The sequence below is a fragment of the Triturus cristatus genome, chromosome 4_2, assembly GCF_964204655.1.
Source record: "Triturus cristatus chromosome 4_2, aTriCri1.1, whole genome shotgun sequence".
NCBI classification, from domain to species: Eukaryota; Metazoa; Chordata; class Amphibia; order Caudata; family Salamandridae; genus Triturus; species Triturus cristatus.
In genome coordinates this window covers 792832903-792977081 of record NC_140586.1, presented here as the reverse complement: position 1 = coordinate 792977081, position 144179 = coordinate 792832903, and the positions used below count along the sequence as shown (strand labels likewise).

The 144179-nt window shown below is 45.0% G+C and overlaps 1 protein-coding gene across 1 annotated transcript; it reads right to left on the bottom strand.

Annotated features, from left to right (window-relative positions):
- Positions 1–58977: 58977 nt before the first annotated feature.
- Positions 58978–103116, bottom strand: DMBX1 (diencephalon/mesencephalon homeobox 1). Its single transcript, XM_085600170.1, has 5 exons — positions 102797–103116; positions 71005–71178; positions 67659–67837; positions 66040–66394; positions 58978–60276 (listed from the first exon to the last, which is right to left on the bottom strand). The coding sequence occupies exons 2-5, from the start codon at positions 71162–71164 to the stop codon at positions 59876–59878; spliced, it is 1095 nt and encodes a 364-aa protein (XP_085456296.1). The 5' UTR covers positions 71165–71178; positions 102797–103116; the 3' UTR covers positions 58978–59875.
- Between the last annotated feature and the right edge of the window lie 41063 nt (positions 103117–144179).

Below are 144179 nucleotides of genomic sequence, written 5' to 3'. Positions count from 1 at the left end.
TGCCAGCGGTGACATCGTGCCTGGCACATCGAGTGGAACTGAGGCGGAGGAGAGTGAGGCCGAGGACCTGTCCACTGGCACGACAGAATATGAAGCTGACGGGTCCGAGGATGATCTCTCCGAGTGGGCGGAGGCTGCACCAGCAGCTGACAGCAGCACAACATCTCTCCCCGCCCCCTCCATTGCCATCAGCCGCCTCCCACTTGCTCGTGTCCCTTCCCAGCGTGCCCAGTCACCACATGTCTCCTTCCTGCCAGGCACCGCACCCCCTGCCCCTGTCTCCACTGCTGCCGCCAATGCCGAGACTGTGGACATCAAGCGGCAGTTGCAGGTTGGTCAGGCTGCGATGCTTAATGTCCTCCATGGCCTCAGCCAAGTGCTGAACAACATGGAGGCATACTTGGAGGGCATTTTCTCATCTCAGGCTGACCAACGCAACTTGCTGAGGTCCATTGACTCGACACTGACTGCAGAAGTGGGTCTCCTGCAGCGCTATGTCCAACCCCCTACCCCTGACCCATCCACACTTCCCACTCCCATGCCTGTCCCACGTACACCCAGACGTCAGCATGCACCCACCACAACAGACACAGGCACCACACCAGCAGGGAAGGTCAAATGCACACCTCCTGGCACGCACACAGAGGGTGAAGTAGGCACACCTACTGGGTCGGGGGGCAAACGTAAGCCACGCAGCCAGAGTGGGAGTGCGCATTCCACCAAATCCACTCCCTCCAAATCCCCTCCCCTCAGCTCTCCTGGCCACATATCCGGCAAAGACTCCTTCATGGCCGCTCTGTCCCTGAGCCCCACAGTGACACCACCCCGCAAGCGGTCAAGGGAGTCCCCGGTCAGGGTGGTTGAGTCCCCCCCCTGTCCACACCCTCCCCCAGTGGCGCTGCGACCCATCCCTCCGACCCCCCCCCTCCTTGGGGCCTGTGGTTCCTTCGGGTGCAGGGGAGACGCTGGAGGACCTTGCTAAGGTGTGCAGCGCCATCCTGGCCTCCACCTTTGGCCCTGCCCCACCCCCTGTGGTGGAGTCCTCCATCCCTGCACCCACAACACCTGCCCTTCGCCCTCATGTCCCTGCGGTGCCTGGTCCTTCCCCCCCACATGATGCCCTCCCCGCTCTGGAAGACGAAGGAGTCTGACTGTGCAGGCAAGCTAGGGGACACGCGTCCCACTGTGTCCCCCACCTGGATTTGAACTTTGGATTGCCCTATGGGCGTTGTACATTTTGAAATTTCAAGGGACAAACAGTTTTTTGGATGCTGATTAAAGCAATTTATTTTTCTTTTGTACACTACTGTCTGTCTGGTATTGCTGTTGGTCGACCTGCCCCATTATTTTGGGTGGTGATTATGTGTTGGGTGTGTGGGAATTGCAGTCTTGTGCTGGTCATAGGGTGGATCCTGGTATCTGTGTGCCATCACAAGCTGTTGGCTACATAACTTTGTTCATGTAAGCAGTTACTGCATGGTGACATCGTCCCAAGGTGTGTTCCTTCCTCTGTGTAACCTGACTTCTTCCCTGCAGGGTCTTTCCAATATGTGGTGCTGAGCTGTGTCTACATTGGCTGGGTGTGTGACGGACTCGTTAGACTTGGGCCATGCATGCTGAGCGATGTCTCCACCTGCATCATTCGTGGCGTCCTTGGTGGTCACTGTACTTGTGTATGTAGACTGTTGCCATGACTTCATGTGTACATGTTTTCTTTTTGGCGCTATGCATGTGTATACTCCCAGCCTCGCACACATGTGGTACATGTACTGCAGGATCTTTGTGCACCTGACTGACATTTGTGGGCATTGGATCTGTGGGTACTCCACCCTTTTCTTTGCAGGGGCATTGCTGTGAGTGTTAGGCACCCACCCCTCCTGTGTCTGGGCACTGCTGGGAGGACTCTGCACCCACCCCTATTGTGACTGGGCACTGCTGGGAGGACTCTGCACCCACCCCTCCTGTGTCTGGGCACTGCTGGGTGTGTTAGGCACCCACCCCTCCTGTGTCTGGGCACTGCTGGGAGTGTTAGGCACCCACCCCTCCTGTGTCTGGGCACTGCTGGGAGGACTCTGCACACACCCCTCCTGTGTCTGGGCACTGCTGGGAGGACTCTGCACCCACCCCTCTTGTGACTGGGCACTGCTGGGAGGAGTCTGCACACACCCCTCCTGTGTCTGGGCACTGCTGGGAGTGTTAGGCACCCACCCCTCCTGTGTCTGGGCACTGCTGGGAGTGTTAGGCTCCCACCCCTCCTGTGTCTGGGCACTGCTGGGAGGACTCTGCACACACCCCTCCTGTGTCTAGGCACTGCTGGGAGGACTCTGCACCCACCCCTCTTGTGACTGGGCACTGCTGGGAGGACTCTGCACACACCCCTACTGTTTCTGAGCACTGCTGAGAGGACTCTGCACCCACCCCTCTTCTGACTGGGCACTGCTGGGAGGACTCTGCACCCACTCCTCCTGTGTCTGGGCACTGCTGGGAGGACTCTGCACCCACCCCTCCTGTGTCTGGGCACTGCTGGGAGTGTTAGGCACCCACCCCTCCTGTGTCTGGGCACTGCTGGGAGGACTCTGCACACACCCCTCCTGTGTCTGGGCACTGCTGGGAGGACTCTGCACCCACCCCTCTTGTGACTGGGCACTGCTGAGAGGACTCTGCACCCACCCCTCTTGTGTCTGGGCACTGCTGGGAGTGTTAGGCACCCACCCCTCCTGTGTCTGGGCACTGCTGGGAGGACTCTGCACACACCCCTCCTGTGTCTGGGCACTGCTGGGAGGACTCTGCACCCACCCCTCTTGTGACTGGGCACTGCTGAGAGGACTCTGCACCCACCCCTCTTGTGACTGGGCACTGCTGGGAGGACTCTGCACCCACCCCTCCGATTTCTGGGCACTGCTGGGAGGACTCTGCACCCACCCCTCTTGTGACTGGGCACTGCTGGGAGGACTCTGCACCCACCCCTCCTGTGTCTGGGCACTGCTGGGAGGACTCTGCACCCACCCCTCCTGTGTCTGGGCACTGCTGGGAGGACTCTGCACCCACCCCTCCTGTGTCTGGGCACTGCTGGGAGGACTCTGCACCCACCCCTCCTGTGTCTGGGCACTGCTGGGAGGACTCTGCACCCACCCCTCCTGTGTCTGGACACTGCTTGGAGGACTCTGCACCCACCCCTCTTGTGACTGGGCACTTCTGGGAGGACTCTGCACCCACCCCTCTTGTGACTGGGCACTGCTGGGAGGACTCTGCACCCACCCCTCCTATTTCTGGGCACTGCTGGGAGGACTCTGCACCCACCCCTCTTGTGACTGGGCACTGCTGGGAGGACTCTGCACCCACCCCTCCTGTGTCTGGGCACTGCTGGGAGGACTCTGCACCCACCCCTCCTGTGTCTGGGCACTGCTGGCAGTGTTAGGCACCCACCCCTCCTGTGTCTGAGCACTGCTGGGAGGACTCTGCACCCACCCCTCCTGTGTCTGGGCACTGCTGGGAGTGTTAGGCACCCACCCCTCCTGTGTCTGGGCACTGCTGGGAGGGCTCTGCACCCACCCCTCCTGTGTCTGGGTACTGCTGGGAGTGTTAGGCACCCACCCCTCCTGTGTCTGGGCACTGCTGGGAGGACTCTGCACCCACCCCTCCTGTGTCTGGGCACTGCTGGGAGTGTTAGGCACCCACCCCTCCTGTGTCTGGGCACTACTGGGAGGACTCTGCACACACCCCTCCTGTGTCTGGGCACTGCTGGGAGGACTCTGCACCCAACCCTCCTATTTCAGGATATGTACGCTTAGAACATACATGGGTGTGGGTTCGCTCCATGCATACGAGGTGGGGGTACGGTCTGTACGTACACTGTTGGCATGGGGGGTACGCTCCATGCATACGCGGGTGAGGGTACGGGTCGTACTTACACTGTTGGGGTGGGGGGTACGCTCCATACGTACGCGGGTGAGGGTACGGGTCGTACATACACGGTTGGGGGGGGGGTACGGTCCGTACATACACGGTTGGGGTGGGGGGTACGCTCCATACGTACGCGGATGAGGGTACGGGTCGTACATACACGGTTGGGGTGGGGGTACGCTCCATGCATACGCGGGTGAGGGTACGGGTCGTACTTACACTGTTGGGGTGGGGTGTACGCTCCATAAATACGCGGGTGAGGGTACGGGTCGTACTTACACTGTTGGGGTGGGGGGTACGCTCCATACGTACGCGGGTGAGGGTACGGGTCGTACATACACGGTTGGGGTGTGGGTACGGTCCGTACATACACGGTTGGGGTGGGGGTACGCTCCATACGTACGCGGGTGAGGGTACGGGTCGTACATACACGGTTGGGGTGGGGGTACGCTCCATGCATACGCGGGTGAGGGTACGGGTCGTACTTACACTGTTGGGGTGGGGGGTACGCTCCATACGTACGCGGGTGAGGGTACGGGTCGTACATGCACGGTTGGGGTGGGGGTACGCTCCATGCATACGCGGATGAGGGTACGGGTCGTACATACACGGTTGGGGTGGGGGTACGCTCCATACGTACGCGGGTGAGGGTACGGGTCGTACTTACACTGTTGGGGTGGGGGGTACTCTCCATACGTACGCGGGTGAGGGTACGGGTCATACATACACGGTTGGGGTGGGGGTACGGTCCGTACATACACGGTTGGGGTGGGGGGTACGCTCCATACGTACGCGGGTGAGGGTACGGGTCATACATACACGGTTGGGGTGGGGGTACGCTCCATGCATACGCGGGTGAGGGTACGGGTCGTACTTACACTGTTGGGGTGGGGGGTACGCTCCATACGTACGCGGGTGAGGGTACGGGTCGTACATACACGGTTGGGGTGGGGGTACGGTCCGTACATACACGGTTGGGGAGGAGGGTACGCTCCATACGTACGCGGGTGAGGGTACAGGTCGTACATACACGGTTGGGGTGGGGGTACGCTCCATGCATACGCGGGTGAGGGTACGGGTCGTACTTACACTGTTGGGGTGGGGGGTACCCTCCATACGTACGCGGGTGAGGGTACAGGTCGTACATACACGGTTGGGGTGGGGGTACGCTCCATGCATACGCGGATGAGGGTATGGGTCGTACATACACGGTTGGGGTGGGGGTAAGCTCCATACGTACACGGGTGAGGGTATGGGTCGTACTTACACTGTTGGGGTGGGGGTACGCTCCATACGTACGTGGGTGAGGGTACGGGTCGTACATACACGGTTGGGGTGGGGGTACGGTCTGTACATACACGGTTGGGGTGGGGGGTACGCTCCATACGAACGCGGGTGAGGGTACGGGTCGTACATACACGGTTGGGGTGGGGGTACGCTCCATGCATACGCGGGTAAGGGTACGGGTCATACTTACACTGTTGGGGTGGGGGTACGCTCCATGCATACGGGGGTGGGGGTACGGTCCGTACATATCCGTACCCACGCTATGGAATGCTTGTGCGGGCCGTACCCAGGCCTTTGCCACATGGGTACAGCCGTCCCACCATTGTTGGGGTGACGTAGGTGTGGGCGGGGTACGACTCGTATCCACGCTCTTAAGGCGTGGGTACGGGATGTACCTGTATTGTTGTGTTGCCGGTTCGCGTCGTTAAGCACTTCCGTTGTGGCGGATGCTGGCTTTGCTGGACACGCCCCCACCCCCTCGTAGTGACCAGGGCCTGGGGGTCAGGTATGTCCAGGGCATGTGTGCTGTGTGACTTGGGTGGGGGTTTTGTGGCCTGCCCCTGGTCCTGCCCCCCTCCTTTCCCCCCTCTCTACATACATGGGTGTGGGTTCGCTCCATGCATACGAGGTGGGGGTACGGTCCGTATGTACACTGTTGGCATGGGGGTACGCTCCATGCATACGCGGGTGAGGGTACGGGTCGTACTTACACTGTTGGGGTGGGGGGTTCGCTCCATACGTACGCGGGTGAGGGTACGGGTCGTACATACACAGTTGGGGTGGGGGTACGCTCCATGCATACGCGGGTGAGGGTACGGGTCGTACTTACACTGTTGGGGTGGGGGGTACGCTCCATGCATACGGGGGTGGGGGTACGGTCCGTACATATCCGTACCCACGCTATGGAATGCTTGTGCGGGCTGTACCCAGGCCTTTGCCACGTGGGTACAGCCGTCCCGCCATTGTTGGGGTGACGTAGGTGTGGGCGGGGTACGACTCGTATCCACGCTCTTAAGGCGTGGGTACGGGATGTACCTGTATTGTTGTGTTGCCGGTTCGCGTCGTTAAGCACTTCCGTTGTGGCAGATGCTGGCTTTGCTGGACACGCCCCCACCCCCTCGTAGTGACCAGGGCCTGGGGGTCAGGTATGTCCAGGGCATGTGTGCTGTGTGACTTGGGTGGGGGTTTTGTGGCCTGCCCCTGGTCCTGCCCCCCCCTTTCCCCCCTCCCTTTGTTGTTCTGACCTTCTGCAGCGTCTGCGACGTAACCTGTAGAGGAGGTCGACTGCTATGAGGGCCGGGATGACACGTAGGTTCGGGTCCATGTCTGTCCGTCGCGTGCAGGTACTCCTTGTTCGCGTCGTCCTGATTTCCCGGCAGTTTTTGGCTGCCGGAAAATATTCTCCTTGCGGGATGACGTCGGTGCGAATCGTAATTCCTGGTTCGTGAATGACAGGCTGCGTGCGTCCCGACGTCACGTCGGCGCTTTCCCGGATCACATTTGTATGTTTGTTTTCGTCGGTCGGGGTTTTGTACGATTCGTACGGAAATGGTATATCCGTGCGAATCGTACTTTCATGTTTGTACATTTTTATGACCGGGTACGCGTCGGACGGAGAATATGCTCCGTCCGACGGTTCGTACCCGGTTTTTACAGGATCGTAATCGGCACCAGAGTCTGATGAACCTGGGAAAATCATCAGGATGCAGTTTGGTTACCCAAGAAGGACAGTAGCCTCAGTTAAGGTAAACCACTGGTTTCAATGTATCTGGAGACAAGTAGACCAGTGGTAACTGGTTTTTGACTGGACTTCATCCAGACTTTGAGGGACATTGATCTCTGTGGCCAAATTCCCTCCCCTCCAATGTCTTCATGGACCAAGGGGTCAGCATCCACAAATCTATGTAAAGGTTTAAAAGCAATACAAACGGACTTAAAAATTATTCAAGTGCAAATCTTTCCCAGACATGGATACCGAAGATCTTCTGTGTCCGTTCAGGACCAATTTGACCACTGCTGCTTGAACTCTATGAAGCCGATTGAGCAGGTATTCCGGAGCTCCTAACAGAAAGGCGTTACAATAATCTAGCCTGCTTCGGATCACACTACGAACTGCCAGTGCTATAGATAAGAGAGTAGGTAATGGCAGAATCTTACGTGAAGCTCTGATTAAAGAGGCGAAGGTGCTGCTGTCTTATTTACAAGAGATTCCAAGCTAAGCTGCATTTCAAAAATTACCCTTAATATCTGACAACCCCCGAGGTCTTGCAAATTAACTGACTGCACCCTAAACAGGTTTGTGAGTTTATTACATTGAGAGGTCGCACAACCACACCACATAATAAACCACTTTCCTCACAGAGGTGGTCACAGTATAATATGCTATCTATTAACATTATTCAGTGTAGGGAGGAGCCAGGACTCATAAGATGCATGACTTCACAATCCCATTCGGCTCCCTCTACAATGCAAATTAATAATACATTCTTCTCTGCAGATATGCAGATATTTTTCATGTGCAGTACTTATATTTTAAAATAATGAACCAGTACACCCTCACAAACGCCAAAATCCGTGCAGCAATATCATATCACATTAAATAGGACTTGTGAGTAATGGAGGTGTTTTCTATAGCTATTGTAACATGCAATCTGTGAGTCTGTAGGCAGAGTTTTCTAGGCTTATGCTGTACTGTGGCAATGACAAGCAATTTAATATTTACATTCTAGTATAAGTGGATGAAAGTACGTTTTTACCACACGTTGATCCAAATAACGTTTTATTGGTTTCATTGCGCCTCATTTTTTTCACTGGCACTGCACAAAGTATTTTCCTCCTACTTTTTTCTCAATTTTGCATATTATTGCTTCTTTTCCTTGATGTCAGAAGAACTCTCCATTTATTTGTATTGAATGTGGCTGACATAATCCCTCTAGAGCAAGCAACAGTAGTTGCATTCCGTTGGTTCAGGATATCATTTCAATGACTATTGTCTTTGTTAAAACCTTGAGGATAAATAAATACCAGTTTAAAATGGACAGATTTCCACGCGCTGTGAGATCTGAAGCACAAACTGTCCAGCTGTAGCTTCAGTTACTTGATACAGGAGCTTGCATAGAGGCCTGCATTGTCCTGCTCCCAAAGAGGTTGGCATCATTCACTCTGTGGTTAAGAGTTTGTACGAGGGCATGCCCGTAAATGGAAGCAATGGACGTCACTTTGGTCGAAGGCAAACATAGCCACCCCTTCGAAAAGGAGAAATACGTGCACACGGTGATGCATTTAATGTAATTACCATCGCGTTTTCTGTAACTCAACGCCTTGGCAGAGGATTGCATCTTAAGAATTACTTTTTGTAGTAAACTGTGCAGGTAGAATGAGAAATCATAGACATCATAAATATGTTCTGCAAAAATATAATGTAGAGGAGGGTTGTAAAGTGACATCCTCCAAAAACTGGTGGAAATCCTATTAGCCACCCTCTGAGTGAAATTGCCTCGTTTAGAAATGAATTGTCTGGAGATGCACCAAGAATATGGAATTTCCTTCCCTCTAACATTAGAAGAATCACGACCACTTCAGAATTCAAGAAGGAAGCTAAGATCTTTCTAATGAGCAAATTCCTCCCATAACCAACAGCAGACCGAACACATCTATGGACTAAGTAGAGATTAACCGACAATCTTTCGATTTTCTATAATCTGCTTTTTCCAGAAGATTACATAAATGCAGCATAACAGACCCTCAAACGTATAGGAGTGAAACTTTCTGATCACTCATCCTCGATCATATTCCTAGATATAGCTCTTAAATCCTTGACCAGTCTGTTTGCTATGTACACTTCAATGTGCTAAATACCAAATGGAGTACTCGTTTAGGACGTATATTATTTAAAATGTCATATGTTGTAATATTTAGGACACATGGGGCCGATTCTGATCCTGGACTTTTATTTTACATACAAATCGGATCCGTATTTTTTTCCATACAAATCGTACAAGTCCCTTCCAACCCGTGTAGTAAGATTCGTACGGGAAAAATACATACAGATCGGCCCGATCCTTCCAAATCGGATCGGGAAAAGCTGTACGACACGGACTTGTAAAAAAAACATACAATTTGTAAAAAGACTGTACAACCCGTCAAGTACGATTCATACCGGGTTGTCAGCATGCGATTTGTATGGAAAATGGCCTGTATATGGGGAACGACTCGTACCGGGCCAGGGGGTGAACCCCTGTACGCCTCGTACCTTGGTATGACTCGTTCTGGGGGTACGACTCGTACCGGGGTACAGGTCGTATAGGGGTATGAGGTGTACAGGGGTCCCCCCACATGCGAGGCATGTGTATGGAGCGTACACCAACATCGCGCATGTACGCACCGTATATATGCGATTTTGGGGTCCGCACCGTACATATGCACTTTTGGGGTACGGTGCGTACACAAGCGATTTTGGGGTACGGTGCTTGTACACGACCAGTACCCCTTCAGCGCGTATATACGCACGTACCCCACTTTCCGTGTCATCGGTACGCACCGTACATACGCACCGTACCCCTGTATTCATGGGGTGTACGATGCGTACATGGGGGGTCCGTCTCGTACTGTTTTCGGGGCGTACAATGTTTTCCCGGCACTTTTTGGCTCCTGTAAAAAAAGAGCCGTACGGAGTGCCGTTTGTACGAATCGTACTTGACGGGTTGTAAACTGCTGCCGGGAATACTTGTGAACGTCGCGTACAGGGCAATCCGAATCGGAATCGCTTGTATATACGAGTTGTATGGTCTTTTTTTCCAATTTGTATGGAGAGCGTCTATTTGTGCGGATCGTACTTCCTAGGTTGTAGGGGAATCCTTACAAGTACGAGTTGTATGGGGAAAACGCTCCATACCATGATTTGTACAGCATTTTTCAAGGATCGGAATCGGCCCGGTGCCGATTACGATCCTGGAAAAAAATTCCCCGTATGACTCGTATCCGGTCTTTTTACCGTATGAATCGTACAAGTGCCGTACAAACTGCCAACTACGATTCGCATGGGAAAAAGTCCATACGAATCGCATTGGGAATAATTCCCCACACGTCCTCGGGTCGGAAAATGTGTCCGACACGTCCCCGGACGATTTACCGTACAAATGTGAAAAGTGAAGTCCGACCGCGCAAGTACGATCCATCCCGTGCGTCTGATGTTACAACCGGATGGAAAAAACACCGTTCGCACCGAACTCCTATAGCAACCATGGAGACATGTGCCCGCATACGCGCCCAACAACCCCCAGCCCCCGTATGTACGCGCCCAACCACCCCCCCAGCCCTCGTATGTACGAGTCGAACCCCCACCCGTGTATGTACACCCGTGTACGTATGAGTCGAACCGCCACCCGTGTATGCACACCCGTGTACGTACGAGTCGAACCCCCACCCGTGTATGTACACCAGTGTACGTACGAGTCGAACCCCCACCCGTGTATGTACATGCGTGTACGTACGAGTCGAACCCCCACCCGGGAATGCACACCCGTGTACGTACGAGTCGAACCCCCACCCGTGTATGCACACCCGTGTACGTACGAGTCGAACCCCCACCCGTGTATGTACACCTGTGTACATACGAGTCGAACCCCCACCCGTGTATGTACACCCGTGTACGTACGAGTCGAACCCCCACTCGTGTATGTACACCCCCATACGTACGGCCTGTACCCCCACCCGCGTATGTATGGAGCGTACCCTCACCCCAACAGTGTATGTACGGACCGTACCCTCACCCGCGTATGTATGGAGCGTACCCCCACCCCAACCGTGTATGTATGGACCGTACCCTCACCCGCGTATGTATGGAGCGCACCCCCACCCCAACAGTGTATGTACGGACCGTACCCTCACCCGCGTATGTATGGAGCGTACCCCCACCCCAACAGTGTATGTACGGACCGTACCCTCACCCGCGTATGTATGGAGCGTACCCCCACCCCAACCGTGCATGTACGGCCCATACCCACACCCGCGTATGTATGGAGCGCACCCCCACCCCAACAGTGTATGTACGGACCGTACCCTCACCCGCGTATGTATGGAGCGTACCCCCACCCCAACAGTGTATGTACGGACCGTACCCTCACCCGCGTATGTATGGAGCATACCCCCACCCCAACAGTGTATGTACACACCCACCCAAAGTTCAAACACAGCCACACCCACCAATGGACCAATAAAAAGGCCCAACACACACAAACCATGATCCTTTGCAACAGACCCACTGCTGCCAGACCACACCGAGAAACAACTTCACCATACTACAACCTCCAGTACACCTTACACCTGCACACCTTCACACAACCACCTTCACAAACACCCCCTCATCACATTCACACACCTGCACAACCACACCCACACACCCACAACCATCCACACCCACACCCCCCACAACCATCCACACCCACACCCCTCCCCATGCCCACTAACAAGAATCCAAAGTTCACTAGCCAAGAGTTGGAGGTCCTTGTCAACGAAATCCTCAGATTCGAGCCACACCTCTTTGGAACATTGGTCAGACAGACCAGCATTTCCGAGAACACAGCCATGTGGCAGTCGATTGTCGATGCTGTGAATGCTGTTGCGTCCACCAGAAGGACCTGGCATGAATGCCAAGCCAGGTGATACGATCTGCGGAGGACGGTCCGCCGCAAAATGACCGACGACCACAACCAGGCCAACATCACTGGAGGAGGGCCGCCCCGCAGACGCGTACAATACCATCCCTGGGAGGAGAAGGTGATGGCCATACTGCCGGTGGTGGCAGTGGACGGAGTAGAAGGACTCCGAGAGCCTGGTGAGTACACAAACAACTCACCTCACATGGGGGGAACGTCATCCACAACCAAACTCACAATCATGAACGCAACCACCCCAAGCTATCGCATGACTCAACCACACTCCATAAACACGCACATGCCACTAGCGCCACCATGCCCCATGCACCCAGCTGGACAATGCCAAGTCACAGGCCACAGAAAACACCAACACAAGACACGGTAACCCGGATGGCGGGAGTGTGGGCCTCAAAAATCACATAGTGCAACTCAGAAGCAGACAACAATGCCCTCTGCCCATATGGCCTAGGTCACAGCCAGACAAACAGTGTGTCCCCACACAGGAAAGACTTGCCTGCAAATGGCGGACGCCTTGCATGAAGACATGGGGGTGAAGGCACCTTTTTGCACATGACAGCAGCCAATGAACAGCCAACACTGTGAAAGAGTGGCAGCACACACCACCACAGCAGCAGGGCAGACACAGACACTACACCCAATGGGTGCCTGGAGATCAGAAACAAACTCACATGAACAAGCCAAGGGCCATTCAAAGATCTGCAAAAAGTGTGTGCCTAGGAAGCTGGGTTGAGGTGACAGAGGGAGACACACAGAGGGAGGGAGAGGGGGAGAGAGAGGGAGGGAAACACAGGGAGACAGACAGAGGGAGGAGGCTGACACAGGGAGGGAGGGAGAGGGGGACAGAGAGGGAGTGAGAAAGGGATACACAGGGAGACCAATTCAGCCTTGGGTGGTGTGGGAATGTCTGCTCGTCAGCAGGTGGACTGCGTGCATGTAGACAAGGGTGGCCAGTGCCTGAATCCCCCTCTCTTCTCCATGGCAAAACACTGGGCCATGTCTCAACCTGTGCACGAGCACAACGACAGCCACCTGCATTATATAAGTGTGTGGAACAACTCCATGTGCCCACGTACAGTGCAACATGGAAGGCGCCAATGCATGGCTCGCCACACCTGCTCACTCCACTGCTGACTGCAGTCACAATTGACGCAGCAAGTAAGACTGTGTCACACATAGGTAAAGTCTCAAAAGCTGTGGCCAAGGGACATACCCATGCACAAGTGCACTGTGAGTGGAATGCAAGACATATCCAAATACCCAGAGGAAATGTGCCAACTTTGAAACTAATGAAACATGGATGTTGCATGGAACAAAAATAACATTGTCTCTCACACACATAGGTCAACATCGTGGATCACCCCCCAACACTGGGGGGGAAGACTCACAGGACCCGGCTCTGCGGGATGACGATCCCACCAGCAGCGACGACTCTCACCACTCTGTGGACGACCCCAACCAACCTGGCCCCTCTGGTGTCCAACCACCTGCAGCACCTGCGTCAGGTACAACTGGGCCAACCATCACCCCCACTCCTGCCACATCCCAGGAGACACCCAGGATCCCTGCCCCACCACCACAACGCAGCCAGGCTGACCAGGAGGAACACGGTGTACCGGGCACCCAGGAGAAGGCAGGCGACAACGCAAATGCCACCCCTCAGGGGTCCCGGAGACCCGATGTGCCGACAAGGGCAGGCCAGGTGCAAATGGGCAGGGGTGGTGGGAGTGGAGGACGGCGGTGGCGCGAGCCTGACCAGTTGGCTGCAGAACCGGTATATTCCCATGTAAGAAACATCCTGGACACATACCGGCAGGACACCACGGGCATGAGCCAGGTTGTGTCCACCCTCAACGAGATGAAGGGGACCCTCGAGGAGATCAAGACCCAGCAGGCCCAGCAACATGCGGAGCAACATGCCTGTCAACTGCGACACCAAGGGCAGATGGAGGACAGACAGGCTGAGCTCGTGACGGTGCTCACAGGAATTAACCGTTCACCCCGTCGGATAGCCGACAACATGGGCAACCCTCCCTGTGCCACCAGGTGAAGAACATCACCACCCACAGGGAGGGATCAGGAGGAGGAGGATACATCCGACGGAGCATCCCAAACATCGTCACGGCCTGCTTCTGAGGGTTCCCGCAGGAGGGCGGGTCGTCCACGGAAAAGACCGTGAGGGTCGGCGCAACAGCACCATCTCCCAGGACACCTGGCCTGGCACCTGGCCCACTGGACCAACAGCAGCACATCAGCAAATGACATTCTCTGCCACATGGACTTGCTAGTCACTGTCTGACCAATGTTGACAAAGACTGTGGCATGGACTCTGATGATTTCCAATGGCAAGGACACCAACTCCCCCAGTGAACTTTGGATTCCACACACCCGGAAAGCCCCTCTTGTCATACCAACCCCCCCAACACGTACCCCAACACAAATAAAAACTTACACGATAAAGAGATGATGCCTACATTTTGCATTATTACCTTACATGTGTCTTGTAAAGTCTAACCATGCCTGAGTTCTCATATGACTTCAACCATCCATACCCTGGGGCCTGAGTCTGGCACAGGACACACATGGGTCACAATGTATTAGGCAAGACACACATGGAGCACCATACACACCCGTGATGGGCCCAACCAGCTGAGGGGGTGACCGCACAACCGTGCCGACATATTGGGTACAGCAACAGTCATGCGCAGAGGTCAGGGATCATGTGGAGTGTCCTGGGGGGCACCCAGGTAAGTGTAGACAGGTGGCAGAACCATGTCCTGCAAGCTTGAGTCAGGTGGATGCAGAGAATGGTGGCCTGGCCAACGTTGGATGCATGGGGATGGCACATGTCACAATACCCACACAGTCATGGACATCATGCACAATGCAGAGTCTAATCCCACACAAACAGCTTGCATCTTGCTACTCTACACATAGACACATAGCCACTATCACTGAAAACCATGCCAGACATGCCGTATGCACCGTGGCAACACACCAGCATTGACTGAGAAGAGGCACCTTGGAGGCATAGGGACACCTTTATTAGTCATGTATTCCGGAATGCAGAGGCAACTCGGAGTACACATACACAGGTCATGTGGATTAACATGTGGGTCCAACACTGGCACCCCCCTTCTGCACCACAAATGCGTGATATCCATGGAACTGGCACACAAGTGTCGGGTAACAGCTAAACACCCCCTGCTGCTCACGGAGAGGCTGCCATACACCATTGATCCTCTGATGTGGAAGTCCCACACCATGTCAAGCCAATGCAAACCATATGTGTCCGAGGGCAGTGTTACACACATTGATCAAAAAAACTACCTGAACGAGTCAAGTAGACAGGAACCTAACCGGGAAAGACAAAAGGTGTAGGAAACAATTTGATCCTTAATGACACCGTTTTAGAAAGAAAGGGAAGGATTATCTCTTTCTATAGTCCCCTCACTCACCAGGGTTTCCCCACGGTGACATGCTTCATCATAGGGGTCCTCCCAGTCCTCTACGGACTGAGGCGTGCTACGACTTGCGGTGTTACGTAGGAGCACTAGAAACTTGTGGACTATGTGTAGTGAAAAGTGAAGTAATGGTGGAGTGGGATAATTAAAATAATCAGCTAGTGGGCTACAAAATAAACTTTATTGGTGCTCTAAGCTGAAAAAATTAAAAACGGGGTAATATGACAAGGGACCCTAACTGTAATGGAAAGGTGTGCCATGTAGCACGCCTCAGTCCGTAGAGGACTGGGAGGACCCCTATGATGAAGCATGTCACCGTGGGGAAACCCTGGTGAGTGAGGGGACTATAGAAAGAGATAATCCTTCCCTTTCTTTCTAAAACGGTGTCATTAAGGATCAAATTGTTTCCTACACCTTTTGTCTTTCCCGGTTAGGTTCCTGTCTACTTGACTCGTTCAGGTAGTTTTTTTGATCAATATATTAGTGGAGGGTGAACCTAACCTCAAACCTCTACCTTCCCCTTATTTCTTGATAATTACACACATTGATGCCATCATCACAATCCACTATCCCATTACAGATGACTGTCAACAAGTCTGACCATCTATTCAGGTGTATCCAGCTACATGTAATGTGTCCCATGGTGATGCGACATGTCTGCAGAGGAACCAAACATTGACAGGGGCAGTGTGCACACATCGTAAACAACTGCCACACCCAATACACCCCTGATGCATCCCTTACCCTAAGGAGACTTCCAAACTTGTCCGTGCGTGTAACGCTGAGTCAGCACACGATGACGTGTCCATGAGGAATGGTAGTGCCACAACAATGCAACCAGCAGACGGCATGCGCAAGTACCTGGGGATGAGAGACACACAAGAAGTCAGCCACAAAAAGCACAGCCACTTGCATGTGCATGTACTCGACACATGTAAGGATGACAACATGCTAGGTCACAATTATGACTGTGGAAATACACTCATCACTGGCACCATCACTCGAGTGACACATCCACACACACCTCTGACTCACGTGGCATACATGCAGATGGACACACACATCGCAACACATGCCACACGGGGACCAATGCGTGCACACTCAGACACTGGTACTCACCACTAAGCAAAGAAGTCGCGTATGAGCCGACTCCGGATGTCCTCTTGCGGAACCACATCCTCCACATCACTAGCCCCATTGCCAAGCCCTTCGTCCTCCACGGGTGGATGGTCCTGATCATCTTGATCCAGGATGAGTGGCACAGCTTTCTCAACTGCCATGTTGTGCAGCATGCAGCAGACCATGAAGATTTTGCAGACCTTCAATGGGGCATATGGGAGGGCGCCGCCGGTCTTGTGTAGGCACCTGAATCGGCTCTTCAGGAGGCCAAATGTCCTCTCTATCACTCGCCTTGTCCGGCCATGGGCGGTGTTGTAGCGGAGCTGGGCCGGCGTGCTGGGGTTGCGGAGAGGTGTGATCAGCCATGGCATGTTGGGATAGCCAGCATCCCCTACATGGAAACCACATGGACATAAGTAGGACAGGAGATGCGGTCGGGCTGGAAGTCTACGCAAAATACAGGACAGACAGAGTGTACCCACCAACAACACATGCTCGTTCGTTGCGCAGCTGCGTCATCATTTCAGGCACCCTGCTACGCCTCATGATGTAGGCATCGTGTGCTGATCCTGGAAAACGAGCACAGACATGTGAAATCACCATGTTGGACAGACACACCACATGGGCATTGATGGAGTGGTAGTGCTTGCGATTCCTGTACGCTACCTCCTGTGCCTGTGGTGGTACCAAAGCCACATGTGTCCCATCTATGGACCCAATGACATGGGGCATCCCTCCCAGGGCATAGAATCCACGCTTGACAACAGTCAACTGTTCAGGAGTTGGGAAATGGATGAACTCATCCAGGTGAAGCAACATGGCCTCTAAAAAATCATGCAGCACACGGCTGAACATGCTCTGGGACATGCCACCAACATGAGCTATGGTATTTTGAAAGGTACCCGTGGCAAGAAAATGTAGGGCTGCCATTACCTTCAGCTTGGGTGTCAGTGCCGTAGGATACCTGTGCAGCGGTTGCAGGTGTGGTGCCAGCCTTGCCGTCAACTCCTCAATCAACGGTTGGGGGAAGCGGTAGCAGCGTATACAGTCATTCTCCCGCATGTCAGCCAAGTCCGGAATAGGTCGGGGAAGAGGCGGCGCTCTGCAGTAATTTGGAAGTGACAAGGAAGAGTGAGTGCACTACAACAACAATTTATATGTACTGAGCACATGTTAACCTGTCAATACACATATGCTACATAGGGAGTCAGGTATGTGCTACATGCCCTGGACACGTATGGCTGCCAGGTGACACTCCTACCAAGACCCAGCTACACACGGAGATTGTGAACCTCCACATCCCATGGCATCGGACTAGCTGTGTCCCAGTGTAAGTGAACAGCTAGACGCAATACAGGAGTGACATATATCAACATATCAGCAGAAGTAGGATGTTGATTGCAGAGACAGGTAGCGGAACACTAGAGCCACAGGTCACATGACATTACACTAGGACAGCCCACACACCTTGCCATGAAGGTGTACATGTCATGACTGACCACACATACATTGAGAGAATGCAGACAGGTCCTTGTTACGCTACTCCGTGTCCCATGCATACATACACACCTTACATCCGATACCACATGTGGCCTGGTGTGCGTAACAGTGTGCCATGTCCATCTACACACAGACACATGTTGGTTGCAGCAACAGCAGATGCTTATGAGGGAACACCAACATCAAGCTAATGTGAACACACCACACATACATGACATAGTCACATCGTGCACCGTGGGTAGTCACATGTCTGGTGTGGTAACCCCTGTAGCGGGCATCAGGGGACACTTGCGTGTGTTGTTGACTGTGCGATGCCAGTGACGCTCATCTCAAGTGTGCTGTATGACATGCACACATGTCAAAGGAGTGACGGGCATGTCTGGCACATATAGCACCGTCACACATAACATCTGTACACATCTCATCATACATCTATTGCCTTCACAACTCAGGAGTAATGTGCCACCTCACAGCCTTTCACATCTGTGCCCCAGACATGTAGTACTGGCCAGACAATGCCTTGATATCCATCAATGGACAAGTATGTCAGCTCTATTCCTTTCTGTGTGCTGCCTGTCACCACTGTTATGTGTGTAAGGCACCGTACATTCGCTCTGAGGGCGTGTGTACGTTCCCTATCACTATGGGAGTGCTGCCCTAGCCCTACCCATAGTGATAGTGAGCGTACGCGTGTGTGTACGGTCCGTATCACTATGGGTACGCATACGCGAGCACACCCATAGTGATAGTGAGCGTACGCGCGTGTGTACGGTCCGTATCACTATGGGTACGCATACGCGAGCACACCCATAGTGATAGTGAGCGTAAGCGCGTGTGTACGGTCCGTATCACTATGGGTACGCATACACGAGCACACCCATAGTGATAGTGAGCGTACGCGTGTGTGTACGGTCCGTATCACTATGGGTTTGCTCGCGTATGCGTACCCATAGTAATACGGACCGTACACACGCGCGCATGCTCACTATCACTATGGGTGTGCTCACGTATGCATACCCATTGATACAGACCGTACACACGCGCGTACGCTCACTATCACTATGGGTGTGCTCGCGTATGCGTACCCATAGTGATACGGACCGTACACACGCCTGTACGGGCCGTTGCTATGCATTTGGGGTGCCCTAGGGCCCCGGAACGCACCGTACCTGTGTGTGAATCTCCAAATTACACAGGGGACACATGAGGGACAAGTATAAAGGCCTACATGCATGCTGGTTGTCATGGAGACCAAGTTTAAAGTATGAATTTTTTTCAGCAGGTGCACAGCAAAAGTCGGTTTGAATGAATCTACTTTGTTGCAAAGTGGTTGTGGAGTTTACATCATGCTCAAGAAAAAAAGAAAGAGCAAAGCCACTGACTGCGCTAGGTTTGAAGGGATTGGAGGAAACATAGGATGCAAATGTGAGTGACCAATCACTCTGTACTCCTGTGCATGAAACAGGCCAGCAAGGCAGATATAAGGCAGCCAGGTCCCATGAGAGAGCACTTGCCTGCACATCTTTGGCTTCTACGACACTGCTGCTGCTCGTGATTCCCTGGCACCATGTCAAGGTCTGTGGAGAGGGCCCAGCCTTTCACCCTGGAGGAGAATCTGGCATTGCTGGATGTGATCCTCCCACAGTACCCCCTGCTGTATGGGCGACCAGGGTTTCAGGTGAGTGCAGAGTCCACTAGCACAGACTGTGTCCCTTTTTTGTGACTGTGACTTCTGGCATTGTGTCCAGGTGTGACACACATGCAATGTACTGTAGGGGGGGGTTCCAGGGGGGGAATGCCTGATGTCTCCCAGCCAGAGCATGCTGTGGTGCATGTCTGCCGTCCTCACTTGCATTGTGTTTACTGTGACAATCACTGCATGGTGCATGCCACATTCTGCCTGTCTTATCCTCCTGGGAATGTTGCCTCTACAGTCCTCATGTGATTATGTGGTCAGCCCAGTGTGACAGGTGACTGTACCCACAGATGTGTGTTAGTTCTGTGTACCTGTGCTGAGAGTGTCCACATGATGTGTTCGTACCCTGGACATCGGTGTGTGTGTAAGTCCCCTGTCATGTGGGTGGGTGCATATGTGGTGTGTAGCACCCAAGCTGCATGAGGGATGGATATACCCTGCCCATCTGATGTGAGCAGGGAGCAGTGCTGTGTGTCTGACGTGCAGAGCCAGCCCCACACCTGTGAGCCCCCCCGTCTAGTGGCACATGTGCAGAGTGAGGGTTGTAGCTGCATTTGGCAATGGCAGGTGAATGTCCTGTGCCTGTGTGTGTCTGTGTACTCTGCTGAGGTAGCGTCAGTGGCCTGTGGCATGTGACTGCTCTGAGGTGCTGCACATAATCCTGGTGTACCTTCTGATGCACAGTGTGAGTCTGGATCATTTATTGTGTCATACCCCTCATGCCACCTGTGTACTTTCAATGGCACGTGGTGCATTTGCCATTACACAGAGAAAAATGTCCCTATGACAGAGGTGCAATGCTTTGGCTGCATACTATGCCTTGTTGAAACCAGCAAAATTGATCTAATGTGTGTCTCTGTGACATGTGGCAGGTGTATTGATGTAGTCTCACTTTTTCAACCCCACAGGTAGGCGCCGCTGCCAAGGAGCAGATCTGGAGGGACGCCGTCAGTGCCGTGAGGAGGACGGATGGTCGCAAGCGGCGCCTGGCCCAGGTGAGAAAACACTGGCAGGATATCCGGTGCTGGACGCGGAGGATCGCACGGGTCCTGCTGGGGGACTCACCTGTGAGCCCTAAGAACCATGGGCGTCGCCGTCTGACCCACATCCACAAGCGTGTGCTGGCGGTGGTCTTTCCAGACATGGACAGGTGCTTACGGGAGAAGCAGCAGCAGGAAGGGGGTAGGTACATGTGTGTTTGTTGTGTGTCACCAGCATTTGCAAGTGCGCAGTTGCATGGATACACTGCCAGTGTTTAATTTTGCGGTGCAGGTCCTGTCACCCACAGTATAGCGGTGCTGTCCTTCCTCCCTTCCCCTCCTTGTCATGTGTTCCCTGGTCTGTGTGTAGTCACTCTTTCACAAGGTCATCTGGGCTGGCAGTTAATCCACGTGACCAATGCTTGCAGCATCATGTGTGGGGGTGGTGTGTAACAGGTTTTGGGACCTTGACTGTGCCCTGTCCAGTACAGTACTTGTGGGGTCCATGTCAATTGCCACTGATGCCGAGTCCAGACATAGGAGTATGTCTCTGAAGTGTAATGCCTTACAGCAAGCATGTCCTATGTTGTGACCTGTGACATGATGTGAATGAGTGTGCGATACGCAGAGTGCAGGGATGGTGGCCTGTGTTGCAGTCATTACCATTCAGGACCATGGAATATTCTGGCCACTACTGTCCCCTGGGGCATACTTTGCTAGGTATCATGAGTGTCATCACAATATGTGGACACTCTCAGTGTCTACAGCATAGGATGTGCTCTGTGCCATTGTCCCCTGGCACCATGTATATTTACGTAACGTGTTCTACAAGTGTCCACTGTACAGCCTGACCTAATTTTCCTCGTTCATACTCACGGTGGCCAGTGCCTGTGTGTCTTGTTACAATTACTGATGATGGCCATTTGTAAATGAGATCGTTGTACAGGCGCACATGGGGTATTTTGGGTGCAATATGGGTTTCTGGCAGCCAATGTGTATTTCTCCCAGACTAAGAGATGCAAGTGCTTCCTGTGTCTCATCACATTGTCTCATGTAGGGGGTGGTTGGTGCGGGCAAGGCCTACATGTCGACCCCTGAAATCTCATTGCTCGGTCTGGCCAGTGTGTGCTGTTTGTCTGGACATACACTCAAGGTGCAGTGTCCCATTCATGTTGGGCATGTCTTTAAGTATTACCTTTGCAGCATGTGCCTCAGGTTCATGGAGATGGTCCCTGCTCAACCCTAGTTAGGGAAACGCTGTGTGGTGCAGATGCAGTGCTGGATTGGCCCCAGAGCCTGGCTCCTCTGTCCAATTCCATATCATGTCATTTGCAAATGTGTCATGCTCTCCATAGTTTCTCAGTGGCATGGTGGGTGAACCAACTGTGTGTTGCAGGGCCTATATATGTACCTTGTATTGTAGATGTTACTCATCTTTCATTTCAGGCTATGCACTGTAACCTATGTTGATTTGACTCATGTGACATATGTATATAGGTGTCTGATTAATTCCTGTTTATTCACCTTGCCCACAGCATCGTCGGGGGACACGGATGGAGACACCGGCACGGACCGTGCGGAGGGACCGGGCACCAGTGCCAGCAGTGACACCTTAGCTGGCACATCGAGTGTAACTGAGGCCGAGGGGAGTGAGCCGGAGGACCTGTCCACTGCCACCACAGATTATGAAGCTGACGGGTCCGAGGCTGAGCACTCCGAGGGGGCGGGGGCTGCTCCAACAGCTGACAGCAGCACAACATCTCTCCCCGCCCCCTCCATTGCCATCACCGGCCTCCCACTTGCTCGTGTCCCTTCCTGGCGTGCTAGGTCACCACGTGTCTCCTTCCTGCCAGGCACCGCACCCCCTGCCCCTGTATCCACTGCTGCCGCCAATGCCGAGTCTGTGGACATCCTGCGGCAGTTGCAGGTTGGTCAGGCTGCAATGCTTAATGTCCTCCATGGCCACGGCCAAGTGCTCACCAACATGGAGGCATACTTGGAGGGCATTTCAGCATCGCAGGCTGACCAACGCAACTTGCTGCGGTCTATTGACTCGACACTGTCTGCAGCAGTGGGTCTCCTGCAGCACTTCGTCCCACCCCCTACCCATGCCCCATCCACACTTCCCACTCCCATGCCTGTCCCACGTACACCCAGACGTCAGCATGCACACACCCCACCAGACACAGGCACCACACCAGCAGGGAAGGCAAAGCGCACACCTCCTGGCACGCACACACAGGGTGAAGTAGGCACACCCACTGGGTCGGGGGGGAAACGGAAGACACGCAGCCAGAGTGGGAGTCCACATTCCTCACGACCACCACCCTCCAAATCCACTCCCCTCAGCTCTCCTGGCCAAGAGTCGGACACAGGGTCAGTCCTGCCCAGTTTGTCCATCAGCCCCAGTGTGGCACCACCCCGCAAGCGGTGGAGGCAGGACACCGGCAGGGGAGTTGAGTCCCCCCCCTGTCCACCCCCTCCAGTAGCGCTGCGACCCATCCCTGTGACCCCCCCCTCCTTGGGGCCTGTGGTTCCTTCGGGTGCAGGGGAGACGCTGAGCGACCTGGCAGTAGTGTGCAGCGTCGTGCTCGAATCCACCTTTGGCGCTGCCCCACCCCCTGTGTTGGAGTCGTCCGTCCCTGCACCCACAACACCTCCCCTTGCCCCTCCTGTCCCTGCGGTGCCTGGTCCTTCCCCCCAACATGATGCCCCCCCCTGTGGAAGACAAAGGAATCTGATTTTGCAGGCAAGCTAGGGGACACACGTACCACTGAGTCCCCCATCCGGATTGGGGTCATGGACTGCCCTATGGGCCTTGTATATATTGACATTTATGTTGCTTTTTACTTACATCATGCTGAATAAAGCAAATTGTTTTTTCCTTTGAACACTACTGTTTATCTGGTGTTACTGTTGGTGGACCAGCTCCATGATTTTGGGTGGTGATAATGTGTTGGGTGTGTGGGAAATGTAGTCTTGTGCTGGTCATAGGGTGGACCCTGGTATCTGTGTGCCATCACAAGCTGTTGGCTAAATTACTTTGTTCATGTAAGCAGTTACTGCATGGTGACATCGTCCCAAGGTGTGTTCCTTCCTCTGTGTAACCTGACATCTTCCCTGCAGGGTGTTTCCACTATGTGGTGCTGAGCTGTGTCTACATCAGCTGGGGGTGTGACGGACTCCTTCAACTTTGCACATGCATGCTGTGCGATGTCTCCACCTGCATCATTTGTGGCATCCTTGGTGGTCACTGTACTTGTGTGTGTAGACCTTTGAGAAGACTTCATGTGGACATGTTCTCTTTTAGGCGCTATGCATGTGTGTACTCCCAGCCTCGCACACATGTGGTACATGTACTGCAGGGTCTTTGTGCACCTGACTGACATTTGTGGGCATTGTATCTGTGGGTACTCCACCCTTTGCGTTCCATGGGCACTGCTGGGAGGACTCTACACCCACCCCTCCTGTGTCTGGGCACTGCTGGGAGGACTCTGCACCCACCCCTCCTGTGTCTGGGCACTGCTGGGAGGACTCTGCACCCACCCCTCCTGCGTCTGGGCACTGCTGGGAGGACTCTGCACCCACCCCTCCTGTGTCTGGGCACTGCTGGGAGGACTCTGCACCCACCCCTCCTGTGTCTGGGCACTGCTGGGAGGACTCTGCACCCACCCCTCCTGCGTCTGGGCACTGCTGGGAGGACTCTGCACCCACCCCTCCTGCGTGTGGCCATGTACGCTCCATACATACACTGTTGGGGTGGGGGTACGCTCCATACATACGCGGGTGTGGGTACGGTCCATTCATACACGGGTGTGGGTACGGTCCATTCATACACGGGTGGGGGTATGGTCCGTACATACACTGTTGGGGTGGGGGTACGCTCCATACATATGCGGGTGTGGGTACGGTCCATTCATACACGGGTGTGGGTACGGTCCATTCATACACGGGTGGGGGTACGGTCCGTACATACACTGTTGGGGTGGGGGTACGGTCCGTACATACACTGTTGGGGTGGGGGTACGCTCCATACATACGCGGGTGTGGGTATGGTCCATTCATACACGGGTGGGGGTACGGTCCGTACATACACTGTTGGGGTGGGGGTACGCTCCATACATACATGGGTGTGGGTACGGTCCATTCATACACGGTTGGGGGTATGGTCCGTACATACACTGTTGGGGTGGGGATACGCTCCATACATACGTGGGTGTGGGTACGGTCCATTCATACTCGGGTGGGGGTACAGTCCGTACATACACGGGTGGGGGTACGGTCCGTACATACACTGTTCGGGTGGGGGTATGCTCCATACATATGCGGGTGTGGGTACGGTCCATTCATACATGGGTGTGGGTATGGTCCATTCATACACGGGTGGGGGTACGGTCCGCACATACACTGTTGGGGTGGGGGTACGGTCCGTACATACACTGTTGGGGTGGGGGACGCTCCATACATACGCGGGTGTGGGTACGGTCCATTCATACACGGGTGGGGGTACGGTCCGTACATACACTGTTGGGGTGGGGGTATGCTCCATACATACGCGGGTGTGGGTACGGTCCATTCATACACGGGTGGGGGTACGGTCCGTACATACACTGTTGGGGTGGGGGTACGCTCTGTACATACACTGTTGGGGTGGGGGTACGCTCCATACATACACGGGTGGGGGTACGGTCCGTACTTACCCATGCCCATGCTGTGGAGTGCTTGTGCGGGCTGTACCAAGGCCTTTGGCACATGGGTACGGGCCGTACCGCCATTGTTGGGGTGACGTGGGTGTGGGCGTGGTACGACTCGTACACACGCTCTTAAGGCGTGGGTACGGTACGTACCTGTATTGTTGTGTTGCCGGTTCGCGTCGTCGCCCACTTCTGTTGTGGTGGACGCTGGCGTTGCTGGACACGCCCCCACCCCCTCGAAGTGACCAGGGCCTGGAGGTCAGGTGTGTCCAGGGCATGTGTGCTGTGTGACTTGGGTGGGGGTTTTGTGGCCTGCCCCTGCCCATGCCCATCCCCCCCCCTTTGCCCCTGGGTGTTGTTCTGACCTTCTGCGGCATCTGCGTCGGTACCTGTAGAGGAGGTCGACTGCTATGAGGGCCGGGATGACACGTAGGTTCAGGTCCATGTCTGTCCGTCGCGTACAGGTGCTCCTTGTGCGCGTCGTCCTGATTTCCCGGCAGTTTTTGGCTGACGGAAAATATTCTCCGCGCGGGATGACGTCGGTGCGAATCGTACTTCCTGGTTCGTGGAACGCAGGCTGCATGAGTCCCGACGTCACGTCAGCGCTTTTCCGGATGTCATTTGTGTGTATATTTTCCTCGGTTGGTGTTTTGTACGATTCGTACGGAAATAGTGTTTCCGTGCGAATCGTACTTTCATGTTTGTAAAGTTTTGCAACCGGGGACGGAGAATACGCTCCGACCGACGGTTCGTACCCGGTTTCTCCAGGATCGTAATCGGCACCATAGTATTTATGACAAATGTATGGCATCCTTGATGCTATTCTTGATGGAATAAAAAATATTCAGCATTTTCTTCAGAAATGAACAAAATGAGGGGTTCTTTTGCCATACAAATTATGACTAGTGCTCTCAAAGCTAAAATGAAGGGACATTTTGTATGAGTTCTCAAAAATCTTGGTCAGTCATTTCAGTAAAATTCTAACATGCGGACTGAAACGTACTTTCATCATTGCAGCAGCCTGACAGTTAACTCCCTAGTGATCAACTGCAGTTTTCCCACACATTTCTTATGAGCAACTATAATGCTAACATTCTGCATTTCAATCAATCAATCATAAATTGTATTCAATTTGACAAGCAAATCATAAAATCACATAAATGACAATACATTCAATATAAAATATGTCATGAAGTAAAAATACATAATTTAGGTAAAATACTCAAGATCATCAAAAGGTTACTAAATGCTATAAAACCATGGGAAATAAAAACAAATAAGATAAGAAGCAAAATAGCAACTCAATAGGATTATTCAAATGTACATTTCTTGGCAAATCTGTCATAGCCTTAACAGAAACCCATTTCCCTTCTGCGAGAAAGATAGAGGGCAAATGCAAAAGGAAGGAAGAAAAAGCGCTATAGCGTGCGCTATGAATGATGCACTCAATTATCCCTATTTTTTTCATATTATGAGGGATCCTCTTATAAAATTTAAAAATGCAATGCAAATATCAAATGAGTAGAGCGACTGTAAGTGTCTGAAACCTTCTCTATATGAACAATGATGGCACGAACCTCAGTATTGGAAGCAAAAAGTTGGATCTCACATTTTACTACAATGCACAGAACAAAACTAAGTGCAGGGTGGATTGTTTTGCCACATTATTACATGGGCAGGTGTGGAAGGTAGTCGTGCCAACCACCTTGATTGGGAAAGGCTACCAAAAAGTGCAATGTGCTTAAGCGGAATCTGGTTAGATAAAATCTGTGTTTAGGCTTCAGCAAAAGATAAAAATAGGATTGCATCTGCTTGGTGGAAAACTATCAATGCCCATTCTTGAGACTCTTCGCAGGTTTATTTGCTGGTTGATGCATGCACTGTACAATTAACCATATAAGGACTTTATAAGAGACTTTGCGTGAAGAGAGATACTATCGGGGTCATTGAAGAATTCTATTGCACCCAGTTCGCTGGATGCATGTTTCAGATAACCGAGCCAAGGGATCCTCTCAGTGTTGGCCAATGAAAGGCAATCCATGATAATGGATCTTGAAAAATCCAGCTCCTGTGTGCGCCAGATGTTCACCCATAATAACAAAGGGGCAAGTCCAGTGCACTTTGTGATATACTCAAGGCCCAGTTCCGAGTGACAAAAATATATTGTTACACTCTTAGGGACCATCAAACGCTTTCTAATAAAAACAAATTCTACTACTTGGAGTTTTCTGCATTTATTTAAAAATGTGGTACACCTAAGCAGCATCTTGATTGAATTAAAGCTATAATACTGAAAGCATTTCATATAGAGAATGTTGTAATAAATGAAGTGTTTCATTTTGTCAGAGAAATTATGCTTAGTACTTTAGAAAGCTAATTTTCTATGAGTTCTCAAATATTTTCACACAATATCTTCCTCATCTATTTCAGTAAAATATTACATGTCAAACATGTACTTCCAACACCAACAGCAGTCTTCCAGCCATCACCCTAGTAATCAACTGCCGCATCACCACAGAGTTCCATTGAACAACTAGAGAGCTAATATTTTGTATTCAAAACAAAAGTGAGACACTCTTAAATGCTATTTTATTCGGAAATTGAGCAGTTAAAATTAAAACCTTTCCTGAAGAGGACCTGAAATAAATGTGCACTTAGATGTTAATGCAGGCATGAAGCCAGGGGGATACAAATAGGAAGGAATGTGTTTGTTTTTATTAATCTGAGGCATAATGCATTTCTAAAAGGGCTAAAGATTGTTAAAGAGAGAGACTTCTGTATAATATACAGCATCCCCTTGCCACATCTGTTTGCTCAGCCTACCCATCTGCTTGATTAACAGCTTCCTAATTTTAAAATAGTAAAATTCTGGTAGACCTATATGTATATTCAATTAACAAAAAATTGAAGTGAATTAATAGTTATGTATGTTAATAGTATCTTAAGTTTAGAAATGTAACATAGAATTTCACTGAAAAAATAAAGGTTAAAGTAATGCTATACTTAAGTGTTGAAATAAGGAAAAAAACGAATATTTAAAGCCCAAAAGACCTCTGAAATTCACCAGTTAAAATTAGGGCTGCTAGTTTTATGGGATTTATTTTTTGACATTTCTGTCCATGTTTAGTTTTTGCTAATTTTATCTGTGTTTTTTTAATTTTTCCGTTTGCGTTTTGTTACAAAATGTAATGAATTAACATATTGCCACATTTATTTAATTGATAACCCCATATTTAATACTTGACATGTTTACTTTCAATGTTATTACTCCAACATGGATGATAAATCAACAGATTCTAATGAAAACATGCACATTTTAAAATAATACTTGTGAATATCAACAGACGTTTAAGCCTCTTTTTTTAGGCCCCTTACCTGTGAATTAGTGCAGCTATTGGTATGTAAGTTAGAACTGACAGCATTTAGAAACACTAACAACACTATTTCTATTTTTATTGTATTTTAAAATAAATACAGCCCACAAAATAGATCTTTTTCTGTCTGTATCTATCTGTAAAATTCAGTAAAAACTGAAAACTCTGAGCATTAGCTGTATTTCACTGATCTAACTATAACTTGTGCCCCGTCATGAACTGCTTATGACTTCATATTAACACATCACTCATGACGTTAAATGACATCCTTGATGACATTACTCTTAACATCATACATTCATTGTGACACCGGGTCAAATGTAGGTAAGGTGGCCTGTATAAGCATCAAATGGTGAAGCTTGCCTGTTTTGCTGTTCCTTGGAGTCTGCTTGAATGGTGCTACTGCAGGAATACTGTGGTATCGAGAAAAAATCTTTGTTTTTAAAAAGCTGGAAATGTGTGATGGGTGTCCGTGGGAGTGCTGGATTGGAACAGGCTCTTGGCAACCTGCGATTTGGAGTTTCCCACCTGTGGGAGGTTGACTGCAGGCTAGGCCCTTTGGCTAACCTCCTGCTGTGTATGGCCAAAAGCTGTGCACGGCTGGAGGCTGTCCACTAGCAAGCGGGTGGGCCACCCATGGGAGGGGGGCTAGTTTCTTTGGTCAACCTCCTGCTGCACATCCAAAGGCTGTGCACAGTGGGAGGTTGGCCATTTGAGGTGGGTTGGGAGCAGGGTCTGGAGTGGAGGCCAACCCACTCCTACTGTCCTTGACAAATCAAGGACAGTAGGAGGATTGGCCACCCATGGTGGGTTGGGGGCAGGGCCTAGCTGCTAACTTTAACAATAACTTTGACACCGTTTGACAAATCTTCACGAAAGTTTCTAAACTAGTTTGCCACCCACTGCAGCTGGTGCCTTGAATGTTTTGGGTTGATCCATCAAGCGGAGTCCGAGACAAATGGGGGGTTTCCCCCATGAAATTTCCCTTACGGATTTTGAACACGACTACAGCCTCAACCACTGGACAGAACTACACCAAGTGTGGCAGAAAGGTTACTCTTGGGCCAAAAAGAGCCCTTTTTGTGATTTGCTGTAAATCTGTTCAGTAGTTTTCAAGTTATTAAAAGAAAAACAAATTTGTATATTTAGAGGCGCAGACCCTTCACAAATCCTAAAGTACAGAGATCAGATTGGCTGCCAACACTTTAACCAGGAAGCCATCTTGGGACTCGGACTCAGCCAAGTCCCAAAGATTTTTTTTTTTTTTTAAAACAGGGACAGGGTAGGAATACCCTGATCACCTAGCCTGGTAGTGGGGTTCCCCTGGCCCCCCTCCCCGGGGCAAGGCCTTATTATTTGCAGGGAAAAGTGTGACAATTCGTGAATCCCTGAAAAAAAATTAAAAAACAAGTGCAGTCTACTGTGCTTGTTCAAAGATTAGCACCCGGGTGGGCCAGGTCCCAGGGGCTTTATGTTTAAAATGAAATGGGAAGGGGCACACGTGGACCTCCTCCTAAGGTTCTTTGAGCCCCAGGGACCACCACCTCTCCAGGGCTTTATTTAAATAATGGAGGAGGGCGCACAGACCACCCTCCTTGTGCTCGGGGACCAGCATCTCTCCGAGGCATTAATCTTAATTTTGGACCACCTCCTCTGGCTCACAAGAGCTCTGGGGACCATCACCTCCCTGGGGCTTTGAAACTCAATTGGAGGGGGGCAGCGCAAGCTCCCCTTCTACTCGTTGCTGTGCCACGGGGACAACTACCTCTCTGAGAGAACAAATCTGAATAAAGGGGGAGGTATCCATTAATGGCACTGGGGACTGCCACCCCCGCCCCAGGCTGGCTTCCTATCATCTGCGGTTCCCACCCTGGGGAGACAGCAGTTTGCTTTCACTTGAAAGGAGATTTGACAGCTCCCACGTGCTTCAAACTTTAGGTCCACTCCTAGCTGGTATTGGACTTTTCACCTGAAAACAGATGAAAAAATTGCTCTCACACACTAGAAGCGAGGAGCTGCAGGGACCGCATGGTCATTGAGGCTTCCTCCGTGAGCCTCAACGTTGCACACTCTGTGCCCTGGTGCTCTCCAGGGCATCCAGTATCAAGAGGCCGGGCCCCAGGGGATGGGGCCCTTGGGCTGAAAACAAGACCGGGCAGGGGGGATGAGTGCCGCCCTCCCCCGTTAATATTTGTCTAGGCCTCAGCCAGGCAGTGTATTGTTAGTGATGTCATTTGAGATGTCATCAATGATGTCACCAGTGATGTCACTGATTATGTCATGAGTGCTCTAATATGTGAGGTAGTAAATAGTGCATTGCAGGGTCATAAGCAGGGCCGGCTCTAGGGCAGTGCGATCAGTGCCATCGCACGGGGCACTGACTTTAGGGGGCGCCGTGTTGTCAAGTACAGTATGGATTTAAAAGCACCTGCTGCCTCATTCCTTGCCTCCAGCAGTTTTCAGGCAACCAGAAAATGTCAAGGTAACTCTGGTGATTGATGTACCTGCTGCAGAGAGATCTAGAGTTTTATGCAGTGGATATTTTGACTCATCAGAAAGTAGTGCAGGACGTTAAAATGCCTGCTGCAAGTGTAGCATGCAGATCACAAAGTGCATACAATGTAAATATGTCAGTGCGTTACTGCTTCTGTTAGAGAGCCCCTTTTGTAACAGTTTATAAATTTAAATCCTAAAATAGAACAGTGAGCTATTAACTATCATGAAAGAGCTGCATGCAAACTGCAAGGTATAGATTAGAACTTTATGATTTGTTCCTCCAGTATTTCATTATCCTAATGTTGCAAAAAGGGTTCACTTGGGTAGGAATGATTTCTATTTAGTAAAGCCAACCCCCAAGCATTGTGTTACATTTTAAATTCTGAGTTTATGCTTCTCCAGACCAAGCACTCTTAAACTATACCACGAGTAGAGATAACTTGTGACTCATACACCTTGTAGTCCTCTGTCTTATGTAACATTTCCTATATACTGATTTACACACTTATGATTCAGCCTTCCAGTTTTTCACTTTTACTGATTTTTACGGATAAATACAGACAGAAAAAATGATGTATTTACTGTCTGTATTTATTTTTTAAATGGAAAAAATATTAGGCCTGGGCAAAAATTTCGTTCCGTTCGCGGAAATTGCGATAATTTTACATTTTTGCGTTCCGCGGAGAGCGCGAAAATGTCAAAAATTCCGGTTTCCGCAGCTTGGCGATAATTTGTTTCTTGCTCGCGCTGTAAAATGGCGATCGCCTTACCTGAATCCCTGCGTTCGCCGACAAGTTTTCTTGATCCGGTCGCGTTCTCCATGAGATGTTGTATTGTTTTTAGCCATTTGCGCTGTCTCGCGACAGTTCGCGCCCGCAGTGACGTCATGCGTCGCGCGATCACGTCTTTCTTCTCGCGATCATGCACCGCGAGAACAACTCAAAACAAGATGGCCGCGCCCGCAAGCAACCACATGGGTAAGTTGGCGACCCGCAACCATGCAGAAAATCTCGCGAACATGCCGGAAAAAAACTTCCGCATCTTCGCGATATTTCTGCTTGTTTGCGATAATTTTAAACATTCTCGCGATAATTTGCGAAGGTTAATTCCGCAAATTCCGCCCACCCCTAAAAAATATAGAAAATTGTGCTTCTTGTGAGTGATTCTTCTTGTTGCCCTTCATGAATTCCCGACCAACTGCTAAACAGATAGAAAGCATGGGGATTTAAACACAGGATGGGATTCCCTTAAATACACGCATCTCTAGCATATATCTGTAGATAATGCTAATATTTATCTTTCGGAATAGTGGTTTGTTATATCTGCCTGCTTAATTTGCTAAAACTTGAAAGGCCTCTTGTTTATCAGTTAAATAAATGTGGAAATATACCATTTTACGACCTAAATTATTCTCAAAACATAAAATAAATATGGATAAATACCAATAAAATGGGCCAAAACATAAATATGGATAAAAAAAGATGGAAATGTTAAAAAACAAATTCCATAAACCCAGGAGCCCTACTTATGATTGTCTCTGTGTAATGTCTATGTGATATGAAGTGCCCTGACACCTTAGACTGGTATGAGTGGTGCTAAAAAACAAAAGAAAAGCGTGAGAGAAAGAGAGAGGTTATGGAGACTTGAGGGGTGGTATACTAGAAAACCAAAAGTTACAGGGATGTTATAGTTAGGATCAGATTTTACATGCACAACACCATAGAAATTCAACAGTTATAGTTATGCTTATCTCAAGAAACTATAACTCGTGCCCTAAGGTAACTTTAACTCACGTCCCCGCCATGCATCGTTTTCTCATCAATAATTCTACTGCAAAAGTTGCAGTAATACTTATAATTACTTCATAGGAGAGGTCATTAGTGATGTAATATGTGGGGTAATTAGCAAAGCATGGCCAGGGGCGAGTTCTAGTTACCTTACTTACAGCACAAGTTATAGTTTATAGAGAGATAAGTATAACTATAACTGCTGAATTTCTATGGTTTTGTCCATGTAACATCTGAACCTAATTGTACCGTGGCTGTAACCTTAGGGTTTTTTTGTGAATTTCTAAGGTTTTTTAAATTCAATTTCCTAACTATAACGTCCCTGAAGCCTTTGTATTTTTTCAGTGAATTTCTAGATTTTTTTCCTTCACAGTCAATCACATTTAATTTCGTTAAGTTAAGCCATTAAGGTTAGACTTTGGCTGTGCGGGCAGGTGGTTGGACGCAGTGCCTGTGGCCATCCCCCCGAAGGCACCCAAACCTGCATGGTGTTCGGTCATGCATGGCAGGAGTGAGCTGCAAGACATTGCCTGCCGCCACGCCCTCGGGTCAACCCCACTGTATGCATCCAACCCTGCATCACACACAGACTTTGGCCGTCACCCAACCCGCACTGCACATGAGGTTTGGCCATGCTTGGCAGAGGGTTAGCTGAAGGGGTTTGCTTGTGGTCAAGCCCTGTGGCAAACTTCCCATGCAGCCCCTCTCCCTGGCTGATTACAGCTCCTGGGACCCCATTCCCTAGAACCAGCCATCAAAAATGAGGGGGACATGTGACCCCCCTCCCCAGGCCAGTTTGGCCCCGGCTACCCCATTTCCTGGGGTTCTGTATGTTTTCTATTTAGGAGGGGGGCACAGACCTCCTTTCCCTGGGTCAATATTGACCTCCAGCACCACATCCCCATGGGCTGGGCCAATTACTAAAAGGGGAGGAGGGACACGCAGCCTTCCTCAGTGAGCCGATTTGGCTCCAGGGCCCCATCCCCAGGGCCTGGCCAATTACTGTAAGGGGCAACTGTGTGGTCACCTTCCCCGGGTCAATTTCAGCCCTGGATACTCCATCTCTCACGGCCCGGCCAGTCAATATGGGTGGCCTGGCTCCACCCAGAGCACCCAGTGTATTTTTGTTGCGGGCTGCGGAGAGAACCCCAATGCCACGCAGTTCCTGCCGGCTCCGCGTTTCCATCGTGAGACAACATTGCTCCCGAATGCAGGGAGCAGCAACAATTAATGCTCCCTGCATGCACGAGGATTTTTTTCATTTGTGTCCCTGTCCGCTGTGGAGAACAGATGAAAAGTAGACTCCCAGTGGGCGGTAACATTTTACCTGCTCTCACCCGCTCGGAGTGGACTAACTGCTTGCTCTAGATTGGCAGGAGCTTAAAATTGCTCCCGCCAAGCGAGAGCAAACAGAGGTTTCCCTGGTTGCAGAAACCGCTATGTCCCGAGTATGGGTAGGCACACCGGGACATAGCGGGAGCTGTGATGGATGTGGTCCATGGTCCGCGAAACACCCCCTCCCTTTGCATTGCACGTCCGGGCCCCAAGGATGGCTTCACGTGGTCCATCTCCCCATTTTGGATATTGGCCAGACCTTGTGGTTTGTGGTCCCCGAGGCCCAAATCAGCCCAGACGGGGGGCCACATGGCCAACCTCCCCATTCTGTATATCAGCTGGCCCCCAGGGATGGAGTCCCAGGGGCAAAAATCCACCTGAGGAGGGCAGCTACATGGCATCCTCCCCCAATTACATTAATGAATACACCTCCTGGGACCTGGTTCACACGGGGGATCAAATTACAACAAGCGCTGAAGACCGCGCCTGTTTGGTTTTTTTGCCATAAATTCCTGGATCATCCACAGATTTGCTGCAAAAATATCAAATCTACATTTTTGGGTCCTGACGTGGTCCCTGTGGGACCCCACCACCAGGCCAAGGTAGTCAGGGTATTCCTATCCTGCCACTTCTGATTTTTCTTTTCCTTTCTTCTTGGGACTCAGCTGAGTCCGAGTCCCAAGATGGCTGCCAACACTTCTTGGTGGAAATGTTCACAGCCAATCAGATCCCACTGTGAGTTCTTTCAGATATGCGGACCCTCCATGTTTCTAGAAATCTAGCAATCTTTTTCTGTAATAACTGCAAAACTGCAGAAGGGATTTACACCAAATTACAAAAAGTGCTTTCGGGACCCAGAGCTAGATGAAATGTGTCTCAGTTATGCCCAGTGGGAAACACTGCCATTTTACATGTTTTTCTAAAAGTTGCCATCTCATTCAGTACATTGATGTTTGACACACACTGACACACATTTGCATGCGTGACAGTGCAGGATTAGTTTCCATGAAACTACATTTGCTTACAAATTCCACTTCATAACAACAATATCACGATCACAACACTTTGAGCATCCCGTACAAGGTCTGAACATGCATTGTGCAAATGTTATTGTTTGTTGTTTATCCATGCGGCGATGCAACTATCTATTGAACAAAAGCAATGGCAGCCTGACTGCGGTCTCTACTCGGAGTAAAGGTGCTTTTTGTTATAAATTAACAAACATTTCTGGGTTTAGGTAGAGGAGCACTTGCTGTCATTGCGAGTTCACCAAATGCTGAAACTTCAGCCCAGCTGCTCACTGATCTCTCTGCGAGGAGGGACATCCAACCTGTGATCAAGATGGGAACCTACATACTTTCCCTTCATGTAATGGGGGTTGGATCATCCAATAGGGGATTCTCGGCAGAACACTCACACACACCCTAGACACTTAGGTTAGGGTATGCACAGTAGGAGTACACTATCTATATATTTTTTTATATACTTTCATATATACATTCTTTAGCAAGATGATGGAACTATTCACTGTTCACTGTCATTATTCTGCTAATTACTCTTGTATGCTTCTGTCATTGCAACACATATATTCTATAAGAGAATCAAGACTGTTCGATAATATTGAAAATGCTCCTCCATGTATTCTTTATATATTTCTCCGAGAGAGAGCATGAGTGACTGAGTGAAAGGGTTCTAGATCTGTTACCATGATTCCTGGGGATCAAGGCTGTCATGTTTTGTAGTTGCCCAAGCCATTCGCAACCTTTCTAGGTTAAGGGGTGCTTATGGTAGCCCTGTGAGATAGCTGGCCTATAGGACAACATCTCCTGAGGGGGTGCACAGAATCAGTCTGGCACCATCCCAAAGTTTATGTTGCCCAACAAACGCACAGTTTCTATTGGAACGAGGAAACTACACTACATAGTGTTTTGCCAAATTTGGTGTAATTCCATTCCGCGATTCGAGCTGTAGTCGTGTTCAAAATCCCTATGGGAAATTGGAACCCCACCCTTTTCTCTGCCCGCTTGACGAATCACCCCAAAACTTTTCAGACAGTAGTTAAAGTGATTGTAGTACTAGTTTTGAAACTTTCGTAAAGATTCGTTAAACGGCGCCAAAGTTATTAGCAAAACGAAAAATACTTCATTTATGGAAGCTAGGTCCTAACTATACCTACTGGCAACCATGTACATCTAGGATAGCAAAGCCTTCGTGAATAATGACAATCTTGTGTAGAGATCAAATTGGCTGCCAACACTTCATGCAGGAAGTGTTACCAGCCATTTGGGTCTCGGCTTCAGCCGAGTCCCAAAATAAAACACAAGAAAAAAGACCCTGACCCCCTAGCTCTGCTGCTGGGGTCCCCCAAGGACCCTGCCAGGACAAAAAAAAACATTTCTTTCAAAATCGCGAATATTTTCAAATGTGCAGCAAAAAATATAGCAAGCAGGCGCGGTTTCCCATGCTTGCCCCACTGTGGATTAATTATATGTTCAAAATTAAATTAAGGAGGGGGGCGAAAGCGGATCATTGAGCCCTGGGAACTACCACCTCCCAAGGACTTCATAATAATAGTGGAGGGGGCCGAGCAGACCCCCCTCTTGAGGCTTTCATATTCCCCGGGGACCACCATCTTCCCGGGGTGAAATGAACAATGATTTGGGTGGCCTGCGGAACCCCCAGCCCTGGGGACCACCACCACCCCAGGGCCAAATACATATTTAAAACTGGGAGGGGGGTGTGGCCAGGTAAGATTGCTGAGGAGATGTGAATCGCCTCAGCTCCGGCGGCCCAGCGCTGATTCCAAGCCTTAAATCGAGCGGAATCGCTGCCAAACGAAAGCGAGCCCGAGGGAGCTCTTGTAATGACAGCAGCTTCAGGTGAGCGATGTTGACAGAGAAGCTTTCTCCATATTTGGAGCCCGTGAGGTGGAGTCCAAAAAGTGGCAGCGACGCCCGGGGCACTCGTTTGCGCCTGCCGGGGCTGCCGCCGCTCCTTGTGATCAGCGGTGCCGATTCCTCCTGCGGGGCAAAAAAAGTGGCGGTGAGAAGCGTGGGGTGCAGTGAGTGCTCTGTATGAGTGAGCGGCGGTGCAAATGCACGTCTGACAGCGCCCGCCTGAATCCATGTGACAACGGCCGGCAAAGAACACAGTCTGCCAGCGAGAGGCGCCCCCCTGCAAGAAAGAGGTTAGCCTGTAAGGCAAATTTGGTTTAAATTGCATCACTGGGGCCTGGGGGGCTAAGATGACAGTGGAGAATTTCGGATGAGCCCTGCCTGACTCCAAAATGGCATCCAGGCATGACATGCCTGACCCTGACATGGCACCCACCGTATAGCAGAGGAACAACAAGCAGGGGTGAAGTTAGTGCTCCCACTAGAAAGCCCACCTACAGGAGTGCCCAGGATTGTTCAGGGTCATTTACTAATGGCAAATGAGGGTGTGAGACCTTCGACGCAAGCGGAAAAGAAGGCTGCCCACTATTGACCCCGCAGATACCACCAGTACTAGGGTAGTGCACAAGTCTATCCCTCTTGAAGAAGAAAGAGCCCCCCGGAACTCGCGGGGGTGCCAAGCAGAAGGGTGGGACGCATGTGTGGCTCCTCTATACATGGAAGGAAACGGCGAGGGGCCTGCACCTATGCCACCAAAAAAAGCCACTGCTAAGGTGTCCAGTTAATTTACTACTGAAGAGAAGAAATCAATGCAAGAGTGAGCTGACGACGTTGCGCCCATGGCTCTCACCAAGGAAGATCTAATTATCTCTCTCAGGGAATTCAAGGCGGAGCTCCGCTCAGAGATCAAGGTAGATATTAAGGCCTCCATGGAGCAACTGAAAGCTGATCTCTCGGAGGGGATGGCGACGCTCCAGCAGGATCTGGACTCTGTGGGCACACGTGTACTGGAGGTCGAGGTGCAAGCTTAGGATCTAGATCAGAGACTGTCGGCCTCCCAGGATGGAATGCAAGAGCTGCATACCCAATTACAATCAGCATTGTTAAAGACCAAAAACCTTGAAAACAGAGCACAAAGAGACAACATCAGGATTAAAGATCTGGAGGAGGAGGCGGAGGGTCCAGACCTGCATGCGTTTCTTGAAGGTCTTTTTGCTGAAATCCTGGGGGCAAACCAGAGGAAGATAAAGATTGAGTGGGCTCATCGAGTTGGACACCAGCCCAGTGGAAAGTGGTGATGCACCCGCGACATTCTGGTAAAGCTCCACTCCTTTAAAGTGAAGGGGGCCATCTTGCAGGTGGCCAGGAAGAAGGATGAGATTGCTTTCCAAGGCTATCGCTGCTCCCTCTACCACAATTTGGCGCCCTCGACCCTTCTTCGACGGCAGCAATTTTCATCCCTCACCACGAAATTAAGAGCGGACAAAATTAAATACAGATGGACTTACCCTTTTGGCCTGGCCTGGCCTTTGAGTTAAATGGTAAAACAAAGCAGGTTACGGAGCTAGAGGAAGATCTGAGACTCGTGGGGCTCCCACCGGGGTCAGAGGATCTTACGGGAGGCCCCTCCAAGGGGAAAGAGAGCAACAAGTCTTCGCAGTGGCACGTGAGTTCGAAGGGTCGCCACTCCAAGGACTAGAAGTATCCCATCTGGATTCCCCGGTAAAGCTGAACTGAGGGGGGGAATTTGACAGGGAGTATATAAGTCACAGTACGGAGTACTCGCTCTGGGGTTTTTGAAAGGTCAGGTGGTGAGTTTAATGTTTTTGTAAACACCTACTCTCGTACTCTGCAAGCCTACAAGATGCTTTGGGTGATCGATGCTTGATTTCGAGGATCAGCCTGGGCCCCGGATCTGGACCAGACGCCCTACAGCACGAACCCTATTGCCCATGACTCTATGGCCGAGGAAGCACCGGCTTCCCGACACAGGTTCTGGTTAATTAGTTATGTTAAATGTTGGGTGGGTTGGGATTTGGAGGACGAAGTTTGGCCTCTTAGGGTCCATGGGTACGCAGCTTCATTGGCTTGAATATCATTTTGAAGATTTGAAGGAACCATATCTTTTCCCTTAGTGGTTGAATCTGGAGGGATGGGGGGTTTGTGGTTTCAGGTCCAGCCTATGCAGGAGGGGTTCAAATTGGAACTATGCTGATCGCAATAGCTTCCTGGAACGTAAAGGGCTTAAATTCACCCCTTAAACGTCAAAAAGTCTGGAAATATCTATCACTCCTTTGAAGTGGTTGGCCTCCAGGAAACACACTTAAACCTGGCGGAGGAGTTACGGTTGTGCCACAAAAGTTATGCTCTTATTTACAGATCTTCAGCAGCCACAAAGCACAGGGGGGCAGCTTGACTTTTTCAAAACTCCGCCAAATTTCAACCCGAAGCCATAAAGTCCAATAAGGATGGGAGGATTATCATGGTAAAGGGTTTTCTGAAAGGAAGGCTGTGTACGTTCATATCTGCATATGCACCTAATACAGGGCAGCCAGCCTTCCTGTCTTCCTTGCTTAGTATGCTGGGTGGATTTGCTGAGGGCTCGATAATACTGATGGGGGACTTCGACCTCACATTGCATGAAGCCAAGGACAGCACCCATCCACACAGAGCACCAACAGGCAGTTTTCCTAAAACTGTTAAACCCTCCATACAAACTTTGGGTATATTAGATGCATGGTGGCACGTTCACCCGGACACCAAAAACTACTCTTTCTTCTCTCATGTACACCAAACGTACTCGAGATTGGATTATATTTTTATAAATCAGGGATTACTGGGGTCCCTTCAAGGTGCAAAAATCTAACTGATCTCTATAACTTACCATAGCCTAGTTACAATTAGCTTGAATTGGGGACATGGCGCCTCCAGGACTCCAAGATGGTCCTTTCCAGTCTCCCTGACTAGAGACAAACTAATGCGGGAGGACTTGCGAGGGGCTATCATAGAATTCTTCCTTCTGAATCAACCACAGAATACTTCACCCCTGAATAATTGGGACGCGTTTAAGGCGGTCATCTGGTGGAAGTGTTTGGAACTTAATTTGGCGCTAAACAAACAGAGGGCTAGAGAAAGGGAAGCTTTGGAGGTGGAACTGGAGGCAACTGAGAAAGATCACAAACAGAACCCATTCCACCCCTTACTGCGCAAACTATACGCCTTAAGGGGGAAGCTAACGGCTATATACTCCAATAGAGCCGAGTATACCCTTTCAAGGTTGTGGCAGGTCTCCTATACACAGGGCAACAAGATCGGCTCTCATCTTGCTCGACAGTTAAGGGAAAAGAGGGAAAAAAGAATACATAGGGGGAATTTTGGATTTCAGGGGAACACTAATAAATACCGACGCGGACAAGGCTACAGTCTTCGGGGAGTTTTACAAAGAGCTGTATACTAGGGAATATCGCGATGAGGTGGCACAGCACTTACAATCGCTTGAGCTCCCATAGGTCCCCCAGGCTTGCAATGACTTTCTTAATACCCCCATCTCGGAGGAGGAGGTGGGTAAGGCGAGTGCGGCACTTCAACCTAACAAATCTCCGGGTCCGGGCGGCTTAACTTCCAACATTTACTAAACATTCACCCGAGACATCATCCCACAACTTACAAAAGTCTTTAATGCAATGGCTGAAGGTGCAACAACTTCACAATCCATGGCTGAGGCAGTTATTTCGGTCATTCATAAACCTAGGAAAAATCCCGCAAAATTGAGCCTCATACAGCTCCTGAATCTGGATACCAAATTATATTCTTTGATCTTGGTGACAAGGCTGGAAGATCTGCTGCCCAGCCTAGACCACCCTGATCAATCTGGCTTTATAAAGGGCAGACAGACCCATGACAACATCCATAGGACCCTGCATCTAATCGAGAAAGCATCCAAATTCACAATACCAGTGGTGGTGGGTCTGGATGCTGAGAAGGCTTTTGACAGGGTGGACTGGGCATTTCTCTTTCTCGCACAAGAGCACTTTGGGGTGAGCAAGCCATTTATTGATATGGTCAGGGCTAACTGCGTGCTTCCCTGCTCCAGAGTTCAGGTCAATTGAATTTCATCAGTGCTCGTCTCCCTAAAAAAGGGGACAAGACATCGCTGTCCACTCTCACCTTTACTTTTTGCCTTAAGCATTGAACCCCTTGGCGTTTTAAGTCAGAGCGGCTGCAGATATCCGGGGTATTCCCTTTGGGGGCGAGGAACATAAGATATCTCTCTTTGTGGACGATGTGCTGTCATCCCTCACTTCCCCTGCACAATCATTACAAAGGGAGTTGGAGGAATTTGAAGCGGTATCGGGCTTTAAAATAAACTTGGCAAAGTCATTTATCCTGAATCTCACACTCCCGCTGGGCGAAACTACCAGGCTTGGGGAGCTCACCGCGCTCCAATGGGCCAAGCATTCATTGAACTATCTGGGCGTCCATCTAACCCCAAGATTAGAAGACTTATTTAAAGCTAACTACCCCCCACTTCTGCTGCAAATCCAACAGGACCTCAAACGTTGGAAGCCGCTCTTTATATCCTGGTTGGGTCGTATCCATGCTATCAAAATGACTGTTCTGACCAAACTGTTATATCTGTTCCAGGCCTTACCAAAAGACCTGGATTTTTGGCAAGATTATGCACCCTCATTACTCATTTTATCTGGTAAAACATCAGGGCGCGGCTCCCCTTTCACACACTACGATGCCCGAGATGCGAGGGAAGAGTGGTACTTCCCGATTTTGAGCTATATTTTAAAGCGGCCCAATTAAGAATTGTGACAGAATGGTCCAAAAGAGAATCTGAAAAGCACTGGCTCCACATGGACAGGGCAATAGTGGGTAGAACAGTATTAAACTTAATACGGAAACCTAAGTGCAATAGACCACCAAATGCATATCTGAGCACACGCAATACACTCAAGGTCTGGGATGAGGTGTCTAGAACCCGAGATTGGTCCTCATTCCCCTCACCATACACGTCACTACATTTTAACCTGGCATTCCCCCCGGCGCTCCACGAGGGTCCCTTTGATGCCTGGAAGGAATGAGGGTGCCTGATGCTCTCCGACCTTTTTCATAATTATGATATTTTGACTTTTGACAGTTGTCAGAGAGATTTTAATGATCCAGCAAGTGAACACTTGTATTATTTACAGCTAAAACATTGGGCATTACAACCCCAGGTTTGGGAGGCTGCTACGCGGGAGAAGACCCCAATAGAGAAATGTGTACAGAGGGTGGGCTCAATGAGGGGGGTGATATCCTTTTCATGCAATCTTCTTCTCAATACCACACATGCACTGAGACCCTGGTGCATGCAGGCATGGGACCAATGGGCCAGGAAAGAGATATCAGAAGCAGAGTGGAAGCGCCTGAGAAGGGACATGGCCAAGGATAACCATTTGTTCGACCTGAGGGAAGCACACTATAAGATGATCTTTGATTGGTACCTATATCCGACCAAACTCAAAATAATCTTCCCAGGAACTTCGAACTTATGTTGGAGGAGCTGCTGTCTCTTAGGAGATTTCTCCCATATTTGGTGGGATTACCCAACGATACGTCCTTTTTGGAAGGAGATCCTATTACATATGAAAGACATGCTTGGATACCCTATTCCGATCACCATGGAGGGGGCCCTACTGGGCCTGAGGGACCCAGAGCTACAGCACCAAACCAGGGCAGAGAGAGCTATCATAGGGGCATGCTTAGGAGCGGCCAAGATAACAATTGCAGCGGCCTGGGAAAAAAAGGCCGCACCGGCTCTCTCACAGTGGCATTCTTGCCTCTGGAAGATTCTGGCCATTCAAAGGATGGCGGATATCTTCAGGGATGAATTTAAAAATGTTGAATATAAATGGGGCCCACTGGTCACATATCTGACAAGAGGCCTTCCCTTGGCGGTCTGCCCACCTTCATTACGTGACATGCACCTGTTTCAGTGTTAGCTTTGAATCGAGGGAACATCTGGCTGGACCAGCCAATCAAAGGTAAAAAGCAAAAAGTCGATGGACACATATATCTGACCCAGAGAACACTGTTCGTAAGTTCTCTTATTCATCCTTCATTTGTTTTTTGCAGAGGGGTGCGATAGGTTGGGATGGGTGGGGGACATGATGGTGTGGGACTGTTTGATACATCTATTATGTAGCATAGTATGAGCAGACATATAGGTAAAGAGTTCCCGCAATGTGAGAAAATTAATCATCATTAGATTGTCGATTTAACGGGGGATTAGTCCTATGTTCTTGTTAATGTGGTCGCAGCTACCATGTATTTGGTTAAAATGCTCAATAAAAAGAACTTTGGAGAAAAAAACTGAGAGGGGACCACATGTCCCCCCTCCCAGGCCATACATGGCTTGGGGACCACCACGTCCATGGGGCCGGCCCATGCATACTAAAGAAGGGGGTCACACGGCCCCCACTTTGTAGCCAATAATGGCCCTGGGCACTGTCACCCCCCAGTGCCAGCTATTGCTATCTCCCAAGGTGCGCACCTTCTGGAGATAGCAGTTTGCTTTCACTTGGAGGAAGCTGTGACAGCTCCTGCAAAGCGAGAGCAAACATTAACTCTGCTCCTAGCAAGCAGGAGCTGTCAAACTGCTTCTCCATGGTGGGAGCGGAGTTTTCATAGCTTTCTCTGCCCGCTGTCATGCAGGCAGGGAATCAAAGTAAAGAATTGCTCCCACACACAGGGAGCTGCATATATGGCAGCATACTGCATGTGGGAGCAATGCCGGCTCCCACAGGAGGCAGGGAGCCAGCTCGAACCATGGAAGCAATAAGGCTCCCCACTGTGGTTCTCATCAAAGCACACTGGGAGCCCTGGGTGGGGCCAGGGCACCTAGGTAGATGTGACTGAACCCTGGGGCTGGGGACCCCGGAGCTGAATTTGCACTAAAGGGGCCCATTCCACAAAAGGCATGACTGAAGGCAGAAAAAAGAGCAGAAAAGGCAAAACAGAGCAAAAGAGGTCAAAACAGAAGACAGAAAAATTTGCAGAAAGGCAAAACGGAAAGCAGAAAAATTAACAGAAAATGCAAAACAGAGCAGAAGAGAGCAACACAGAGGGCAGAAAAATTAGAAGAAAGGCAAAACAGAGGGCAGAAAAACTAGCAGGAAGAGCAAAACAGAAGGCAGAAAAACCAGCAGAAAAGGCAAAACAGAGGGCAGAAATATGAGCAGTAAAGGCAAAACTGAGAAGAAGACGACAAAACAGGGCAGAAAAGGAATAACAGAGGGCAGAAAACTAGCAGAAGAGGGCAAAGCAGAGGGTAGAAAAATGAGCAGAAAGACAAACCAGAGGGCAGAAATATGAGCAGAAAAGGAAAAACAGAGCAGAAGAGGGAAAAACAGGGCATAAAAACAAACAGAAAAGGCAAAACAGAGGGCAGAAAAATGGGCAGAAAAGAAAATAGAGCAAAAGAGGGCAAAACAGAGGACAGAAAAATGAGCAGAAAGGCAAAACGGAAGGCAGAAAAATTTGCAGAAAATGCAAAAAACTTGGCAGAAAACGAGCAGAGAAATGCAAAACAGAGGGCAGAAAAACAAGTAGAAAAGACAGAACAGAGCAGAAGAGGGCAAAACAGAGGGGAGCAAAATGAGCAGAGAAGGTAAAACAGAGGTCAGATAAATGAACAGAAAAAGGCAAAACAGAGGGCACAGAAACCAACATAAAAGGATAAAAGGGAGCAGAAGATGAGCAGAAGAGGCTAAACTTAGGGCAGAAAAACAAGCAGGAAAGGCAAAAGAGGGGGCAGAAAAATTAGCATAAAAGGTAAAACAGAGCAATAAACAAGCAGAGGAGACACAAACAGAGGGCAACAGGTAGACAGGCAGCAAAGGATAGCAGACTGCGGGGAAGCTGGACAGGAGAACTGTTGCAGGAGGAGCTGTCAAAAGGACCAGCTTACTTTTTACAAAAATTATACTTCAACAGGAAACACTTACATATATAAACATAGCAGGTGCCCCAATCGAAGCTCCACTTCTCTAAAGGACAAATTATCCTGACTTCCTGGGCTTGACAAAGGCAAACCACGTGTGTTTTCTTTGCAATTCCACATTGAAAGATGATCTGAAATGCTTCATGGTGGTGAATGCATCATTGATACATTGGAGCACAATGTGTAGTGACTATAATGAGTTTGGTCTTTCTTGTCCTTACCTGGTGAGAGCAAAGTCCATGGCTTTCCCTTTAAATGATTATGAGTATACAAATGTTCAAAATCACCTGAGGCTCTGCCCGGTGGTCCCTCCCCATCCACCTTAGTAGTATGCATTGGTCTTCCCACCTTTTGCCAGGATGACGGGCAGCTTACCAAAAAGCCCCCCAGCACTTTTCCCACCAATTTTGGTGATGCGTTCTTGATGCTGAGGAATATGAGGATATCTTCACCAAACATAAAGCACTTACTTCATATAGTTTAAGAGGAAGGACCCTGGTTTGGTTAAGATTTACCTCTTTGTACTCTCGTCTCCTCTAAGATGATTCATGTTATCACAAGTTTCTGGATAAAGACACACAAGAAACAGTCATATTGTCAAGATGCACACAAGGTCACTGGTAACATTTCCTCATGTTTCAATGCACAGCTGTAGTGTAGAATATGCACTAGATATGTACCCAAGGAGGTAGCACTTAGTAATTAACCAGCAGAAAGTACTGCACTTGGGTAGATATTTTGTGCAAAACTGTGGACTCTTTTTGGATAAAGGGGCAGATGCAGTTCCATTGTGGCCCAGTCACTGACACAGCTACTGACACACCCACACAGACACTTAAAACACCATCTCACATACTCAGACACTCACAACACCCACTGACAAACCCACTCAGACACTGACGGACCCACTCATAGACCTACTGAGACACTCTCTCACACACTCATGGATCCACTCAGACACTTATGCACCCACTTACAGAACACACTCAGACACTCCCACACCCACTCACAAACCCACTCAGGAACTCATGCACTCACTCACAGAACCACTCAGACACTCTCACAGCCACTCACAGACCCATTCAGAAACACATGCACTCCCTCACAGACCCACTCAGACACGTATACCCACTTACAGACCCACTGACACTCATGCACCAACTTATAGAAGCACTCATACTCTCTCACACCCACTCACAGACCTAGTCAGAGTCACATGCACTGACTCACAAACTCACTCAGAGACTCACACCTACACACAGACCCACTCAGAGATTCACATACCCACTCTCAGGCTCACTCAGACACTTATGTACTCACTCATAGACTGCCTCACACACTTATGGAGGCACTCGCAAACACACTCAGGCAGTCTCACACCCACTCACAGACCCACTGAGACACTCACTCAGACATCTGCTCATACACTCATTTGCATGCTCACAGACACTCACGCACCCATTCACACACCCAGTTAGACACTTATGCAGCCACTCCCAGACCCACCCAGACACTCACACCCCCACTCATACACCCATTGAGACACTCACACACTCACTCACACACCCATTGAAGCACTCACTCACACACCCATTGAGACACTCATGGACTCATTCACACATTCATTCTCAAAGGTTACAGGTGGGATATAACATTTATTTAAAAAAACTAAAGTTACAGAGAAGTTATAGTTAGGTAATACATTTTTTTTTTAAAACCACATAAATTCACTATAAAACAAAGGTTACAGGGACATTATAGCTAACAAATGACATTTAAAAAGCCTTAGAAATTCATTGAAAAAAACCAGTTTACAGGGATTTTATTGGTAGAAAATAGAATTTAACAAAACCTTAGAAATTCTGTGAAAAAAGTTACAGGGATGTTATAGTGAGGCTCAGATTTTACTCATACAAAACCAGTGAAATTCAGCAGTTATAGTTACCTGAGTTAACTAAAACATATGTCCCCGCAATGCACTGGTTATGACCTCACATAATACATCACTCATGACATGGTCAGTGACATCATTGATGACATCACTCATGATATCTCAAATGACATCACTGATGACATTATCCACAGGGTCACTCACACTGCTACATAATGTTTCATACACACACTCATACACCCACTCATACCAATTCACAGACCCAAACAAGTACTCACACAATCACTCACTCATCCTTAATGCTACTCACACACCCACTCATTCACTTGTACAGCCACTCACATACACATATAACTACTCATACAGCCAGTCACTCACCCAAACAGCCACTCACACAGTGACACACTTACCCATACAGCTACTCACACACCCACTTATTCACCTATACAGCTACTCACATACCCACTCACTCACTTACTCACCCATACAGCCTCTCAACACAGCCACTTACATACCCATAGAAACACTCACACATTCACACACCCACACAATCACTTGCACACCCATTCAAACATCCATACAAGCACTCACTCATCTGCTCACTCACCCATACAGTCATTCACACAGATACTCACTCTCTAACATAGCCACTCACACATCAACTCACTTAACCAAACACCCACTCAAACAACCACTTACTCACCCACACAGCCACTTACATGCCCAGTCACTCACTCATAAAGCATTCAGATACCCACCCAGTCACTCATACACCCACTCACACACCCATACAGCCACTCACACATTAACTCACTCACCCATACAGCCACTGACACACCCACTTATTTACCCATGCAGCCACTCACACACCCATATAGCCACTCAGACACCCACTCACACACCGATACACAGTCACACAGCCACTCACATAATATATGTTAGAAATAGTATCACTCATTAGTAGTACACAAAGTATGCCAATTTAACTTTTGTGATACCTGTGTGTATATATGTTTAGCACTCATACATGTTTAGAAAAAACTCACAGTCACTAGATGATGTCATCAGTGATGTCATTTGAGATGTCATCAGTGATGCCATCAGTGATGTCACTGAGTACATCATGAGTGATGTAATATGTGCAATCATAAGCAGTGCATTGTAAGGGTGTGCGTTACTGTTAGCTCAGGCAACTATGACTGCTGAACTTCATTGGTTTTGTACGAGTGAAATCTGCACCTAAGTATAATATGCCTGTAACCTTTGTTTTTTTTCAAGGAATTTCTAAGATTTTTAAATTCTATTTTCTAACTTTAATGTCTATAACCTTTGGGTTTTTTTAAGGCAGGTGATGCATCAGTTGTGAGAGCAATGCATAGAGAAGGAAAGGTGATGCAGCATATTGTAAATGCATGGATCCAAGGATGTGCTGGCAGAGCATCTTGAGGCCCACTTCCAAGGGTACAGGCCTGGGAGGGTACCACTTGGGCGGGCCGTACTCACAGATGACAGAGTTCAGGAACTGGGTTCATGGTTGTTTAAAGTCTATTATGCCCCTGAGGGTTCTGATCAAGAGGCCAGACAACTAGCCCTTGGAGTCAGTATGGGGTTCCTGAGTTTAGAGGTGCAGGTCTAATCCTTCTTACCCCACCCAGGCAAGAAGGCCGCATAGCAACAGGTCAGCACATCAGGGCAACAGTCCATCAAAGTGGCAGTCTTTTCAGCAGCACAGTAGCCCTTCTTCCGAGCAGACTCAGTCCATAGATCCAGAAATTGTAGAGGTGCTCTGAGGTCCAATATTTATACTTGGTTCTCACTTTGAAGTGGAGGAAGCTTCTAGAGGTTTCTACCCCCTGACATATCAAACATCCTATTCTTCCCGGACCTGGCCCCGGTTTGTCTGGGGTCACAATAGGCTAGTGGCAGTCCGTTTGTAAGTGTGCTCAGGTAGTGCCTATATGACATGCACATTTGGTAGGTGACTGCTCCTCTCCCTCATTAACTCAGAGTGGCCCATTCAGCCAACACTTAGCTTCCCCTTTTCTCACTGTCTGGAAGTACAACACAAAGACCAACTGCCAGCTACATCTAGTCATGTGACCCAGGATCAGGCTGCAGGCACAAACTGGTTAGGGAAAGAAAATACCAACTCCCTAAAAGTGGCATTTTCAGAATTGTCACTAGAAATCCGACTTTGCCATTAAAGAGGGCTATTAATTACAATTCTTTAGCCGCCAAACTCAACCTGTCTTCCTCTTCCAAATTGGAAGTCATAGCTTATTAAATACAATAGGATAACTCCAATGTTATCCTATGGGAAAGGTACACCGTACAGTAGTGAAAAACTAATTTAGGAGCTTTTCATTACCAGGGCATGCAAAACTTAAAAGTACATGTCAACTTTTTAAATACACTGCACCCAGCCCTCTAGGCTGTTCAGGGCCTATCATATGGGTAACTTATATATATTAAAAAGAAACGTTTAGGCCAGGCAAAAGGTTTATTTTGCCAGGTCGAAATGTCAGTTTAAAACTGCACATACAGGCTGCGGTGACAGGCATGAGACATGTTTTAAAAGGCTACTTAACTGGGTATCACAATCAGTGTTGTAGTCTTACTAGTAGCATTTAGTTTACAGTCCGTGGACACATGTAGTACCATTTTATTAGGGACTAACAAGTAAATTAAATATGTCAATTGGGTGTAAACCAATTCCACCTCGTTTAAAGGAGAGAGAACAATCACATCAGCGCTGGTTAGCAGTGGTAAAGTGCTCAGAGTCCTAAAAGCCAACGGAAATGTGTTTATAAAATAGGAGGGTAAAGGCAAACACTTTAGGGATGACCGTGGAGAAAGGGCAAAGTACAGCACGACCCCCTTCCAGCCAAACGCCACAATAGACTGACCAATACCTTGATGGGATTCCCTGCTTAGGCGATAGAACATGGATGAAGGCCTAGTCAGTTCCATGCCTGTCTGAACTCAGTTTGATACCCCTGTCTACATTCTACTGAGCCACTGGACTGACCCATGGGGAACATTTTGCCATACCTGTGCTCTCCATCTGTGTAGGTTCTAACCTTAACTTGCTTATAGATGCATTTCAGTACCACCTTGGCCAACAAAGTGATGTGGCCTATTCCACTCTTTGGATAAGACTTCTGTCCTCACCCCAAGGAAACCTCTGCCCATAAGGACGGCAACCAAGAGAGGACACTGACATCTGTAAGTGTCAAGAGCCAGGCCCCGGACCATCTACTACCAGATGGAAGCTCCAAGCGGGGACCTTGGGTACGCCTCTCTTCCAACCCTGGGGCTGGCGAGGGCTTCCCTATGAGCTCCTGCGGTTTCTCTGACCTCTGAGGTTTCTCAGAGGTGGGGGCAACAGTCCTAGGTGTTAGGCACCCTACTTTCAATCTACCTCCCGCCACTTCAGGGGTAATAGCCTGAGACTTGCTACTCAGCCCAGGGTCCGTACCCTGAGACTAAAGAGGTACCTGGCGAGCCAGGACTTCCAGGGGAAACAACCACGACCCTCAAGGGTGACACAGTCTGTCTGTGTCATGCAAGGGGTCTGCCTGGTGCACCTCTCCAGCCCTTTGTCTCTATTAAAGTGCAGGGAGCAGCTCTAGGTCAGATGTGGCCTCACCAGTTTAAGTCTTGGGGTGTTCTGGTCTCAGAGCTAGTCCCTGATCCACTGGTTCCCTCACTATGGACTATTTACTCCTCCTTACCCTCCTTCTGGGCCTCTGTACTCTCTCATTGGGAATGGTACTCCCAGAAAACTGTACTGTGAGTTCACCCTCCGTGCCTGCCCCTCCCAGTTCTCCTGACACTGCGGAACTCCCACCAGTGGAAGGTTTCTTTGTACAAACCAGGTCCCCTTGCTTGTGTTCCAACTGGGAGCAATCCAAGCACTGGGTTTGGAAATGGGGGCCCGAGGCCTCCGCCCACTAGAACATCCCCTCATATTAGTAGGAGGGACATGGGAACCATCCCCCCCCCCCCACACTATACTGGGACCTTTTTGGGTAACTGTGTACGTCCCTATGGTAATGAAGAAGTACACGTACGCCAGTAGAAAACGATTTTTGGTTGATTTATTCACTCCTTTACATGATGAGAAACACCCAGCCTACTTGACACACCAACCAGAGTGTTGTTGTGAGCCGGCTGGAACGCGGGAGCATTCCATGTAGCCACGACAACACCCTTGAGACCGTAAGCACAAGAAGGCGAGTAACATTGCATAGATCACAACATATCTCCTTACATTACAAACAAAACACAAAAACAGCAAAAAATACAAATGCATAAAAGCACATAAAGCAAATCATAGCACTATCCCATGACATAGTAATCAAACTTGAAAGGCGCACAACACAATCCCGTATGTAGCCACAACAATAGCCTCGAGACCGCAAGCACAAGAAGGCGAGTAACAGTAGATAGATCACAACAGTCTCCTTCACTCTGTTAAGGTGAACCTGAATCACTTTCTTAGTATCATTCCCAGGTGCCTTTCTAGATACTCTGGTACTAACCTAGATGTCTGCATCTTTTGCAAGCTCCCTGGGGTCAGTAAGCTTGCAGTCAACCAGGAGATGGTGTATCTCTGGAAAACAATGACTGGGCATGTGCTCTCTGGCAATCAAATTGTACAGCTCCTCGTAGGTGTTTACCTCACTACCCTTCAGTCAGCCATCCAGTGCCTTACACAAGTAATACAGAAAATCCCTCCAGGATTGGTGAGACTGTTTCTGACTGCCCCTAAACCTCAACCGGTACTTTTCTGAGGTGAGGCCATGTTTCCTGATGAGGGTTTATTATATGGGGGGGATGCCTCATCCACTAGGGCTACTAGGGTGCCCCTCCCCTCCATTCATTCCTTGTCTAATTTCTCTCCGGTAGATTTGTCGTGCACTTTGAGAATTCTTCAAGGTTTGAAGTCTGGCTCTCCGGACGACCCATGCTCAGCAAGACTTCTGGCTTCTGTGGCAGAGACGGTGAATGAGGAAGTCAATTTCATCATTAACCTGTCCTTGCAGGATGCCAGGGTCCCTAGCTGTTGGAAGCAGGCCAAAATCCTCCCCCTACTGAAGAAATCTACTCTCGATCCTTTAGCGCCGGGAAACTACAGACCTATTTCTCTCCTCCCTAGCCTGTCTAAGGTCTGTGAGAAAATAGTGAACAGACAGCTGTCGGAGTTTGTCGAGAGTGCGGGTCTTCTTCACCCTGCCCAATCGGGATTCCGCCCCTCCTTCAGTATGGAAGGTGCTCTTTTGGAAATCTCGGAAGCCATTAGGGAGTGTTTAGACGCCGGCGGGAAGGCTGCCCTTGTGCTGCTCGACTTGTTGGCGGCCTTCGACACTGTCCCCCATTCACTGTTGCTCGACAGACTTTCGGAGATTGGTGTCTCGGGCTCGGTTTGGGGCTGGATTAAATCCTTTTTGGATAGCCAGTACCAGCAAGTCTGGATACCCCCGGTGGCCTCGTCACCTCTCCAAGTTGGCACGGGGTGCCCCAGGGTTCATCCCTTAGCCCCCTCTTGTTCAATATCTACCTTACTCCTCTGGTTTTTCTAGCGGAGTGGTTGGGGGCTAAGGTCATTGCCTACGCCGACGACACGCAACTTCTGTTCACTTGGGATAAACAGGGGACCTTGGTGGCCCCTGTGCAGAGGTGCCTCTCCTCGGTCTTTGAATGGCTGGCGTCGGCACATTTAAAATGCAATGAGGACAAATCCGAAGTTTTGATGTTCGGCGACTTCCCCTCAGGATTCAGAGAGTCTATCTGGCCTCCCGAGTTCCCACCGCCTGTTTCCAAGAGTCAGACTGCAAAGAACCTGGGCATCTATTTTGACAGTAATCTCTCCTTTTCCAGCCAAGTTAAGCGTCTGACAGGTTGCTGTTTTGGTCTTCTCAGAATTCTGAGAAGATTCCTTCCGCTTCTGCCTCAAGCGGCTAGGGAATTGGTGGTCCGGGCACTCATTTTGTCCCGTTTGGACTATGCCAATGCTCTCTATGCTGGGCTCCCAGCTTATGCTCTTAATAAGCTTCAAGTGACCCAGAATGCGGCTGCCCGCTTGCTGGGCGGGCTGGGTCCCAGGCAGAGTGTTCATGGCTACCGTCGCTCCCTTCACTGGCTCCCGGTCAGGGCTCGTGTAGCTTTCAAATCTCTCACCATAGCCCATCGCGCTCTGCATGGGCAGGGGCCTGGCTACCTGCAGAAGCGCTTCTCGTTTTACGTGCCGGGGAAATACTTGAGGTATTCCTCTCTCAGGCTGATGAAGATGCCTTGCTTCCAGCGCCATCGATTAGGTGGCGCTTCCCTGGTCGTGTTTGCTGCCCGCGCTGGGAATGCGCTCCCCCTCTCACTCCGAATTGTTGAAGACATTGGGGTTTTTAAAAAACTGCTAAAAACGCACCTCTTCTCGTAGGGCTTGGTCTTAGTTTGGTCTTCCCTTGGGCCGCGCCAGGACACTCCTTCGAGTATCTGGGCGCGTAATAAAAGTAAATGACATAACATAACATAACATAACATTAGGCATATGGTTCCAGAGGCAAGCTCTCCAATTCTCCTTAGGAATCCTATGCATCTCTAGACCTACTTCATATGCCTCAAACTACTTGTCTGTCATTCCCCCACCTCAAAGTTAGGTGCCTAATTCCTGGGTATGTGCATTCTTCCTACTCCGCTTGATACTGTGTTTACACTGCTACCATTTCTGCTGGACTCTGTCAGCTGTTTGGCCTTCAAGCCAGGTCTTTTAGACTCAGTTCATGAGCTAACAACATTTTTCTTTCTTCCAAGGCTCTCTCTGCCTTAGCCGTTATTGCGAGTTTCTTTTTCTCCATCCCAAGGTTGGGCATCTGCAGCCTAACCTCCCTATCAGCTTCCCTTTTGCCAGCTCCTCTGGAGACAGACCTTGGGAGCAGTAGCGGCTGGTGGTGGGAGTGCTGCGGGGCGGTGGGGCGGGGCGGGGGTGGAGCAGGGTGGGGGGGTAGTAAACTCTGGAATACGGCCGAACAGAGGTAAGTAAACAAATAAATAAAACAAATTTCATTGTGAGCGCTGCATTGCCAAATGCGATGCAGCGTGCGCAACAAAATTCGTTTTATTTATTTATTTGTTTACTTACCTCCATTGCGCCGTATTTCATAGTTTACTACCCCCCACCCTGCTCCACCCCCCCACCCCGCAGCACTCCCACCACCGGCAGCTACTGCTTGGGAGGACACACTGCTTTCCTCTCTGGGAGGTGCTCCAACTAGGGAACCCAACAAAAACGGGTCAGAAAATAGGAGGGTGAAGCCAAAATGTTTGGGGATGACCCTGCAGAAAGGGAAAAGTTCAGCACAAACATTGATGACAACAAGTGGTTTTAGATTTATTCCAAGTAATGCAGTTGATCCTTGTAAAATCTAACGTGCAAATGTGTTCCTGCTTTTCATGGTGTTCAATAATATCAAAAACTGATTAGTAATGTCATAGATTTAGTATGTCATAGACTGAGAATGCTACAGTTATTAGAAATATAGATATGAATGTGTCCGTCCCAGATACTCACCTTTTATAGGTGTCATTCGCTTCACACTCTTTTGTGTTGAGAAAATGGTGCTTTGGAAGTACATTTTCCTTGAAATATTTCTACTATTTTACCTGTTGTTCTTTCCGAACCTTTCATTTTATGTCCACTGTTTTCGGCAAGAACAGCATATGCAGTGTAGTATGAGGCAATGCACAGGTCTCGTGCCGTCCCTGGTGTTAACGAGGTTGAGCCTGTGTCAAACTTTCTTTAAAGGCAGTTGACATGTAGCATGCAATGTGAATAGGACATACAGTGTAATCTGTTATTGTGTATACATATCAAAATGTAATTAAAACTGTGCAACCTCTCAGTCCTAGTTGGTACTGCACCATTTCTAGCAGATAAAGTGCAGTCCTTCGCAAAAGATACTGGAATTACTAATTGACTTTCTTGGGATATGAATGTTCACACTTTGTCACGTGGCATAGCAAGGCATCAAGTACAACTAGAGTGCAAAACGAATTTGTTTCTCCAATAACCATTAAAGTCTTAAAAGTAATTTGGTGAGGGATATAAATGTATGATTCTATGACATTACAAAATATGGGGGTCTTTTTATGATATACTCTTGCCACCTTAGGTGTGAGCCACCTTGTTACACTGCCCATGCATAAAGCAAGGTGTTTTCTAAATCCTATTTAATATAAAAGTCAGTTTTTTCAACTCGCCCCACCACTGCCTCTGCTCTGGATAGATCACTTTGGGGTACCGTTCAAGATTTTTCACATGCATATCTTCATCTACGTAATAGTCACAGATTATATTCAGCCTGGCCCAAAGTTACTGAAACCAAACCTATGAAGTCCTGGCATGCCACTTCCTTTCTGTGTGCCTCTGTGCCTTATACTGTCGTGAACATGAGGAGATGTAATGATTAGATAACTAGTGCACAGGGTATTATTGGTACTCAAAAATAATCTCACCTTGGTATGCAGAAAAGTATGTGACTGCTTCATGGCACTAGATGTTTTAGGGCACTGTAGAGTGGACTTTAGTCCAGCTGCTATAATCATTTATCTGTGTCAAATGAAAGATTATAAAAGATTACTTTTAACAAGTGCTCTTTAATATTGCTATCATTGCATCACATACATTAATTATTAAGCCTTTAATATTATTTTAAAAAAACTCTTGTCTCCTGATATTTAGACCTTGTTTCAGTCCTCTTAACATATGTGTAAGTTGAAGATACATTTGTGAAATTGAAATTTATATCAAATATATCTATATCAGTCTATTCGTCTCCTGAAAAGCCCCACCCGGTTAATTGATCAAATTTCTCCTCTCTCCTTGTATGCCATTTTGTCTCACTATCATTCCATCAGATCTCGATCCCCGTGTATTCTTGTTCTGCTTACATTTCCAGCCAGGCAACTGACGCACATGGCCCAGTGTCCACAGAATCGTCGGAGGTTAGGAGCAATGCACTAACCCAGCTCCAGAGAACTTCTGCTCAGAACACAGGGTGTCAGTAGGGAGAATGGTGCTGATCACATCTGAAGGAAGTGCAGTGATGAATTTGTGATTTGTTACATAGCTTGAAATAAAGAAATGTTTTGGAATTCTGGTTGATTTTGCAGAGAAATTTCTTGGATGGGAGCTGGGGACAGAGGCAGCAGTGACATTATTATAACATATATTATAACAATGAGATATTTTTCACACAAGAATAATACTGAGGGACTGATGTACAGTATGGTGGACAGGGTGCTCAGTGGCAAACGCGATGGAGTAACCTGTCCACCAAATCTTCAGTCCACCTGCCAAATTTAGAGACGGGCAGATCTTACGTTTTCTGTTGAGGGAGCCCCTGTTGGCTCAGTCGATAGAAACCTTCCTCCGATGGCCTGATGTGGTAGGGATTGGAAGAGGAAGGACATTACACTTCCCGCTCTATTTAGGGTGGACAGTGTAAGGTCTTTTTATTCCTGTCCATAACAGCTAAAGAAATACCTTGCAGTGAGAAACAGAAAAACAACAGTGGCCCCCACACTCTGGGAGTAAACATCCAGGGTTAGGGACATCCCTCAGGGTGACACAGGTAATGTCTCCTGCCACCCTGAGGGATGGAGAACCATCCACCCAACAGAAATCAGACCTTAAATGCCTTTTGTACTGTGCTAGTTATTTTCAGATAAATGACTGAGATAGATATAGGATCTGTAAACTGAGACAGAAACAGACATACAGGCCCTGATTCTGTGGGTACAAGTCACAGTGCTAAGTCAAAGTTATTAAAATCTTTGCCTCAAAGCTCTATCTTCCTTGGTTTTTCAATTCTATTAGACACTATTCCTTCACAACAAATATGCAAATACTTTCTAACTTATCAGCTCATCTTCATGTTTCATAATAAAAACATAACAATATAAATTAAATCAGCCAGTCGCTTGAATGAGTGTTCCTATTTTCTCGGTAAACGCTGGCGTCCCTGCTAGGCAGGAGGGGACCCCCAAATGAAGCAGCAGTCCCATGCCAGGGGGTGGAGGATACGCCCGAGTGAAATTCGAACTACACCTCAGCAGATGTGTTTTCCACTCCGTTTTTGGTGTTAAATGTATCCTCACATCAAAAAAGTTCTCAAGGTCGATTTCATGCTAAAATATAGCACTAAATCATGGATTTGCATTCCCGAAATTTCGCATACTTTTCTCAAAATTTCATGCAATTACTTGAAAGAAAATTATGCAAACTGTTCATATCTACAGCAGAGGTCAGGGGCTCTGCTGACTTAAAAAGCTGGAGGCCACACACCAGGGCCTAAAAAAACGCCCCTCATTATTATAAACTCCTAAGGCGGTGACTGATGTGTTGTACTGGTAGTAAAGTTAAACGTATATGGATCTGTAATTTAAATATGTCATCTTGGGATCTTTGTTATTGGGTGGCAGGATGATATTCCAAAAACATGCACAACACCATTTGTTCTTCCATCCAGTCCTCTACTGCAGTCAAGAAATAGCTTCATGACTACCTTTCAATACCAAGGTATTTTGAAAAAGTGTATGCAATATTAATCAAGTCCTAGTAGGATGGTCAAAGAGGAAATGTGACCAAAAACGGTGCTTGGGTCCTGTCATGGTAGTGAAAGAGGGGCTTTACTTGAAGACCCTAAAGGCGATGAGGTGCGTTATTGCTAGGACCCTATTTGTAACTGGTTTCACATCTCCTCACACTTTACTTAAACACAACATGCAATTTAATATTGTTTGTAAACAAAACATATATAACAATAATAACGAGTTAATGTACGTAGAGAATGCTACCAAAGCTTGTAAGAAATGTACGGTCATTCCATTACTCCTGGATTTAAACCTGTGGCACACTTTGTATACACATAATGCACCTAAGTCGTGGGAACTTGCTGGGCTGCCTCGTCAGATTCATTGAACACCTACGAAAAGAGGTACCACAAGAGATTTCGAATATTTTATTTTTAAGTCTGGTTCAACTGCTTTTCTGTTACCAGACCTTAATTGATCATCAGAAAGAGTTTTAAGAACTAGTGCTGAGTGAGGGCTTGAACTACTCGCACAAGTTTTTTATTGAGCAGAAGGTGTGTGCTTCCTTCCCCTAAAAAAAGTGTTTGAATTGCACTGTTTGCCCTGTGGGAAAGATAAGGCTGGGTAGGGCAGGCCTGATTCGGGTAAGGAGGCAAGCATATATTCAAGGTTTTATTATGAAATATTATTTTTTTTAAAGGCAATCGGCCTGACTTATTTATTGTCAATAAATCAATCAATCATTGGAGCTTCTATAGCACGGCTTGTTACCCCAGGGGGCCTCCAGCCACTGTGTGGTTTGGGCGATCATCGGTCAGAGAGGGGTGGACGTGGAAAAGCCAGGCCTTCAGCCGCTTCCTGAACTCACTCAGGGAGGGGGACACGCGCAGGTGGTGGGGAGGTCGTTCCAGGACTTGGCGGTGAGGTAGGAGAAAGCGCGGCCACCATTTTGTTTATATTTCTACTTTTATTCTTTTATTTTCACTTGCAGATGCTTGCTGGGTTTGTGTGTGTTGTACTGTGGGTGGGTGAATGCAAGGAGGAGTCAGTGTGTGGATGCATGCATTCATGAGTGCAAGAAGACAGAGAGCATGTATGGTGAGTTCACGCATTCCAAACACAAGTAGCTTTCGTGGCGTTATCAGCTATAAGCCAGGCTTTCTGCCATTGCCAATGCAATATCAAGATATGTTTTGAATTCACAGATTTCTGTTGGCAGATGTGACAGATGCAGGTAATTTTCAATAAACTAGTCAAGGAAATGAGAATGCAACTGCTATGTGAATTCAGTTTGAGCCAGACAAGCTTTTTTTATTGTTACATTAAACATACTATAAATTTCAAATGTAATATACATAATTTATAAATAGAGGAGTATGTATTTAAATTGCGAACGTAGCTGTTTCTTCAATCTGTATGGTGTACAAGATCCAGTGCTTTCGTATAGTTTTGTCACTGACCCTTGTATACCTTTTTACTAGAATCTTTATATAGTGAGAAATGAATGGAAGTGCTTAAAAGAGGCAGTCACTAGGCCACAGAAGTGCTACAACAGGAAAATGAGGCGATGTAATTCTTGGTCTCCAACTTTTAAATTTTCACACAGATGGCATAATTGAAGTATGTACTAAAAACATTCTGTGGTTGAAAAAAATCCATACATATTTTCATTTTGCTGAATAACACAATCTACACATCTGGGAAACCAATCAGGAAATGTAATTTTGAGATAGAGCCAGAAATTAAATCATACAGAGTAGGTCACCACAATGTGCATAAGGCAACACTGACATTTACACACAACTGGAGTACATGGCCCACGTTTTCTTCTATGTACAAAGCTGTGGATATATTTTTTTAAGGAAACTTGTACATTAATCACCATTGCACACAAAGGTCTTCTCATACCAGTTCTTGAGAATATGTTTACCCAAAATGCTTCTACTTTTTTCATTATGGGTACAAACACAACTTGCGTACATTCTTCTTGCCTTCTCTACCAATACTTGTAAGGGAGTCAGTACCTGACTTGTGCATAAGGCTTCTCAGAACTTGGTCAGAGACTCCATCATCTAAAGATGGCCTCCATCAAGAAACAGCACTAAGAGGCTGTATAATTTTGGAGGAGATCACCTTGAGGGCTAGGGTACTCCTTCCAATGGCCAGTCTTAAGACCAGTCCCACATCCTGTCTTGCAGTCAGTTGGGTAAAGTGTCGAGTCCAAGGGAGGCCGCGTGTTGCTTGGCTCGCAGCCTCAAGTTCTCGATGCTTGTGGTTTTACTGTTCAGGCTTGGGAGGCTGCTAGAGGCCTGCAGCATAGGGGTAGACCAGACCTGCTGGGCGTGGGAGAGGGACTGGTAATACGACTGACAGTGCAGGGAGCTTAGGGGCGCCATGTTAACATTCATTCCCAGGTATGGTACTGCAGGAGGGCTCCCCATATCGAAGGAAGAGTAATGGACCAAGTTATTGGTGGCCGCCATGTGTTGACGGAACTGCTCCTGGAGGCGGAAAAGACTCAGAGGGGAGGAAGCATAGGAGTGAGTAGGGGCCATTCCACTGCTAGAAGAAGGAGTCACTGAAGAGCTCACTGGAGAGTCTGCAATATAAAAAAAATCCAAAATCAGTGTTACAGCAACACCCATAGGCACAATCTTGCAAATACACAAATCTACTCAGTCACATGATAAGATTTACATGCTGTGTTGTATCTGAATTTTTATCATATGTTGCCAAACTCCCATGTTCGTGGCATCCGTCTTCACATAAAAATTACACAGTGATTAGATGACAGTGGGGTTACTGAAAACTGATGCCATCCATTTGTTTATTGATAGAATGCAACAACTCAGTGATTATTCAACACTTGATCTCTCGGAGCTACCCAAACCACAGTCCACTTGCTGTAGTTTTGTAAGGTTGTCAGAGTACAAACATTTCAACCCACCATCAGGTCTGAGACTAAGACACTCTCACACTAAGGGGCACCAACCCCACTTCTGTAATACCAATGTGTGCTGGAGACATATTTTGCCGGCATATTCACAAGGGGATGGTCCCTAACTCACATGCTTATCCCCAGGTAACAGGTAGAGTTCACATTCCACAGGCACATGTCCCATTACAGAAGATGTAATAATGCCAGCATGCCTCTTGCTTTGAACATCTCACACGGGCAGGTTACGATGAGGCGGTCCTTTCAAATAGGACCTGCTTTCATGGTTCATATGTATGGTGCGTATCAAAAGTAGATAAAGGTGTATGCTAGGTCAACACACATAAAAAAGGTGTGTGTGCGTCTGTGTGTAGAACCAGTGTGTCAGTGTGCTGAACCCAAGTCTTTGTGGTCTCTCGAGTGCCTCCTTGAAGAGAGTCCTCCCCCTGAAGAGGAGAGCATGCCCCTGAAAAAGCATGGTGAGTCCACACTACAATCTGCGACAGTATCTTTTGCGGGTAACTTACCACAAGGAGGCACAGTCCTCCCCGAGCAGCAGACTTTGGAATATATGCAACAGTGTATATTACTACACCTCACATAAAATAGGTAATGTGCAGGTGCATCAACATGCCCTTTTTTCACTAAGGACATTTTGTTTTAAAAAGCACACACAAAGACATGGAAGCATAAGTATTTGTAAAATGATTGGTCATTCACCAATTTGCAAGTCTAAAAAACATCAGGGCCATATTACGCAATGTATGCCCTGGGGTACTCTGAACAAAGGAAATTACTTTCCACTGCTCCTTGCACACATTAGGCCAGAGCACACTAGTTGCTAGTGTGCTCTGAGCATATGTTTCAGAGCATATGTTTACGTGTGTAAGAATGCTCCCTCTAGAATGACAGCCACAGGAGGCTGCCAGCTGTTATGGGGTGATCTGGGAACCCTGTGGAGGCATGGCCTCTTAACTGTGTCAAACCTTATGCAGGTTTCCAGCCCTTCACCCATCACCACAAATATTGCATACAAGGGTTCACCGATGTAGTGCCACATTATGCAGCCCAAACCATACTGCCTGCAAGGGCATACCACATCTTTGCTAGTTCTTTTTAAGTAGGGCTAGCGAGGGCTTTCGCTGTCTCACGAACTGCATGGAATTAAAAAAGCATAAACAAAAATACAAGCATATATATATATATATATATATATATATATATATATATATATATATATATATATATAGAGAGAGAGAGAGATAGATAGATATATATATATATATAGAGGGACTTTGGCTAAGCTTTCTTCATCCATTGGTCTGTTCAACTGCCTTTCAAATTTTGCTACTGTCCACCATACAATACAGCATGATTATTATTATTATAAGAATGTGTTGAGCACATGGAGACCCGTGGGCATACCAGCGCTAGATGAGCATCGTGGACTGTGGTAGTAGGCTCCTTGGGGGTTCATTCTCAAACAACAGAGTTTTAAGCCATTTTCTAGAGGACATTTCATTATCAACTGTCTGGAGGCTGATGGGAAGCATGTTCCAGAGTTTATCTACATTATACCTGGAAGATCTTCCTCCACTCCTAGCCCTTTTGACTGGAGGGACCACAGCCCATAGTGTATTAGAAGATCCAAGCATTCTCCTGGGTTTGTATGGTACGCTCAGATGTCGGAAGATGAAGTGGCCTTGATTTTGGAAAGTTCTGTGTGCAGTGCTATGAAATGGATCCGTTGAGCAACCGGGAGCCAATGGAGATTAGATATGGCCTGACGTGCTGAAAAGCGTTTAGGGATGTTTGACAGGATCCTAGCGGCCTCGTTCTGCACCACTTGTAGTTTATGAATTACTGCTTTTGGAGTTCTCAGATAAAGTGAGTTTCTGCTGTCCAGGAAGGAAAGAATCAGTGCCTGGACTACTAGTCTCCTGGAAAGAGGGGGATCATGTGAAGAATTTTTCACAGCATTCTCAGGATCCCATAGCAGTAGGCTGCAAGTTTAGTTGCTTGAGTCTCCATTGATAGGGTCGTATCCAACTCCCGACCTTTTTAAAGCCGTTTTAGGGGCGGGGGCGACCCTAAGCAATCTAGCCCACCCAGGAGTTTTTGGGGTGTGCAGTGTTTCTTGAGTGCAGTGCAGCATGAGACAATGAGTAAGCCCGCTTCAGGCATTGGCTCTCCTGCCCTGCATGTGGTTGCATTATCCCTGATCACATAAGCACATCCATTTTGAAAGAATTGCACTTCAGCACCGGGGCTCGTCGGCTTTTTTTCCTGATGATAGTGTTTTTTTTGTAGCAATATGTATATTTTTTCCTTGATGTATGTTAAATTTTAAAAGGTATTATGAACCTGTTTAAAGTACACATACTTTCTAGCAAGCACATTTTTATTCTTTTAGATGTTTGAGCAATTTTTATTGAAAGCATATGGCTGACACATCTAAATTGGAATATTTTTTCTGTTTTTTATTTCTGTGGCTTATGATTGCAATAAAAAAGCAAATCACATCTGCTTGCCAAGGACAGTCCTGTTGGCTTTGGGCATGCTGGTTTTGAAGTAGTGTGAAACAATGTTTTTTTTAAGTGTCAGATTTAAGGACCCCTTGAAACAGCAAGAAATGTTCCCATTGATATAAGGAACCACTGAGGGCAGTGGGGGCTGGTGCCAAATGGCAGTCATCCCCACCTCTTCCCTCATGCCTCCAATGTACCAAAGCCCCTGACAACTGCCGTGCACCTTGCACGGCTTTGCAACTGCCCAGATGGGCTTGTCTTGTGCACCAGCCACTCCCCATCATGCAGTCCAAAGTCCTGTACTCTTGCTTTTGGGACTCTGCACTATCTCGTATGATTCTCCCGGCATCTCTCACTGGGTAACTGTGGGAGGACTGCAGTCATCATAGCAATTTTATTCCACAGAATGCCCCATCTATGTGACATATTGTGTCTGTTAGGGCACCCCAGAGTTGATCTGTAAATCAGACACAGCTTGGGTCAAAGAGGCCTTTAGGCTAACCACAAAAGGGGTAAGGCTCTAAGTGGCCCAACATAAAGACAGTTACAATCACTTTATGATGGTGAAATCTACAAATAAAATGGAAATGTATTTAACTCTGGATATGTCAGCCCAACACAGAAGACTGTTAACGTACTTCCGAGTAAACCTGTTTCCAAAGTTGCTGATAGGGTGGCATTAACCATCAGACTGCCCTTTTTGCACATGTGATGTGACTTATGCACTAGACACTTTACACATTGTTTTTATTTATTCTAACTGGTCTGCCTTAAGACAAAAGTATGTTCGCCCTCTTTTTGTGCCTTTGAATTTTAATCGAGTGAGACCAGCCTTATTGTACCTTTAATTATTAGACTCACCTAAAGTCTGCTGCTTTCTATCCCGGTTTCTGGCAGGGATGTATTTTGCTAAAGTGTGAAAATATTAGTATGTCTGTGTTATAGCATTTATTCACACGTTTTCTTAATAATGTGCTTTTTTATGATTGTATCACACATTTTATAAAGATATTTATGATGATGATTAGATTAATGGTTTTTGGTGGCCCCCATTATTTCCTACAAACATAGCAGACCCTAGAATTGAGATATTTGTTTGTTAGGTGTTATTACGATGAGCCCATGCAATGTTCATTCACAACCATTTCCCCCTTTTTATTAGATGTTTATAATGATTTGCCTTTAAATTTTAAATAAGCTAGACAGGCATTACTGCATTTGCAATTTTTTAGATAATTGTAATATATGCTGCTATTTATTTAGATTTTTACCTGGGGTGTTTTATATTTATATAGGAATTTGTAGCTTCTGGCTGGATCATGTATTCACAGAAGTTTTGTTGTACTTTTTCAATTGTTTGGACTGTGCTTTTATGATTTCTATTGCAAATGGAATAAAGAAAATTTGATGATGATGACATATTGGTGCGGTAAGTCATCATCGGTGGGTTAATTAAACTTTAACTATGCTCCAGTAAATTAGGCAAAGTTGAAAAGTTGTGCCTCTGCCAAAAGGATACATTTTGCAACTTAAACTGGCTTAGAATTTTTAGCAGTAACCCCACCCCTATGAATAGCATGGTACTGCAAAATGTCTGCCATTCTCTCCTCCCCAACTAAATATTTGTGGAGAAGCTGTCACAGACTGGTTCTCAGACTGGAAGCGCTGAGTCATGGGACTCTCCTTGCCCTCTTCTGTCAGAGAGAGCCAACAGTTGCCAAAGTGTGGGTAGTGCATATTCTGTGCCACTCTATGAGGGGAGTGTCTCATTTGAATGGGTGACACACCCATGGAAATTTGGGGATGTTTCTCGGAGAATTCACCTGTGACGCTTTCACGCTTGATATCCTGAAATGTAATTTTGCAGATACACTTAGAAGCCCCATAGAACATCAGCTGGGCCACTTAATAGGCCAGCAGACAAGTTTAACTCTTCTGAATGATAAATTCCTGAATTGTTTAATTTGAAGCTGCCAAAATAAAAAATCCCGCAATATAGTTTTTTGGAGCAAATGTCTGAAAAAAAAGCAACATTCAACCAGACAGCATTTTTGGAAATACTTTGCCATTAAACTTTGCTGCAAAACTATTCTTTAAATGGTGAATTTCCACCACAGTATTGTACTGTCAGACCTGCAAACATACATGGTTCCACCGTGTGTCACCCTAATATTGGCTCCCTTCACTCCGGTACCTGTTAAGAAACTGATGGATCACACAATGGATCAAAAGGTGGGCTGGAAACCCCACCATAGAGTTGGTTTCCAGATCGTGTTTTAAGCCTCTGCAGAGCAGATGTCCATACATGTCAGAAGACCCGATTCAGGCAGGAGACCAGTCTCCCCCTTGATATTGCCTGTGCTTCAACATAAGTCAATGGGGAAAATACAGTCCCACAATTTCTTTTTCGAAATCTCCTGTTTTCCAATGTGGAAGAGGTGTGGTGCAGCGGCCAGGGCAACTAATGCCAGAACCCGGGGGCTCACAGTTCGATCCCCGGTGCCGGTGGCAGATCAGCCCAGCACCATGTGACTCTGGGCAATAGCTCGCTTAATCTTCCCGAGGGCCCCCAGCGCCTTGACACCTTTGGGTAATTGTTCGCGCTTTACAAATACTGGACATTTCAATATCAGAACACTGGCATATATGGAGGTCTGTTGCAACTTGTGAAAACATCCCAGTACATACATTGGCGACAGAGTGAGAAGCTTTAGCTTGCTTTTTGGTGGTGGGGTAGAAGTACTTCACAAGCAGTGCTCTGCCCAAAGCCCTGATCCTCTGTGGCCCCGCTCCCTTTCACATGGTGAAAAATGTTTAGAAGATTTCAGGTGTTTATCACTTTTGGTTGAAATATTTTGTACAGTCATGGTAAGAAAACAGCTTCCTCTGGTCCACTCACCTAATTTTGGACTTGTTCGCTTGCTGTGGAAAGACTTGCCCTCAGCACTAGTGCTTTTGTCTGACTTTAGCTCTATGGGAGGGGTCTTGAAGTCTTCTTCTCGGTCTGTATTGTCTTCTGCTGCTGATTCGACGCCAGACTGGTCTGAGAGAGTCAGGTTCAGTTCCGCGTGCGCCTCACTCTTCGCACTGTGTGGCGTTTCCTGCTCCGATGGAGAGGTTAGTGCTTCCGGTGCAGGCTCATCGTTCTTTCCTTCACTGTGACTGACCTCAGAGTCCTTTTGCTTCTGCAGCTGTTCTTTCTGCAGGCTGCGCTGCTTCTTCCTGAACTTAGCTCGCCTGTTCTTAAACCAAACCTATGTAACAGAATGAATGAATATATAGGTGTTAAATAGAGACCCGATTAATAAAAATATGCAGAAAACTAGAAAAGAAAAGGTTTTCCCTATACTTTAACATAGCGAGCTCTCCACCCTGACTGTGGGCTCTGTGTGGTAAAGTATAGGGAAAGTAAAAAAGTTTATTTGAATAATAAAACAGCAAAAATATTTTCATGTTAAATATTAAAGTCAATTAATGCTATATATTTATTTTAAATATACGTGCTACAGCTCTATTAACTTAATTTGAATTATATCTTTAATTGATTAAAAAATATCAAATAAAACATATTTTTTATAGTTTGTATTAAAAAATGTATTCCTGTAACCAAAATAAATATTTTTTATCAGGCATTAATGTTTAGTAAATGTGATGTATAGAAATAATTCATTTAATTAAATCTAATGAAAATGAATATTACACACATTTATAAATTCCAAGGGGTGATTAAAATATTTTTAAAATAAAATAATACATGTGATTTATCTTTAGATATTTTTCAACATTAAATTATAGATATTTATATTTTTAACTATTTTCAACAATTTAATTTGATACTATTTCCTTGTGGTTACATTTGAAGTCACTACCTCCATTATTTTCTATGGGAAGATGTTGCAGTGCCACTTGTTTGTAATGTGTGATGATGGACTTACTCCAGCTCTGAGCTGGAGTGATTTACTAACTATAAAAGTGCACTTTGTGAATAGCAATGGGCCTACTCTTTTTGAGTGGTTGCATGTCCTTCCCTAAACACCTCTCAAATTCTCCCTAAACTCCATACATTTAGTAATAAGTTTTTCCAGCTCCTCCCCCTTGTCCCTTCCATATTTACTACTAAGGCGTAAACATACATGTGTGAGGATCTACCCATAAAAGTGATGGGAGAGGTGGAGATTTAGACTCATAAATTTGTGAATACCATTTTGTAGTACTTTAGTACTGCTGCTGTGGCACTACTAAAGTACTACAAAAGCCAATTTGCGTATAAGCCCCAAACTTATCTGACAACACAGGTGATTACTGTATGTTCTTCTGGATTCATGCCTATGACCTTCAGATATGACACAGAATCACATTATATAGATAAAAGTAGGATATTGTATTGCATTCCTATTACACATAACAATATCCCAACATATCTAAGTCAGCTCTGAAGCGATCACAAGTATTCACAATTTAAAGAACCTAAGATATGCAAAGTCTACACTTGCGAGTAAACATGGAGGGTGTGGGTACCTGCACTCGCGCTTCGGGAAGGTTGGTGCACATGGCCAGCCGCTCCCGCATCACCACGTCTGGGTAGTGCGTCTTCTGGAACGTCTTCTCCAGGGCCTCCAGTTGCTGGGCGGTGAAAGCTGTCCGGCTGCGCCTCTGCTTGCGATGCTGAGATCCATAACGGGCTTCCAGGATGATGTCTTGAAATGTACAGCCGTTAGAAAACAAGTCAAGTGGCCAATTTAATTATTGGAAATGGTGAAACAGCTCAACACAAAAGGTCCTGCATACAAATATCTAAAAATAACACATTGCTACCAAGTCATCAGTTTCTTACAAGACCTTCACAAGTCAGTATGCCTTTAAAGGGCTTAAAATGTTGTAATCCTAAGGGTGGGCGTAGTTCGCGTAGTAGCACTTCGCGAAGCTACGCAAAGTGAAGTTCGCACTGCGCGAGCTACGCGTAGCACTTCGCGAACTGCGTAGTAACATGTTCGCACTGTGCAAGATGTTGTTTTCAATGATTGCACAGTGCGGACAAGCAACCGGCACTGTGCAATCATTGAAAATGGCATCGTGCACAGTGCGAGCTGTAGTTTTCTGCTGCTCGAGTAGATTTTTACTCGAGCGGCAGCTTTCTCAACGCGAACTGGTAGTTTCTCATCGCAAGTGGTCGCGAGCATACGCGACCCCTCGCAATGAGAAACCTAACCTCCTCGCGTTGGGAATCTCGCCGGGAGGTTTATTTTCCATGCTCACGATCGCCAACTTGATGTTGCTGATCGCGAACAAGGAAAAAGTCTCGCCGGGATGTCATTTTGCTTGCTCGCGGTCGCCAACTTGACGTTGAGGATCGCGAGCAAGCAAAAAATGACCGCAGCACTACGCAACACTACGCGTGTTTGAACTGTGCTACGTGCAGTTCGCGTAGTGCGAAGTAGCGAGAACTTCGAGCGAACTACGAGCGCAGCGTAGTGCTTCTCCCATGCAATGCACCATAGTACTAAATGTATTTCCCTTGCTCAAACTTTCCTGGTAATGCAGTGGAGCAATAGAAATATCTGCTAACCAGGTTACTGGTGCCCTGAATTGAAGCTTTGACAATCATTTCCGGTAATGCTCAACGACTAAAGGAAAGTGTAAAATCCTTCTATTAAGATGTAGAATTTGCTGTCTGTATCCTTGTTACCAAAGGTTATTCTGTATCTATATAGACAAACCTCTAAATACCTCTGTATTACCGTGTGGTAGGGATATTACTGCTGATGGTCATTAGTGTAGCTGTGTCTAGCAACCCTTCCTCAGAGGCTCCCAAAGTGGCAAAGATTAGGCAGTAACTGATAAAAAAGATTCTTCTAGAGCCAGAAATCAGATTGATGTCACTGATATTGCATAAAAGCGAGGTTGTCTTTTACTCTGCAATGGACAGAATTATGTGGAAATGTGCACTCATAGGCACGTGGATTTTTCGCTGTTCAAAGAGGCAGAAGGCAATGCTCACAAGTGACAAAAATATGTCCAATATCCTTTGGAACCGACTGTGGGGAATGAAGGGACGGGTAGTTCATAATTCATTTGAAATAGAAAATTAAGAAGAGAAGAGCACACCCCTAGTTATTCAACAGAAGGTGTGGTAATAATCAGGATGCCTTACATATTTATTTATTTTTAATTGGGAGTATTTGAATTAAAGAAGACACAGAAACAGATCTCCAACTAACAACAATGGGAGATACAAATTGGGGGCGCAGTTGCCCACTACGCGTAGTTGAGTGGAGCAGAATTCCTGTGTGGGATTACCCCCTGCACAATTATGAGTGGATTCTTGTTCCTGCACCCGGATTTACCAAGTGCAGAAGCAACAAACCTAATTTTAGTACCTGGAAAATTCAAATGGAAAAAAGGCAGAGCAAACCATCTTTACAGGTACCAGTACAAGCCCCTTCAAGGCACAATAAGAAGCAGGTAACACTCCCTCTGCAAAGAAATGTCCTCTCTCCCTTTCTCCCATTCTCCCTGCCCTCCTGCACCCAGCTCCCTCATGCCCCAGCCGCCCCCACTCACATTTACCACCGGCTCAGAGCAGGTAGGAAATGTGAGCATAAATACTAACAGAAAACTGAATTCCATATGGAATTATGCCTGGCAAAACCAGATCTGAACAGTTATCCTCCATTCGGTATGGATCACCCCATAATTGCACAGTACTGGTAGGGTGTTGCCACATGGTACTGGTGCTTACTGGTGCAGAGTTACCACCTTCCAAGAACAGTGCAACTTATAATAGACTCTAAAAAGCAAGTGATTATTGTTCACCAGGTTAGATCACCTTTGTGCAATCACTTCTCAAAGAATTCAACGGCTGTGTTCACACACTATAGTAAATATGCATGTCCTTTTCAAATAGTTAATACAAGAATACAATCCCATATTTTAAAATGATCCTGTGTTCTGTGTCGTCAATCGCTTGATGATTTCAAGGAGACTGTCATTGTCCAATAAAATTGTAGATTGTCTGATCTCCTACACAATCTAAATTTATGAACCGATTGGATTGATTATGCAGCCTGTATAACCATAAAAACGGTTGTTCTTATCTATGTCATCCATAAGTGAACTTGAAGAGTGAAAAGTCTGTTCTGGTGAGAAAATTCCATCCAAGAAGAATAGACAATTCCTTACTTTGATGGCTAGAAAATGCCCAGCGGGACGTGGTGGTTTTTTAAAGTGCTAACCTATCAGTGGATCAACAGAGTGTTGAACGTCAAGTGTTAGCGGAGGATATTTGACATGTGATATCAGTGTTTAATTTGTGGCGGTGTTTGCCAGTTCTCGGCATTAGCATTTAATTCTGAACACCAGCACCTATTTCTGATAGTCCACCACATGGTGACGTTGTCTGTCTATTTATTAGCATAGAGTATCAGCAGAGTGTTTAACAATTCAATATACATAAAACTAATAATAGCGCATCCAGGCCATTCTTACAGCTTTGGGAGACTAGAATTTGGCCAAACTGGCAAGTTTGTAAAAGTCTGATTTTTAGTAGGTAGCACTGATATTGGCATGTGGCAGCACAGGCAGGGGCAGAGGGTGGGGTCTTCTAAAAAATACCTTGGGCCCTGGCGGTTATTGTTTTACAAATTAAGCACTGGTTAAATTTGGGTAAAAAGAGAGAAGGGGTGTCTCTTTGTGGAGCGTCCATGGGCGGTGGAACAGGGAAGGTTTTCATGAGTGACAGGCGCAATGCCCCTTGCACAATGAATCCTTCTTGCTTATTTTCCCAGAGTTAGAATGAGTTTTTTGTAAGTTCTGTCTACCTTTTGATGCACTGACGGGTAATTTAATGTCAAATAGTTGTTCTTACCAGCCAATCTCTCTGCCAGAGTCAGGGCATGCACAGAGGGTCTGTAGTCAGGTGCATGTTGCTGCTGAGCCTGCTGCGCCGCCTGCTGGTGTAGATTATACATTGCACTTAGAGAATTCATGGCATGGAGAGAGTAGCCGTTCACTCCATAGTGCTGCATGATGAACGCACCGCCTGCAAACAACAAAAAGAGAAGCACAAAACTGTTGAGTATTTTGTACCACTCAAACATCACAACAGCAATGGATGGCGTCAAAAGGAATTCAAAGACAGTGGCACAAAGAGTTCTGCAAGGACTGAATGTCATGAAAACACCCATGACAAGGAAAATCATGTTCCAAATGCTAAAAATACTTACGTGCTTTATGGTTTGTAACTGCCATAATCTCTTCATGGGCAGACTTCCCTAGTGTCTGACTGTCTTAATGCGCATCCCCAGAGTCAGACATCTTTAGTTTCTTAATGCATAATGCCCTCAGCAGCAGACAGCGCTTGTGTATTGGTGCATAATGCCCACAGGGTCTGACACCTCTTACACTTTGATGAATAATGTCCTCATGGTCAGACATCACTTGTGTGGTAGTATCCCCGTGAGCTATAACCATCTGCTTTGCGTCAGACTCCAAAGCCTCCATGGGGCAATTAAGTCATGATAAATGCCCTCCTGTTTAATCTAGAGTCTTTTTATTATATCATTACTACGTGGTATGTCATATTACAACTTAAGTGTAAAGGTAGAAAATATTAATGACTGTTCTAACTGCGCAGAAGTGCAAGAGATGAATATGTGGGCGAGTGAGTGAAAGAAATTAAAAAGAACACCAAGTGTATTAAATCCTACATAGTGAACTCTTTGGCAGGAGGCATACAGAGCTTGTGTGATTTGCATTATCGGTGGTTAAGGAATACAGTAGCAGAATACGTGGAAATAAAATGTTGCTTTCACGTGGGAAGAGTCGCAATAACTATATTGAGTGAAATTAAAACAATAGATGGGACTTGGAAGGGGGTAGGAGTCGCACATATGTGTCATGATGTTAGAAGGAGAAATCTGCTATATGTCTGAAAGGACTGACCATCTAGTCAATCTGTGCTAAGTTAATTGCTCAGTTCACCAGCAGTTGTCCGACTCTGGCCCTGGAGGGCCAGAGTCATGCCAAATTTCTAGGATAACCACCTTCTAGTTATTCTTATTTCTATTGTTAGAAAATTTATTATCCTAAAATCTGGCACGGCTCTTCTCGGCCAAAGCTGGACACCCTCAAAAGACCTACATTTTTTAAATAGCTTTGCAAATTAAAAGACATACCTCTTTTAAAGTGAATCTTTGATTTTCTTTTTATAGCCTTGTTCGATTTTTGTTTAATTATTTGTTGTTCCAGTGCCCTTAAGTTGTAATCTTTTCCTTCCAGATTTTTGTTTTTATTTGCTTATTTTTACCACCTCTTCTTTTCTTTGTTCTAAAAATTATAGGTTTATCGAGTTCATTGTTCATACCTAAATACAGAATAGTTTGTGAAGTATTTATTCCGAGCTTAATAAGGAACAGAATAGTTGTATTGTACAAGCAGTGTTACCTGACTGATTCGTCTTCCTTGCAGATTCGATTACTCATAAAACTGACAGTTCCGTATTTATCTTATTAGCTTGAGAACAACTTTGCAATTAACACACTAAAGTCAGGAAAGATAGTAACAAGTAAACAGGGGATTGAATTTAATATGAAAAATGAATGGTGAGTTGAGAACTAAAGCGCATATTTAACAGAAGCAGACTTGACTATACAGCTGAAATACATGGAGGCAGAACTATTGGGCGAAGATTATTAGCAATTGGAAGACAAAATACTTCATTTCCCGAATCTGCCCTCTCCAGTGTTCCCATGGAGGTCTGTGTGTTGGCTTTTAGTGCCCTTATGAAATGATGTAACATTTTCTGTAGAGTTCTTGGTCTTCAAGTGTTCCAGAAACGACACTGATTGGACCCCCATACAATGAATACAATTATTTATGCAGGTGAAGAAAAGTATAAAACTCAATATTATTTTAACACGTGTATACATTTGTCCCTGCATCTTTGGTTGTAGCTCTAGCTGCAGGAGGAAAACTGATTAGGCATGTTGCAAAATAATGTTCTATTCATCTTTTGTGTCTCTTTGCTAGAGTATAGTTTTATTTGAATGATGTTCATAAACACCAATAATTCAAATATTTAAATTACAAATAAAAAATGCATTTTCAGAAACTCGCTTTTGAAGTGTTGGCTGGAAGAGAAAATGTGTACACCATGTTTGCACTGGCGGCGATTTCTTCTCAGTTACAGGAATGCTGCAAATCAAGGAAGCCCTTTTCAGCAATATAATTTACAACTACAGGGTAATTCTACTGTTGCCATATAATGTCCATAAGGGCACTCGTCATTACTAAAATTGGACCTTTCAGAGTGTGGTAGAATTTCACATTTACATTTATATTTTTTGTCTTATGTATTACTTCTTTTTTTAGGATATCAGTGAGTTAGGCGGCAGGTGCTGAGATTTGTGTGCAATTTACAAGTTGCCTCTTTAAAACCCTGTGGTCGCTTTCCTCCTCAGGTTACTCAAGTAAGTACCACTAGCCAGCTATTTGCAGGGCTTTTAGTCGGTGGGCTTCTATACATACCGCATTTTAATGTAATATTTCATTTACTTACAAATTACTTTTCATTTTAGTTCCCCTTTCCTTTGACCCCCACCCCCGCCACCGCCCTAAAAGGCATCCCGGCATGGATATCAGAATAAACATTAGAAGTGAGCCCAATGGCATCTCTAAAAACCTTCAGTACAGGAGTTGGGTGGAGGTGATAAAAAGAGAGAGGTCAAGGGCAGCTTTCCTCGCCTTGCTCTATCACTACTTCACTTCAATAAGGACCAGAAAGTCCACTTCTAGAGAGTACCAAATCCACCGCTGATGCTGACGCCCCAGCTCTTTCCACCCTCCGCCCAAACCTATGAGAGTGATCTCTTGTTCACCCTCCACCTACACCCACCCTCTTAAATTTTCCTTCTCCCCTTGGTATGTACAACACTACATTGCTCACTAGTAAGATGTAAACTTTATAAATCCCAATACATAGAACGTACAAACATGTGAAGCTAAGATAGGCATGGGTTACGATGCCTGACGTATATTTCTGATGCACTACTTTATACTTAGGAGTACACTATAAGTTTTAAAACCTAAGTCACACATTCGCACAAAGATAGGAAACTGATCTTGACTCTTGAGATTCAGTTATGATTAAACTAAGGCATTTTTTATACAAATGTAATCTTGCATAAATCTTGATAATTGGGCTTTGTGAATTGTAACATTTCATTTTTTTCTCCATTTGCTTTTTGCGTTAGGTTTCTATGTGGAGGACGGGTTCAGGTAAAAATATCATGCAGATGGGGGACCAATATACTGAGCAGGTATCTTGTGTGCTTTTTGTACTAAAAGACATACATCAAATACAATAACTGCCCAATACACTTGTTAAGCATCTTACATGGCTTTTATTCGCAAGGGCATACCTTACTTACAGTTTTAAAGCAGAGACTGGCCACATGTAATCTGAGTGATACATATTTATATGTTTTTTTAAGTTTATTACACGTGGGGGGGAAAGAGTACACAATTTTGTCCACTCTTCGTTATGCTGTGTGACGTATCGCTTCTCATCTCAAGCTTCCTGCATCCTCTCTGTACCTGTGGCACTGTTCTATGCTCCTGCTACCATTTTACTAAACATTGATAAATAAATTGTCGTAAGTACCTGGTGCTACTAAAAGCAGCAGAGTCCACGCTTAAGTAAGTCCACTGCAAAAGGAGTGTTCATGCATCAAGATATTGCTTAATGGAACAAAATTGTTGCGTGATCTGGGTTCATCCTATAGTGAGATCGGCAGAAGTGCTTCAAGAATGAAATTAGAATCAATCCTGTCCGATTTCTGCTCCACTGAAACAATGCACAACACTTTCTAAATTGGGTACTAAACTCAAAACTTAAAATTCCAGTGAAATATACTGTTGCATCATTTTAACATTGAATTAAATTTGCCCAAAACCAAAATGGGTCTCATTTTATCTTAAAATTCACTTTGAAGTGAATTGCTAATTATCATTGTAGTATCTTACAAACATTTACTCGAAAACATGGCATTGGGTGCAACATTCTGATTGGGTACACAATCCATTTGTGGTAAAAATAAAATCATTCTTGAATAAAAACTGTCACAAAAGCTAATAGATTCTTCAAAAAGGCAAGTGATCCCTCAAAAATCACGATAAATGCTCTACAAAGAACATCAGTTTGAAGAGTACCAAGCAATGTATACACGGCACATTTCTCAAATGTTTATTTTCATTTCCATTTCCTAATTTTCAGACAACATTTTTTAAATATTTTGCCAACCCTACTTTTGTGCAATAAAATTAATATATCTGGGCACACTTGTCAGTTTCAAGCCAGGGACCCACTTTAGACATTGCTGTCTAGAGAATTGTGTTAACCAGCAAAGGGGTTAACTGGAAATTCACTCGTTGCTAGCCTGTATGTGCCTTCACGCTAGGTCAACCTAGAATAAATTAAACACTTAAAAATCCTGAGTAGCAATTTTTTGTTCAAGTAAGAGAGTCATTCATCAAGTCAGCTGCGTGTTGTACAAGCTGTCGAATTGTGCTTACATTGGTTAAAATAATCTTTATATTCCATTAAGCAAACAAATAAACCGAGCATGCCCACTGGCTCCGCAGAGCACCTTCATTTCTCAACTCTGCAAATACATCTCTTAGAACAGATCATAGGCACTGCATCTTTTCAGTCATGCGACGGGTACCACAGATTGTATGCCTGATATTAGGCTTGGCATATTTCCTATCAGGAGCTGGCACTTCATATTGTACGCCGGATCTTAGGCACTGTATCTCCCATGTCTGATGTCGGGAACTCCTTCTCATATCTCTCATCCTAGGCACTTCATTTCTCATGCTTGTTGGTACGCACCTCCGCTATAATGTTTTTCAGGGACCCATGCATCTTTTATGTATCCTATAGTGGGTGTAGAGCACCATACAGCTTTGTGCTCTATATATGTAATTTATAAGGACGTAAAACGCCTCACCCACGCAGTGTGGCTTGCTTCATCTTTGAGTCTACTCTTGCTATGGGGAAAAGGACATCTACAAAGAGTTAGGACCTGGGCGGGGTGGCTCCAAACAGTGTGTTCTGTCAGTAGGATGTAAGGGTGGTTGCATATGAATACTACCCCTCCCTTCTGCAGTGGCATTCCCTTGCCCCTCCCTTGTGAGTGCAGCGCACAGACCAATCCTACACTGACACTCTACTACCTCTAACAACCCAAAACTAAAATTATGCAAGGGTAGATCTATCACATTTATTGTCACATCCTGGACGCAAAATAAAAAAAACAAAAAAAGCACTCAGATAAGAACTTTCAATGTCTAGCTTTGTTGACATGTTTCTGTATATCATAGACCAAATGTGTGCAATTCAGAAGGCAACAAATTAAGAGCCCTCTGACACTTTTACAAAAGTTTGAGCCAATGCAATTATAATTTACTTGTCTTGTGGATTTGCCGTTTTTTTGCTACAGCATGTGCATGACTTTTGCATTAAAGGATGAAGGCACCCTGCTGTGGGCCCAGAAAGAGAGAATGTCGAATAGGTACATTCTATACACCAGCTAAGTGAAAGAGACAGTGGCCTTCGAGCCTTGCTTTATGATACTCCCTACCAGACCATCTTCCCCACATCATGACCCTTTTGTTACTAAGCAATTCAGTGTGTCTACCTTTATGTTGCTTGAACACCTTTAACTAGGATTTCTCTAGGCCAAATATATTACACAAATTTGCAATTCATAATTCAGATTTCAGAACCAGGCTAGGTAATGACACAGTGAAATGTATAGATTAAAGTATGTTTCATCAGACTATATTTCCATACATGTCATACAGGCAGGTAATTATTTCAAGGTTTGTTTTTTAACACAGTTCATATCAATTGTCTTTTAGCAAAAAGATTGACCTGGAAATTGACTACCTCTTGGTACACGGGACAACGACAAGAGTGTATCAAAGTGGCAGCTGAGGGTAAGGTGGTGGCTCAGTGAGCATATGGTCTGGTACGGCCTAACGCCCCCTCCTCCCCTGCTGGTGACAAAAACAAAGAAACTTTCTTGTTTTTGGAATAGGGGGTCGTTGACCCCCGATCGTATTTATTAACATACAAACACGTTATATTCATAACATACCATAACGCAGAAATGACAAGACAGGATTCGGTACATTTGCTTAGATCCTAGCTTTAACAAAACTCTAATACATAAATGTTCCTATCCTAGTCTAACACATTGCTGTTCACATTTCTGCGTATTGTTCTGGGCCTACGGCAAGGTCAAAATACTGGCCCCTCCCCCTTACACCGAAACTGTCCCACGCACCCCAACCGGGATGCGCATGCGCCGGAGGTCCAGCTGACCCGGAAGTACTTACCCCCAGGCAACCCCCAAACGTTCAGGACTTACTCCATAAAGGGGCCATGCAGACAGCGCAGCTTACTTACGCCCGCGTGCAGGGTGGCTAACCAGCCAATGGAAAGCGTAACCTGGCCCCGCCTTCCTCTTTGTTTAGGCACGAGAGGCACAAAATGTCTACCGACCAAAACTATTTTCAAATGTTTCTAAAAGAAATATCCAAATCTAAAATTTGCCCAGAAGCCATACAAAGCACAGATACCAATCTGTTTTTCGTTTACTACATTATAAAGAATTCTTTACAGTAAGCAAATGATTGGATGATACAGAGAGAGGTGAGTGAGGTTATTTTACACACAATGAACATACGAGGTGTGAATGAAAAGAGGAAGTGTTGACCAACTGTAGGAAGAGTTAGAAGGAAGAGATCTAACAGCCAGTAAAAGCAGTCTGTCAGCATTTTCTCAGGTATTCTCAGGTATTCTCAGGCCTGCACCGTTGGTTGCATGTTGCAGTCTTGAGGAAAGGCGGTCTTAAAGTTTAAAAGTATGTGTGGATAATGCCAAAACTTTTCCTTTTTGCAAATTTGTTGTGTGTATTTTAAGTAGGTCTGTGTTTTTTTTTCTTGGTGATGGGCTGCATGGTGAATGATTGAGTTTATCTGCTTTGTGGGGGTTTTTCTCTGTGAAAAAAAGGCTTCTCGATGACAGAGACCAGGTACAATCAGTACAGTGGCTTCCAACTATAGCCAGAGAACACTGTTTTGCATAGACCTGTGTCTAGTACCTACATGTAAATGCAAAGTGAGCAAAATAATAGCTAGAATGAAACCCACCCGGAGTCACTGTCCATTTTTAGAATGAATGTAAGCATTTTCATCCATCACTTTTTGCCTTTCTCAGTGGAAATTATTTTGAATATATCTCTACTTTTTAACAACTGATGGGCTTTTACAACTGGTGGGCTGCGTACCATTTTACTGGGACTGAAGAAAATACAGAGTGAACAGGGTCGCAGATAGAAGAAAAAAAACAGAGCGTCACACCACTCTCTTCAGTGTGCTAAGCTAGTAAGAACTGTGTATTAAACCACAAACTAAGCCGGTCTGAGAAATATTTTTACGATAACATGAAACCAGAGAGCATTTATCAATAGCTGGGCGCTGAAAGGAAAAATAGAGAGTTGTAAAGCTGCTTTAGGTTCAGCAGTTTCCAACAAGGAGAAAGATCAACAAATGGGCCGGGGGTGGAATCCTGTGCTGAGATGTGCTGCCACTTGCTTTGTCCTGAGAAAGGTTTCTGATGAGCTGCATTTTAGGCTTGCTGTTTGGAAGGCTTTGAAAGCAATCCTGGTGTTTGGTTGCTTGTTAGAAAGACAGAAACCTAGTGTCATCAATCTCGATTGGCCACTCACAAAAGGCATATACTGAAGCTGGTAGTCCTTGGACTGACAAGTTACATTTGTGGGAGTCAATTTGTGGAACCCAATAAGACACTTTCTTGTCAGAGCCGTCAGATAGGTTTTCAAAAGATAGAAAATTGGAGCAGGCTGTTGATACTTAATGAAAAGGATATGGGTTCCACCACAGGTGATAATAGGGCAACATATCCCCAGTCAAAATGTTAAGAAGCTACACAGCCGTGAACCTCAAGAAATGACAAGGTTGACCCCTTGTCCCACCGTTAGCCCCAACAAAAGTTTCACATTTCTTGCTATAGTTCTTGGCAGGGCTTTAAGTGGGGTGGGTCCTGCCTCCCATCAGACCTGATAATAACTAAAACAAACATTGAAACAAGTCGCTCTTGGGCTCTATATACAAGTTCTTAATTTTCCAGTAAAAAACTTTGACCAATTGTTCAACAATGACCGTTTAAAATTGTTACGGTAATCCATGTCAGCAATGCAGTCCCCGTTTGCATTTCATATACTTTACTTCATCTTGCATTTTGTATTTGCTTTTTTGCAACTGTTGTGCTTCTGTATGTTTTTTTATGCCATGTATGACTCTTGAATGGTGCATATGCCTCAACTGAGTCCCCTCCAGGTGTTCGGTTGAGCTCAAGTTGAAGATAGGTGTTCATGACGGGGCACAGTTGAGAGCTCAGGAGCTGAGGACAAAGTCAGCATGAGAGTATCATTGTACCTGTCAGAGGGTCAAAAGATATTCAGACTACATGCACATGCAGTCCTTGGACTCTTTGCAGAATGCACAGAGCACTAATCACATATGTGCCATTTGTAATTGTGTTTCTGTGGGAGAGTGTGTGAATGAGCACACAGCTGTGAAAATATTGTGGAAGGGTGAAGTGGGGGGGACATCAAACGAAGTGCATGCAGAGCGAGAGAGTGAAAAGAGGGTGCTGAAGAAGGAAGGGCTCAAGTGTAACCAGAGTAGAGACTGCTGAGTAAAGGGGTGTGAAAGGGAGAACAGGAGAGATCGAGACCCTCTGAAAACCACTACCCCGAGCACAGACATTAGTAATGTTTAATTTTCATTATCAAACTTACAGAAATGAAACATTTTCAGTTCTAATTATTCATGACTAAATCACTGTTGTTACTCATTAATTTTATAATGCTAACAAGCACTGCCAAAGCCCATAGGTCTGGCTTGATTTAGGTGCCCGTCCATTGTTGGAACATATGTCTGGATGCAACAATAGAAAGCATGTTTCAGGGCACTTTCATTTCGCTTGGGAGTCAATTCGATAACATGATCAGGTCACATGTGATGCGGTTAAATTTACTGGAGCCTGAGACCAATCTTGCACAAACTGTGGGTTTGGAGAAGGCTGGATCATAAGCTCCACGTTGTATGAGGACATCACATGACTTAATAGGCTTGAAGTTTAAATATTTAATATGTATTTTAATATTTTATTTTGACTGTCCAATGGTATAGCAAAATGGAAAATGCTGCATCACGGCGATGTGCGTTCGTAGTACGATTCTCTACCGACTAATGCTTACTTTTTTTTTTTTAACCAGGAGTTGAGGAAAGACACACGAGCTCAAAATAAACTTCAGTATAAAATGACATTACAAAATGTATTTCCCATTATCTTGCAATATGAATGTACAGTCATCAGTAAGATTTGTTATGATCGTTCTGTGGGCTCAGCTTAGTTTCACTTCCTGTGCTGTCCAAGACATATTAGAAGCTTCATTTGGCCAGGCCTACTGTATTTTATGTATTACCATTTTCAGTCTTCTTATTTCCTATTGGTCAGTTCGCAGCACAGCGGCCAGGCATTGGTTGGGCATGGGTTCCAAGACATTCCCTAACTCACCAATGTGGTCTGAAAAATAAGCAGGAAGGCGTGGTTTGGATGCTAACCGTGCTCACGTCTGCTGTATTAACTCGGTTATTCTTGGCACTCCTAAGCATCCGTATTTTATCAAAGACAAGTGTCACACGGAAGAACTTTAGACAACAAACTGCATAAATATTTGTCAGCCGGGATGTCCTCAAAAGCCTGTCATGCGCCCCACTCACTTGAAAAACAGTCCCCCGCTGACGCCAAATGCGCAAATCCTCCCCAAAGCCGTAATGCGCGCGCTTTCATTGAATCAGCTAATAACGGATTTATTTCCTCGTTTACTCAGCGCTGCGAGCGAAGAGGCGGGAACCCCGCCCGGGGGATGTCGTCGACGGCTCCCAGGCCCGAGGAGAAAAAACTGTTATCCATTAACATCCAATTATCACTTGGTCCAATCCATTAATTATAAATCAGCCTTCTAATTGGGGTAATTATCCCCCCCTCGGTTAATGTGCTGTGACTGATGCGTTTTGAAAGCGGTGTAATCACTTCATTTGTGCAGGGAAGGGGGGTGCGGGGGCTCCTCCGCCGTTTCATGTTCTCGCCATCTCTCATCGTATTAAAGGCTCCTTAAAACCTTATTAATTGTCCTGGAAGAGATCTCGGGGGCATTTTTCATATGTCTTTAAACAAGTCGGCCCCTCACTAATAATAATGCTGGAATAATTATAATTATTTTTATAATAATAAGAAGAATCATAATCTTTATTGTTATTATTGGTATTATTATTGCAACACAAAAAACATAACTACTGCTTTTATTAATAATAACCATTATAACGAGAATTTTAGTAATGCATATAAAATTAATTTTATCAGTAGCGGTAATTGTATTACTAACATAGAACTACCATTAAAACAGCAATGATGACAGTATCATAGAAATATGAAAAAAATAGTAATTTCCATTTAATATTTCAGAATTAACCTCAAATATTATGGTCTTATGTATGCTTAAGGAAATAACTTTCTTCAATTGCATTATTGAAAATATATTACCGCAACCGAAGTTTTAATTAATTTAGTAGCAGACAATTTGTATACCTTTAGAGAGGACACATTTCAGCTCATGCCACGGGTAATACAATAGATTTATTGAAATCGTTTATGTCAGCACTGGGTGAACCTACACAGTCTGTTTCAGTTCTTCCGACCTAATTACAATTTATGGCGGAGTTTGCAGAATAATGGCTGGTCCTGGATTAGGGGCTGAACGCTCTGTTTTTTCTCCTGTGTCAGATAATGCATTAATGGGTTTTTCGCTTAGACGGCTGACATAGCTGCAGGGTGTGATTAGATATTTATGACTATCATTTACATGGAAAAAATGAGGGGTCAGCCAAGTAGAACCCCCCCCCCCCCTCCTTTACAAATACACTGACAATGTAAAACTAAATTTGACCAGAAAACTTGAGCAGCTCAAACAAGACCGAGCAGAAGAAAAGACACTCAACACGAAGCAAATATATTGCGTTATTCAATGACCCTGAGATGGAAAAGTAAGGTGTGGGACTTCGTGGGTGGAGTTTTTTTCTCTCACCTAATGCTATTGGCTATTTGGGTGTATTCTCTGCCCCCACTTCAGTCTTTGTATTGCACTGCACGAGGGACTACTTTACTATTCTAACTCTCTCTGTCCCTGCTGCCGGCTCCACCTTGAGTGTCTTGTTCTAATGTGAGTGCGTGAAACCCAGACCTATTGGCCCTTCCATGGATTGTTGTGCCTGCCACTACTTTCATGACTTCTAAGAGGCACAAGGACAGTACGAGTGGTGCCACGTAAGAAGCAAGTGGTAGCAGATTCTACTCTTATGTGATCTCCATGGTAAGCGCAATACAACTTTAAACAAAGAAACAAATTGGCACGTGCCTTTCTTCCTCCTGTTTATGTACTAAACTGTAAGACTGGTGGGCGGGCACATTCCCTCCAGAGAAAAGAGGCTTTCTGCTTTCACTCCTACCAATTTTAACTCATTTTTCCAAGATCTATGTCACTTAGTACTCTCATGTATGTATAATAACATCTTATGTTTACACATATGCTATATGGGGATGCATATTTATAATAACTTGTTTATATAACACTTCATGGCATAACTTTGGTATTTCAAAGCACTGTAAATACTGGGTGTTGCTTTTACCCAATTTAGAGGTACTCGAGTTGTCTAATTGTGGATAAGTGAGGCCAGGATTTGAACTTGTAAACTGTTTAACAGCACTTGTGTCAAACAGCCGGTGTTCAACTCGCTGACCCGATGCAGCATAGTGAGGCATAGTGTTTCCAGGTCACTTAAACACTTACTGGTAAACATTCGGAGGCACAGGCCATGCTTGTGACTGACTGTGCTGCACACTAAATGATATTCCACAGTAGTCAGATAAGCAGGCGAGAGACACGTCCAAGCTTTCTGTTTATGTTGGCCCATGTTACTTGATGTCCTTGCCTTGATCACTTTAAAGAGGTAACAGCCGGACCTGTGACTGACTCTGATCCAGCCCTAACTGACTTTCAGAAGTGCCTAAAAGACGGCGACCAACTCTGCTGTATTTGTACTGGTCTTCCTGGGATGCAAAGGACATGAGAGCGCTATGTTCTAACCAGTGGCATCTTAACGCATGGGTACGCTGGGTTGTTGCCCTGGTGCCCCACGAGTATAGGGGCCCCATGCAGACCAGAATTTAACACTAACTTCCATTAAACATTTTTATTCCTGTGAGTGGTTGTGTAGGCAGTGCCCAGTGCACTGCTTGGCCTGGGGGCCTATAGCGCTGTTAAGACGGCCCTGGTTCTAACCCTATGTATCCTTCGTTGTGGAGCCTAGCACGTGTCACTGACTCTTCCCCTTCTCTACTTCTTTAGGAGTTAGGCGGAGCTCGATACATACTCAGCCTCAGACCTATTGCACTTTAAGCTGGATGTCTAAAGTTTCTCAGCTGCACTTTGTTCTCCCCAACCCTCACTCACCCTCAACTGCATACCAAAGCATGTGCCAGACACTGCTGCCCAAGGGATACAAGCAAAGTTAGTCCAGCCGGTGTGGCCACACTTGCTGCAATACAAGCACTCCACACTCTCTTGCCCAATGCATTATCCCTGTGCTCTTTTATTTAGAGCAACCCGGATGTAAGAAGAGAGGAGACCATACTCCTGATGCTCTTTCTTTAAAGAATTGTAATGTTTGCAAACGCTGCTTTTTTTAAGAAGTATTGCGATTGCATTTTTTATATGATTTTTAATATTTCTTACTATTGCACATAGGAAACTGCTATGTTTTGTTCTTTACATTTAATGATTCAAAGTAATCGAACATGAATAAAATTCATTCATTTATTCAACATACCAAAGCATGGGCCAGGCACTGCTGCCGAAAGTATGCCATACCATCAGGTGTAAGTGAATGCACATTCTTACCCGATACCTCAATTATCCATCCACAAATAAAACAGAAGGTTGTGCACCTCAAATGTATAATGTGCAAATATAGCTGCATTTGTAAGATGCAGTGGGGGTTTTTCCACTGGGGCTGACCTACAGACAGGCCCTTCCCCAACTTTCTGGGGGTGATCAACACCCGATGTGCATGACCTACAGCCATGTGCAGGGAGATGGCCGCAGGGCATTTCACCCAACCATCCGTGGGTGACAACCCGCCTAAATGTACAGTCTTCGGCCAGGTCCTGGAACGAAAGATCCATGGGTGATCAAACCAACCCACTATCAACATCATTCAGCCTCAGTGTCCATAATGGTCACTGCATTTTCTTGCCGCATATAGCTGTACTATGACTTTTTTTTATTGCTTTACATTTATTTCAACATTCATAAAAAAGACTGTCAAATCGTGGTAGAAAAAAAAGTTCAATATTTTACTTTTGGGGCAATGCCTGCTCCTTAGGGCTCTGAGCCATCACACACCACTCACTTTTAAGCAGGACACTGACTTCAGGGTCTGGCATTCTGTAATGGCTGCCGCACAGAAAGTGTTGGGATGGAAAAGATTCCCTACATGATTTATGAGAGTGTGCACCCTTGTATAGAGTTGCTCAAGGCAAGTTCAGTACACTTTTGCCTTTTCACCTCAACACACATGAGAATCATACATGTGGTCTGAGGGTTTTCTGTGACAATAGAATGTGAGGTAGATTGTAACTCGGCAGTCTGGAAAACACATCACGGCACCGTCCTGCTCTTGCAGCGGCGCACACAGATTGTAAAAACGCTCAGCCAGGATCGCCTGATAGATAGAGAACCCCTTTTATCCAGTTCACTAATGTTTCCTCGACCGTCCTCTTGTGAGGCCCGTGGCCACAGTTCCTGGAATGAGAACACTCCATGCATCACTTTGCTTCCTCTCTGTCAGATTTATCAAGGAGTAAATATAAAATGTCCTCATATGCCCCTCCAAATCTTTCCTTTCACCTCAACCGTGATATGCCTGCCCAGTTGATCACGCCCGACCGTACTTCCCCTAAACCTAAACTCAGCAACAGAGCTGTTGTACCTGCATTCAGATGGTCACTGGCCTTTGGAGCTGTCCCCATCGCTACTAAACCACCTTATGCACCTTCTGAAAGGGTCTTACCTGTCACTCATGGCTCCTGGCCCACCGACTGGGTTGCCCCTGAGACCTGGCTCACTAAAGCCCCCCGGTGCGATGCCCGGTCCTCCTGCCGGAGCAGCAGAGCCCCCTTGCATCGCTTGCACCCCTGATCTCTCACAGTGTGCAACCAATCTCCTGACCTTTTCCAGATCATCGACCTTTGTGGCAAGAGCCCCAATCCCCCAATCAGAGGCAGATAACATTCCAAACTTCAAAAGCCATGGCAGCACGCTGGCCAGATTGGTCACTAGATCCGACTGGCTGGGGACACCAGCCTGCGCCACCACACCGCCAAACAACTATTGTCCCTCTACACATATTTCCTTGCCCCTAACCCCCTGGGCTGGTCCGGCGCAACTGCCATAAGCGCGGCTCCCCCGATTTGGGGGCGCCTTGGCAAGTCAGTCTGAAAGACCCTTGTAAACAGGTCTTTTGCTCCATTCCTTTGGACATGAAGGACTTCAGGTGTGTTTGTAATCCATGAGTGTACATAGGGTGTCCAAGTAGTGTCTTCTACATATGTATGTGGCCACTCAGGAACATTAAGTTGGAGGGTTGGAGAGAGCCCCTCGAAGTCCGTCTGATACTGTTTGATAATGGAAATTTCTCAAAAATAATTCATACTAAGCCAAGTAAAATTATAGTTTCAATTGAAAATTTTTATCATTCCATTCAGCAGTATTTGCTGTAGCTGAAAGCAAAATATCCTGAGGGAATAATAAAAACACCAAAAGTTTCACTCACCCCTTTTATTTTTTCTCTGATTGGCCATATCTGTACAAAGCTTGGCATGCCTACATTTTGGAATTTGTGCGATATAATTGTAAAGTTTAATGTAGATTTGTTTAACAACACCAAAAATAAAAGCAAACCAAAAAAACGGAATAACTATGGACAAAAATCCTAACCATATCAACATGTGTCCAATAACTTGTTAATTTGAAAATATTCATTAGGAGAGCACAAAGATCAAATTTCAAGTTAATACCAAAGAACAAAGTCACTAGCATGTGAACACACTGCTTACTGTCACTGTGTTAGAATGACTTCACAAAAGAAGATGATTGTGTTATTAATTACAGGGTTTATTCAGTGCGCTTTTATCAATGTGCATGGATAAATACCTTACATTTATAGTCCTGTATAGATAGATAGATAGATAGATAGATAGATAGATAGATAGATAGATAGATAGATAGATAGATAGATAGATAGATAGATAGATAGATAGATAGATAGATAGATAGATAGGTTGCATTACCCAGTGGTAGCAAGGATTGTGTTTACAAAGCAAATGCATTTTTTGTGTTGCTAATAACTTTGGTGCCGTTTGACTAATCTCCATGAAACTTTATTTTAAAAAGGTCTATTTTTCGCCTAGTTTGTGCATGGAAAGTTTTGGGTGAACTGTCAAGCAGGGGTTGAAAAAAAGGGGGGTCCACATCGCATTTTCTCTATTCATTTTCACATAGGAACTTTAGACACAGCTACAACACAAACCGCTGAATGGATGTGCACCCAATTTGGGAGAAAACTAGATCAAGGTCCAGGAAAACAGATTTTTGTGTTCTGGGGTAAATACATTAAGTAGTTTTTGAGCAATTAATGCTCAAATACTTTGTATATCTAGGGACGTGACGGCTCCGTGGATCCCGACATCTCAAATTGATATCTGATTGGCTGCCACCATTGCACCCAGGAAGTGGTGGAAGCTATTTAGGATTCGGGACTCAATTCTGAGCCCTAAAAAAAATGCAAAAAAAGACACAAGGGGGCAAGGTAGCAAACCTTGTGGTGGGGTCCCAAAATCCCAAAATATGCGGAGGATCCACATCAAAAACCCTTTTTTTTAAAGCAAGCACGATTTCACCTAACTATAAAGTTAATTTGACTTTTGTTTTTTTCATTGAATCTATATCTATCTATCTATCTATCTATCTATCTATATATCTATATATAGATAGATAGATAGATAGATGTGTATATAGATATATATATATATATATATATATATATATATATATATATATATATATATATATATATATATATCTATATACACATTTATATATATAAAAAAAAAAAGCAGAGAACTTTGGGTAGTTCTCAAGTTTAGGTGGAAAGCAGCTCCTTTTAGAGCACTCTCAACACCAGCGACACTCTAGATCTTTTCACCTCAAATGTCTGCTTTACTATCAAAGTATTTAAGCATGGGATTAGCACAGTGCCATCCACACCGAGATAGAATTATATATATATATATATATATATATATATATATATATATATATATATATATATATATATATATATATATATATATATATAAAACCCACAAATCCCGGAAGTGCGGAGCTTCAGGCACGGCGGTCCTGGATGGGCTCCGGTAGCCCCATAAAAATATGTTGATGCACATGATGAAATTTACAGTGTGTATTAATTTAATAATGTTATCGCTGGAACATCAATCACGCTATCATACTATCAGTATCTGCCCACTTGGGCATTCACGTCTGTATTTCAAAGTGTGTATATATATTCTATTGATACCAAGTTCACGTTTTTGCAAATGGATTGATTTTTGTCTGTTTTACTATTGTTCAGAATTAATTATACAATAGATATTGACATGAAATGTATATTCGTAATTTCATGTTTGGGTTGCAACAAACTTTGTTTTACACCACTGTAAAATGGCGCTTAGATTTTGAAAACATATTCTTTCCTCAGTCCCTTTTCTATTTTTATTGAATGCGCATATGTAAGGAGGATATGTCTGTATTGCAAGCTATACCGTGAACAAGCTTTATTGCGAAACGCGTTGGTTAAGGCTACGATTTTGCCTGGATTAAAATTTTGATTACAGCATTCCTGGGAGTCCTGGATTTCTTTTCGTGACCCTCGAAAAGTAGCGTTTTGGATATATATATATATATATACACACATATAAGTGTGTGTGTGTGCACGTGATTCCTTCTTTGGAGCGATCTATGCATTGACAGTAATACCTCTGCCTTGCGACTACATTTAAGTATGTTTATTGTTAGTGATTATTGTGCTGATATCTAATGTTGACACAGTTATTTGTGCCTTGCAAATACATTTATCATCTCTGAACAAACGTGTGAAATGTGAGTGCAACTGTGGCAGGCCAGCCCCTCTACATATATCACGTATACCTTATAGGAGGGTTAATTAGCACATATTTTGTGTATGGACACTTAAATATTGACAGTGTTCTACTGCAAAAAAACTTCTATCAACGTCTATATAGGTGACAATGAATTGTATGAGCAATGAAAGCACCCTTTCACATCTATATAAATCATCTCCAGTGAAATCTAGAAGTTGATAGTGGTACTACAGCCTTATAACATCCTTTAACAATGATCAGGATGAGCTTTCCTTCTGAGCAAAACAGCCTCACTCGACTATCCCCTCGCCTCATTCCCCACACCGTCTTAACCCAGAGCACACTCGTGATTACGGTATGTGCGGAACATGGGCACGGCCATCAACCACACTCTCTGCCCAGGTTCCCTGAACCCAGTGCTACTCCCACTTCTGAGCCCCTCGCTTAACACTTCTTGCCCGGTGTTTCTTGAACCTTTCTCCTTTTTACATGACTCACATAGGTGTGTTTGGTAACTGAAGTATAAAAGGAATTACAAACATTTGGAAAGTTGGTTGTGAATAGGGTGAAATATTCCTATATTTTCCATTTTAACAGTGAACATCTGTTTGCTGAAAATATTCTGGTTCCCTTTGGTACTTAGGATGTGCTAAATACCAAAATATCTTTTCACAAGGAGGTTCATTAACCGGGAGAGCTAGTGATTGAACCACATAGTGGAGGAAGAGCCGTAGATCTCATTGAATCGAGATTCCGAGTTCAGATTCAATTTTTATTCCTTGAGCTGGCTCACAACCCCGATCTAATAGATAGTGCCAAATGTTTCTAGTTTGATTTCCTCTAAAACAGTTAAACAGCTGTATAACAAACCTCCTCCAAACAGTAAGTTACACCAAGCGCTAACTTCTGGCCTAAGTTTGGATCAACTCTTTCCAGTAGTTTTAGAGGTTTGATATTATAGTTTCTATACAAAATAGAAATGTTGGTTCTCCTTTTATAACTAGTTCTCCTTTTGAAATATCCTGCATAAAAAATGTGTTGGCCAACAATAGGTGTATGTAAAACGTTTTTAAAAGTTGTGTGCAGATTCAAACTGGATTAAAGTGTTTTGCAGTAGAGGGTTTTCAATGTCAAAAACAAAAGAGTCTGTATTAAGAATAATATCAGTAAATATCTCAAAATGCATTAAAAAAAATCTATTAAAAACTGTAAGGGCATGATATTTATGATCGAAACCTCTGAAGTGCTTCAGTTATTTTGAGAAAACATGATCCAACCCAAATGCACTGCTCAAGACCTCACCTATGATGTCAGAAATAATATCACCTTTGAAATTGCGGGGGGATTCTCATATGATATTTTAAATCACCCATGTCAATGTCAGCGGCAGCATTACTTTAAAAGTAGCTGCAAGGCTGAAGTACTATTGTCAGCAATTGTGTCTTTCAAAAGAACATATAGAGAGGAAATGCTGCTGTTATGTGAAAGCTTATGGGATAGGTCATGGCACCATTTTGGAATTAATGGTGTCATTTTGTGTAATCTGTGTTTGTAGATAACATTAGTTATATGTTATTTATAATTCCTTTTACAAGCAATCCATATCTTCCTGCCCATTAATTGTAGTCAGTCCACTGCAGTACCACTTTTAACACATAGATGTCCTCACAATAGATACCAGAAAAAGTTATTCTGTATTTCCACAAACAGCAAGCGGACGTGGGAAATGCAGTATTCTACTGCTTTTCAGAAAACTTGTTTTTCTCTATGGAGAAGGGCAGGCCCTCAGTAGATCGTAGGTCCCTGTTGATGCTAGTTTTTATATTTTTATTTTTCTCTGAAGGAGAGGTCATGAACTTTTGTTCCCAGTCCCATGAGGTGGATGGCAGGAAAAGCTATCAGCTGCTGTAAGCCTTCTCTAACTATAGTTTGTGTTGATGGAGAAAGACACAGCAAATTGACAGGAATCCTGGAGCCTCCAAAACAAACCAAGAGCATGGACTAGATGATAGCTCTCCCAGCTTTTCTGTACCATAAATCTGACTATGTTATATAAATAGACCAACATGTGCTTTTCTTTTCCTAGCAAGTCTTCTGGCCTTTGCTTGATACTCAACCTATGAAGGGTGTAATGGGAAAAAGTCTGTTATCCAAACAGGTTCGATTTTCAAAATTTCACTTTACAGTTGCAAAATCCAGGTATCATTAAATATTTTAACTTTTCTTTTTTCCTGAAAAGTACTGCATGGATTTACACGAAACTCACAATCTAATCTGGAACAAACACTATCTCCTTGTCCAGGCATGGTGTGAATCCTTTCAGCAGCTTTTGCTGCGTGCTTGAACAAAACATTCTATCAATGTTTGAATGGTAAATACAACTTTTGGAAACCACCCCCTTATAATCATCTCATTTCTTCCAGAATCAACAGTGAGTGCCTGTATATTTCTTCTGGAAATTTTCAAACAGTTTTGTCCAAGTGTGCCAAAGTTTTTATTGGTGTAAAAATGTGCTCTTTCAATGTTGATGTGATGGCCTAGAAATCCTAATACTAGAGCATGCATCGAAATTATGTGAAAAGAAAATGTGATAAATGCTCTAAAATATTTTTTTATGTCTGGCCTCATGTTTTCTAAAAGAATCTTTAAAAAATATATGGATATACATATACATGCATGACTTTTAGGCCACTGTTCTCTTCAAGTGTCAGTCACATTGTGCTATCATAGGCACAGAATACCGCATGGGGCAGTGGGTCAGCCCACTTCATCAGTTGGCTCTCTTGCACTGTGATGCATTTGCCTTATCTTATGTGCACAGCTGTCTTAAAAGGAGTGCACTTCGGAGACAGGGAAGTGTCCCTCGGCTGCTGGGCTGCTCCCTAGTTTTCCTGCATTTTTTATATTTACCCATGTTCTCATTTTTACATATCACATAGTATGCAACGAATAAATGTCCAGAAATTATGTTCTTGCCAAGGCCAGACCTATTGGCTTTGTCAGTGCTTGTTTAAAGCAGCTAGTCTCCGTACCCTCCTCCTGGTGACATTTCGTGGGCTCTCCTTTGCCTGATGGATGGGGGTTCAGAGAAGGCATACAGTGTTGATCACTCAGACAGAAGCAGCTATGCTAAACATTTACCTTTCTGCCTATGTAAGTGGCTGCATTGGGCCCACAATGCTCCCCTCCCACCCACCCCTTTCCTGTTATCTCTGGGCCTGAGGGCAGGCAGAGGCGGAGATGTATGAGGGCTGTTTGTGTAAAATATGCATCCCTATCCCCATTGGGCCCAGCATTTAATGGAGGAGCAAATAGGTTTCGACTTCAGAGCCCTTCATTCATCACTGGTGGAGGCGCGAGCTCCCCTCTTCCTCCAGGAAGGGAGCAGGTGCACCCGGAAGACGTTCGCTTGTCCCATCCAAGGCACAGCTTCCTCACAGAGTCATTGGCAGAAATCATTACTGATTTTTCAGATCTGTGTATTTCGTAATCACGGTACTCTCTCAAATATTTCGAATTGTGTTTTTTTGTAAGAAACTGTTAGGTTAATTATCTCACTTCTCCTTTTAACATAACAGGAAACTGAGCTCAAAACGTGCACATATTAAAGGGGGAAAAGGTGTTAAAGAAAAACACATGGTACATCTTCCTAAATATGAAAAACAGATGTAAATGTCCAGTTCTTACACATATGATACAGTGCCCCGACTGTATGTGGTAAGATAAGTGCAAGCCACTAGGAGGTAATGAGACAAAATCAGAGGAAAATAGAGGCTGAAATAGGGATACGCAGAAAGATAAATGTTATTTGTTGTTGAATGCTTAGTCTAGGATAGGAATTTCTATGTTTTAGAAATATGTTAAGGATAGCAAACAACACATATGTACCTATCAATGTAATGGACTGGACTTGTTGCGTATTGTGTACATAATGTATATATACATGTTTTTCAGTATTAAATTGTAATAAATACGGCCGGGGTTAACAACCCCTAATCCAAAACCCCTTGTGATAAGCGAGTTGACGCCTTAAGGGCAGATGGGAGGCGGCCAAACTTTGGCACCGGGAAAGGGGCCATCACTTAGGGGTGTAAGTCATAGGAAGAGGGAGGGCTCTAGGCCGTACCGGGCCATATGGCAGCAAGCACTGTGACACCATGACTCGAATGTACGAAGGTATTACAATGGAACAGATTTTTGTAATTATCCAATGACAATTGAAGAATTACATTACAACTGGCCAGCATTGAGGCAAATATGTACAGCTTGTATGACGGGCTCCCGTATTTCACATGATTCTTAGAAACTGTCCCCGCCCACTTCCTGAACTCTAACGTTTTGCAGATAAGCTCACAAACATAACATACTGTGCCTCAGATCACACATTCTGCTCTAGTGGGAAAAAAGAGCAAATCTCCAGATGAGAGCCCCAGGCCCCCATAGACTGTACATTTCCCTGCCTCCTGACATGCTGATGACTCTGCCTCCGGGTCTGTGTCTGCACTCCGAATATATTTAATACCCTGAATATGTCTCGTTAGAAACCGGGTCGAGATCGGGGTTTTGCACTTACAATTCTACAAACAACGTATCATTCCGTGAAATTGTGTTGGTCCCGTTGGCCTAGTGCTATAACATCATTATAGTGCCGCAGAGTGTGCAGAAACAATATTTTAACTCGCAATGACACTGTCATGTGGTTCCATGCCAACAGAGGCCACTGAGATAGACTTAGAAATATATTGGTTTATCAGAAGAATAGGTCCGAGCTGCGTAAATGCTGGGACTTGTAGAAAGGATGGAAAACATGGAAAATATAATTTGTTACACAAATAAAAGTGAACATCCGATGAAACTCAGGGACATAACGTGGTCTTGTGACTGGATCACAGAACTCCAAAAATCAAGTTTAAACTTTGTCTTCGGCATGGGATGAAAACTGTCGTATTTGTGAATCAATACTAAATGTCTTTGTTTCCAAAATTAGAATTGTGTGTGATTCAAAGAACCTCACAGCTGTTCTGTGTGCTAACCAGGCCTGTCACAAATGTGTTTGCACCTTCCTCGCCCTTCTCCCCGTCACATCCTGTTTTCAGTATTCTGTCCTCAGCCTGAGCCCCTGTGCTATACTCTTATGCACACAACCCCTCGATCCCGGTGCTTCTGCTACAATGAGGTCATGTTCCCTATAAAGTGTGCTTTTCTTTGGAATGCCTCATTTCGAAACTTAAAAATATGAAAGGGGAGAATCCTGGAAATTCTGTGTGGCTTAAAACACGACCATTGACGTTTTTTTCATGGTACTTAATGATTTTTTTAACAATACTTACATGTGTGTACAAGGTTGAAGCATACTGCATACTAAAGGAGGGGCTTATTGTAAAAAAACTACCAATACGTTAGGTAGATATTGAAGGACAGCCCAATACTGAAGCAACATGCTTAGTCCAGAGCAGGGTAGAACACTCTTTCTCCAAAGAGCAGCGACAAACGTCTACAAGACCCTTTATTCAGTGGTCAAAGCTCTCTCGTGGTCCGGTGCCATTCCAGGTAACTTACAGGCAGTACTGGTTTGAACCCTGCATTATGACAAATGTGTGCATTAGAAGGAGTAACTCATGAGGATGTTGTCATTCCGCTTAGTTATGGATTGTCAACAATGCAAACCCCATTCTTTGTTTTACATATAGTATACAATAAATGACAAGTAACTTAGATATTAAAGACTGAATGTGCCATCTCAAATGTTGCCGATATTAATAAATGTTTTACCATGAGGCTCCCATGAGTGATCATGAGTGTGAGAAAAAGCCTGCACAATTAATTACTCTATGTTATGGTCCTAAAATACTTGGGAGCCAGCACTACCTCTATAAAAACCTGTCTCTAATTTCCTCTTTGCAGGGAACGTGTGTATTCTCTAAATGCCTCTAATAATCAAATGACGTAATTTCTCAACTGTAATAACCTTTTCAGTTGAGTTCTGATGTAAGAATAACTGCTGCCAGAGCCATCAGCCAAGGTCAATGTCAGGTCACAGAGCATAATTAGGGCTGCTGCATAAACAAGGAAACAGGAACTGGCTTTTCCTTCTCCGGGTATGTTTTTCTAAAACAAACAGTGATGAGCAGTAAGGTGATATGCATGGAACTATGTCTACTTTTTACACAGAGTAAAAATAGAACCTCTCATTATTTCCCTACACATTCTGAGCCACGGTATAATTTTGATCCCGCTTACATTACACTGAAATCTGTTTTTTAATAATCTACTAAGTGCTTTTTGATGTGTTTAATGTTGCACTAATTCCGCTATTATTGTAGTTGTGTGCAATAATTCTATCCCTTTCATATAGAAAGCAAGTCACCAAAGATTTAAGTGGTTTGTAAGAAGTTGTGACCATATGTTATAAGGAACAAAATACCCCATTGTGTACATTATACGGAAATTGCAAGTAACCTCGGAGTTCCATGACCTTATAACTGAACTCTGATTTGACATAATTGTTCTATATGGTCACAGAATTCCTCAGGTTTTTGCAATATCTTAATAATGCACAGCAGGGGACACTTTTTACCATATAGTACAATTGAGCCGTTGAGAGTACACACGAGCTATCTTTTATGTTACAAATAAATGTAGCACAATTAAAGTACCTTTTTTAAAAACAAAAAGTGCATAATTAGAGTTTAAAATTTGAATCTTTTTTAACTTTTGTTGCATTTTCATGCCCCATTCTGCACACACTAACACGTTAATAGCATCAAACGTAATGACTATCTGAGTCCAAAAAGATCTGTAATTCAGGGGAAAGATATTCTTCTTAATGAATTTTGGGGTATGACGTATTCTAAAAGTACACATATGCATATGTAAAATAAGAAGAAAGTGTCATAGTGACAAATTATAGTGTGTAGTGGAAGTGAGGCCATCAGTAATGGGATGATTTCCATGCATTCGCTGAAGATAAGTGTTAAGACACAGACCAACACATGATCATTGCAAACTGACTGGAGCTAGGTGTTGTTATGCTCACTATACAGACAGACACGTGTTCGCCAGGTATAATCACTTAAGACTTGCGACAGCCCATACAATGTTCATGCAATGGAGGTTTGAACGTATACTAATGCAAAAAATGATTGGCATAAGTCAACGTATCCTAGAGCGTGGTTAGATACACCATCATTGTGCGCATGATATAGAATCACTAGTGCACATTATGTGCTTTTGTATATGTTTATAAGATTCATAGTTGTTATTCCTGCTATGAAATATGATTAAAGCCGCAGAACACAAGCATGAAGTCCACCAGTGCCAGACAGGTCATTCGGAACACCTCGGCGGGAAGCGTGGCCTAGCAGCTAGAGCTGCGAACTTTGGTGCCTCGGACCCAGGTTTGAATCCCAGTCCTGGTGCTTGACTCCCCATTGTGTAATCCTGGGCAAATCACTTAATCTATTAAACAACATGAGGTGTATGAATTGTATTAATGTGATCTACATTTAATGTACACAATCCTGTAGATCGTCTCCCATTCCTCCAGGTAATGTGCAGTGCTTTGTCGCTTAGCTAGGTACATGCTATATAAATACCAACCCATAATATACCGGTAAACAGCCGGGAAGGCTAAAAGACAGTGGGCTTCTTGGATGGTGGGGTGGGCAGAAAGTTCCTTTCCTAGTTCAGCCTCAGGGGGGCAGCACTTCATTTTCTTTTAGGTATACACATGATTTGTTACAACAGGAAAATATTGCCCGTGGGCACTAAGGATGGTGCTAAAGCGCATACATAATGTCCTCTGCAGACCTGACTATAAATCCTTGCTTTTAATTGGCTGTCCCTATTTTTTTATTTTTAAGTCCTGCACCCCATGACTCATCTCTCCTGGGTAGGGCCGAATTTGCTATCTCACATGGGTGCATTTCACTCTGACATTATTTAAAGCATATTGAATGCCTACTGCTGGCCCCTAGGCCAAACTCAAATTCTCTCCTGCACCATAGAGTCACTGTCCATCCCTCCAAGTGCACCATGTATAGGTAAAAGCTATCTGGGCCCAAAGGATGGAGGTGCAGTGCGCGGCAGGTCACAGAGTGCTTGTTTTACCCTCATGTGATGGTTTAAAAGGACCAGAGAAACTTGCCAGGCTCTGACGAACTTGGATGGGTCTTCCCCTCATGTTCTGGGTTATGTCTCTGTCACTATCTCTGTCTCTCTCACTATCCTGAAATGAAGAGTCGCACTGGTCTACAAGGCAATCAGGCAGTGCCCGGTGGGCTGGTTTGAAAGGTCAGTGTGTGGGCCAGTTATTTGGCAATTTGTGGGCCTGTTTTATTGTCTTGTGATCCGGTTTTACCTGTTGACGCCTCTGATATTACCCTGGAACTTTGCCTGCAGTGAGCGTAAATACATTTGTGCCCACACACCTTACAAAACTCCTAAGCAGTGTGTTTTTCAGCCACCTGATTTGCTAATGGGGGGGGCACCTTTATTCTGGTGCCTGGGCCTATTATCTGTCCCACCCCGATCCTGCCTCATTGTATAACTCTCCTGTTGTCCCTCTGTCTGTTTCTTTTGCCACCCTTCATGGAGAATTGTTCCCTTCTCTTTTTTTCTGACCTCTCTCTTTGCACAATTTGGAGATTCTTTCTTTTTTCTTTTCTTCTATCTTACATCAGTTTGGGTGTTTGTTTTATTTTCTGTTAAATCTTTTTTTCCCTTTTCTCTACTCATTTCCTCTATTCCGCGCTCTCTTTCTCTCTCGTTCAATTTTCCCTCCACCCTTTCTGCATTGAATCCTTTTCTTACTCTTACTCCCAATCTGTCTCTGTATGTATTGTCTGACCTCTCTCTATTTGTGTCCCCTTCCCCCAATCCCCTCTCCTCCCATCTCTCATGCTCCATGTGCTGTTCTCTCTTTCCCGGCTTTTCTTTTTTGTTGTTGCAGTTTTATATAGCACGAACATGACCCGAAGGTATTTACATGAGCATGTATTCATTTTAAGGCTTTACATGAGCACCAGTTACATTACAGAAAGACACACTCATTTTTTGCAGGGAGATGAAGCAATTTGCTCAGAATCACAGAGCTTGAACGGACGCCGAGAGCACTCTTCCGAAGTGGGTAGCTTTGGCCCCAACCCGTATCCTTTCCCTATGTTTGTTTGTTTTGTTTTGTTTCTGCTTAATGCCCCATATGCAAGTCTTACTGGTTGTCGCTTTAGCCTCTCTCTGGCTAGTGGTTACTTCCTGCCCCCTTTGCCTCTCTCTTTACACCCAGTGGTTCACCGCATACTGGTTAGCGTAACATTGCCTAGCATTTCTGTTTGTGCTGATGAGTAGTAAAGCAAGACACGTACCCCGGCGCTGTGCCTGCACACATGTTGGGTGTTCCGCTAAAATTACGCTTCCTCTTCCACCTGTCCCCCAACTCCCGCCATCTCCGACTCACGCGTGACGCGTACCATCCGCCGCACCCCTCAGTTTCTCCTGGGCCAGCACGGCTTGGAACTTCTATCACTCACACGCACCGCACTAGCACGCACGCACCGGGCACACACGCAGCCTCTTTGCCAGTGCGCAGCCCTGGGCCATCTCCCGCCGGGTCTGTTTGTTATTAAAACATCATTATGGAGATGCGCGGATCCGCGCGCAGCCGGTGATCCCTATAAATTACGGACGCCTCTGTTCAAGATTGCGCCCCCGGGGCCCGAACACGAGGTCCCGCTCTTTCAGGGGCTCGAATATTAAGTAAGTAGGATGTTCAGGGGCGCTGGCGCATCTGACACCCCAGGGAAACACAGATAAAACACATGCACGCTTCAGACGGCGAAGATCTGGCGAGGTCAGAGAGGTAGGCTGGGAGGGGTGTGCATACAGTATTTCACTCTTAGGGGCCTAGAATGTATTTAATGAACATTCGGCGCTGGTTCGTTTCAATATTTTGATTTCATAGAAACAACTCAAACACGGGTGGATTAACAGCGCCAGTTGTAGAGGCTGCGTGTAACCTACAAGTTGTATATCCTGTACGAGTAGCCTCCGCTTTTCATCCGCCAGTGGTTGATAAACACGCGCACCATTTGAGGTGGGTTAAAATAGCACTTAATATTTCAGCGTCATTTCCTTACACTTGAATGTTCCCGCTCGTTACCAGTGCCGTAGCCTTCTTACAGTAAACTTTCGCTAAACAATGCCGTTTGCAGGGTATGGGTGTACGTTTTCCACACTCCATAAATGGAACAAATTCCAATTTCCCAAACTGCCTGCAAAAAAATATTTCTTTCGCTGTTTTCTCAAATTCTAGTGCCGCGAAACTTCGCTGCGTAAATAAAATGTTAGATGCCCTACTCCTGAACAGCCTTCCCCACCCCACCTCCACTCCCCCTTCGGCTTGTGGGATTTCGGGTGTGTGGATCACAGACCTCGATCCAGTTGGTCTTTTGGGATGAGAGGACTTCAGGCTTCATGAGTGAAACAGACATAAAAAATCGAACACAGAAAGTGTTCTAAACAACGAGTTAAGGTTCCTGCTAGACTGACATGGGGGAAACATAATCTTTGATGGCTTCTGAATGCTCCTGGACATGTGCGCTGGAAGTAGGAGTACTGGGGGTGCCTCAGCCCCCCCTCCCCCTCCAAAAAAAAAGTAACCGGGCTGATGTTCAGGAAGTGAATGACCCATAAAGATGCCTTGACATTTTATTTTTATCTTGTCTTATATGCAATGCTTTCAAACACAAGGGTCAAATGTCAGGCCCTGTTTTCTGGCAATTCGCTGCTTATTCTTTTAACATGTCGATTGGTGTCCGCTTTTCTTTGACTGCAAAGTGAGAGGACGTTGTAAAGTTAACTCTGCAGCGATCTTTCTTTGGCATGGGGAGTGCAAACAGAAAGAACTTAACAGAAACATTTAAATACCTGAAAATGAACTATGCAAATATTATAAAATATATCAGGCGCAAGGTAAGTAGAAAGGAAGAATCAAAATGAATCAGGCTGCTTTATTTGGTGATGCACAAATCATCAATATTTTCGGAATCCAATGTTCCACACACTATTGTGTGGGCTACATAGTGTTATCAGTAAAACTGTAGGCCTGAGCAAATGTAGTGGCCATTTCAATGATAAATGCGATGTCTGTGAATGAGGGTGCTGCTGCGCCAGGCTTTAGTCACCTGTTTGGGACAGTGAGCTCCAAAATGCACCACCAGACACACACTGCACCCTCAACGCTCCACCGCTGAGCTGGTGTGTCATGTTTGCACCACCGGACACACACTACACCCTCAACGCTCCACCGCTGAGCTGGCGTGGCATGTTTGCACCACCAGACACACAGGAACCCACCCTCGCCACTCCACCACTGAGTTGGCGTGGCATGTTTGCACCACCAGACACACACTACACCCTCAACGCTACACCGCTGAGTTGGCGTGGCATAATTGCACCACCAGACACACGCTACACCCTCAACGCTCCACCGCTGAGTTGGCGTGGCATGTTTGCACCACCGGACATACGCTACACCTTCACTGCTCCACCGCTGAGCTGGCGTGGCATGTTGGCACCACCGGACACACACTACACCCTCGCCACTCACTCCACCGCTGAATTGGCGTGGCATGTTTGCACCACCGGACAAACGCTACACCCTCAACGCTCCACCGCTGAGTTGGCGTGGCATGTTTGCACCACCGGACACACGCTACACCTTCACTGCTCCACCGCTGAGCTGGCGTGGCATGTTTGCACCACCGGACACACAGGACTGCACCCTCGCCACTACACCTCTGAGTTGGTGTGGCATGTGTGTACCACCGGACACACACTACACCCTCACCATTCCACCGCTGAGTTGGGTGACATGTTTGCACCACCGGACACACACTACACCCTCGCCACTCCACCGCTGAGTTGGGTGACATGTTTGCACCACCGGACACACACTACACCCTCGCCACTCCACCGCTGAGTTGGGTGACATGTTTGCACCACCGGACACACACTACACCCTCGCCACTCCACCGCTGAGTTGGCGTGGCATGTTTGCACCACCGGACACACACTACACCTTCGCCACTCCACCGCTGAGTTGGGTGACATGTTTGCACCACCGGACACACACTACACCCTCGCCACTCCACCGCTGAGTTGGGTGACATGTTTGCACCACCGGACACACACTACACCCTCGCCACTCCACCGCTGAGTTGGCGTGGCATGTTTGCACCACCGGACACACACTACACCTTCGCCACTACACCTCTGAGTTGGTGTGGCATGTGTGTACCACCGGACACACACTACACCCTCACCATTCCACCGCTGAGTTGGGTGACATGTTTGCACCACCGGACACACACTACACCCTCACCATTCCACCGCTGAGTTGGGTGACATGTTTGCACCACCGAACACACACCACACCCTCGCCACTCCCCCGCTGAGTTGGCTTGGCATGTTTGCACCACCGGACACACACTACACCTTCGCCACTCCCCCGCTGAGTTGGCGTGGCATAATTGCTCTACTCGTGCAACGCTTGGATTTATCACAATCCCCGTGACGTCTGTGATGCACCATTGGTGGCAGCAGCCCCGCTCTGAAGCTGTCTCAGCACCACTGCTCCGGGCACCGAGTGCACTTTAACGTTGTATTCTAACCTGGTAGTTTATTAGTTACAATGTAAAATCTCTCCTTGTCGCACTAGTGACTGTAATAGTGACAATCACAGAACTAGCAAGCCCAATTATAATATTAGCAGAACCACTAGCACCTTTGGAATGAATTGGAAACCCAATAGCAACAGTGATCATTGTAACAGTGACACCAAAATGTGTCGCCAACATCTGCCAACCATCAGTAACATCGCTCGTGATTTCAATCGATAAAAGTACAACGACCAGAACACCAATTGTGGCTGCAATGTCACTAGTAGCTGTGATACCGACATTACAACTCACTGGCAATATTAATGATTAAACTGATAGTGAAACCAGTGGGAAATGTGATAGCAATTGCGAACATAGAATAATAGTCTTAGCTACAGTCACAGTAATACCAATAGTAACCCACAATACTAATTATAAATTGTGATACCAATAGTAAACACAATTGTAAGAGTTATAGTAGCAGTAGTACCGACAGTAATCGAGTCTCAATACCAAGAGTAAAGGTAACAACAACAGTAGTAAAGTATTAGTAACAGTAAGAGTCACAATAGTAGTGCTAATAATGCCAATAGTAAGGACAATGCTATAGTGTCCGTGATACCAGTAGTAAAGGAATGCACGTAGTAACTGCTGTCACACTCACACCCTCTACCAGCCCGTCTGTAGTACAGCGCTGCGTGATTCCAAGCTAGGTTTGCACTGTACGAGCACTACACGTTCAGGGCTCCACCCACAGGGGACTGTAGGCGCTTTGATAGCGCCCAGAAAAGACTTGACTGAAACAGTAGAGGTTCTGCTCCCCGTACCGCTTCTGCTCGCCCAGGGCTGTTCTGCCTATAACACGTGATGTGCGCTCTGACCTTTGGTGAATGTATTTGTGACCCTACGTGAGGACCGAGGAGGGCATTGGAGGCTGCGCGGGGTCAGTTGCGCAGTGCATCCCGGGCAGTAGGCAAAGGTGGGTGCCGGTGCCTCCGCTGCTGCCAATAACTTGGTATGTTTGTAGAAATGCCATTTCCTAAGCATCTTTGGTAAGAAGTTCGCGAGAGACGTGAAACGCCCACCAGAAAACTTCCATGTGTGACTCGTGCACATGTCAGCGATGTGCAAAAGGCAAATAATTCACAGTTTAATCCACAAATAACAACACAGGGCTTTGTTTTGGCTTTTATTTCACGCTTAACCATCTGACCTGCCGTGCTCTGAACTTTCTTTGCTACGAAGTTTAAAACTCTGCAAAATACTTCCTAAAAACAGAGAAGTTAATGTCACACGCGTCAATTGTTTCTTTAAAAAATGTTCTTGCATCATTTTATGTTACTCTTGCCACGTGCTCCATGACAAAAAATATTATTCCTCTAAGAACCCTCCGCGATCACCCCTCCTCGCTCCCTGGCTGCTGGTCTCATAACTTGGGAGGAAGGGGCGCGCCTGCAGAAGTTGCTCTGTACCTGGTTATCCTCGGTAATAAAACTCTGCGCACTTGAGGCGCGTTCCACTATAAGGAAAGAGGGGGGATGGGAAGACACAGTCTGCACCCCTACCTTGTGACCGTGAGCTGGCGGGGTCCCCTCTGAGCGGCAGCCGGTCTGTCCTCGAGTCTCGCCGGCACTAGGCTGGGGACGGCTGTCTCAGCCCGCTGGACTCCCCCCGCTGCACTTCAGCTCCGCGGCTCCCACAGATGTGGCCACACACCGCTCTCCTCTCTGTCTCTCCGGCGCCCTCCGTCACTCCATCCTCCTCTAGAGCGCTCTCCGGGCCACAGAAGCTGTCATCTGCTGGAGGCCGGGCTCCGGACAAGGATTTTTAAAAGAGCTTCTCGGGAGCCTGGAGCAGCCCTGCTGCCTCCCCACTGGTCCGTCAGTCTGCCAATCACAGGGGGCGGGTCCCAGGGCATGCGCCTTCCCACGCGTGGTCTCAGGCGTTTACTCGAGGCCAGCCAGGTGTGAAGTCTAATTAACTGACTGTAAGGTAATGGCAGCCACTCCTTGGATGCATGGAAGGGGCAGGGTGGCATCCTGTTTACTGATTGGTGTTTTGTGCCAGGATGCATCTGTCCTCCTCACGCACCATTATCCATCACCTGGAAGTGGGGAGACTATTACTTTCGGTTCATGACAGAGTGGAGCGATCTAGGCAGGCACATTCACACATGTTTAAATACCTCCAGTGAAAGCTCTGCTTTATGAATCGCATGTCAATTGGGTAATAATTGTATGAAAACATGTTCTAAGTAAAGTGCTTTGGGTGGAAGCGCTCTAGTTATACATTATTGTGTTACTTGTCTCTTAATAGTACACTTCCGCCACTGGTATGGTTCCATGTATAATGACATATGTTGAGAGTGTGAAAGGGTGCCCACTCAGACGATAATCATTTTTGTGTACTTTAATAATATCTTGTTTATAGATAGCGCTTTACACTTCGTTTCTGCGGTCTTAATTGCTGCATTTATAACGTGCAATTACTTGATAGGTATATATAGTGCATTTCCGTTATTCGTATGTTCTCGAATATTATATTGTAAAAGAAGATGTTTCCCTTCCTAATATGACAGTAATCTCGTCTGTGAATAATAATTGTAGTAATTTGCTTATTTCTGCGCTTCTGACATATTTTCATTGTATTTAATTGTACTATATTGTTACTTATAGAACATTCACCATGCTGCTTGCATGGCTTAGCCACTATGTTCCGCTATATTATATTCCCTATGTTATTAAACCCTTTAAAAGTGTTTGTTCACCTCAGAGGTTTTCAAGGCGCTAGAGTGTGTAAGGCGGATACTCGAATGATCCCACTGGTTCATATAAAAGCGATGGACATCTCCCATCGTGTGCGTCGGGCTCCTTTGGGATGAGTGCGCGTGGGTCTGGCAGTGGCCGGGGTGTTGGGAGTTCTTGCAGGCCGCGCACGCGCATGCGTCATGAGGGCGGCTGCAGGAGACGCAGGCACCGGACCGCACGAGCTGCCCAGCAGCAGTGACCTGTGACCCGCTGCTCTTCTCCCTGTCCCTCCTTCACTTGGGCGGAGGGTCATATGGGGAAAGGCATGTGTGCCTTTCAGTTTCAAACATCGGTCAACTTTAAAATCGCACATTAGTATAAGGTTTAATGTAAAGGGTCGCAACAGTGCCCCAGCTGCGTTCAACTCCCTGATTGTGAGTTATTCCGGGACAAATACACACTCACGCTTATCTTCGAGGAAAATGTGCATATTTATTATTGATTTGTTCATTCGTCCACCCAGCGTTCTCTGTGGTACGCATCCACCCACCCCCCCCCAGAGGACGCCGTCTGCCCTACACTCATCTATACATGGCGCGAGCAGTGGTGCCTATGGAGTCCATAGGCTCCCTCTTCTCCGAGCCCAAAGAGTTGCAGAGTCCCGATGTCTTTCCGGTAGGGCGGCGGACAGACGTGGCTCTGAGACTGTCTCTCACACCTCAGAAGACGACGGGCGCCCTCTGGCGACCCCGGGACTGGGCCTCCTGGAATGGGGGGGGAGGGGGGTAGCAGCACCCTCATGTGCAGTGCCCTGTTCTCCGGGGGGCACCAGGCGGGCTTCAGCCGCGCCTGCCGCTGTGGTCTCTCCAGTTCACCACCTGCAGATGGTCACCACAGGCTGCTATATGGGCACCCCGCTCCATTACCAGCTGCTTGTGGAGGGTGGTTAAATTAACATCTCACTAATCCTGTGAAAACCGTCTCTTTTTTAGGGGCACGTCTGGTAAAATATGTATAAACCCTCCACCCCGAAGCAGAATCCCTTGGGAAAATAATGTCACCATATTAAGCAAACACCAGGAAACCTATTGTTTCCGGAGTTTAGACGTCCGGTTAGCACCCAGGTCATCAATACGCATTTAATCGACATCAGAAGGATAAAAGGCTGAGTCAGCCCCGTGGAGAATGAATCCTATACTCTCTCCCACAGAGTTACTGAGCTTATAGAAACGCATTGTACATGGTCAGCTGGACTTCCCAGCAGGCACGGGTGAATTTTACACAGCAGCAGAAGCGCCCTCCCTCACGTCCAGCGCTGCCCCTTCAGAATGTGGCTCCTCAGACAAGCAGCGCAGCACCGTCCTCCCTGACACCCAGCGCTGCTCCTTCAGTTTTTGACACCTCAGACGAGCTGCAAAGCAGCACCACTGTTTCAATGCCGTAGGCTAAAACAACTCCAGGCTGCGTGAGACCCCAGATGGGCAGCACGGAAGCCAATGGCATAGTTAGGGTCCCGTGAACCCCGAAGCAAGCATGGGAAATGGACCCCACTTGGTAGTAAAACAGAGATACCTTTGGGAAGTGGAGGGCCACTTGCTCACTCGTGACCTGGTGCCACTGCACCTGCTGCACCACTGACAGCAGCAGCACTACCCGCTCTGGCTCCTAGCATGCCCCCTCCTGCCCGTGGGACCCAGCCCGGCTGCGGCGCTGGCAGCTCCGGCCCAGTCAAGCGGCGGCTCTGTTTACTCTACAGCTTTGCAGCGCTGCACAGAAAGAGCAGCGCGAAGCGCCGCGCACAGAAGCCTAGGCGCTGCCTTTTGAGTCGCTCGCAGCTCTAGAGGATTTGGGACGGGTTGGTGGGGTGGGGGCGACAAGACGCCATCCCAGGCTTCAAAACAGCCCTTCTTCAAATGACTGCGGCTAAGAGGATTAGACCAATAATGCCCTTCTCTCCTTCCACGTTTTTCTTCTTTTTTTTCAAGAAAAGATTTCTTCTCCCGGAGCAAAACCGTTTAGGCAGGAATTAAGGTTAAAAAAGGGAGGGGTTAGAGGGCGGGAAGGGCTTTTCATTTTAGACAGGGCAAGAATTCGGGATTACGAACCGGTTGTACGGACCCGCAAAGGACTATTCTAATGGCGAAGATGTTTTCCAGTGAAAGCCGAAATAAGAAAAATATATTTAAATATATTCAAAAGAGGAAACGCAATGAATTAAGACGAAGTGAGAGAGGAAAAAGCGCGAAAATTGCACCTTAACTGACCCTAGGGAATACGCATATGTCTTGCGTTATTTCAGAACTTGACATTTTTATTTAAAAAAAAGACACACTCCAGTTACAAGATAAGACGCCAATTGGGCTATTTTTGCCTTGCATTTGTGTATTCTAAATTAAATTCTTTGCGAATTTCTTTACACACTTAAACATAGCTCTGTCTTCTTAGGCGCTATAACTCCCACTTTGGTATGACATACTATAATGTCTTCGCTTTTTGGTGAGACACTATAGCAACCATGCTTTTTGGATAAACTAATATGGCAACGTTTTTTTGTAAGACGCAATACCGTCCATCCTTTTATGACCTGCGTTTGCTCTTACGCAGTGGCGATCACGCGTTTTTGTGAGATGTGATTGTGTAAAAGGTTATTTTGGGACACATTGCAGTGAACACGCTTTTCAGACGCTAGTGTCAACGCGCTTTTTGAACTATAGTTCTCACGTACTTATGTTAGATGTTATTGTGATCACGACGTATTATGCGACTCTGTGCTATCAACACTTTTGAGTGAGGCTCTGTATTGACCTCGCGCTCATTGTAGTGAGCACGTCTTTTTATGAGACTCTAAACTGTCAGCACTTTTTTGGGAGGCGCTATAGATTTACGCACTTCTGTGATATGCTATAGGAATCACGGCTTCCTATAAGAGTCTCTATGCTGTCAACACTTTTTGTTAGACACTGTAGTGGCCACGCGCTTCTACCAGACGGCAAAGTGACCACACCTTTATAAGTGGATACAGTCAAAAGTTATTTTTGTCTGGGCTATAGTGTCAGGGCTTTTTTCAGACTTTGGAGAGCTTTCTGTGAAACGTTAAGAGCGACAAGATTTTGTGTGTCACTACATTGGTAACTAATTTGTGATACGCTATAGCGTGACTGGGATATTTTTTAATGAGGCGCTATTTTGTCCAAGTCGGTGATGCAGACCGGATTCACTTTAAAAGAAACATCGCAGAAATGCGCTCCTCGGTCTATACATAACCAGACTATCCTGTTGGCCCCATTTTATGTGTGAGTAGCGTCTCTGGTGCTTAGACTCTAATTGCAAAGTAGGGGTTTGAGTAGAAAATGCACAGATTAAACCTGTGTTGGAGAGGGGATTCACGCGCGCCTCACAACGCATAATTGGAGATTACTGCTACTAGTCAGCTGAAATAGGGTTTCGAGGCGCCATTCTGTCTCTGACATAGTCACTGCTCCAGTACTTTGGAAGTATGTCTGTCCCTAAATGACTCTGTCCTTTGCCGTAGGTGCACCGGTTCGGGTAAAGAGTTGTTGTTAATCGTAAGGCTGCGCACTCAGAAATGTACCTGCGAGTGTCCGCGCGCAGCCGGCACGTGCACAAGCGGGGCACGCGCACACGCGGGGAGCACCAGCGGGTTCGAATCCGAATGCCAGGGCGTGCAGCGCGGAAGGGGCTTCCATGGTGGGGGCTTGACGTGTGCATGTTGGTTGTTTCCCCACATAGGGTCTATGGCAGGCTTTGACCTGCAGCACGTGTTGTCCTGAGCACTGTAGTGCCCGCGCACCAACAACTGAAAACACACACTGGGCAGCGGAAAGCATCGGGTGCTGGAGACTGATAATTAAACATATTTAGTTCAAGTTCTCAGTAAAAGTTGAGCTCTGAACCCTGCTCCGGACTGCCCTCGTGTTCAGTGTGTAACCACCACGTGCTACAGGTACACACACCTGTTAGGTAACCATATTAAAAGTGAGGCATCTGAGGGCAGGGGGCTTGGAAATAAGCCCCGAAGTACTGATCCTGGCTTTCGGCCTGTCTAACAAACACCCCTGGGGCCTTGGACGTTCAGAAGCATTCATGTCCCCCCAAAAGCGAGTCACCGAATATTTTAATAACGCGAAGCCACACCGGGTATCGATTCAACACGAGCAGCAGGATTTAAGCAACACATTGCGCCATCTTTACACGGTGCACAGCTCCCCTCGTCGCCTCCAAATCACCGCGAATCGCACTTTACCCAGAAGCCACTTTACTTTCTCGCAGTTGAGCTTGTGGGAACTATATACAGCCATTACTTCTAAATAAAATGTTCTTTAAAAGGCAAACGCTGAATTGCAATAGGACATTTCATGCTTCGGAAGATGGATGAAATGGTTCATACTGGCCTGCAACTCAGCACTCATTTCCAGCTTCACAATATCTTTTGTTTTCAATATAATGTTTTATTATGATTTTTCTAAAGGCGGTCGTTCTTTTAGATTGATCCAGCGCTACGTGCAGCACACACAGGCTTTAGGTGCCTTTGTTATGAAAGCAAACAAACAAAAAAAACAGAATGCCTTATCGATTCTTGCGGAGTGAGCAGCAGGCAAGAAACAAAACAGCTCGTGGGAAAAAAAAGTACAATTATCCACATTTTTGCAATCTTTCTTTTTGGTACCAGAGCCACATTTACGGTTTCGATTGCTGATCCTGCAGTGAGGTGTGGTCCCCCATGAGTTGTTATATGAACAACCACTTGTAGCGCAAATGAATATGTGATGCTTCACAATCACGCAAGTGTGATAATGGCCATGTTATTCCTGAATTTGACTAAATTTGGAATGGGCTCGTCATCGAAATTCTACTGATATTTTTCACAAGTGTTAGGGATTATTTCTGAAGACGCGGCAAACTTTTTTTGGGGCTTAAAGGCCTTATTTCGTTGGGGTTTCTGTATTTGGGGACGGTGTAGCCGCTTAAACTGTTATAAAAGCAAAGTTATCAATGAAGAAAATGCCTGTCACCCGACAGGTTTCGAATGAACCCCAATAAAGTCCCGTTTCCCTACAGGAAATATACTTGCGTTCGCGAGTGCACCAGTTGACGCGCTACATCTCATTGTTAGAATAATCTAACCTATAGTATTATTTTTTTAAATGTTATTATTCATTTTACATTTCTGAGGAGAATAGTATTTGTGCGTTCCTTGCTGGCGGTATTTATGTAAAATGTGTTCAGTAAATAAGGGTACTAGCTAACACGCAGTAAGGACCTCACCGTAAGTGAGTCGGAATCCCCCCCCCCCACCCCCCCAAAAAAAACACGCACTCTGGACATCGCTGATGTTAAATACCCGAGGCTCCAATGTGCCTGGTTTGCACGGGTCGGACAAAGCGCACTTAGCGCTATTCCAGACGTGCGTTTCCAACCTTTCGTTGTTTGACATTGTGCATCGACATGTATCCAAACCTCAGACCCTCTCAAACGTCATACATTAACCGGGACATATGAAAGCGGTGCGTCACTCTGCGCGTGCACCCGCAGACCGTGTGACATAACCAGGAGGTGGTAAAGTGAACGCTTAACCAGTCTCTCGGGCCTGTTTTGTTTCCTCCCTATCGGCATTTTTGAGTGAGCCTGGATTTTCCCGGCACTTCATCCCCGGTGCCCACTGTATTGGTGGGAAGAATTTAAAAAAAGGGATTAACTTGTGAACCTCTAAACATCAGAAGTTAAACGGGAGGCGAATCTAGGCCACGGCTCAATTGTGGGAACCGTTTCTTAAGCAATTAAAGCGAAGAGAAGTTCCTCTCAGCCCCCTCCTCAAAGCTGCTTTCTGGGGGATTTGGGGGCAGGCGGACGCCCAGTCTATCAAGGGGACTTTAGAGAGCAGTGATACGGGGGGGCTCGGACTCGCCTTTCTTCAGGGGGGCTCTTGCGCCCTCTCTATAAGACCCCTGACACTCTGCCTTTTAATCTTGTTTATAAACTTAAACTCCTTCTTAAGACCCCATGGCCCCCGCGCCCCCTCCCATCTCTCTTGCTTTCATTTTTATTCGAGGACTTGAAGTTGGACTCTGCGAAACCAGCGCACTGAAATACAATATAAAATGTCAATTTACTGAAACAATGCTGGGCTTTATTTTCGGGCAAACATTTATCCCCCCCCACCCCCACTTCAAAAAGAATTGTCTGACTCGACTCGAGAAAGAACCTAGCTTGCAGGATTTTGCCACGAAATGTTTTGAATTATTCAAATATATTGACTTTTGTACTTTTCCTCACCTTCCTTTCCAGAGTGATTGATGCGCTCCCGAGGTACATGTTAATGTCTCGCGAGGGCTTGCGTAGAAGTCACGCATATATATTTTTTTGCAAATAAATAAAAATACGTGCGTTGTTGAGGGCACCTTTGTTTCCACTGCTGACGCGAGTGTGTAAATAGCTCCTCGAGTCCGCGTTCCCTCTTTCCGTCCGGGGTACTGCACAGTCTGCAATGAGAGATGTTTAAAAGTGCTGCTGCACACCTACCCCGCGACGAAACAAATGCCCGCCATAGCGAGACAGCTGAGTGGGTTTACGCGCTCCTTGCAGACATTTTTATGCAACCTGCAGGTAATAGACACGTTTCTACCCCGAAAAAGCCACCCCACTCTTTCATCACATCAGAGTGGATGCAGTGAACAACAGCGGCTTTGGTAACACCTAATTCTGGAGAAAGTGCCCAGATGACCCAGGAAAAAAAACTTTGATGGTTAAATCAGTGTGCATAATTTCAACAAGTTTCTATTTTAAAAACATATGATCTTTGTCGATGTTAGAGTAAAAAATACATTCAATCTTATAAGCATCTTATCGCGATATTAGCATTATCTCCGACATACAGCATTTTGCTACAGCTGTGTACCTTGCACCAAGCAGGCCGTGCGCCTGCACCTGTCCGTAGTGAAACATGACATATCACACCTGCCTGGGATCTACCTGCTCCCGCTCCCTGCCCCTGAGACATCTTATACACGAGCATAAAGCAGAACCCCTCGGAGTCGCCGAGCCCGGCGCCTGTCGCGCAATTAATAGCCCCCCAACTTCATGAATACATTAGGTTCAGAATTCAAACGAGGCCGCAGCCTCCTCCCCTGTATTCAAGGGTACTCCAACATCTGCTCATTTAAGGGCAATTAATCATTTTGATATATGGTTTAAAATTGACTGCTTCCCAGGAACCTGTTTTTGACAAGAATAACAAAGCAATTTGCCAGGAGCCATCTCCCGGACATGTTATTAGCGCAGCCTTCATCTCGGGGTTTCTCTCCCCCACCCTTCTTAAACTCCGGTTTAGGGGCCTGCTTAAGGAGTCCGGCCCCCGCTCCTTTATGCGCCCCCTTTGATGCTTCTCAAATCCTCTGATTCCTGCCAGGGCTGCGCATTCCCCCGTCCCTTAAACCACTCCCGGCTGCGGCAATGTCACTCGCGCGCCAGTCCTGCTCCGCGAGAAGGTGACCTGAATGTCATTGGCCTGCTCTGCTGCTGCCTAGCAGTGCCCGCCTCTTCCCTAACTTCCTGCTGCCCTGATGTTTGTCAAGCGGGCAAGTAAATGCAGTATAAAAACTGGGATTTGTTATCTGTTCGTGTGCGAAAGTTATCCTGACAGAAGCCAATCTGGACGACACTTTTAGACTCAGGACGTGTGAGTTGCGATGACGCAAGCGCGAAGAGCGACCCTTGACAGGCCCAGAGTCGCCAAGGGCTTGCGCTGGCCATGGTGCTTACAATCCAATGAAAAAGTTCGGTGCTGAAAAGTTAGTCTTTTCTCAGGTTAGAAAAATGTACACTTTTTCCTGATTAACTTACTTTGGGCCAAGTAAGTGTTACTGGAATGGATCGGTGAAAACATCCACGTGTTTTGATGCAAATCCCGATTTAAGATAGCCAGGCTTTGCTAAAAAACTAACGTATGGTCCAAGCAGGCGTAAAGAAGAAGAAATGTGTTTATTTCTTTAAAAAAACACAACTCCTTGTGTGTGTGTGTGTGCTTCAGTACACAGCACCCATCCAGTGCATGGAATCCTTCTGCGTATCTAATTATACAGAGGAATTTGTTCTGGAAGGGCATGATTCCAGTGCAATCATATACTAGAGAGTGCACGCTCACCGCTGGACCATGGTGTGAGGTTGTGTGTTGTGTACACCAGCGCAGGGGATGAGAGTGGAAGGACACATTCACTAACTTTGACTGAGCACTGTATTTATGGGCAGGTACTGCCGAGCCCCCCTCCTCTGGGCAGACAGCCCCCTTTGTCCTCATACTTTGGGCCCCCTGGGGCAGACACAGATGCTCCTCCATTTTCCCTTAAGGCAACAATGGAGACACCCCACCATGGCTTGGGTTAAGTGTCGTAGAACTCCGGCCGTATTTTATTCATAACAATAACAAAACATACATTTTCATAATTATATCAGGGTCCCACCCTCCTACCGGAGTGACCTTGCGCAGGAGGTCCTGTACGCCAGAAGGTTATCTCATCCCGGGCACCCCCTACGCCCTCAACATTATCTCCATAAGAGGCTGTGCACTTATGCCCAGTTTTCTTGCATCCTTGCATGTGTGCGGGGGCTGGCCCAAAAGCCTACCGGAAGCAGAACTTCCCCTCCCCCACACCCTTACAGGCTACCGGCTGTAACTGCCCCTGGAGTTCCATGAGAGACCATCTGCCCCCCCCTCAGGCGTCCCCATTTGACAATGGTGATGCCTACTAAGGACCGTAAAAGATGCCCATCAATCATGACCTTACTTCCACAGGCCAGCATAGTTGCCCAACTATCTTGCCCCCCTGCCTCTAGAAGATTATGCCCTGCTCCGCGTCACTTTTAACCAGGTAAGTAAATTCTCAAGGAATATCTCGTTGTCTAGCTTGGAGAAATGTTTGCCGTCCTGTCAGAAAAAATGTCCTCCCCCCCCCCGGATGCACCCGCGCGCAATGGTCTGAAGCTTGGGGAGCTTGTCAACACCGTTGTGGATTCTTTTAAGTGAATGGTTCAGACAATGGCGGTTGGTGAAGTTTGAGAGTGGCAAAGCTGGGATTGGAAAGGAATGAGTTAACATAACATTAGGGAAAAAACTGGATTTGTTTGCAAGGCCAGTCGCGATTCCCTGCACAAATCTTGTTTTAAAACTTAAATAATATATTTTCAAGAACAATTTTTTAATATAAAAAGAGCAAAAAACAATAGCTGTATTCCAGGTTTATGGAAGTCATTAATTTGGCATATTTTTGTGATGCAGGAATACATAAAAGAAATTAGCAAGGAATTGAGCACAACAATGTTGTGGTGAGCAGAAGCAGAAAAAGCTCAGTTGAAATGAAGTTCTTTTAAGAGACAACTTTTAATTAGGTGGCTGTTCAAACTGCCAGGTACCAGCCTCCTGCTGACTAGTCATGGCAAATGCAAGAAAAATCCTATCATGCATGTTCTGCACTTCAGGCAGCATAGGTAAAAGCTTCAACTGAGATATGTAAATTAATTTTACTATTAATCAAAGGTACTTTGTGGAGAAACCAAATGCAACGTTATGTGCTCCAAAAAGAGAAGGGAACTCTGCAAAGCTAATTCATTCAGTGCTTTGTCGAGTTCTGATACAGTTGTATGACCCCCAAATCAGTTGTTAAAGAATATCAGGATCATGTAGATTCAGCCGTCACCAATTATACTAATTGTATTTTGGGGCAGTTGATGCCACCGTACCCATAAAAACATTATCAGGCAATAGAACTATCCCCTCTGCCCCCTGGTTTTCCGAATCCCTTCGGAAGAAAAAACAGATTTGTCGTCAATTGGAACGGCGCTGGCGATTAAATTATGATGAGCCAGGAAAACAAGCTTACAAAATAGCCTTATTGAATTACAAAAAACTCCTGATTTTAGAAAAGAAAAAATACTTCACACAACAGATTGAGTCGGCTGTCAACTCACCTAAGGAATTGTTTTCGGTAATTAATAAATTGGCTACGCCCAACAACATAGGCAGGAGTGTTAATCAGAAATTTTGCAATGATATTGCAGCCACTTTCAAATCTAAGGTTTTAGAAATCTGCAAAGCTTTTAAGGATGGTCCCGTCACCTGCCCCTTGCTCCACTTTCGTGGCTCAGACTTAAACAATCACACTTTTACTTTTTCTCCGGTTTCCACTGGAGATGTAAGTAAATATATAAATGAATCTAGATCAGGATCACCCATGGACCCATGTCCACCGACATTTCTTAAAGGAGTGGTAGACCTAGTGAGCCCTGGGCTGGCTGAAATTTTCAATCTGATGTTTACTTCAGGCATTTTTCCGACCAGCTGGAAGGAGACATCTATTCTGCCTTTATTGAAAAAACCTACGCTAGATGCTACCAATCCTTCTAACTACCGACCTATTGCCAGATTACCTTTACCTGCAAAGATAGTGGATAAAATTATGAATACTCAACTGTCGCAATTTATCAACACGTACAGTCTGCTCGATCACTCTCAGTTTGGTTTCCGTAAATATCATAGTACAGAGACCGCACTTATCAAAGCAACAGAAGAGATCAGAGCGGTGATGGACGGAGGAGGCACAGCAGCTCTTGTGGTCCTCGAATTGTCCGCCGCTTTTGACACGGTTGATCATTCCCTCCTGCAGAGGTGTCTGGAGACGGGGGGAGTTGGGGATGCGGCTCGTGCACTATTGGCCTCTTTTTAACAGATCGGAAATCCTCCGTATCTATTGACGGTATTAACTCAGCCCCTTACGTTTTGCCCTGTGGTGTTCCACAGGGCAGTTCATTGAGCCCCTCGTTGTTTAACATTTACGTCTCTGAACTTGCCCCACTAATCCGGGAATTTGGGTTCAGCTTAACTACATATGCTGATGACACCCAAATTGTGATAGCTGCACACAAACATCAAAACTCCCCTGCTCTGCAGTTTCGAAGCTGCATGAGTACTATTAACAATTGGATGACAGTGCACTGCCTTAAACTCAATCCCGATAAAACTGAAGTTCTTTTTTCCGGCAGTTTGCAGCCCTCCTGGAGTAATCTGTGGTGGCCGGCGGAGATGGGTTTACCTCCAAACCCAGCGGCAAAAGTGAAAAACTTGGGTGTGCTGATCGACAACCGACTGACACTTTGCCAACAAACTAAGGCCGTGGTTTCTGCTTCATACTTCCTTATAAGGAAAATAAGGAAGATTTTTCCGTATATTCTGGAAACTATCAGAAAAACAGTAGTTTCTTCTCTCATTCAATCTAAATTAGACTACTGCAATGGGCTATATCTTAATGCCCAGAAGCAATGTCTGAAGAAGCTCCAGATGATTCAGAATTCGGCAGCACGCCTATTGCTTAATATTCCCAGACACTGTCCAGTTTCCAACGATATCCGCATTTGCACTGGCTCCCGGTTCCTCAGCGGATAAAATTCAAAGCCTTGTGTATTGTTTTTAAGGCCTTGCACCACATAGGTCCTTCATTTCTTCAGGATCTCTTTGCATGGTACCAACCGACCAGACACCTTCAGTCGATGGGGGCAAGACTATTGCTGGTTCCTACAATTCGTGCAGCTCATTGGGGCAGCCGTAGCTTTTATTACGGCGCATCAAAACTGTGGAACGCCCTGCCGTTTGAAGTTAGGAATATTAGTTCCTTGACTGGTTTTAGAAAGCAATTAAAAACCTGGCTTTTCCAGTACTAGGTGCTAGCTCGCGGCTTGTATTTCCTAGCGCCAAGACACCTCTGGGTATTCGTGCATTTTTATAAATTTTATTAACATAACATATTAACATGTGTTAAAAATGAACTGTAAATGCATTTTTAATAAGTCAGTTCTGACATTCTCACACTGTATTTTTTTTTGCAGCTTTTATAAAGGCCAAACTCGACCGAAGATACTGGTGCACTTTACATTAGCACCAGTTGCACAAGACAAGGACATATTCATGTTCTATAAGGGGAAGTAAGTTATTTGCCCAGATCCACAGGATGTTGAGCTAACACCAGGACTCGATCCTGGTTCCCCACTCAAAAATCGGCCGCTCTGAGATTCACATCGTTTCCCGTAAAGAAAATATGCCAGTCATAACATGTCACAAGCACACCTCACAAGATCATTTTGTTTACAAGGACAACCATCTACTTAATGTAGCACCCCATATCAAACTCTAAAGAATGTAAATACGTTCCTCCCTGTATTTACAAATTACATTTATACAATAAAAATTCCTCCCTCCTGATCCTAAAAAGAAACTTTAAGAAAGTATGAAAATGATGTGTCCATTCCAACGTGCAAATACAATACATTTATACATTTTATTGAGATTATAATACAGCAGTGATGGTTGATTGAATTGCTTACTTTACTTCCTTCAAATAGCCCGGGTCCGAGCAAGTCACTTTCTCATTTCCCCAGCTGCAAAGTTTTTTTTTTCATTTGGAACTGAAAGGCATCGTCAGGACTGACTCCGGTGAATCTTCAAGTGAAGCAAGGCAAGTTCCTTTATCAGAGACTGCAATGGACTTCTAAAGTGTCTGATGTTCACAAGTCTGCAGGTGGTAGAAAAGGCGTCCAAAAATGTCTGCAGCGTGGGAAGCAGACACCTCGAGTCTGCGAAGTGTGCCTTCAAAATTCATGAAGACAAACTGCACAGACTCGATATCTTGGCTTCTCCGCTGCCTGTAGCCTTAACTCCACCTTTTCCTAGCACATCACAGGATGGGGGCCACCCCACCCTGTGACGATCTGGGAAAGGGTATGGTGACCATGTTCTCACGTCCCTGATTGATGGTAAGCCCCAGAGATACAGGTCTTCGGTGAAACACGCCCAGGGCTGATTTTATCTCCAGGGCATCAGGGGGTGGAGACTGGTCGACAAGGCTTTGCCTTTGCCGAGCTGCTGACCTCACAGGCCTCAGGGCTGTGGGAGCTTCAGCCTGGCAAATACTCTACACTTTGGGCATGCTCAGTGGCAGCATTTTAAGGAATGCTTGCTTCTGTCATGGACGGAAGCAAGCACAGTGAGTGACAGGGTGCATCAGCCCCATAGCCAGAAAGCACGAAATGTGTGCACATTTTATTAAAAAAAACAGTTATGTGCCAACAAATTCCTTTTATTTACTCCTGTCCTTGGCAATAAAAGTAAAGGGGGCGGAGCCCCGATGCCCAACAGCAGAAACCACCACTGGGTTCAGAGCCCACACAAACTCACCCCCTCGCCACTGAAATCTGGGGACCATGTGTGACCAGGCCAGCACTGCCTGCGGGCATCTCCTCTCCAGCCAACCCACCTCTGTAATCAGGGCTTCGACTACACCTTTCCTACCCAGGTGCACCAGGTCATTACCACCTAGATGCAAAATAAATGCTGTAGGGGGTACACAAGTCTTGTCCAGAACGCTTACCAACATATCTCTAAGCTGGTCAAGGCGTGAACCTCCCTGGCCGTGGAAGGGGACATTCCCCCCTGCGTGACAGAATGTGTAAACTGCAAGCCAAATCAGAAAGAGAAATCACCACCAGTAACATGAAGCCAACTTTTTAGAGTATATGCAGATGCACATAGTGCTTGTAACAGTCTGAGGCCCACCTACCAATCCTCTGTACTGCGCTCTCTAAAAGGCTGTTGCCTCGGTGGCGCCTCCTATCTGAAGAGAGTGGATCCCAAAAGTGACTGGGTCTAAACCGGCCACCTTGAGGGCCACACCCATGACCCTACTGAATTGAAATTTAGTGACCCCCTGCGTCCCGTGGCCTGTGTGCCAGTAACACCTCTAGATTAGTAATGGGGCAGCAAACACTCCCCGTGCCCTTTGCAACATAACTCCGTCCCCCCTACCATCCTGATCGGTCTTAGACTTGGGAATAGATATGAATAGGGATTCCTCGTGCACCCTCACGCAGCTGAATTGCAGCCCCGGTGCCAGCCCTTCTTATTTTTTGCCACCAGCTCCCCTACCCTGAAGACGCCATAGAACGCCTGTGCAAAAGCTGCTTTGAAGAGAAGCACTTCCCCTGGCGATTTACAAACCTGACTCAGCGCAGCCAGCAATGCTGACAAAGTGTAAATTCCTTTTGGGTGCCTCACGTCTGGTTGGGGACCTTGCAGGCGCTGCCACCCATTTAGAGCTCTTCTCACCATAAATGCATTCTTGCAAAAAAGGTGCGTCTGGCTTCTTGGAGGTCGGTGGTGAACCAGGTGGCTGTCTGTCGGGGTTATGTAGGGGTGTGAGCTCGTCTGCATAGTTAATGATCCATCTGTGGAGTTCTTTGGCTGTGAGGTTGGCGTCGGTCGAGGTGGTGGGGGCTTCGTGGTTCAGGGTGGAGTTGAGCTGCTCCCAAACTCATCTTACTACTATGATCTCCAAAAATAGCACTTTATAGACTCTTCCTCCTTCTATTTCTCCATTATCCTATTCAATCGAGCTAACAGACTCACATATCCACTGATCAAATCAGCTCATATTTCCCAATACTACTCCACAAGTTATCCTTTTGGGTTCCAGAGTAACATGATTCTCATGAAAAGAGCTTTGACGCTTCGTCAGGGGTAGTTACCCCTATATAAATACAATCACAATAGCTGTTTTTAATAATAAAAAGCTTTCCCTGGTGTCTAGTGGACTTTCTGCCTCCATTGGGGGCATATTGTGGATATAAGCTCTTTCCTGGCTGCATGTGGTATAACAAAAACAAAAGACTACCTCTGATGCAGAGCATCAGAGGGGCCTTTAAGTACCTCCCCAGGGTTGGCCAATGGCTGACACATGCACTGGGGAAGTAGTGCAGCCATTGGCAGACAGCCACACTGATAGAATTAGTGTGATGCAGAGCATCAGAGGGGCCTTTAAGTACCTCCCCAGGGTTGGCCAATGGCCGACACATGCACTGTGAAGTAGTGGGAAAATAGTGCAGCCATTGGCAGACAGCCACACTGATAGAATTAAAGTGACGTTATAGTTAGGTGAATATCTCATTAGTGTTTTTAACTAAAGAAACTGCAGAAATTTACCAGGAGCTAGCTATAACTAGCTCCCCGCCAGGAACTGCATATATGATCTCACATTTTACATCAATCGTGACATGTCCTGTGGCATCATTTATAACATCACTGGTTAAAACTCAAATGGCATCATTGATGACATCACTGAAGACATCATCCAAGCTTCTTTTGTACACATTGTTTCATAAAAGGGTCTGGCATTGGAGCTATGAAATTAAGTTCAAAATAGTTCAGAATAATATAAAGCATCATTAATGTTATCATACGTACAACTCCTATCGTTGGAGCAAGTTTATGTTCTGTGCAACATTTTCCCTATACCATACCATAAACTTTATGGTTAGCTGAGTACACGTTGACTAGAAAGGTTTCAAATCAGTTAAGAAAGGACTAAAATTAATGACATTAAGAGTATTAAATCATAGAGGAAAGCAGATAGTTCAACAAGAAGACAGAGGTAATTTAAGGAAATTAGAGTCAGAATGTTTTGTAGTAGTTTTATTCAGAATCTCATACAAACTATGAAGCAGAGTATAAGGAGAAGAGAAGCAGTCCAACAAAAGGAATGTGTTGAGGCTGTAGTTGATAAGGCATTTGCCCTGAAGAGGAAGCTATTTATTTTGATTCTGAGCAGAAGAAGAACACTGGATAAAACAGTGTTGTCTATGAAGGGAGAAAGTCAAACAAAAAAGAAAATTGTGAATTGCTATCATTTTTGTATTTTGTTCGGTGGGTAATGGAAGCATAATACCACTACTGAGCCTTTCTTTAATGAAGAAACCTACTTTCAAGAGAACACATTTGTGTATGCATTTGATACAGCTGGTCGATGTTATTAGTGCTCCAATTTTAACGAACAATTACTAATACTGGATAAAGAAGAATTTTGGGAAATTACAGCAATTGACAAAATGAAACACCAGGGTGAGACAGTACTGCCAAGTGGAAAACTGCAAGCAAAATTGGATTCATTGGAAAAATCTGTTTCAAGGACCTCAGTATTAAAAAAGTGTTTACGCGTATGGAAAAGCTTTAGAGTAATTTTGCAGCATAATTGATATGTTGAGGAAGGATTAGTAAATGACGCTCTGGGTAGAGTGATTGATTTCATTAACTTTTTAAATAGGGATGATGTTTAATACTTAGCCATAAACTTTGATCAGATTGATGGCGTGAAGCAGATTGGTAGATATATTGTACGTTTATTACTTTAAAAGACTTATATGTCCAGCGGAGGCAGTTCCAAGCGTCTCTAACATATGCTCTAACTATCCATAGATCTCAAGGTTCAAGTGTAGGTGCAGCTTTTATTAATATTGATAGTAGCTATGTCATATGTTGCATTGTCTCGAGGAAGAACCCCATGCGAACTGCAGAAATCCCTAAATAGATATGTTGAGTTTATGGGCGGCTTGGACTTACAAGTCAATGTCAAAAAAACATTTGTTATGGTAGCCGGGCGAAAAAAGAAGCGAGTAAAGAACATCTTTCTCAAAGATCAAAAATTGGAGGTGACTACGAAGTATTGCTATCTGGGGGTAATGATTGACAACGGGCTCAACTGGAGAGCAGCAGTAGAGGCCACATGTCACTTGTTTAAGAGAGCAATAATGTCCCTGATAAGTTTCTCACAGAGACTAGGGAAAAGGCCCCCAGTGGAGCTTCTAAAAATATACTTAGCTAAATGCCAGGCGATTGCCCTCTACGGAGCCGGAGTATGGGGATCCGCAGAGGTCAGCGCCCTCCAGGTTGCTGAAAATAACTTCCTGAGATTTCTTTTAGCCGTACCAACGAGCACCTCAGTATACGCTCTCCATTTGGAGCTTGGAATCCCCTATCTCGAGGATTTTATAAGAATTCAGCCCCTATTGTTCTGGAGACGTATTTGGACGTCCGATAATAATGTCTTTTCGCAGGAAATTTTGACGGACTCAATGACCATAGACCATTCTGTAAAAATAAAATGGTTATGTTATGTAAGAAATTTCCGCATGGATCTTGGCTTGGAGAAATATTATTCCGACCCTAAAAAAATTATTGAAATCCCAAAGAGAACGCTGAAAAAATTGGCGTTAACGCTTCTGGAGTCCTTGAGGATGACCTCTGTTGCGACAAAGCCATCGGCCATTCATGCCAATCTGATTCAGATCACTTACTCCATTCAACCATACTTGACATTACAGATTAGCACCTATCATAGAATGTTGCTGACAAAATTCAGATTAGATTCTTTTTTCAGATTAGTTTCTTTGCCCGATAGAAATAGTTGGGATTTGATTCCCACCCTTTGTCCTTGCGATGAAGTATCAACACAGTCAAATTTACATACTATTCTGTTTTGTAAATTTTATCATCCACATAGGAAGGTTTGGTTACTACCTGTTTTAAAGCGATGGGGATTAAGACAATGTCGCCCGGCGATGCTACGTCTACAAATGTTAGACTCTGAATTGATCTGTTATCATGTCCTCAACTTTCTAAGATGTATTGTGAAACATAGAAATAACCTGTAAACTGGAGTTTGATCTGAGTCTATGTTGACGAAACGAAACTATGTAATTCCATGGTTTAAAGTTATATGACATGATATTTGATTAGTTTTAACCAACACTTTTTAAGATCAGTGTGTTTTTTTTTGTTTTTTCTTTCTCTTTTTCTTTTATTTTGTATTGTATTGTCGAAACAATTGTTCTTTTATGGTTTTTAAAATTGCAAAAAACCGAATAAAGAAGATATTATTATTATTGTTATTAGATGAAGGATGGTACTCCCATTCAAAAAGAGGAGATGGTTCCTAGGAATGGTGAAGAAGTGATAGCTGAAGAGGTACAGTAGGAATTCTGATAAGGAGGGGAAATGTTTCTTAGAAAGTAGACTTATCAAGAAACTGTTTTCCTACACTTCAGGAGTGCTCCAATTTTAACGAACAATTACTAATACTGGATAAAGAAGAATTTTGGGAAATTACAGCAATTGACAAAATGAAACACCAGGGTGAGACAGTACTGCCAAGTGGAAAACTGCAAGCAAAATTGGATTCATTGGAAAATCTGTTTCAAGGACCTCAGTATTAAAAAAGTGTTTACGCGTATGGAAAAGCTTTAGAGTAATTTTGCAGCATAATTGATATGTTGAGGAAGGATTAGTAAATGATGCTCTGGGTAGAGTGATTGATTTCATTAACTTTTTAAATAGGGATGATGTTTAATACTTAGCCATAAACTTTGATCAGATTGATGGCGTGAAGCAGATTGGTAGATATATTGTACGTTTATTACTTTAAAAGACTTATATGTCCAGCGGAGGCAGTTCCAAGCGTCTCTAACATATGCTCTAACTATCCATAGATCTCAAGGTTCAAGTGTAGGTGCAGCTTTTATTAATATTGATAGTAGCTATGTCATATGTTGCATTGTCTCGAGGAAGAACAATGTGTGGTTTGTTATATAGATTTTGATGATAACAAAGTTAGTGCTGAAGCAAGTTGCGTCAAAGAGTACAATTGGTTAAGAAGTGTATATGCTCCTCATGTAGGACAGTATCCCATTTATAGAAAACTGATAATCTGGCCTAAGCTGAACCTTATGAAAGAAGATACGGATGTTACTGAAAAGAAGGAAAACAAGGACAAGAAAGAAGGTGTTACGAAGACAAAACTGGAGAATGAGGCTATATTGTAGGTTACCAGTGTTTCAGGGAGTCTGTGTAAACATAACTATGCCTTTGGACGACAGAACATCATTATGTAGGGACTGAGTCACCATACCACATCAGTACCTATGGGCCCAAATCCTGACAAGCTCATAGTACCTTAACTGCCCTGCTAAGCTTTCCACAGTGACAGGTAAGTTGGCACCCCAGAACACAACACTCTAGTCCCCTTCAGGAACCGTGGAAGAAGATTTTTACCCTTCGTTTACTCACTCGTGCATGTCCATAATAAACAAAACAAAGACACAAAAACAGTTTACAATATTTATTGAAACTATTGTGCTCTATAAGAAAATAACTGGGCTGCAAATAGAAAGCATATGCATGCCACCAAAATGAGTAACATCACAAGCAAAAATGTATACAATAAGAACCCTACCATGGTTAAAGATATATCTGCCTCAGTCTATCCTCACTACTTGGGCACAGTGATATATCATAGGTTCCCTGGGATTAGAACCAACGCCCCTCACCTTGTATTATTGTTAGGTAATCTGCATCTCAGTTTGTGCAAGGCTGGCACGTTCGTCTCAGGACCTCTCCTCTGCAAGAATCCCCCTCTCTGCTTTCAAATGGCACATCTCAGAGTATATTATAGAAGGTATCTTTTTGAAAACAGGAGATGTGAATGTATGTTGTTTTTAAATGCCATGCTATGTTACTAACCAAGCACAGAAGACAGGGCACAGTGTTGTTTGACCTTGTACGAGCTGTTCAGACATAGTCCCAGTAACCAATAACAAAAACATATACAGTTTTTTGCTAAAATAATATTGTAGCAGAAAAAAAAGTGCTGAGTGCAACGTGTGCAAATAATGCAAAACAGCCTATAACTTTCAGTCAGGCTAAAATAAGGGAGAAATAAATGGGCCCGGAAGTAAACTCATAACAGCAGTTGTCAAATCATTCTGGTGATAACTGCTGTGCAAATGTTCTCAATGTACTCTTTCATTTATCACATCTTATAATGCAATTGAACAGAAACTGCAGAAGAGGTTATGTTCTGCACTGTGTGCTTTACTGCAACGTTTCCATAGTGATAGTACTGTAATACATTGTGCTTCAGGCATTCGAGATCTAGTAGATATATGTAGTGGATCAGTAAAATTTAGTCACAACAGTCATCAAGACGCAAAGGAATTTATAATGGTCATCCTTGGAGTTTTAGAAGAAGAAGAAATAAGGATTGATGCCTTATTTGGACAGTGTTACATATGGAACCATGAGTGTGAAGATTGTTCTTTTATATCTACCCCTCAAATAGATTCTGAGTGATTTCTGTACTTAACACTACCAGATTCCAAAACTGTCTTTTGGTTAGCCTTCAATCAAAAAGGCTAACCAAAATATGACCTGTCCATCTTTCACGAAGGACTTAATCAATCAATCATTGGCATTTATAAAGCGCGTTACTCACCCATAAGGGTCTCAAGGCGCTGGGGGGGAGGGGGTTCTTGCTCGTACAGCCAGGTCTTGAGCTGCCTTCTGAAGGAGAGGTGGTCCTGTGTTAAGCGGAGATGGCTGGGGAGAGAGTTCCAGGTCTTCGCTGCGAGGTAGGAAAAAGATTTGCCTCCGGCGGTGGCTTTGCAGATGCGGGGAACGGCTGCCAGGGCTTGTCCGGTCGATCGCAGGGTGCGGGTGGGTATGTAGAAGGAGAGGCGGTGGTTTATGAGTTTGGGTCCTTGGTTGTGAAGGGCTTTGTGTGCGTGGGTGAGGAGTCTGAACGTGATCCTCTTGCTGACTGGGAGCCAGTGAAGCTTTTCCAGGTGTCCGGAGATGTGGTGGTGGCTCGGGACGTCCAGGATGAAGCGTGCGGCGGCGTTCTGGATTCGTTGGAGTTTCTTCTGTAGTTTGATTGTGGTGCCGGCGTAGAGGGTGTTGCCGTAGTCCAGGCGACTGGTGACGAGGGCGTGGGTGACGGTCTTCCTTGTGTCGGTGGGGATCCAGTGGAAGATCTTGCGGAGCATGCGAAGGGTGTTGAAGCATGCCGATGTGACTGCGTTGACTTGTCTGGTCATGGAGAGGGAGGAGTCCAGGATGAAGCCCAGGTTGCGGGCGTGGTCGGTGGGTTGGGGAGTGCTGCCTAGGGCGGGGGGCCACCAAGAGTCATCCCATGCGGTGGAAGTAGGGCCTAGGATGAGGACTTCCGTCTTGTCGGTGTTGAGTTTAAGCCGGCTGTCCGTCATCCAGTCCGCTACTTCCTTCATTCATTCGTGTAGTCTAGCAGAGGAAGGGTCGTTGGATAGGGGGAGGATGAGTTGAGTGTCGTCTGCGTTGTAATGAGGTTGAGTCCGTGTTTGCGTACGATGTTTGCCAGGGGCGTCATGTAGATGTTGAAGAGGGTAGGGCTGAGGGAGGATCCTTGTGGGACGCCGCAGATGACCTTGGTCGCTGTTGATCTGAAGGGGGGGAGGCGGACTCTCTGAGTTCTTCCGGCGAGGAACGAGATGATCCAGTCCAAGGCCTTGCCTCGGATGCCGGCGTTGTTGAGGCGCTGTATCAGGGTGTGGTGGCATACCGTGTCGAAGGCTGCGGAGAGGTCAAGGAGTATGAGGGCCACGGTCTCTCCCTTGTCGGTCAGGGATCTGATGTCGTCCGTGGCTGCGATGAGGGCGGTCTCGGTGCTGTGGTTGGCCCTGAAACCGAACTGCGAGGGGTCGAGTGATTCGTTGGTTTCGAGGAAGGTAGTCAGTTGAGTGTTGAGTGTAATATAGCATCTGGACACTACACTGTCTATTTAAAGAGTGAAGCTGGATGGATGGAATGCAATGATACCAACCTTAAATTCAAACAAAAACTGGTTGTCAAACTATCAAATTCTTACCCTTTGTTTCTTCAACGAAAGTTTTAGGGAGGATTACTGATAACAAAGGGTTGTAAGGTTTTTCTTCTACATTGATTGTCAATGTTTAAGACATCTTTCGGCCCACCAGGGTTGATGTTTTCAAAAGGGTCTCCAACATTTCAAATGTGCTTTATATCTATAAGTACTATTGTACCACTTTCAATATTAATAGAGTTATTTTTAAGATATGTTTGTTGAGATTTGTTCAGTAACTATAGGTAAAACAATGTTAAATAATTGTAGTGAGCGCAATGCATAGTGTCACTTATATATATATTATGCAGTTTTTTCTACAATTTTTTTGATTGTTTTTTCCCCACTGTTAAAGGATGAATCGTTATACAGTACATTGTTTATGGTGTACAAGTATGAAAGTTGAGAACGGTAAAAAAGAGAAAATGAAACTAGAATGTGATGTACTATTATAGCATAAGCAATGTGTACTATTTTGTTTCTGGATATTTGGAAATGTAATACAATTCATATATTTGTTCTTTGTCTTTTTTAACAGTGTTTGGAGTTGTACATTGTTAGATGTTTCACCGTACTTGTTGTGCCACACAAATCTTTCTTCGATGTATACCTGGAGAAGGTCTTGTCACATAAAGAGCACTTGATATACTTTGACACCACTTTCTGTTCCCTGAAGGGAATGGTGAAAACTCCCATGCTTTGTTGCTTTGCCAGGGATTGCACCTCTGAAGAACTGTGTTTAACAGGGTGTGGCTGCTGATTCTCACTACCACCGAATGCAATTGTATTTGGAAATTATTTTTAAAAAATCACTAACGTGAATTCCGAAGCGCAAGTGTTGAATTGTGAACTGTTTATTTCTACAGTCTTTGGGATTGTTTCTTTCCCACTGTTGAAGGATGAATATTTATACAGTACATTGCTTATGGTGTACAAGTACAAAAGCTGAGATCAGTAAAACAGGGAAAAGAAAATGCTTTAGTATGATGTGAAATACTATTACAGCATGAAAAATTCTACTGTGGTGTTTATAATTTGAACGTATGCATTGCAGAAACTAAAAGGTATATTTATGTTCTTTTCCTTCTTAAACAGATGAATGACACCGTCTTTTGGTGTATAGTCATTGCCTGATTATGGCTTTCTGTGTAGTTCAACAAAGTTGCATTGGCAAGGTATGTCGCGAGGGAAAAGTCTCATACAGCCACTGAGACACCCAGACACACACTGATACAGCCACTCATACTTCCAGTCACTCATATATACAATAGATCACACACCCACTCACTCACCCACACAGTCAGTAACACTCTGATTCACTTACCGATACAGCTACTACCACATGTACTCACTTACCCATACAGATACTCAAACACCCGCTCACTCGTTCATACAACTACTAATACATGCACTCACCCACTCATGCAGCCACTCATACACCCACTCAGTTACCCATACAATGACTAACATGCCCAGTCACCACTGACACACCCAATCACTCACCCATACAGCTACAAACACACACCGTCATACACCCATACAGCCACTCATACATCCACTCCATCACCCATACAATTACTAACACACCCAGTCACTCTCCCATATAACCACTGATACACCCAACCACTCACCCATACAGCTACTAACACACCCATTCACTCACCAATACAGTTACTGAGACAGCCAGTCACTCTCCTATACAGCCACTCACACACACCATCACCTACCCATACAGACACTCCTGCACCCACTGACTCCTCATACACCCACTCATGCACCCTCTCACTCACCATTTACAGCTATTCACACACCGTTACTCACCCATAAAGCCACTCACACACCCATTCATACACCCATACACCCCCACACACACCCAGTTACTCACCCATACAGCTACTCATGCACCCACTCATTTACCAATACAGTCACTCACATACCCATTCATGGACTCATGCAGCCAGTCACACACCCAGTCACTCATGCATACAGCCACTCAAGCACCCACTTTCTCACCAATACAGCCACTTACACACCCATTCATTTTCTAAAACTCAAGAAAATTTCACGAATAACCACAGTAGCAGAATATAAGTATGACAACGTTTTGTGACAAATTCACTAATACAAAAAAAGGAGAAATAAAGCCTTCTGGGCACATCTGTTTCTTGATGCCTAAGGAAATGATGCTGCATACTTGATGCCCAAGAAAATGAGAACATCTCCACCAAACAAAGAAGAACTTGCTTCATAGTTAGGAGAAAGTACCCTTGTTTGATGGAGATTCAGCTCTTTGTAGTCTTGTTGTCTTCTCTATAGAAATATTTATGTTATCACAGATTTCTGGGTGAAGTCACACAAGGCATAATCCCATTGGTGAAACATCAGAGAAGGTCACTGGAGACATTTCCTTGTGATCCATTATGCAGCAATATTGAGGAATATGCACCTGGCATTTGCCAAATTATGTAGCACTTATTAATTAACCAGTATGAAACTGCTCCAGTTGGGTAGACATTTTGTGCAAAACTGTGAAATCAATCAATAAATCAGGAGTTTGTATAGTGCGGCTACTCACCTGTGAGGGTCTCAAGGCACTGAAGGGAGAGGGCTGCTGATCCGTCTAGGTGTGAAGGTTCCATCATAGAGCCAGGTCGTGTGGTCCGTCCTGAATTGGGCCAAGACACCGATTGCCTGAGGTGGAGGGGCAGTGTATTTCAGGTCTTGGTGGCGAGGTAGGAGAAGGATCTTCTTCCGGTTCTCGTCTGGACTCTTTTTTGATAAATGGTCAGGTGAGGTTTCTTTCTGGCACTAATACTCATTTCACAGAAATTAAACGTGAACGGAAGCACTTACAAATATAAACATACCAGGTATCCCAGCTGAAGCTCCACTTCTGTATAGGACAAATGATCCTAACTTCCTGCGCATGGCGAAGGCAAAACAAGTGTGTTTTCTCAGCAATTCCACATTGAAAAACAATCTGAAATCCTTGGTAAAGGCGAATGCATTATTGAGCTATCAGAGCGCACTCTGTAGTGACTGTGACAAATAGGTTCTTTCTTGGCCTCTCTTGGTGAGAGCAGAGTCCACGGTTCTCCCTTTAAATGACTACAAGTATGCAAAAGTGCAGAATAACCTGGAGGCATCGCTCGTCTGGCACCACCCCGTCCACCTTAGTAGTGTGCAACTCACACACCAATACAGCCACTCACACACCCATTCACACATCCATACAGCACTTACACACCCAGTTACCATCCCATACAGCCGCTCACACACCCACTCATAGATTCATACAGTCACTCACACACCCACTCAAAGACTCATGCAGCCACTCACACCCACAAAACCACTTACATACCCACTCACAGACCAATACAGCTACTTACACACCCACTCACCGACTTATACAGCCACTCACACACACACTCTCAAAGGTTACAGGTTACAGTTAGGAAATATATTTTAAAAAATCTATGAAATGTATTAAACAAACTAAAGGTTACTGGGCACAGGCACTCATTCCCCCATATAGCTACTCACAAACCCACTTACCCACCTTTTCAGCCACTCAGTCAATCACTCACACACAGATTCAGACAGTCTCCTAGCCTCTCAGATGACATATGTTAGAAATAGTATCACTCATTGGTTGTACAGAAAGAATAATAAGTTAACTTATGCTGTAGTTTAGTATATATCTTTAAGTCTCATAAACGTTTACGAAACACACTTACTGGATGATGTCATCAGTGATGTCATCTGAGATGTCATCAGTGACGTCATGTCATGAGTGATGTAATATGTGAGGTCATAAGCAGTGCATTGCGGGGGGATAAGTTATAGTTAGTTCAGGTAACTATAACTGCTAAATTTCAAGGGTTTGGTACAAGTGAAATCTGAGCCTAACTATAAAGTCCCTGTAACCTTTGTGTTTTTCAGTGAATATATAGTAAGGACTTCAACGCTATAGTAGGGGCTTCAACACTCTAGACAGGTGTTCTGTAGTAGCATTGTTGTGCCCCTATCCTCCATTTCCTTTTCTTCTCGGCGTTTCTTCTCCTTGCAAATGTAGAACTCCCATGGTATTGGGATATCTTGAAATTCCTTGGTATTATCCATAACCTACTTACAACAAACACAGTTACCACACTGATAACACCCTATGGGTGTTTCCTGTAAGCAATTAGTCATTGGAACATTAGCTGAATTAACCTTCCCTAAACATTTTTAGATTGGAGTGGGAATAATACATCTGATCCCTTTAGTGTTCAACACTGTCCCCAAAATGGTTTAGATTGGAATGGGATTAGCACATTTGATCTCTTTAGTGTCCACCACCTTCCCCCAAAATGGTTTAGATTGGAGTGGGAATAATAAATGTGATTCCTTTAGTGTTCAACACCTTGCTCAAAATGGTTTAGATTGGAGGGAGAATAGTAAACCTGACCCCTGTAGTGTTGTTCAACACCTTCACCAAAATGGTTTACATTGGAGTGGGAATAGTAAATGTGACACTTTTAGTGTCCAACAACTACTGCAAAATGGTGTACATTGAAATGGGAATAGTAAATGTGAGCCCTTTAATGCCCAATAGCTTCCCCAAAATGGTTCAGATTGCAGTGGGAATAGTAAAGCTAACACTTTTATTGTCCAACACCTTCGACAAAACGGTTTACATTGGACTGGTAATAGTAAATGTGGCCCCTTCATGATCCATTACCGTCTCCAAAATAGATTAGATTGGAGTGGGAATAGTAAATCTGACTACTTTAGTGTCCAATACCATTCAGAAAATGGTTTAGATTGGCGTGGGAGTAGTAAATATAACCCCTTTAGTTTCTAACACCTTCCCCAAATAGTTCAGATTGGAGCGAGAATAGTAAATTCGACCCAGTTAGTGTCCAACACCTTCCCCATAATGGTTTAGATTGGAGTGAGTATAGTAAATCTTACCCCTTTCATGTTTAATACCTTCCCAAAGTGGTTTATAGTTTATAGTTGTTTTTTTATATAATAAGGATTACATGTCAATATTTATACATGCTATTTATTTATGTATTTTATTTATTTTATTCAATGCACAGTTTTATTTTTATTTTTGATATACATATTATTTGAAAGAAAAAGAAATTCACCATTTTCACATTTTTATTGGTACAGTATTATTATATATTTGTATGCTATAGCATCAGATGTATTGTATTTTTTAACACAGGTTTAAGCCATGTATATTTTTAAACATTTTTACACATCATTTTTTATTCATAAATGTATTTTTTTTATACAGAGTACATTGTATTCTCAAATTGTTAGTATGCATTTTTTTGTATATATTAATTAGTACTATTAAATATATAGTTATATATTTATGGTACTATTTAATTTATATTTGAAATAAAAAAAAATATTTCTTCCATGCATTGTTTGCATTTTTTAAAAACATTTTTACACTTTTCAAAATACATTATTAAACACTTTTTAATATATTATTTTACATTTACGTTGATTTCTACAGGAAAATAGTATTTTTTTATTTTAATTTTGCAGCCATTTTTCACCACTACCTGTACTGTGTACTTAGTGTAATTTTGAGGTGGTTTTCATTCAAGTCAGTCACTGTTCCCTGTTGCTGTTCAATAGACAAAGTAAGAGCTTTTTAAAGGTTTTAATTAGGGTTTTTGGCGTAGGGCTCATGTGGGTTGGTATCCTTAGTGGGTTAGTTTTATTTGGTAAATTTGTTTAGTTGTTTAGAGGTAGTTTGTGTTTTATTGTTATGTAGTGTAGTACAGTAGGTCTAACTCTACTTTGTTAGTTATACTATATTATTGTAGATAATGTCATACTTTCCACTAGAGTTTATATGTTATGTTTGTATTGTGTTTGGGGTGTTTGTTTTGTGAGACTGGGTATGTTGTATTTTGTTACAGGTTTGGAAGTTGGAGTGCAACAACAGCACCTATTTGTAATTTTTTTTCAATTGAAAGGAAATTAATTTGTTTTGATTTAAACCACATTAGGTTTTCATTTCCTTTAACTTTCAGATTTCCTGGAGCTGTTATTACTTTGAATTCTTCTGCTTTTTATGGTTTCCAAAGACTGTGGATAATTTTAGTGGATTTAATTTGGGAAATTAATATTGACATCTTTTGGGTTTCTTTGTTTTTCTTTTTTAGTTTTTTGTGGACTGGACCTTTGAGAGGTTGGGGTGGATCAAGAACATCAGCTACACAAGTGGAAGTAGAATATGTTTATTTGTTTTTGTGTAAGAAATGTATTTTATACATATATTTAGCTTTTACTGTGGTTGAAAACATTTATTTTATATGTGTGTTTTAATCTGTAAAGTGAATTGCATATTTTTATATGAAATTGTATTGTTTATTTGATGAGTTTTTAAAATTAAGTATTCAATTTAAATATTTGTATTTGTCAGTCTTATCTCATACATTAATAATATATTCCTACCATAGACTGATTTATACAAATGATTATATAAATATATTTATTTAACATTGTTTATGTTATGCTGGTATTGTTTTTTGTTGTTTGGTAGGTGGTTTATAATAATGATTTTGCTATTAATTCTAGGTAGTCTACTCATTTGTTATTTACAGAAAGTCTAACTTTGAATTGTAGAATTTCATACATTTTGTTGGTTTCTATAGTTATTTTAGGTTTGATTTGGTTTCTTGACTGTTATATCCTTGTTGGTAGCATTGTTCTTTTTGGTGAGATCTTCAACTGTGTTGGTTGGGTTCTTTTTAGCGTGGCTTGGAAGGCATTGTGCCATCCTACCACTGCATTGTTGTTTTTGGCTTTTTGAGTCATTGTGCTGTTGTAGACAGTCTACCATGGTATTTGGAATTTGGATTGGTATCCAGAACAGCACAGTGTGCCAATCCAAGTGTCTGTGCGTAAGTCCATGGACTTAGTTTTTGTTCATTTCTTTGGTAAAATTAGTATTCTTTTAGCATGCTGTAATGGTTATCTATGTCTGTGTCAGGTACATATGTGAGGGGTATTAAGCTTTTAATTTTAAAAACAAACTGGTTGTTTGTTGCATATTTTACAATTAGGGACGATTTTTGCAGATGGTGCCAAATGCTTTGGTTTAAGTGGTAATAGCAGCCTTCTATGTCTATGGCTGTGTGTGGGTAGTTCCAGGATTGTTTGCATTATGGCCTGTTCAAAGTCTATTATAATTTTATGTGGAGAGTAGGTGTTAGTTTTTAGTTTGATATGATGTAAAAGTTGATCTTAAGATGTACTTTGTTTGCTTGGCAGCCGTGCATAAATTAGGGGTATGTTAGTTTTGCAATATTCATTATGTATGGGATATATCTGTGTGAATGGTAGAGGACATATTTTAAAAGATACGTCCATCATCCACATTTAACATTAGGTTAGTCTTAGGTGGTTGTTTTCAGTAGGCAATATAATTATTCTTTTGTCTTTGTTGTGATTGTCATGTAGGAGGAAGGGTTCATTATTATTAAGGGTGGGCGTAGTTCGCGAAGTAGCACTTCGCGAAACTACGCAAAGTGAAGTTCGCACTACGCGAGCTACGCGTAGCACTTCACGAGCTACGCGTAGCACTTCGCGAACTGCGTAGTAACATGTTCGCACGGTGCAAGATATTGTTTTCAATGATTGCACAGTGCGGACAAGCAACCGGCACTGTGCAATCATTGAAAATGGCATCTTGCACAGTGCGAGCTGTAGTTTTCTGCTGCTCGAGTAGATTTTTACTCGAGCGGCAGCTTTCTCAACGCGAACTGGTAGTTTCTCATCGCGAGCGGTCGCGAGCATACGCGACCCCACGCAATGAGAAACCTGAACTCCTCGCGTTGGGAATCTCGCCGGGAGGTTTATTTTCCATGCTCGCGATCGCCAACTTGATGTTGCTGATCGCGAACAAGGAAAAAGTGTCGCCAGGATGTCATTTTGCTTGCTCGCGGTCGCCAACTTGACGTTGAGGACCGCGAACAAGCAAAAAATTACCGCAGCACTACGCAACACTACGCTACGCGTGTTCGCACTGTGCTACGTGCAGTTCGCGTAGTGCGAAGTAGCACGAACTTCGCAAACTACGCGAGCGTAGCGTAGTGCTTCGCCCAGGCTTAATTATTATGTGTAGTGGTTAGGTGTTCTGGATTCTGTATGTCTTGACATCGTCTAGGGCAGCAGGTGGGCTGATCTTTGCCTTTTTTTGTATGTAATGTTAGTAATTTTGAAGTTGAAATTGCTGGCTGTTGACCTGTAATGTGCTCAGGTATTTTAGGGAGTATGTTTTGTAAAATTTAAGTAGTGTGTTCTTAGGTACTAGTCATTGCCTCTTATAAATCTTAATGTACATTCCTTACTATTATCTTTATTATATTTGGGAGGTGGTTGTGTTCTCTGACATTAATAACAATATTGTTTTAGTTGTAGACCCTCCATAACTAGTATTTGCATAATATTTAGTGCATTTCTAATTTACATTCCTGGTGCTTGTGTTCTCTTGGCAGCATGTGTATTTCATGTACAAAAGCAATTGTTTGCCTGTCCGTGATGTGATATATGTAGCTCTTCTCTTTCTGCCATTTTGTCTAAAAGTGGTATAATTTTAAAATTAATTGTTTTGTAAACATTTTTTGTTCTTTTTGCCAATATAAAATAAACATGTTTTCAAATGTTTGACATTTTATACTTACATATGGGTTGTTGCTTTAAGTTGCATTTGATTTTCTTCCTTTTGCATTTCATGTGGTCAAGATATGTGTCAGATGGACGTTCCTTTTCTGTTGGTGGGAAAATGTTTGTTTTAGTTTTGTGTTGCTTTATTTCTATAACCGTTTTTATTTTGCTTACTTTGAAAATACCTTTTTTAACTATTTTTAATAGTATATTGTGAACAGACATGCTTTTATACATCAATAATGTTATGTTTGCTGTTTTAATGCATTATTATTTTTGTGTACTCTATTGATTTGTTTATATTTCTCTTATTTAAAAAAAGATTTTATGATTTAAAGTACTATTTTTTACTTATTTTTGCTCTACTACAGTCTTTCATGCTCAGTCATCTTATACGAGCAGACACATGTGAACACATCTATCGGGCAAGCTGCTCAGAACACTGTACCTCAGCTGATCTTACTTTAGAATGTAAACAAGGCACTAACAGTTTCAGCTCAAATCTATTTCAAGAGGATCATTACACGTTGAGGGATTCCAATCACACCTTGAGGAAATTCGATTTTCGATCTTACTTGTATTTAGCCACCATTTTGTGTCCCACTGCCATTTTGTGTTGCCCTCACTCAGGCAGCACAATGAACAAAGTTTTTCTGCGGATCTCACTGCAACGTGTCAAATAACCTCCTGCCTCTGTTTATGAGACTGATGTCAGGGACTGGCTGAGTCCACTAATCCCCGTCTGGTCCGACTGATCCCTGTTTCAACTATCTGTTGGTTTGCACCATTCTTTCCTGACTTTATCTTATCTTCTGGCCTTCGCTATTCTCTACTTGTATTCTCTCATTTCACAACTGTCCTCCAAAGCATACAAATGTGTCCTGCCACCTGCAAGTTGAGTTGTAGACACAACCACTGATTAACTTGTGGGGAGGGGTGACAAAACCAGTTGTAAGAGAGGTTTATTTGGGTTACTTGATATCTTGTTTTCAAACTTTTCTCATTGGTTATATCTTGTTTTCAAACTCTTCCCATTGGCTAAACATGTATGCATTGGGAGTGTTCTTGGTGAATCTATGTGCTATAAAAGATTGTGCGCCATGGAGTAAAGTGGCAGTCTCCTAAGAACATACTGAATGTACTTCTGGGACAACTGTACTTAGCTGCAGCTAATAAACCTGATCTTCTACGCTCAACAGAGTGTCCTGTGTCTCTGTTCAACAAAGCAGGTGAACTCAGGAGATTAAGGCATACCCTGCGCCGCCAGGCCTATAAGGCCCTGGTTCTTCAATTGGTGCCCTCTGTGAGGCGGCTTCAGAAGTAGCGGTTTTGCCTGAAGGTCGTGAGGAACCCCGCAAGAAAATTCTGGAGGAATCGCGAACCACGTCAAGCGACCCCTGTATGTCGAAGTGGTCCGAAGGTCTTTTTCAGCGTGGTTTCTCCTTCCTGACGGCTGCTGACTGCTGCCCTGACTGCCGCCTTGCTTTGGCCCCCTTTTTGGTGATGTATGGTATCGCGAGACGTTAGACGGGCCTCTGTTGGCGTAAGTAGACACTTAGTTAAGTATTGGTGGGTAGCTCCCACAATTTTGTTTGATTTGGGTCTTTGATTCGGCTATTGCAAAAGCCGAAGCCGAGGGGTGTGTTATTTGATTTAACACCTTGATGTTTGTGAACAGTCCAGTGAAATAACGATGCCTGGTCTGAGTAAGTTTAGAAAGTTTTGTTGTTTTGGTTGTGATAGGGATTCCCGGCTGGAGGACTCTTGTCCAATTCCTCCGGTTGGAACTATGTGAATCAAATTAGCCGGCTCCCTTGAGGGAATACCTAAATAGGGTTAGGTATAAAAACATATTTCTTCCTTGGTGATTCTGTATCCCCAGGGAATTAAAATATGAACATAATACATACAAGGATCCTTTGTTCTGCGCAATCTTATGAATGAAGTATTTTGGCTTCTTGGACATATAGCAGTCTGTTGGGCTGGTTTTTTTGCAGTCTTTTGGAACACTATTAAGAAGCGTTTCTTGTAAATATGACTTGCAACTAGTATTTACAAATGGTTTGGTTTAAGTACAGTCTGTGGGCTGTCCTTTGTTTCTGTCCTAAGTGTTGATCTGTGGGTTAAATGTGTGTTTCTGTGGGTTAAATGTATGTGTCCTGAGTGTTTGACCCCTTTCTGTTTATGTCTGAAATGAGCTCAATGTGTGTTTGTAGTTTTTCTTGATGTTTTCAGTCTGTTAAGCAAAATGTCAGTTAATTAATATTAAGTAGAAATTAAATAAAAATCCAGAAATGAACCATGTGATATGCTAAATAGCTATATGTTGCTATATAATTTATAGAGTAAGTAACTATGCACATGTACAAACTGTTAAATGCTTAAAAAAATAAAATTAAAATTCACATTCACTAGGAATACAATGGCCTCAAAAACGAAATTGTGTGTTTTGTAGAAGAATAAACTTATAGTATTTTTCTACTTGCATACATTGTATTAGATATTAACAGGCAAACACTTCAGCTGAAGTACATTTTTGCTGAACTCAAACGCAACACGCATTGATATGACTGCCACCGTGCTCATGTTACAACACTGAGAGACAAGCTTTTATTGTCGCTAAGCAAGCAGCTCTAATAGACAGGAATGTTTACTCAGCCAGGACTTCGCCCTCAGTTGAACACGGGTGAAACTTTGCATTTCAAAATGTTGTTTTAAAAAAAAAAGGGTTCCAAAACTAAGGTTCATTATTTTGTATTACAGTAAGACATTTCAATTAAGGGTTTCCTCTCTTTAAGCATTTTTATAAGTTGTGTTGTACTGCATAATAATGAGGACATTTGTATATGGAATTTCACTTGGCGCAGGCTTAAAAAAAACAACTCATTTTTTTAAAGGATTTGCAAGATATGTCTAATATCCAATATCTGCAATCTGTAACGAACATTCTGAGGATGATTAATATGTAGCACAATTATAGGATATTTATTTTTAAGTGCCCCAAATATCAAAGTCGAAATTGGGTAAAATAGACTATTTAAACAGCATTCTTGTCCTTTACAATAGCTTTAAAGTGCCTTAGGCTTCAGTAAATGCATATATTTAGGTATAATACAAATTTGCAGGTTGTTCCCATTTGGGGTTGCTTTTAATGTCTCCGTGAGCCAATGTGCCCAGTGCAGAGGTTTGAGTTTAATATCAAGATTGAAGATCCTAACTCTAGCTAGACCTACTGAGACGTTCATCCTTTTAAGGTTGATGAACTAAGTACCGTTGCATAGGGTAGTAACAAACATTTGTTCTAAAGCTAGTATGTTATGTTATTATGTTCTGTGAGTTATTCACAGTAAATGTTTTAATAATTTAAAAATAGAAATAAATTGTAGCCCCTAAAAGAAGTAATATATATATAACATGTGTTTTTAAATAGGGTTAATTATTGCAGGTTAGGAAGAGTTAGGAAGGTTTTTTTGTCTGTGACAAGCTTCAGGGTGAGGAGAGAGACAGGGCTGAGGAGCGCAGAGCGCAAGGCAGATTTTGACCTTGAGGTCAGTAAGGTGGGAGTTAGAAGTGAGTGTAAACAGATAGGGAAGCCATTGCTTGGAAAAGCTTCTCTGACAAGAAGACATTAATGCTTGCACACTATAGGAACCTTGAAAAGTGGTGGGGGCCAGGAGTGCTCGCAGTGGCTGGTTCCGTGCTGAGGTGCTATTTTTAGCTTTTCTGATACGATAGGACAGCCGAGAATCGTAACAGAGCCCTGTCTGTTCCCATATTGTTCAAGACAAAATAAAAACAAAAAAGGGGTGCTGAGAAGAAAATGATACATTGGTATTTCTGCTTTTGAAAAATAATGTCCACGTAGTTGCCTTCATTTAACAAATGTGGCATTAGCCTCAGACAAAAAGTAAGATGAAGCTCTTTCTTAGAATTTTGTGGGCTACATGCCTAGGTAAAAACGATCAGCAAATTAAGATTCATTTTTCACAGGAGGAATTGTGGTGCAAGGGAACACAGAGTGTCTGTGAAAATGTTTTCCTTTTAGAGAGTTAAAATTAAGGTGGCTTAACATGCTTACATGTTTTAGTCATTGAAAAGTTGACAAGATGGTTACAGTTAAGTACCACTATGTTTGTATTTTTTATTTTTTGTGTTTTGTTAATGTGTGTTATGTTTTGTCTCCTGATTAAAAGTTATAGTTGATATTTTTGTGTGTTATGTGAAGTGTTTTTCTTTTGTGTGTTGTGTATTTTTTTTGCTTCTGTCCACAGATCATTCATGGATTGTTCTGGGTGGTTCGAGGGCTGACAAGACTACAGTTGGACACGTGAGTTGGTTTGACGAAGATGTCAGTTGTGAAGGAATAATGGTGAAATGAGCGCCCTGAATGGCTATAGGCAGGAAATCAGGGTGAGAGAAGACTAGAAAGGACTGAGAATGTTACAGTAGGTGAAGAGGAGTAGTGAAAAAGCAGGGGTTAACAGCCAACGAAACAGCGATGGTCCATATCATGAGGTGGTGGAACGAGTGTTCCATATGTCCCTGTGGGACCTAATCAATGTGCAAATTGCAAAAAGGAGGGTGCTGTCAGCTGTGTGTTGAAACAGATGTGTTTTTGCATAACTTCTTTGGAAAGAAATGTTTGTGTTTATTTTTGTGCAACCTGACAAATTAAGCAGGCCAGAATATTAGTTGTTGAGTTGCAGGTTCATTATGCATAAAGTGCACGACATAGTGTTGTGCGTCACCGTTCATTTACATATGATATTGAAATTTGTCTATGCTTTCTGTGCTTGGTATACAGCAAGTATACCTGATGGCTTGGCATGTGTGTTTTTATTTTATGCACGTTTTTTTTGTTTTTGTGTTGTGTTTATGCTTTTGCTTTTAATACTGTTACAAGCTCCCCTGTGTTGTGAGGGGATGGTCATGACGATGCCCATCGCTACGCAACAGTTGATTGGACTTGTTCTGGTTACTAAATTTCACAGATATGATATTTCATGCTGTGAATATGACAGACAACACTTCACCAGTGCATGTCTATTTGGCTATAATGGTATTGAAAAAAAAAAAGAGATATACAGGATTAAAATTGTGTCACCTGCAGTTAGTCATGTTACTGCTCCTTCCTTTAAGGGACGAGCAGCCTAGATTGATGTTCCCTGATTAGACCCTAAGGATGAACTATAAAATCTGTGGCTCTTGCTAAAGGTGACCTAACTTTCCTTATGATATTGCACTTCTACATGTAGTCATAAGAGACACCAAGAGTTTCTTATTTGCTGTCCTGAGTAGCAGGATTGTGATTTTAAGTGGTTATAGTGCCCCCTCCAGACAGGTGACTAGGGAAAGGAAAAATTGTAGATCAGACACCAGAGACCTGAGAATTATTAGACTAGGGTGACAGGTATTCTCAGTGCTCATGAGGAGATATTGTTTAGCCTGTGTATTGCATGGTGCACTTGCTGCACAATTATTAAAGGGAGGTATCTGCATGCCCCTGATAATTTGTATCATGCGTTTCCCCTTTTGAGGTGTTCTAGATAAGGAATGTAGGAACGCACAGATGTAGTAATTTAAGAGATGTTTATCCCATTAGAAAATCATGAAATTAATATTTGTAAATCCATAAGGGACTGGCCTATCTGTAAAACTGGTGCCACTATGAACCACGTCCAGTTTTACTAATGATACCAGAATGTTTAATTGATTGGTTATTGAATTTGCTTTTTTGGATTCCCCTCCTTTATATCTGTCCTACCTCATGAGCACTTTTTTTTTCACACTCCCCTTGGAGCAACCTCTTTCTCTATTAGGAGCATTTAATATGGTGATCTGTTCTAAAAGTCTCTTAGTTTTCTCTGGTCTGTATCATACCCTGTTCTCCTCAGGTTTTGAGCTGATCATGCATCTAAACTGACACATTTTCACCCTGACTCCTGCAGTCCCACATTTTGGTGGGTCAGCACTGATTACAGCTCAGGCTACTGCTGCCATACCTTTTTGATGGTGCACTGTTCACACACATGTTGTGACTGATAAAGGAGAGACTGCAACATGGTCAATCTCCTTGTGGCTTAATTATATTGAGATTGGATACAGACTGTCATGTAGCAGATCCTATAGGCTGGCACACTGTGTGTTTGAGTGTTAGTATGAGTTACTGTGATACGTTTGGCTGGCTGTCACTCTTAGGGTCTTGAGATGATCAGTGCTGCCTTCTTTAATAGGCACCTACTCTGAAATTGATTCTGGGCTTAACTTCACCTCAGAGAGCTACTTTGAAGGTACTGGCGAGCTACCAGTGGCTCCCGAGCTACTCGTTGGAGACCCCTGGACTAGAAGTACTGCCTTTGCCTTTGCATCTTATGAGAGTGACAGTGCATTCTAAACCAGAGTTGTCCCATGGCTTCTGGCCACTCCCTTGAAGATTGCAGGCCACCTGCCTGCAGTCCTATTGTTAAATACAATGAACTGTTTTTATACTAAACTGAAGGAAACTAACAACTGTGTCACATTTCCTACGTCACTAGATTCTGCGGGAATTAAGTCATAATAACCTGCAGAACATTGATTTAAGCCTAATTCCCATCAGTGACAGCTACAGATGAAAGGCGGACGTCTTGGCCCTACAGTCCCAGCACCCAGAAAGTAGCAAGCCTGGACAGCGATCACCAGCGCGCCATCAATGGTATCTCCAAAGCATCATACTTGCTCCATCAGACGGCGTTGGATATCACAAAACCAGAGTTTCAGTGTAAAAGAGCGAAAGAGAAGGATCCCTGTTGTTGATGGCAGGGCTGGTTTGAGGCTTCAGTTTTCTACCTGTCATGTGCTGGTAACCTCTGACAGTGTGCAGTCCCTTGAGCCCCTTGGCCTGAGTTTTGGCCACCGCCCCTCTCTTTTCTTTGCTCCAACGGAAAGGCAGTGCACCGGAGGATCTAAGGCACTACATGATGAAAGGAAAATTAAATGAAAGAGCAGCCCGAACATCCTCTGACACTGAATAGCGAGTGTTGGAGCCTGAAAGTGTTGCTGAGCGTGAAAGTCTGTTGCTCTTTCTAATTAATAGTACTTGGATCTGCACGAGATGATCTGTGCCCATGACCAACGAAGAGCACAATATCTGCAGTGCCTGCCGCACAGGAAATATATTGGTGCACTGCCTTGAGACATTGAGACTTTCGAGTGAGCTGTGAGTGTTTGCCAGGAGGGCACTCCAACGGATACTGAGAAGCACTATTTTCATGGAAGGCCTGAATGAAGAGGCCCAATGCAGAAGAAAACAACAGAAGCAGATTTGTTGGACGATAGAAGCCTACCAGAGAGGCTTAGAACGGACTTTGGCATAGTTATGGTTGCACAAGCGGTTCCCGTGCAATTGCATAGAATGGGTGTTAGGAGACTGATTCTTATTGTTTTGCTGGCATTGTTTTAGAGTAGTATTCTGTTTAGTAAAAGCAGAATTAAGTCTATCCTCTGTTGAAGAGTATCCCCATTTCACCTGAGAGCATTGATAAGGATCGCCACTGTTTCACCTGAGTATACAATAGTCACTGAAATGCATAGGAGCCCTGAAAAGGTTCGCTAAATAATTTTAGGATTTGCTTTTGCCTAGGGTTGTGAAAAAATGATAATCCTGTTTGTAATAGTGGTCATTACTTTCTTCTGCTATCTGAATATTAATTATGACCCGATGCTTTGTTCTCTTTGTATCCCTGTTGATAGCTTACATATACCTGCTTAAATGAAATGTGTAGAATGGAAAATGCTCACCTAGCAATGAATTAGGATTTGCCTGAGTAATGGCAAAAGGAGGGTCTGAGGAAATTCGGTTTTCGATCTTGCTTGTATTTAGCCACCATTTTGTGTCCCACCGCCATTTTGTGTTGCCCTCACTCAGGCAGCACAATGAACGAAGTTTTTCTGCTGATCTCACTGCAACGTGTCAAATAACCTCCTGCCTCTGTTTACGAGACTGATGTCAGGGACTGGCTGAGTCCACTAATCCCCGTCTGGTCCGACTGATCCATGTTTCAACTATCTGTTGGTTTGCACCATTCTTTCCTGACTTTATCTTATCTTCTGGTCTTCGCTATTCTCTACTTCTATTCTCTCATCTCACAACTATCCTCCAAAGCATACAAATGTGTCCTGCCACCTGCAAGTTGAGTTGTAGACACAACCACTGATTAACTTGTGGGGAGGGGTGACAAAAACAGTTGTGAGAGAGGTTTATTTGGGTTACTTGATATCTTGTTTTCAAACTTTTCTCATTGGTTATATCTTGTTTTCAAACTCTTCCCATTGGCTAAACATGTATGCATTGGGAGTGTTCTTGGTGAATCTATGTGCTATAAAAGATTGTGCGCCATGGAGTAAAGTGGAAGTCTCCTAAGAACATACTGAATGTACTTCTGGGACAACTATACTTAGCTGCAGCTAATAAACCTGATCTTCTACGCTCAACAGAGTGTCCTGTGTCTCTGTTCAACAAAGCAGGTGAACTCAGGAGATTAAGGCGTACCCTGTGCCGCCAGGCCTATAAGGCCCTGGTTCTTCAACCTGATGCCCCAAAGTGAAAGAAAACTAGAATTTATTTTACAGGTTTGGAGCCCAATTTCCTATATAACGGATTCTATAAAAGCAAATCTTACCATGGTACGGTATCATGGAGAGATCAAACTGTTATTGCACCATACATACTCCTCTTTTATCTGTTGTTAAACCTCTTGTGCAATACAGGATCACACTTGATTCTAAGAACCTGAACTCTTACATGCCAAGCGGTGAAAAATGCATTTAATACCGGGTCAAATTTCCTTGTGAGAAGTGAACATACAGGATATTCACCCCAGGCCCTGTCCACTATCAAAACTAATTTCTCATGGTTCTGCATATCTCTTTTGCTTGACAGATGTAGAATGAAATTCTACAGCCAGCCAACTTATACATCTCTTTTAGCAAGGAAGAAGTGAACATTTACAGCTCTTGTTCGTGCACTTTTACTTTGTATTTCAAGTTTCTGTTACAGTGTTTCTAGTTCACTTAATTTCTTTTGTATTTCTTGATTATTTCTCAGTTGTGTCTTGAAGTATTGGTCACCTCTAGTTCCCAAATGTAATTTTCTGCTGTTTAAAGAGCAATCTCTGGCAAGCCGGGTTATAGTCTGGTGCATAGCAGTACATCTCTCAGTTGGCTGCTATCCAGAGTTCAGTTTTGTTAGATCTTACACCCCTTAGGATGGTCTTCCCCCAAAACCTTTGCTTTCTTCCCTCATGTTTACTGAGATTCATTTTCTTGGCTTTAAGGATTCTGTGCACTTTACCACTCCTAACGAGTTCTGAAGTTATTGTGCTCACTTCTATGAACATGGTAAAATTGATTTACATCCAATTGGGACATTTAATTTACTTATAAATCCATAGTACAATCTGTACCCAGGGCCTGTAAGCTAAATGCTACTAGTGGGTCTGTGTCTCTGCTACCAACTTCAGTAGCCCTTTAAAACATGTCTCAGAACTGCTGGTGCCAAAATAAACCTTTTTAATGCATATGTGACCCCTAGGGTAGGCTCTTAATAGCCCATTGGTCAGAGTGCATCGTATTTACAAAGGCTGGACAAGTACTTTTACGTTTGACAACATGTACTTTTAAGTTGTACATGTCATGGTGGTGAAAAACTACTAAAATTGTTTTTTTACTATAGTAAGGTGTAACTTTCCCATGGGATAACATTGGGTTGCCTTTTTACATTTACTAAGTGATATCCTTTGATTGGGAACAGGTGGAAATGTCATGTTTGGTCTCCAAAGAATTGTAATTTAAAACCCTCTTTAATGGTAAAGTCAGATTTTCTGTCACAATTCTGAAAATGTCACTTTTAAAAAGTTGGCGCTTTCTTGTCCTAAATATTTGGTGTCTGCGGCATGTATCCTGGGTCACATGACTAGGTGTAG

What these genes read in the sequence shown, in the direction of transcription:
- DMBX1 (XM_085600170.1), bottom strand. Translation starts at nt 71,164, where the DNA reads ATGCAGCACTATGGAGTGAACGGCTACTCTCTCCATGCCATGAATTCT. An exon ending in TCTGGCAGAGAGATTGGCTG is followed by an intron (nt 67,838 to 71,004) that starts GTAAGAACAACT and finishes GTACATTTCAAG; the next exon opens with ACATCATCCTGGAAGCCCGT. An exon ending in GCGAACAAGTCCAAAATTAG is followed by an intron (nt 60,277 to 66,039) that starts GTGAGTGGACCA and finishes TTTATATTGCAG; the next exon opens with ACTCTCCAGTGAGCTCTTCA.